The sequence below is a fragment of the Zingiber officinale genome, chromosome 7A, assembly GCF_018446385.1.
Source record: "Zingiber officinale cultivar Zhangliang chromosome 7A, Zo_v1.1, whole genome shotgun sequence".
NCBI lineage: Eukaryota > Viridiplantae > Streptophyta > Magnoliopsida > Zingiberales > Zingiberaceae > Zingiber > Zingiber officinale.
The window spans coordinates 40,084,374-40,228,552 of NC_055998.1; positions in this window are offsets into that span (position 1 = coordinate 40,084,374).

Sequence of the window (144,179 nt, forward strand, 5' to 3'; positions counted from 1 at the left end):
AGATCCCTTGACCAAGGCTTTGGCACAGAGAAAGCATGATGGTCACACTAGGTCATTAGGCCTTAGAGCCTATACTGATTGGCACTAGTACTAGTGGGAGATTGTTAGTTAGAGCCCTAGAGCCAATCATTTGATGATTGTATGGACTCATTGTATCATATTCTTGTATATTAATAAAGGCATTTGATTTTGGTTATTATACTTATTTGTGTTAGTGCCAAATAAACTAAGTATAATAACGTCCCTGAGTAGAGCGTTCTTACCTATATCAATCGATTGGTTGAATCGATAGTGAGATGATATAGGGAACACTACTCTAAATCATTCCTAGTCGAGTATTAACATTCAGGGACAATGTTAATACAATAAGACTAGCATGTAGGTCAGCTCGATGACTTGATCTCACAAGTCATGGATATAGAGATATCAAGCTGACACATGTGTATGCATTAGAGAATGTATATTGAATGACCCGCCATGAGAAAGTATCATGGATCGTTATATGAGTGTCATATACTTTCTCATGTGACTATTAGTATGACTATTGGTCCTTAGACCTGAAGTCACGATGGTTCCCTACATAAGGAGTTATGTACTTTGGTTTCGTCAAACGTCACCTGGGTGAACTATAAAGGCGATTTCTGGGTATGTAATGAATTATGCAGAGGGATGTGAGTGATGTAGATGGGATCTATCCCTCCCATATGACGGGAGCGACATCGGTATTCTTGATAGAGTAAGACCACGAAGTGCATGGCCATGCCCAAATGAGTCAACATTAGATGTTGAGCTCATTTGATCGAGTGAGTTTACTTGGAGTTCAAGATTTAGATTGATTAGAGGATGACACGGTCTATGCCTCACATTGATCAATCTAGATGTCTAGGATAGAAGGACAATGTCACATATTGTGAGGAGTCACAATTAGTAGTCACAAGGTGATGTTGGATCTCGACATTTCTTGTAACTTGGGTAGTAATAATGTGTTGCTAGATACCGCTCATTACTTATGCTCCTAAATTGGTTTAGGGCATTGCCAACGTTACAAGAACCTATAGTGTCACACACTTAGGACATTTAGATGGAGATTTGGTTCATATTATGAACCAAGAGGATTAGATTCATTTGATGAATCAAATTTGATTAAGAGTAATCCAAATTGGGCTAATTGAGTTAGACTCAAGTTGATTCATGTATTTAATAAGTCTAATTTAAATTATGACTCATTAGATCAATTTAATTTAATGAATTAGATTCATTATATTAAGTTGGCTTGAATCAAATGGTTAGATTAGATCAACCATGAGAGAGATTGAGTCAAGTTTGACTTGACTAGAGAGGAAGAGGAAGAGTCAAGTTTGACTTGACTCTTTGCCACATCATGTGTGAGATGGCAAGATGTGGACCAATGGTGTTGTTCCACATCATCTTGTTTTGCCACCTCATGGAGGTTACAAGCCTCCATTGCATTTAATGTGGGTTGGCCACATTAAATGAGTGGAGGTTACTCATTTGCCACATCATTGTGAGTGGCAAGATGTGGACCAATGGTAATGGTCCACATCTTCATGATGTGCCACATCATAGGAGTTACACAACACCTCTTAATGGCTTCACATTAATTGTGATTAATGTGGAATGGGAGTTACACTCCATGGAGTGGCCGACCACACAAAAGTGGTGAATGAAATTTGATTTTCATTATTCAAGGCATTACTTCTTCTTCCTCAAGAGAGCTCTCTCCCTTTCCTCCTCTTGCCGTGACCACACAAGGTGCTAGCACACCTTTCGTGTGTTTTCTCCACCTACGTGTTTGTGTGGATACTTCTAGAGGAGTATCTATTTTGATACTCTAGAGATCCGACAATTCCTTAGACGAGCGGGAACGCGAAAGGTCACGCTTCGAAGGTATAACTCTCATCTAGTGTAGATCTAGAGTCTTTGAAACTTGTACTCGTATTTTCGTTCGGGTTTTTCTTGCACGGATCCATTGGCCTTGGTTGATTCAGGGTTTCCGCGACGCGAAAAGCGGTTTTCGCGGCCCGAAGAACCCAACAGACCCAATTACGGTGGCTAAAGATGACAGCAACTAGGGTTGGCATCACACGGAGAACAGTGATGGAAAAAGGCCATAATAGTTGGAAAATTATTTTTCCATATATATTGCTTTTGTTTGCTGTGATATGTGTGTGTGTGCATGATAAAATCCTCATCTTAAATAACTAAGTGGGAGAGGGATTTATAAATAAATTCCAAAGTCTCCATTATTGGTTTGTAAGTGATGCAACAAACTTGTGCATTGGCTCTAAGTGCCTCCCTCCACATCGGATGAGTTTGTTTGCGGATCACTATATCAAATTTCCTTTATGGATGGTTATAGGAAATTATTTAGGAGCGTGTGATCTTCTCCAACTGAAGGGATACAATCCTATTTAATGGACTAAGTATCAAGTAATGGTATACAGTTGGGTGCATTTAATAGTATCCTCCCCATCGGAGTCACTGCTATTATTTGTGTGACCAAAGGAATACCAACTATTAATTTTATTTGTCATAAAGTTAGGATGACAAGAATAAAATTAATGGGTAAAACCTCCTCTTACAAATGTTTGAATTTGTATATGTCCACACTAATGGGGCATACAAAATTCACGGTGTTTTGAGGTGTTGATGAATTTAAATAATATTGTTTGAGGACTCAATATTATTCTAAATTCTAAAGTCTTGACCAAAACTTATTCTGAAAGAGAACAAACTTACTGGTCCCAATTACATAGATTGGAAAAAAAACCTGAACATTGTCCTAACTGCTGAAGGCTATAAGTTTGTACTGTTAGAGGTCTGTCCTGATATGCCTAATAGTGATTCTAGTGAAGAGGATATTGAGTATCATAAGAAATGGGTAAAGGAAGATGAGATGGCGCGGTGTTACATTTTGGCTTCAATTTTAAATGTGTTGCAACACCAGCATCAGGACATGCCAACTGCCTATAACATATTGAGCAATCTCAAGGAACTCTTCAAACACCAGAATCGGGTTGCTAGGCAAGAGGCAATGAGAAACTTAATGATGACCACCAAGAAAGTGGGGACACCCGTAAAGGATCATATCCTCAAGATGATAGCTTACTTGAACGAGATACAAATCTTTGGAGATGAAATCGATGGGGAAACCCAGGTTGATATTATTCTCCAAACGCTACCCAAAAGTTTTGAGAAGTTCTGCCTGAACTACAATATGAATAAAAGGATTTAATCATTAGCGGAACTACTGATAGAACTTCAGGCAGCAGAATGGCTATTTCATCATAATTCTGAAGTTCACTTTGCTAAAAATGTTTCTACTTCTAAGTTGAAAGGCAAGAAGAAGAATAAGAAACAAGCTAGCTCAGTAAAGAAAAGTAAAACAATCTCTAGGTACTAGACTTAAAGCAAGAGTAAAGAATCCGAAGGGCAAGTGCTTTATTTGCAAGTAGTCTGGACATTGGAAGGCGGACTGTCCTTATAGGAAAGAGAACAATAAAGGTATATCTTATTCTCTTGTAGTTGAAACATGTTTAGCGGTATTATATACCAGTACCTAGTGTGTAGATACTGGAGCCACTGATCATGTCTGCAATATATTACAAGGGTTCCAGGAAACCCGATGACTATATGAGGGAGAGATAATTGTCTACATGGGCAATGCTACTAAAGTGACGGCTGTTGTAATGGTAGACGTCTACTTATCATTTGATAGGAATAGAACTTTGATTTTTAGAAATTGTCTTTATGTACCAAGTTTTAGAAAGAATTTAATTTTGGTTTCTAAATTGTTTATGGATGGATATACTGTTTCTTTTGATGACAAGGTGACTGCCAAGAAAAATAGGGTAATTATTTGTTTTGGTACATTAGTTGCAATTTATATACTCTAAATTTGATAACTCCCACAAAGCAACAAATGGAAATTAATAACACATCTTCTAATTCCAATAAGAGAAAGGAACCTTCAAATATGAACCAAACATATCTTTGGCATCTAAGACTTGGTCATATTAACTTAAGTAGGATTCAAAGGCTAATAGCCGATAGACTCTTGGGTTCATTAGTGTTGGAAAACTTTCCAATTTATGAAACTTGCTTGGAAGGAAAAATGACCAAGAGACCTTTTAAGGCCAAGGGGTATAGAGCAAAAGATGTGTTGGAATTAGTTCATTCTGATTTGTGTGGACCTATGACTATCCAGGCGAGAGGTGGTTTCAAATATTTTGTCTCTTTCATAGATGACTATTCAAGATATGGATACATTTACTTGTTGAGCCGCAAGTCTGAGTGCTTTGATAATTTCAAAGAGTACAAGGCTGATGTGGAGAAACGTCACGGTAAAAGTATCAAGACACTACGGTTTGATCATGGTTGTGAGTACCTCTCAGGAGAGTTTAGGAATTACTTATCAGAGGTTGGGATTAAATCCCAATTGTCTGCACCTGGTACACCCCAACAGAATGGTGTGGCAGAATGAAGGAATAGGACTCTTATGGAAATGGTTAGATCGATGATGAGTTATTCAGAATTACCAAATTCATTCTGGGGATATGCTTTAAAAACGGCAGTATACATTTTGAACTTGGTACCTTCTAAATCAGTACCCTCTACTCCCATGGAATTGTGGAATAGGAGTAAGTCTAGTCAGAGTCATATTCGGATATGAGGTAGTCCAGCACATGTGCCGAAGGGAGATACTGATAAGTTGGAATCTTGTACAGAAGTTCGGCTGTTTATAGGTTATCCTAAAAGAACGAAAGGTGGTTTGTTTTATAGTCCTAAAGATCAGAAGGTCATTGTTAGCATGAATGTCCGATTTTTAGAAGAAGACTATGTAATAAACCACAAGCCCATGAGTGAAATTGTTGTAGAAGAAATAAGAGAGGACACGTCTACTTTAGGACCGCTAGTGCAATATGAAATATCACAAGAAACTGCAACACGTATCACAAAGGATACACAACTATAGACAGTGCTTCGTCATAGTGGGAGGGTTGTGAGGCAACTTGAAAGATTCATGTTTTTGGGAGAGTCTTCGGACTTGATCCCAGGTAAACATGAACCTGATCCCCGAATATATGACGAAGCACTCCAAGATAAAGATGCAGCATCTTGGCAAAGAGCAATAAATTCAGAAATAGAATCTATGTATTTTAATAAAGTCTGGGAGCTAGTAGAACCATCAAATAGTGTAGAAGCTATTGGATGTAAATAGATCTACAAAAGGAAAAGAGGGACAGACGGGAAGGTAGAAACCTTCAAAACAAGGCTTGTTACGAAGGGGTATACTCCGAAAGAGGGAATCGATTATGAGGAAACATTTTCACTACTAGCTATGCTTAAGTCTATCCAGATACTCTTATCTATTGTTGCTCATATGGATTATGAGGTTTGGCAAATGGATGTCAAGACAGCTTTCCTTAACGGAAGTCTTGAAGAAAACATCCATATGAAGCAACCAAAGAGGTTTATTGCAAAGGGCAAAGAGCATCTAGTATGTAAGCTCAATCGTTCAATTTATGGACTGAAGCAAGCTTCAAGGTCTTAGAACATCTGTTTTAATGAAGTAATCCAGTCCTATGGATTTATTCAGTGTCCGGATGAGTATTGTGTATACAAGAAGTGCGATGGAAACGTGGTGGTATTTCTTGTACTATACATAGATGACATTTTGTTAGTTGAAAATAATATCAAAGTGTTGTCGGAAGTAAGGGTATGGTTGTCCAAGCAATTCGATATGAAGGACTTGGGAGAATGCACACATATTCTCGGGATCAAAGTAATAAGGGATCGCAAGACAAGAATGTTGTGATTATCCCAAGCTTCATATATCGATACGATCCTAGCTCATTTTAGCGTGAAAGACTCCAAGAAAGATTTTCTACCTTTAGGCATGGAGTATCTTTATCTAAAGAGATGTCTCCGAAGACATCAAAAGAGATAGAAGAAATGAAGGCAGTTCCTTATGCTTCAGTTGTAGGAAGCCTAATGTATGCTATATTATGCACGAGACCGGATATTTGTTTTGTCGTGGGCATGATTAGCAGATATCAAAGTAATCAAGGACCGGGACATTAGATTGTCGTAAGGCAGATAATTTGCTCCCTATGGGTTAGACGAATTGGGACTGATAGGTACAATAGTAAGTTGACCTTGGGGGTTGTGTTTACTTTAGGAGGTAGAGCCATAACAATGAAGGAGTGTTAAGCAGAGATGCTTTTTCGGACTCCACCATAGAAGCTGAGTATGTGGCAGCCTCTATGGCAGTCATAGAAGTTGTATGACTAAGAAACTTCATGATGGACTTAGATGTGAATCCTGGTTTGCCCAAATTTATTACAATTTATTATGATAATAGTGGTGCAGTAGCAAACTCGAAGGAACCACGAGCCCATAAGGCGAGTAATCACATTGAGCGCAAGAACCACCTAATACGAGACATCGTATAAAGGAGGAGAAGTTGTTGTCGCCTAGATTGCATCAGATGATAACCGGAAGATCCTTTCACTAAGGCCCTTAAGGCAAGAGTTTTTGATGGGCATGTTGAGGGGTTGGGGATCAGATGTATAGCAAGGTATATGGCAACATAGTCTTTCAGTATAAGTGGGAGATTGTTAGAGTGTATACTAAAAGTCTAGTTTTTTGTAAACATTTATTTTGAAATAAAAATCACATTGGTCAAATGTCTACATTTATGCTTAGTGTAGTTGTCCATTTAATTTATATTGTAGATAACATGGTGTGAGGAGACACACAGAAGTTCATGTTATCAGTTCCTTATAAATTATAAACAGTTGCTCACAACCAAGATGGAATGGGACAAACCATTGGAGTGGTTATAGTGTAATTAGGTATTAGTTTATCTTGACTAATAAATTACACTAGTACACTATGAGTGTATTTAGCAGGATCATTTGAGGTATTATCTTTTTATACTGACTATATAAAAGAACAATACATCTGTTATTATGGAAGTGTGTACTCTTAATCATGATATAATAACAAGCACATATACTTAATACTTATTTCTTTAATTTATCAAAGGGTGCGATTTAGCTCGTTAAATCAATAGGTCCGATGAGTTGGGAAATGATATTATTTATATGGTATGTTGTTGATTATAGAATGAAACTATGTCCTAGTAATCTAGGTTGATGATGCCCCCTTGAGGAGCTTATAAGGATTGTCATGTAAACCCTGCAGGTGGACTTAGTCCGTCATGACGATAAGGTTGAGTAGTACTACTCTTGGAGCTAGATATTAATTAAGTGAGTTGTCAGTAACTCATTTAATTAGTGGACATTCAATATCTTAAACATAGGGAGACTAACACATTCATGATAAGAATGAGCCTATATAGTAATATGGGATTGGTGCGGTAGTGTAATAATAACTCTTAAGTGGAATGAGATATTATTGATGAACTTGAGTTGGGTGTTCGGGGTGAACACGAGAAGCTAAAGATCATCGAGAGACCAAAACCAATTCCTCCTCTCGGTCCCTATTGTAGCCTCTTATTTATAAAGTCTTATATCCACCAAAATCCACTTTCTTACCCACCTCTTGTTGATTACTACTCGGAATATCGTATTGGTTCCCCTGTACAAAAATTTTGTACAAGTCCTGAACCATTCCTAACAACCTATTGTGTTCTTTAGAAATTAAATTTGGAATCGCAAACAGAACTTAACATTATTGATTCCAAATTCAACTTATCTGTTCTTAGAGGTTTAGACTTGGATTGCAAATGATGCTTAACATTATTAATCCAAATCCACCCATGTTACAAATTTGATTAAATATTAATTTCAGAGATCGGCTTCCAGGTTAAACATGGCGAGGCACTAGGCCTTCTTGGTTATGGGAGCATCCATCACTTCCTAGTCAAAGCCTTTCAACGAAATTCAATATTTAATCTTCTTATAGTAACCCTAAGTTTAACTAATAAGAACAATCAAATCACAAGATTGAAAAACAAAAGAAACACAAATCGAATCATAAATCCAAAAACCTAGAATCACTAGCCTTTTGTGTTTGGTATTTCAAAATCTAAACAAAAGGATGAACTAGTTATGATGCGGAAACTAATAACTAGTTATACCTTTTGTAGCTTATAGACCTCATGATCTTCTGTCATATTCCACTTCTTATTTCGGACGTCGTGTGGGCGATGATCTACTGAGACGAGAATCCACCCAAGCTCCCTTCTTCTCCAAGCAAGTTTTGGCCACCAACAATCTTCAAGAGATGAAGAACTTTCGGCCACCAACCAAGCTCCAAGGGATGCTAAGAAACAAAGGCTCCTATCTCTCCTTCTTCCTCTAACAAGATCCAGCCACCACCAAGCTCCTTGAGATGAAGATACCGTCGGCCACACAAGGAAGAAGAATAGGAGAAAAGGAGGAAGAGAGGGCCGACCACCACAAAGGAAGAGAAGAGAGGAATACTAGATGATATGTTGTTATGAGGTGAGACACCTCTACCCTCTCTTTTATATTCCTTGGTCTTGGAAAATAAGGAAAGTTTTAATAAAAACTTCCTTATTTTCCTTGCCATGGAAAGGAAAATTTAATTAATAAAAAAATTTTCCTTTTCTTCTATTAATGGTCGACCACCTCAAATCCTCCAAACAAGAAAAGTTTTAAACACAAAATTAAAACTTTCTAATTTGTTTCCCGAAATTTTTAAAATAAAAATTTCTCTTTTAAAAATTCCCTTCATGGTTGGTTATAAAAGGAAACTTTTATAATTTAAAATCTCTCTATTAAAACATGTGGATGATTACAATAAGGAAAGTTTTCTCCAAAATTAAAATATTTCTTTTAACTACAAATAAGGAAAGATATCAAAACTTTCTCTTAATCTTTTGTAGAAAGCTATAAAAGGAAAGATTTTGATTTTAAAACTCTCTTTTAAAACCATGAGGATGGTTACAAAAAGGAAAGTTTTATCAAAAATTAAAATCTTCCTTTTTAACTACAAATAAGGAAAGATATCAAACCTTTCTCTTAATCTTTTGTAGAAAACTATAAAAGAAAAGATTTAAATTTTAAACTCTCTTTTAAAACCATGGCTTCCACATAAGGAAAGATTTTAAAATAAATTCCTTTTATTTTTTATGTGGCCGGTCACCTAAGCTTGGGCTCCAAGCTAGAGCCGACCACCACTTGGTCCATCCAAGGCTTACCTTGGCCGACCCTTGCTTGGGCTCCAAGCTTGGCTTGGCCGGCCACCTAAGGATGGGTAAGAAGGTGGGTATAAGACTTTATAAATAAGAAGCTATGATAGAGACCGAGAGAAGGAATTGGATTTGGTCTCCCGATGAACTTGAGCTTCCTGTGTTCGCCCCGAACACCAAACTCGAGTTCATTGTAACAACCCAAATTTCCTCATTTTGAGAGCCAAAAATAATTTAAAAATATTTAAAAATGCTATAGAAATATTCTAGAGATTTTTATAAATTTTTAAAGTATTTTTATGCAATTTTTGGAGGTCGTTTGGTATTTTTACTAAATGAAAGAAATTTCGACAAAAAAATGTCTAAGCCGAGATTCGAACCCGAGACCTCCGGCCGAACCCAACTTTAATCAAATCCAACTAGCCAACTATTCCATAAACGTTTTGTGAATGAATATGGAACGAAATATATTTAAGCAGTAGTTAGATAATAAAAAAAATCCTAGTTTTTAAAGAGAACTTAGGTTTTCTTTTTTTACCGAACCCGGAAACCCTTCTCTTCTTCCTCCTCACGCGGCGTCGGCGTTCTTCCTCTCGGGCGGAAACGAAACGGACCTAGGGCACGCCTCCGGCGACCGGTGAGGGTGTGCTCCAAGAGATCCCTTCGCGGTGGTGCTCCTCTCGTCGGGGAGGATTCGTGAGCACGAGCAAGAGGCCACAACCTCAAGCCACCCGAAGCCTAGAGCCCTTCTCTCGGCTGTAAGTCCAAGAAAAACCTGCCAATGCATTCACCCTTTTAATAGCATGTGCTTAACAGAAATCTGCCAATGCATTTCTTAACAGAATAATTGATGTTTGATTTGAGTTTATAGTGTAGTATTTCAGTTTGAATCATGAATGTAACATGCCTAAGGACCTCTATTGCCCTATAGAAGTATAAGCTTTACATAGGTATCAAGCTTTACCTAAGTTTTAAATTCCAGCAGATTCAAGCATTCCATCATCTTTATGTATCAATTTCTTTTATAGTAATAACATTCTTACCTTATGCCTTGCTTTGCTGGAAACAGATCAAAATTTGTAGACCTACTGAGTGCATGCTTTAGTATATCATGGGTTAACTTTTGATAGCAGCAGTGATTACCTCTTCCTTATGCTTTGCTTTTCTAGAAGTAATTTAGAAGGTGTAGGTTTGTTAAGTGTATGTCCTAGTATATTGCTATCTTTACGTAGAAATTTCTAATAGTAGCAGCATCTTTTCCTCATGCTTTGCCTTGTTGGAAACAGCTTAGAAGTGTAGACCTATTAAGTGCAGATTTTTGCATATTATAGCAGTACAAATCTTTGCATATTATAGCATATATATATATATATATATAGCATTTAGATTAGATTTTCCTTGCTACCGTACCAAACTTGAACTGTTTCTTATTCCACTACCTTCTTGTTCCAAGCATGCAGAATTTAGATTTATCTTTAATCCTTATTTGCTATTTTAACAAGCATGAGCAGCCATGTATTTTAGTGGAATAATTATGTGTTCTATTAAACTTGTTTAGGGAATCTATGAGTAGCTATAAGTAAGAAAAGATCAAGGTCTTGATAGGATCCCTAAAGTATTGGGATCAGCAGCACACCAAGTGCTAAAAGAAATGCCAAGGCATTTTATTGTAAGAATATTAAAAGATAACAAGTATTTTATTTTAAAGAAAGGCTAGTACCCGACTTCCAAGGTTGTCATTAAACAAATCCAGGTGACCAATTCCAAGGTCTTGGCCCTGGTAAGACCAAGGTCTTTACCCTCGTAGGACTTGTGACTAGCTACCACAGTCTCTATTAGGGAGCGCGCTTTGGTACTAAGCCTGGGCCCAAGAGAAGTTGATTACTATTTTGAAGTATTATAAGTATAAGATTTTGAACAAGTAAAATAAGTTTTACATAAGTATAAAAGTATTAAAGTATAAGTTTTAAACAAGTGAAATAAAAGAATAAGTTTTTAAGCAAGTGAAATAAGCTTCAGAAAGTGTTTAAAACTCAGCAAGTTTTAGTTTTCCTTATGCTAGCAAGTTTTAGTTTTAGTTTTACTTAATTTTGAAAGTGGTCTATCAAAAAATTGTACTGTCAAGGTTTTAAAGTTGAAGTAGCTTCTCTGATATTTTTAAAGTATTTATTAAAATAATTGTAAAAGTGATTTGAGTTTCAAAAGTATCAAAATTATGTTTTTTTCAAGGGAAAAAATTTTGACTTAGAAATAATTTTGAATTTTAGGCACAAGTTTGGAATTATGAAATAATTGCAAAGTATTTTTGACTTAGAAAAAGTAATATGAATTTGTAAATTAGAAATATTTTTAAAAGCTTTAAATAAGAATATCCTAAGTTATTTTGAAAAAATAAATTAAGTAAAGATTTCAAAACGGATGTCAAACACAGTTTTCATTTTTAAAAAAAAATTATGCAATTTTGAGATTATGTTTTAATTGAATTTTAAAAATAGAATTTTAAAAATAGAATTTCATAATACAATTTTGAAATTATGCTTTAATTGAACTTGACATTATTCAAAGATGGCAAGTTTTTTTTCAAAAATACTTGTAAGTTAACAACACAGAAAAAACATTTTTGAAAGTATTCTCCCCCTAAACTTGATATATTTTAAGGAAAATAAACATTTAGAAATTGTCCTTAAATGTTTAACCATTAGTTACTAACTAACTATTATGATATAGCAGTGTTCACTTGGTTAATTAAGTTAAGTATATGTATCTAGTTATTGATTGACTAAGATGGATTATCTAACTTGATCACTGTAGTTTTGGTATTTTTTACCCAAACTTGTGTCGATGCACTAATATAAGCATCATAAGTCCAATTAATTTGCCTACGCATCTCACACCGTTCTAAGGTTTAAAATACACAATCAAGGGAGACCTAGTATGTTTGTGAGATGCTTAAATCCTAGATCTATAAGATCATACTTTCAATGAATTTGATCTACACTAAGGCTAAAGTTAATTTTTAAAAATTTATGGAATTTGAAATTTTTTAAAATTATTAGTAAGAAATTTTTCTAGAATTTGCAAATTATTTAGAAAAATATTTTAAAAATAGCTGGCATAGTCTATGAAATATATTCCTAAATTATCCAAATAAGATGACAAAAAAGAGGGATAACTATATAGATCAAGTCAACCACAATAGACAAAGTATGATAGTGTCCTAAGATGATCAAGTTTGGTCCTCATCAGCTGGAGGGGGTGGGGATTGCTCAAGTACTCTCAAGGCTAGAAGAATTTGCTGAAGTCCGGTGGTCATCTCCTCCCGGAGCGAGGAGAATCTGGTGGTTATCTCTCCCTGAAGAGTGCCAAATCCATCCGAGACCGACTACTGGAGATGTGCGGAAGACTCCTCAAGTCATGCTAGTTTATCCTCAATGGATTGTGAGGTCGAGGGCTGGGTCAATGTCGAGGGCTGGGTCAGAGTCAGAGATAAAGGCTGTCCAAAGAGCTCCTCGATCGTGAATGTCAACAACTCCTCTCCCTCGGTTGGAATGATAGGTGTGTTAGTTAGAGCCCTAGAGCCAATCATTTAATGATTGTATGGACTCATTGTATCATATTCTTGTATATTAATAAAGGCATTTGTTTGGCTATTATACTTATTTGTATTAGTGCCAAATAGACTAAGTATAATAGTGTCCTTGAGTAGAAGGTTCATACCTATATCAATCGATTAGTTGAATCGATAGTAAGATGATATAGGGAACACTACTCTAAATCATTCCTAGTCGAGTATTAACATTCAGGGACAATGTTAATGCAATAAGACTAGCATGTAGGTCAGCTCGATGACTTGATCTCACAAGTCATGGATATAGAGATATCAAGCTGACACATGGGTATGCATTAGAGAATGTATACTGAATGACCCGCCATGAGAAAGTATCATGGATCGTTATATGAGTGTCATATACTTTCTCATGTGGCTATTAGTATGACTATTAGTCCTTTGACCTGAAGTCACCATGGATCCCTACATAAGGAGTTATGTACTTTGGTTTCGTCAAACATCACCCGTAACAGGGTGGACTATAAAGGCGATTACTGGGTATATAACAAATTATGCAGCGGGATGTGAGTGATGTAGATGGGATCTATCCCTCCCATATGACGGGAGCGACATCAATATTCTTAATAGAGTTAGACCACGAAGTGCATGGCCATGCCCAAGTGAGTCAACATGAGATGTTGAGCTCATTTGATTGAGTGAGTCTACTTGGAGTTCAAGATTTAGATTGATTAGAGGATGACACGGTCTATGCCTCATATTGATTAATCTAGATGTCTAGGATAGAAGGACAATGTTACATATTGTGAGGAGTCACAATTAGTAGTCACAAGGTGATGTCGGATCTCGACATTCTTGTAACTTGGGTAGTAATGATGTGTTGCTAGATACCGCTCATTACTTATGCTCCTAAATGGGTTTAGGGCATTGCCAACGTTACAAGAACCTATAGGGTCACACACTTAGGACAATTAGATGGAGATTAGGTTCATATGAAGAACCAAGAGGATTATATTCATTTGATGAATCAAATTGGATTAAGAGTAATCCTAATTGGGCTAACTTGAGTTCGACTCAAGTTGATTCATGTGTTCGATGAGTCTAATTTAGATTTTGACTCATTGAATCAATTTAATTAAATGAATTAGATTCATTATACTAAGTTGGCTTGAATCAAATGGTTAGATTAGATCAACCATGGAAGAGATTGGGTCAAGTTTGACTTGACTTAAGAAGGAAGACCAAAGGTTAATTTTGACTTGACCTTTTGCCACCTCATTGGTGAGTTGGCATTAGGTGGACCAATGATGATGCTCCACATCATCATGGGTGTCACCTCATGGAAGTTAGAAAGCCATTCTCTTTAATGGCTTCATATTAATTGCAATTAATGCAATTAATTTGGGAGTTTTCACCATTGAGAGTGGCCGGCCACTTTGGGTTTGAATTAGAATTCAATTTTTCATTCAAGTGGTGTATCTTCTTCTTCTTCCTCTTGAAGCTCTTCCTCTCCCTCTCCTCCTTGCTTGGCCGAATCTCACCATGGTGCTAGCACACCTTTGTGTGAGGTTTTCTCCACCTACGTGTCCGTGTGGAAACTTCTAGAGGACCGACGCTTGACGGTCTAGAGATCCGGCAACTCCTTGGACGAGCGGGAATGCGAAAGGGCACGCAACATGGGTAAAGCTCTTAATATGTAGATCTAGGAGTAGATCTAAAAGGTTTTTCAAACTCGTACTCGTATTTATCGTTCGGTTTTCCTTGCACGGATCCATTGGCCTTGGGTGATTCGGGGTTTCCGCGACGCGAAAAGTGGTTTTCGCGGCCCGAAGAACCCAACAAGGTGGGAAATCATCTTGGCCTCACCTGGTATGTCTAGTTGTGGTCCCACTCTCCATGCTAGTCCCCCCTAAGTAGTGAACTCTATATGCACTAGTGCAAGCTGTCGCTGACCAATCTCATCATATGCGCTAAGTGGAGTGGATGTACCATGTGTCATATCTACCCGTATGGTCGAGAATATGTGTATCAAAATGTGACAATAGGACATATAAACCTGACTCCTAGTGGCAAGACTGGATGCATGAATGACATTATGAAATATGTGTAATGTGATGTCGATGATAAGATGCTGACAAAGTGCATATAGGAAGAAGGAGTGAGAGGGTCATATCATCATGACATCGCAAGATGTGATAGGCAAAATGCATGTGGTCAGGACTCGATACAAGATATAGTCCAGAACCCTAAAAGAGAGTAACATAAAATCAGTCACAGTAGGTAGTCTCTCCTCCCTAAAAAAATACATGTAGATAGTATCTAATGTAATATGGGAGTAGGGTTTGCGAAATGGCAAATCCCTATTAGCGTAGCATAAAAATGGATAGACTGACCTCCTGAGACCTAAGCTATCATACAATAGAGTAGGGGAGTAGTGAAAGTCCTTCCCACCAACTCTAGTAGAATAAGTGTCTCGGCACTTGTAGACTTCGGCTACCGGAAAGATTTTTCCAAAACAGCTTCCTTTCGCCCCAAAATTTTTGGGGACAGCGGCCTTGGGTGCCATTAGATCGCTTAGGAGCAACTCGCGATGGTTAGATCGCGGGTAGGGGTACTGCCCCTAACCCCGCAAGGGGATTTGCTCCGCGGTTGCACCCGAAATTGCTAAAAACGAACCCGCCGGGAAGATTTTTTCGAAACGGCAATGTCTCGGCCCAAATCGTTTTGGGACAGCGGGTTTAGGCGCTGTTGGATCGCAAAGGAACCCTCGCGATGGTTAGATCGCGGGTAGGGGTGCTGCCCCTGGCCCCGCAAGGGGATCCGTTCTGCGATTGCGCCTGAAACCGCTAAACGGGTCCGCCGGGAAATTTTAATGATAAAAATTGTAAAAATTAATTTTAAAATTACAGAAAATTATGAAAAATATATAATTTTGAATTATATATTAATTTTGTGATAGTCATGGCCCAAAAACCCAATATGATTGGATTGTGTTGTAATTCATAATACGGCCTGCGTGCGGTTATGTGTTTGCGAGTGTTGTATTATATTCGCGACCTGCGCGTCGTGCCTTCTCTTATATTCTTGTTGTAAATTAGATTTAGACTCGAATGTAACTCGAGTTTCAAATTGTAATGTACAAATTAGAGCGGTGGAGGGTCCACACGAGACGGAGTTCCGAGGTGGGCACGAGCAACACAAGGTGGTCAAAGGGAGGAGCTTGGAGAAGCTGTTGACCCTAGGTTGACCAATCGATCTTCTCATTGGCTTGAGAAGATCGTAGTAGGGCCATGACTAAATCACAAATAGATTAATTAATTTCTTGTGTATGTGATGCATATTTAATAAGTAGTTAATTAATTAGTGCCTTACGATTAGATTAGATCTAAGTCGTGCACATGATGCACCCTTGCGATTAGATTAGATATAAGTCGTGCACAAGATGCATCCTTTTCGATTATATTAGATCTCAATCGACTCAACTCTAATGCCTAACCATGCCGTGATACCTATCACTACATCGATCACATGTATTGTTGAATCTACCAAAGCAGAGCAATACATATTATCTTGGTAGGGTACGGAGGGACAATCTTGGTCCCGCCTATCAATGCATGGGTGAATATAAACTCAATTAGATTGAGTATTCCTAGTTACTCGGTTGGATCGAGTCAACTATAGGCATTCTTCCAATAGTTGGAAAGGTAGGACAAAATCACATTTATATTAACTCTCGGGCGTATTAGCCAAAGCTAACTCGAGTTTTAATATAAATATGGATCTTGATCCTATAAACAAGAATTGCATAGAAATGTAATTGGTAATCGTTACCTACCGATCATACTAAGCCTTGGGCGTATTAGCCAAAGCTAACTCAAGGGTTAGTATGATGTGGATCTTGTCCCACATGAATTATAGTATTCAGTGGGAGCATCATTTAGTTAAAGGCCTAATTAAATGATTTTAAAAGAATATGATATTTATTTCTGCAAATTTTCTGTTGTAGATAACCATGACGTCGAACACGAATTCCTTCTCCCTGCGATCTGTCCTTGAGAAGGACAAGCTCAACGGAGCGAATTTCCTGGACTCACCCAGGAACGTAAACTGTACGTTCTGGAGCAGCCCATTCCGGAGGCTCCTCCTGCCAATGCCCCACGAGCAGACAAAGATGCTTACAAGAAGCATCAAGATGACGCATTAGATGTGTCCTGTCTAATGCTCGCGACCATGAACTCTGAGCTTCAGAAGCAACACGAGTTGATGGGCGCTTACGATATGGTTGAGCATCTTCGCCAACTATATCAGGGACAAGCGAGGCATGAGAGATTTGAGATCTCTAAGGCACTGTTTCAGTGCAAGATGTCAGACGGGGCTCCTGTAGGTCCTTATGTACTCAAGATGATTGGGTACATAGAGAACCTACAAAGACTGGGGTTCCCACTTGGCCAAGAGCTGGCCACTGACTTGATCTTGCAGTCCTTGCCGGATAGCTATAGTCAATTCGTTCTCAACTATAACATGAACGAGATTGACAAGCCACTGCCCGAGCTACTTAGTATGTTACGAACTGCTGAGATTAACCTTAAGAAGGTTAAGCCCATTCTGATGGTCCAGAAGCACAAGGGCAAGGGCAAGCCCAAAGGTAAGGGAAAGTCCCAAACCAAGGGCAAAGGCAAGGCACTGAAGCCTAAAGGAGGGGTCGCCAAGGATGCTACCTGCTTCCACTGCGGTCAGACCGGGCACTGGAAGAGGAACTGCAAGGTATACTTGGAGGATCTTAAGAAGAAGCGAAGTGAGACTTCCACTTCAGGTATATATGTTATAGAAGTCAATCTATCTATTTCTACATCATGGGTATTAGATACTGGATGTGCTTCTCACATTTGTACTGATGTGCAGGCGCTGAGAAATAGCAGAGCATTGGCAAAGGGCGAGGTGGACCTACGAGTAGGCAATGGAGCACGGGTTGCTGTTGTTGCTGTAGGAACTTATCAGCTATCTCTGCCCTCTGGGCTTGTACTAGATTTAGATGATTGTTGTTATATGCCTGCTCTTACTAAGAACATAGTTTCAGTTTCTTGTTTAGACAAGAAAGGATACTCTTTTATAATAAAAGACAAATGTTGTTCTGTTTATTTAAAAGATATGTTCTATTGTAGTGCACCACTAATAAACGGACTCTATATTCTAGACCTTGAGAGCCCTATCTATAACATTAGTACCAAGAGGTTCAAGTCAAATGACATGAATCAAACTTATCTCTAGCACTGTCGCTTAGGTCATATAAATGACAAGCGCTTATCCCAGCTCCATAAGGATGGTTTGCTGGACTCATTTGATTTTGAATCATATGAGATATGCGAGTCATGCCTACGAGGCAAGATGACCAAGACTCCCTTTAGTGGGCACAGCGAGAGAGCGACTGATTTGTTAGGACTCATACATAGTGATGTTTGTGGCCCTTTCAATGTCGCTGCTACAGGCGGTTATAGGTACTTCATCACATTTACTGATGACTTCAGTAGATATGGTTATGTGTATTTGATGATACATAAATCTGAATCCTTTGAAAAGTTCAAAGAATTCAAGAATGAAGTACAGAACCAGCTTGGCAAGAGTATTAAGGTACTTTGATCAGATCGAGGTGGTGAATACTTAAGCCATGAGTTTCGTGACTACTTAGCTGAGTGTGGGATTTTATCTCAACTCACTCCTCCTGGAACACCACAGTGGAATGGTGTATCCGAAAGGAGGAATCGTACCTTATTAGATATGGTACGATCTATGATGAGTCACACAGATTTTCCGACATATCTATGGGGATATGCTCTAGACACGGTAGCTTTCATTCTCAACCGAGTTCCATCCAAGGCCGTGATAAAGACACCATATAAGATATGGACTGGGAGAGATGTCCAGGTGTCTTTCATGAGGATTTGGGGCTGAGAGGCTTACATACGACGTCAAGTCTCAGACAAATTAGGACCCAAATCCGACAAGTGCTATTTCATCGGATATCCCAAGGAAACTAAGGGATATTACTTCTACATTCCCAGTCAGCACAAGGTAGTTGTGGCAAAGACTGGGGTCTTTCTAGAAAGGGACTTTGTTTCTAGAAAGACTAGTGGGAGCACGTTCGATCTTGAAGAAGTTCAAGATGCGAATACTAGCACTGAAGCCTCGATGGAAGTTGAACTGGAACCACAAAGTGTTGTGGATGATGTTCCACAAGGAGTTGAGGAACAACAACCAGTTCAAGTAGACATACCTCTTCGCAGGTCTGATAGGGTACGTCGTCAGCCTGAGAGATACTCATTTCTCTTGTCTGACCATGATGACATTGTACTCATAGAGGATTAGCCTACCACCTATCAGGAAGCTGTGATGAGACCAGATTCTGAGAAATGGCTAGAGGCCATGAGATCCGAGATGGAATCCATGTACACCAACCAAGTATGGACTTTGGTTGATCCACCTAAAGGAGTAAAACTCATTGGGTGCAAGTGGGTCTTTAAGAGAAAGACTGACATGGATGGACTTATCTATAAGGGTCGCTTGGTAGCTAAAGGTTTCAAGCAGATTCATGGTATTGACTATGATGAAACCTTTTCTCCAGTAGTGATGTTTAAGCCCATTCGGATCATGCTTGCTATTGCAGCCTACCATGACTATGAGATATGGCAGATGGATGTCAAAACCACGTTTCTGAATGGAAACCTACTCGAGGATGTGTACATGACACAACCTGAGGGTTTTGTCGATCCACAGCATACTAGCAGAGTATGCAAGTTGCATAGGTCCATTTATGGACTAAAGCAAGCTTCTCGAAGCTGGAATCTTCGATTCGATGATGCAATCAAATAGTTTGGTTTCATCAAGAATGAAGATGAACCTTGTGTCTACAAGAAGGTTGTAGGAGACATAGTTGTCTTCCTCATATTGTATGTAGATGACATACTACACATTGGGAAGGACATCCCTATGCTTCAGTCTGTCAAGACCTGGCTAGGGAGTTGCTTCTCAATGAAGGACTTAGGTGAGGCATCCCGCATTCTAGGGATACAGATCTATAGAGATAGATCTAAGAGATTGCTTGGCCTAAGTCAGAGTACATACATTGACAAGGTACTCCTTCGGTTTGCCATGCAGAATTCCAAGAAGGGATTTCTGCCGATGTCACATGGCGTGAGTCTTTCGAAGACTCAAGGTCCTTCTTCTAGAGAGGAGAGAGACCGCATGGATCAGATCCCTTATGCCTCAGCCATAGGATCGATCATGTACGCTATGCTATATACTCGACCTGATGTCTCGTATGCTTTGAGCATGACAAGTAGATACCAGTCAGATCCAGGTGAAAGTCACTGGATAGCGGTCAAGAATATTCTTAAGTACTTAAGGAGGACTAAAGAATATTTCTTGATATATGGAGGCAATAATGAGCTAGCTGTAAAGGGTTACAGTGATGCTAGCTTCCAGACCGACCAGGATGACTATAGATCGCAGTCGGGGTTCGTATTTTGCATTAATGGTAGTGCTGTCAGCTGGAAGAGTTTGAAGCAGGATACAGTAGCTGATTCTACAACAGAAGCCGAGTACATTGCTGCATCAGAGGCAGCAAAGGAGGCAGTTTGGATCCGCAAGTTCATCACTGAACTTGGGGTGGTTCCTAGCATTACTGACCCCATTGAGCTCTATTGTGACAACAATAGAGCTATAGCACAGGCAAAGGAACCTCGCTCACACCAGCGGACCAAGCACATACTACGGCGCTTCCATCTCATTCGAGAGATTATCGATAGAGGAGATGTGAAGTTTTGCAGAGTACCTACAGAGGCTAACATCGCAGATCCCTTGACCAAGGCTTTGGCACAGAGAAAGCATGATGGTCATACTAGGTCATTAGGCCTTAGAGCCTATACTGATTGGCACTAGTGCTAGTGGGAGATTGTTAGTTAGAGCCCTAGAGCCAATCATTTGATGATTGTATGGACTCATTATATCATATTCTTGTATATTAATAAAGGCATTTGTTTGGCTATTATACTTATTTGTATTAGTGCCAAATAGACTAAGTATAATAGTGTCCTTGAGTAGAAGGTTCATACCTATATCAATCGATTAGTTGAATCGATAGTAAGATGATATAGGGAACACTACTCTAAATCATTCCTAGTCGAGTATTAACATTCAGGGACAATGTTAATGCAATAAGACTAGCATGTAGGTCAGCTCGATGACTTGATCTCACAAGTCATGGATATAGAGATATCAAGCTGACACATGGGTATACATTGGAGAATATATACTGAATGACCCGCCATGAGAAAGTATCATGGATCGTTATATGAGTGTCATATACTTTCTCATGTGGCTATTAGTATGACTATTAGTCCTTTGACCTGAAGTCACCATGGATCCCTACATAAGGAGTTATGTACTTTGGTTTCGTCAAACGTTACCCGTAACAGGGTGGACTATAAAGGCGATTACTGGGTATGTAACAAATTATGCAGAGGGATGTGAGTGATGTAGATGGGATCTATCCCTCCCATATGACGGGAGCGACATCAATATTCTTGATAGAGTTAGACCACGAAGTGCATGGCCATGCCCAAGTGAGTCAACATGAGATGTTAAGCTCATTTGATTGAGTGAGTCTACTTGGAGTTCAAGATTTAGATTGATTAGAGGATGACACGGTCTATGCCTCATATTGATTAATCTAGATGTCTAGGATAGAAGGACAATGTTACATATTGTGAGGAGTCACAATTAGTAGTCACAAGGTGATGTCGGATCTCGACATTCTTGTAACTTGGGTAGTAATGATGTGTTGCTAGATACCGCTCATTACTTATGTTCCTAAATGGGTTTAGGGCATTGCCAACGTTACAAGAACCTATAGGGTCACACACTTAGAACAATTAGATGGAGATTAGGTTCATTTGATGAACCAAGAGGATTTGATTCATTTGATGAATCAAATTGGATTAAGAGTAATCCTAATTGGGCTAACTTGAGTTCGACTCAAGTTGATTCATGTGTTTGATGAGTCTAATTTAGATTTTGACTCATTGAATCAATTTAATTAAATGAATTAGATTCATTATATTAAGTTGGCTTGAATCAAATGGTTAGATTAGATCAACCATGGAAGAGATTGGGTCAAGTTTGACTTGACTTAAGAAGGAAGACCAAAGGTTAATTTTGACTTGCCCGTTTGCCACCTCATTGGTGAGTTGGCATTAGGTGGACCAATGATGATGCTCCACATCATCATGGGTGCCACCTCATGGAAGTTACAAAGCCATTCTCTTTAATGGCTTCATATTAATTGCAATTAATGCAATTAATTTGGGAGTTTTCAACATTGAGAGTGGCCGACCACTTTGGGTTTGAATTAGAAATCAATTTTTCATTCAAGTGGTGTATCTTCTTCTTCTTCCTCTTGAAGCTCTTCCTCTCCCTCTCTTCCTTGCTTGGCCGAATCTCACCAAGGTGCTAGCATACCTTTGTGTGAGGTTTTCTCCACCTACGTGTCCGTGTGGATACTTCTAGAGGACCGACGCTTGACGGTCTAGAGATCTGGCAACTCCTTGGACGAGCGGGAACGCAAAAGGGCACGCAACAAGGGTAAAGCTCTTAATATGTAGATCTAGGAGTAGATCTAAAAGGTTTTTCAAACTCGTACTCGTATTTATCGTTTGATTTTCCTTGCACGGATCCGTTGGCCTTGGGTGATTCAGGGTTTATGCGACGCGAAAAGCGGTTTTCGTGGCCCGAAGAACCCAACAAGGTGGGAAATCATCTTGGCCTCACCTGGTATGTCTAGTTGTGGTCCCACTCTCCATGCTAGTACCCCCTAAGTAGTGAACTCTATATGCACTAGTGCAAGCTGTCGCTGACCAATCTCATCATATGCGCTAAGTGGAGTGGATGTACCATGTGTCATATCTACCCGTATGGTCGAGAATATGTGTATCAAAATGTGACAATAGGACATATAAACCTGACTCCTAGTGGCAAGACTGGATGCATGAATGACATTATGAAATATGTGTAATGTGATGTCGATGATAAGATGCTGACAAAGTGCATATAGGAAGAAGGAGTGAGAGGGTCATATCATCATGACATCGCAAGATGTGATAGGCAAAATGCATGTGGTCAGGACTCGATACAAGATATAGTCCTGAACCCTAAAAGAGAGTAACATAAAATCAGTCACAGTAGGTAGTCTCTCTTCCCTAAAAAAATACATGTAGATGGTATCTAATGTAATATGGGAGTAGGGTTTGCGAAATGGCAAATCCCTATTAGGGTAGAATAAAAATGGATAGACTGACCTCTTGAGACCTAAGCTATCATACAATAGAGTAGGGGAGTAGTGAAAGTCCTTCCCACCAACTCTAGTAGAATAAGTCAGATCATCAACCTTAACTAGATTGTTGTAAAACTATGCACACAAGTCTTGATTTACTGCATGTCTACAGTAGACTAGCCTATCTAACTAGTAATAATCAATAATCTCTATGATAAGTGCACATTATCTGGTAAAAAAAAAAAGACCTCTTCAAAAACCTAGATTTAATACAACATATGTATGCTGTAAAAATCAAACCTAAGTCATTCAGTAGGGAATATAGGATCAGTAGATGGGGTATTGCTAGGGCTAGGGTTTGCATATCATCATTTTCTAAAAAAATTGATATATGCAAAATATTCTTGTTGGTACGGAAAGCATCCGACGATCGAACCTAGGTTTTGATTATGTCAAAGGATCCAAAGTTAAATTGTCTTGTGATCTGATAAGTTTGAATGAGATTGCAGGAAAGCCTAAGTGTTCTTAGGCAAAAGTCCTAGTGGGTTCTAGGTAGGTGGATACCCATAGGGGTTGGTAACCCTAGGTCCTAGAGTGTGGTAACCCTAAGTGATGAAAGGTCCTAGCTGCGGTTAGGTAGGTGGAAAATCCTAGGGGGCGGGAACCTTAGGTTCTAAGGGGTGGTATCTCTAGGCAGAAAGTCTTGGCGAGTCAGGAGTTCGGGCAAAATCCTAGAGTCGGGGACTCTAAGTTGAAATCCTGGTGTTGCGAACCAGGTGGAAGTCTGGACGAGTCATGCAGCGAACGTCCAGCATGAAGATCGGAAGCTTCGGACACTGAGAAAAAGTCTAGTTGGTCTGGAGGATCAATCTGGCAATAGGTAACTTCTCCTGAGAGAAGTAGGTGAGGACATGTTCCCCGAAGAGGGAACAATAGTCATCGGTTTGACTTAGGGTTTTCGGGCGAAATCTGAAGTTAGAATTGGATAGCCCGAAAACTATCAAATACTTATATTATTTGTATTTTATTGTGCTAACTTGGTTTTGCAGTGTATGCTTTGTTTGTGGACTAATATGCCTTGCAGGAATGAAGTTGCACAAGGATATGCTCGGATGAATAGTGTCCGAGGTGCCTCCGAGGCTGTTGGAGGCGCCTCGGGCTCCTTGGCTATAGCTACGCAGGAAGCAGGGTAGAAGGTGCCTTCCAAGGACGTTGAAGGCGCTTTGGATAGCTAATGGAAGGCGCCTTCCAAGGACGCTGAAGGCGCCTTCGACTGGATAACTTTCGTAGGCAGCGGGAGTTATCAATTCCGATCGACGAGGGATAAGTATCCCTACTGGAGGCGCCTTCCATGGAGGCTGAAGGCGCCTTCCATGGAGGCTGAAGGCGCCTTCCATGGAGGCTGAAGGCACCTTCAGCAAGCTATTTAAGGTTGTCTTGACCAGATGGTAGAGATCATCATTCTGAGCGACTTCTTCTCTTGCGTGTTGCTCTAAAAATCATCCAACGAAGCTGTAACGCAACTCCAACAACCGAAAGCCCGAAGTTCCTTATTCATAGTTGTTGGTATATTTTTAATTCTACACTTAAATTATATATCTGTTGTAATTATCTTTATAAAGATTTTACAATTGATTAGTGATTTTGTCCAACGAAAGTGATCAACGATCACGGGCCTTAAAGTATTTCCTCTGCATCTTACTCGATTATTTCTTAACAAACGAATTAGCCATGAGCGCTATTCACCCCCCCCCCCCCCTCTAGCGCTTTACGATCCTACAATTGATATCAGAGTAAGGTCGCTTTGAATAGGTGAAACCACCATTTAAGAAATTTTTTCATGGTAATTTTTTTAATTTTCAGAGTCAATCAGAATCGGTAAAATTGCCGTCTTCCAATCTATTTTATCGATCAAGTTCTTTTGTTTCTTAAAGTCATTGCAAACACCACTCAAGTTTTTATTATATTCTCTTACTCCTGCACTACTAATCCAAGACCAAGTCTTGGAATCTTTTGCTGTCTTTTAATTGTGTGCGAGATTTCTTCTTAAATGACCCAACAAGAAGGGTATAGCACTGCACGCCCTCCCCTCTTCTCTGGTGAGGATTTTGGCTTATTGGAAGAGCCAAATGGAGTACTATCTGAAGACAGAGGTAGAGATGTGAATCATCATTCAAATGGGCTTCTCCCTACCAGTTGACAACACCGGAGCACTTGTCCCCTGTGACAAATGGGACACACCAACTCGTAAGAAAATTGAAGCTAATGGAAAAGCAACAAAAACTCTTCAATGCGGTCTAACCAAAGAAGAGCTGAACCGGGTTGGTCTCTTCAACAGTGCAAAGGAGTTGTGGGAAAAATTGATCGAGCTATATGAGGGCACCTCCAATACTAAGGTAAGCAAACGTGATTTAATTTTAAATAAATAGTACAAAATAAAAATGCAAGAAGGTGAGTCGGCAAGCCAACTTCACGCGCGGATTCAGGACCTATCAAATGGCCTTCATGCAATCGGTCAGAAGGTGGAGAACCGTGATATAATCAGGTATGCACTAAATGTGTTTCCAAGGAACACTTTGTGGGCATCCATGGTAGATGCTTACAAAGTATCCAAGGACCTTTCTTTAATTAGACCAGACGAGCTATTTTCAAAATTTGAATTACATGAACAGACTAATGCACGTCTGCCTGAGATGGGTATAGCTCTGATTACAGGAACAAGTAGAACGCGGGAACCAAAAGCAAAGTGTAGAACTGAACCCGAGTCCAAATATGAATCAGACTTAGAAGACGAAGAGATTACAACTGAACTCGTAAAATTGGTACGAAAATGTGCAAAAAGAAGAAGGTGACTCAATCGAACACGACGGCCAAGTCTGGGATTACTTGCTACGGTTGCAACAAGAAGGGACACTATAAGCCTAACTCTCCAAACAAGAAGCAAGGAAGAAAGAGGACGTTGAAGGCAACATGATCCGAGTCATTGGAAGAGTCTGACGAAGAAGAACACAAGCAAGCAAGCTACCTTGCTCTACCGGTAAAAGCATACGTTGTCGAAATTGAGTCCAAGTCTGATATCGAGAGTGAATCAGAAATCGAGTCCGAGAGAAGCCACAAATCTATATCCATTTCGAAAGGGCCTAATCACATTATAAGCTCTCTAATTTCTGGTACTAATGTAGATGATTTACAAATTTAGTTTCATATTTATTAAAGTAATTGGCGAAATCCAACGTCCGGATCCTGAGAGCTTAAGGATATACCATAAGGTCCTGAGAGTTGAACCCAAAATCTGTTGTAACCACAGTCAAAATCATGATGTGAAATCGCTAATCTCCATCCAATACAACACTCAGAGATATACCATAAGGTCCGGTAATCTCTCTAGGTTATAATCCTACTACTCAATCCAAAGGAATTCATCCTACAAATCGATGACTAGGGAGCAAAGTCGTCACCCAACAATGATTACCCAAACCAAAATATCCTCTCCAAGTCCTGTATAATCCCACAAAAAAATCCGTCAAACATGCTCCCAACTCCACTCTAGTACCTGAATCAACAGAGACAATCCTGCTAGTCTCTGATATTCAGCCTCCACATGCTGACACACTAGAAATCAGGCTACAAAATCCGCAATGTCTTCCTTCATGTCATTCCACCTATAATAATGCTCCAAGTCTCCATACATCAAGTGTCTCCCGAATATATCGCAAATCTAAATCAATGTGTTTCCCGTAGTAACTCCTCCAAGATAAGAAGTGACTCGGAAATACACATAATTTCCCACGAAAACAAAGAATCTAATTCTCATTACACGAGAATTCTAACTACTAGCACGAGCCTACTTTGCTCATGCTACATCGAAACTGTACCAAACTCCAGGTAAAATACATCTATGTAGAGTACAAATCCATCTACACTAGAAAGCATAACTAAGACGGTGCAGTTAACAACTTTTCGTCCAACTCCCAAAACTGATCTCGCAAGCATCCGTCCAGGAAAGTTCTATTCCCTTCCTAGACAGTCCAGTCAATGACATATCAATGCTAGAGAAACCCTCATCCAATCTCCAGTAATATCTAGCTAGACCAAGGAAGCTACGAGTCTCTTGTATTGACTACGACTACTCCCAACTGTTAATAGCCTATATTTCCTGTACATCCACTAATATCCCTCTACTAAAGACAATGTGTCCTAGAAGTCCCACACAAGACAATCACAATACACACCACTAAACTTCACATATAGACGTTTCCGTCGAAACATCTCTAGTACTATGCGAAGATAGTGTACGTGATCCACCTCGGATTAGGAATAGATCACAACATCGTCAATGAAAACAATGAAAATTGATCCAAACAGCCTAAGTATATCAAATACATCGAGTCCATGAAAACATACCGTCTAGGCACTGTAAACCTAAATGGTAAAACCAATGACTCATAATATCCGTACAACAGGCACACTCAACCGTAAGATCTCCGAAAAATCTGTGATATGATCTCCAACTATAAATCAACAAATTCATATATATCACAAACATATGACACTCCATGTCACTATCAACATCAAACACCAAATAATAGATCATCAAGTCGAACATCCCCTAATAGATCATCAAAGGACAACATATCACCACACCTGATCTCACAACATCTACTAATCAAAATCATCCTCAACATCAATCAACCATACCAGATAGTTTCCTAAACAATGATAGAGGAACACTAGATACATCAAGCATATCTAACTACATCCGATAGGTCTATGAGTCAAGATCTCCCATAGAGTAACGATAGGCGAGTCTACTAGTCATCGCCTTATAAACCATCATGTTACCGAAAGAGGTAGAGAACTACTCTCTCTCCAAACACCTCAAAGAAATCACTAAGTGATGATCTGATCTCCAAAAAGCATTCCTTACTTCTTCCTTCATGTGGTACCCGGGCATGTAAAGGTTAAGCAACTAACTTCAACTCTTTCACGTCTTTACAAATCATATATCCAAATGTCCTCTCCAACTCATACACCCTAGTAACGATTGTATCTCATAAGTGTTAAGAATGTAGCCTTACACTTTTTCATAGCGTGGGGCATCCTATCTAAATGTACCTTCTAAGTCATCCAACTAGGTACAGACGATCTATGGTCAAAGTCCCCATGGAAAAAGGTACATTGATTCTCTATAGACTAACTATGCCAACAATGGTATATGGCTAATTCAGTCCTTTCCACGACTATACAAGTCATGCACTCAAATGTGTCTCTCAAAATATCTAACCAAGCCCAAGTATCCCAAAGATCAGAATCTCTATAATATAGAGTTTGTCGACCCCCTTACTGGTCGAACCAACAAAATAAATCGATCAACTACTATCTGATCCAATAAGAGTAAATCAATCATCCACTGATGACACTAACTAAGATAAATCGATACCCAACTACCAAAGTCAACTAGGGTAAATCGATCCTCTACAGACAGAACCAAAAAGAATCCAATTTAATCCTCTACTGATCTAACTAACAGGAACACAAAACCAACTAAAATAAGTCAAACCCCAGCTACACTAGTCTACCAGGTAAATCAATCCTAAACTGACTAAACTATCAGGAGTAAACCGGTACTCTACTAACCGGGTCAACATAAGTATACAAACACCACCAACTACCCAGCTAATAATAATAGAGACTGGTATGTGACTCTAACTCTCAACCAACTAATAGTAACAGACACCAAGAGTACTAGTAGTATGATATGGTGATTCCCCTGAGACTGTAATCCTTGATCTCCAGTAGGTCAACCATGATCAGTGATTGCCCCCAACACATGCAATGCATGCTACAAATAAATAGGCAGGTACTAACAAGAGAGTACTCACACATGTCATAACTATCAGAACAACCATGCATGTACTAACAGGAATGTAAGATAATAATATGCAAACATACCTCCTATAGCTTAGAGATGTCCTGCTGCTGCCTGGTCCCAAAGCCCGAAAGTCACATTAAGAAAATCAAAACATGAAATCAGAAAACATGAATAACAGGCATCGTACCTGCTCTGATATCAAAAATTGGTATCAGATAAATCTCGATAATCTAGAACACATAGCAAGTATCGTATACCTGCTCTGATACCACTAATTTGTCACGCCCCCAAAGGAGTCCCTGCCAGACAAAAATCCGGCAGCATCTCCCCTGTACCGGTGACAATATGAAGCATCACTACAAACAAAATATACATCAGCCACATGCGGCTGGAATATATAAATATAACCACGCAGTTATAATCACAGCCCACTCAGTTGGAATGAAACAATCACAACCAGGCAGTTATATATAAAGCAGCCCACAGGGTTGTACTAAAAACAAAGCGAAAACTGAAGGAAAGCCCACACAAACCAAATAAATACAATGCATGTCGGCACGGCTTAAACATAAATACAACACCAAAACCATAAGATAGCCACATGGCTAAACACAAATACAATGCCAAAAATAATAAAAGGATATACAAAAGAAAACAAACACTAGGTGAAACTATCTTTGGATGTGACGTAGGACCCGAGAGATAGGATACTCTGAGCGACACCAACCATCTACAAGCTACCTGAAAACATAAATGTATACATGTGGTGGTGAGTATAGGTAACTCAACGGGTAATAGATAAGATAGTGCATGACCCTTGAATAAAACATGGAGATCAAAAAGTATACAGTCTCAGTAGGGAATAAAGAGCATAATCATACTAATATATCCAATAAACACAACTACCAATACCAGACTATCCTACATGATATAACGATCATATCTGATATACAAACTGCATAAACCACAGCTAACATAAATCCACACACTTAACCATATCATTCATAATGACTGCTGACATAAGTGAATGTACATACCCAATCTGGAATCGACACAGAGTACAATGATCAGTAACTCACCGAATCTGCAACAAACTAACTCGTGACACCTGTGCAATATAAATACGACTGCATATACATGTAAAATAAATGACATGTATGCAACATGGCAACCATATGCAACAATCATATCTCAAACAAGTGCAACAAATCACAATCACATGCAACTAGTATCTACTAGGCAAGTATGCAAATGCAGATGCCCCGCGCATCAAATGCAAAAGTGCATGCATACTCCATGCTCACTCCCGCCACCTCTCTAGACACCACTACCCCTGTATGGCCGAGAGGCTTGAGTCTGTGATGACTGTACTATCCTCCAGCCCACAATAAAGTGGTCCAGGCTGACAGTCCTCTAGTAGCTATCTAGATACATAGCATCAGGGTCCCTGACTGCTCACAACGTCGGATCTCACAAAACCTCGTGACCGGGTGGCACGACAGGACGAGCGGCAACTGCTCCAGCTACCACTACCCATGAGTGGCTGAGTGTGCGATGATAAACCAAACCAACTGACAACTCTCTCAACCACAAGGGAGATAATGATCATCAGATGCAATGAATGATGAACATGATATATATATATATATACATATATATATATATATATATATATATATACAGATAACATCATCATCCATGCAACCCCTAAATCCGCATAAGTACCCAATAATATGAATATAATCATCATGATACCTCCACATATCCCATCAAACATATGTACACAACTACAAATGTATAATCAAACAAAAATCTCCAATAATCCCACCAGACACATGTACACGAAACATAAGTACAATCAACATGTATCCTCCAGTAAAAACACATCAGATACATGTATATACCATAAACCTATAATCAACACAACTCCTCCAAAAATACCTAACAAATACGTGTGTATATACAACATGCAAATGTACAGTTAACATGATGACTCATATAACGCATATCAACCTATGTACATGCTTACCAACCTATGTATAATCCACATCATATACCCAATCAGTATGGTAATACCAACAACCCGACAATCCCTATAAGACATACTCTATATGTATAATCACAACAGAGTAGATATCAAGAGTTAAGACTGTATATGAATTAAATAGAACACCTCAAAGATCAAGCATAAGTCTCAAGCAGGAAAGCGACAAACGATCATGATATAAGGTAAAGCAGCCTAATTCATAGAATAATAACTATTCACTAAGTACAAGAAAATCTACATAGAGGCCAAGGAAGAAATACCCGCCTTAAAGACGTAGATCGTGTCCGGAAATCCCATGTCGAGACGCTCATCCCGAATCCAAGTCCTGCGATCAATCAATAGATATATTTTATTTAGCTAAATCCATATGAATTAAATAGCTAAATAAAAGCCCTAACCAAATTAGGATCACTCCAATCAAATTTGATCTCCGATTAATCCTCCAACTAATCCTTAATCATACAACCTTATTTGAATAGATTTATATAGGAATCATCTCTAAAACTCCCCAAATCAACACATCATTTAATCCAATAACAAATCTATCTCTTAATTACCAATCCTCCACATAATGATATCAACCCACAATAACCTATCATAAAATGAAATCTCCATCATAAATCCACAACAACCTAACATAATCATCTACAACTAACCAAACCACCACATTTGATAATCCAACCAACAATCAATCCAATGATCCTAAGAGTGATCACATAACAATCTACATCAACCAATCATCATATCCACAAATTCCAACCCAATACAAACCCTAATCAATCCAACATATAGCAATAACGATCATGTATCCATCTATATAAATCATTCACCAAATAAGTATTATAAATCAACTCCGAAACTTACCCAAATTTGGATGCACCGTTGTTGATCCAAAATCGATTCACACCCTTTGATTAACAAATCCAAAGTTTGCTGTGGAGAAAAATGGAGCTTCCCCACCCATCTGCAGCTAGTCCAGCACAAACAGAGGAGACAAGAAACCTAAGGCATTTCGTCAAACACCTGTTAAGCCCAAGAAATGCCATTACCCTAATCAATACTATCTAATTAAATTAGGGTTTATAATCATGACTTACCCCAAACAAACTCACCCAAATTCATGGTGACCACTGGTGGAACATGACCAGAGGGATTCACTGTCGAAACAAGATCATCGGAATTGTGGATGACCAATGAACGATACTGATCAAAGCCCGAGTCTGTGAAAATCGTAATCTAGTGGAGAGAAAGCCCTGATGGCAACCGCCTCTGCTCTGCTCCGATCCTCCAGTGAGAGGGAGAGTATGCCCTAGCCCCCCCTGTGTTGATTCTTCCTCCGGTAATAGCATCACCTGGCGACGAGGTAGCTTCAGTGGCACTCGAAGGTGGACAGATGGCAACCAAGGCGATGGATCGGCCAAGGACTGGACCCCTCCCCTGTCGCAATCATATTTGGCACAGATGGCTGTGGGTATCGGCGACGTTAGGGCGACAGCGACCAGATCGGAAGAGGGAAAGATCACGAAGGAGATGAGGAGAGAATCCAGCCGGTCGGGGTGATCTCGCTGGCGATCGGCGATGGGGGTGTGCCAACGAAGAGGAGAAGACGATCGGTGGCTCCGGAGTCGGCGATGACAACCGGCGACGAGAAAGAATCTGGAGAAGAGGCAAGAATCAGGCACAATGTGAAGAGAAGGAGAAGGTCAGGAGAGAAACTCGGGAAAAAGGAGAGAATAAGAAGGAAATCGAAATTTAAGGATTTAAATACTTAGATTAATTTTTATTAACCTCAATCAACTCCCACTCAATTTGGATATTCCAAACAGACTTCCACTATACCCCGAATCTATCCCTTCAAAACAGGTCATACGAACTCCATTTAAATCCTGAAAAATTTCTAAAAATTCTTGAAAAATCCAATAAGATTTTTCGTCCACTAACATTTATTATTTAATTTTTACGGTATCTTACAGCCTTGGCTGTAGCTGCGTAGGAAGCAGGGCAGAAGGCACCTTCCAAGGACACTGAAGGCACCTTGGACAGTTGATGGAAGGTGCCTTCCAACGATGCTAAAGGCGCCTTTGGTTGGATAACTTTTGTAGGCAACGGGAGTTATCAATTCCGATCGGCAAGGGATAAGTATCCCTGCTAGAGGCGCCTTCCATGGAGGTTGAAGGCACCTTCAGTAAGCTATTTAAGGTTGTCTCAACCATATTGTAGAGATCATTATTCCATGTGACTTCTCTTGCGTGCTGCTCTAAAAACAATCCGACGAAGCTATAACGCAACTTCAACAATCGGAAGCCCGAAGTTCCTTATTCATTGTTGTTGGTATACTTTTAATTATGCACTTAAATTATATATTTGTTGTAATTATCTTTGTAAAGATTTTATGATTGATTAGTGATTGCCCAATGAAAGTAATCAATGATCATAGGCCTTGGAGTAGGAGTCGTCACAGGCTCTGAACTAAGTAAAAGAAAAGTGTAGCGCATGTTTTTGTCTTCTTTCTTTATTTCCGCTGCGTCTTACTTGATTATTTCTTAACAAACGAATTAACCACGAGTACTATTCACCCCCTCTAGCGCTTTACGATCCTACAATTCGTATAACAATAAAATAAATAACCAAAAAGTAGTTATTAGTTAAGTTAGGGTGTATCGAGGAGACATTGTCAAGGTTTGGAGAGAGAAAGATGAAGAAATAGTAGAGATTGGTTGTGGGAAGGCGCCTTTATGTTGTTAATTTTGCGAATAGAGCACCGCTCTATTAGCTAGAAAAACTAGGATTGAAGGCATTAGTCTATTCATGTAGCTTGAATTCACAGAAAAGTTCATCTAATTTAAGTTTAGATAGATTCATTGAGATTTTGTAGGCATCAACGATGGATGGCCACAATGAATTTCAAGGGAAGGCATTCAGGGCATACCTTATTAGGTCTTGATTCCGCATTTGATGGCCAATTGTATGGAGCCAGTTGAGGATATCTTTTATCCTCACGTGCAGCTGACTAGCAAATTATCCTTCCTGCATTTTGATATTAAATAATTTATTTAAAAGCAAGTCTCCTTTTGTGACCTTTGCGTCATTGGTCCCTTCGTGTAGTTCTATGAGCTTGTCCCATAGTTCCTTTGCATTTTCATGTAGGCTGAGGCAATTCAGTTTCTCCTTTGTTAGTCTGCACTAGATTGTGTTGAGGGCATTGAAGTTAATCTAAGCCTTTTTCTTCATCTCTGAATTCCAATTTTTCAGGTCCATTAGAATTCCAATGTTGTAGTCAACTGGCACCATGTATCCTTTTGTGATGCTAAACCATAAGTCAAAGTCAATCTTTAGTTACACTTCCATCCACTTCTTCCAGTATTAGAAATCATCCCCATTGAATAGGAGCTGATGAACAGTGTTGTATCCTTTGTTTTGAGTCATTTGTCACTAAAATGGAAAACTAGACAAAGGTACCAAGACTTGGTCTTAGATTAGAAAAGTTTTAAGAGAATAAAATATATTAAGGAACTTTAGTGGTGTTGCACCAACTTCGAGTAAAAATCAAATGAAAAAGAGTTATTTGAAGAGGTAAATTTTTACCGATTTAAATAGAATGTGAAAAACTAAAATCTAAAGAAAATAAAACAATTCCCCCTGGCTTGATTGATAGTTGTATCAATTCAGAGCAGAACCTTACTCTAATACCACTTGTTGGATCGAGTCGCACGTGAGAGGGGGGTGGTGAATCACGTGGTTTTGAAAAACAAATCATTTTCATTTTGAAAACAAAGTATATAGTAGAAAAATATAGAAATTAAAAAGAATAGAGATACGGTCGATTTTACTTGGTTTAGAGCCTCTGGCAACTCCTACTCTAAGACCCAGGTCATGCGGATCTATCGATGGGTAATCCATTAAAATTCCTCTTCCGGTACTCTGGAAGGGGGAATCGAGTAAAAGAAATTCCGAACAGGTGCAACACACCGTACTTGTCCTTTTGCAATAATTAAGTGTACAAAATAAAAGATTTCTAAACACTCTTTCAAAGAAGGTCAGATTGAGCTCAGAATTTGGGTGACTTCTTAGTGGTAGATGAGCATGGTAGCGTCGTAGCAGAGTTGTAGTAGGAAGGCAGAGTGTTCAGAAGTCGAATCGAAAGTCCAGATGATCGTTAGAGTAAATTGTGTAATGGCTTGGGCAAGCACTTCCTTTATTAAGCATGGAAGGCACCTTCAAATGCCTTAAAGGTGCCTCCAATGTGGCAAGTATGATCTCGAATAGCTCAGTCCTTATCTTTAACGAATTTTAAACTTTATCATGTGGAAGGCGCCTTCCATGCACTAAAGGCGCCTTCTATGAACAGTGTCAAGGCACCTTTAGTGCTTGATGGCGCCTCTCATCCCTTGAAAGGTGCCCCAAGTACTATTCACTTGAGACTTTTTGTGTTTTTCTTGCCCTGCAAAGTGTGTTAGTCCAATGAATCAAATAATAACCTATAAGATAAGAGTTAGGACAATAATATTGAGTAGTAATTAGACCTTGTCTCCCTAAGACCAGGATCTAGTCAAGGTCTCAGTTTAGGGATCCAAAATAGACCTAAACTGGACAACGCCTACTGTCCTTCAATCGGAACACATCTTCACTGAGTCACTCTCCTCCAGTGACTTACCTTTACTTATCAACTTGTAGTTATCACTCTCCTCCAGTTTAGGGATCCAAAATAGACCCAACTAGACTTCTACCGGCTGTCAAGTCTCGCGAACCCAACCAGATTTTCTACCAGATATCAGGTTGGCTTGTTGACCTATTTGGACTTCAAACCAATTATTCGGTCTCACGGACCAAGTTGAATTTCAGTCTGGTGTCAGGTCCTTCAGACCCATCACTTTCTACACACTCGGTAAAGTACTTAGAGCACAAAGACTCCTAACTGAACTCACTTGTCATTCATCAAAACCTGAGTTAGACTGTTAGTATAAACTACACTAACTTACCACTGAAATTGATGTATTACCTCATATTGATGATCATATATCTCAGCCACCTTAAGTACAAGTGCCTTTAAGGCTATTCACAAGGGAACGAAGGACCACAACTTCTTGTGATTATGTTTATCTCTAAGAAAATGATTTGGATATAGGATTGGAAAGTGATTCTATGAAACAATGCTCTAACCTTGAAAGGTGGATTAATGTCATGCAAGAAGAGTTAAAGTATATGATAAACAATGAAGTTTATGAACTTATCGAATTCCCTAAAGGTTTAAAATCTGTTGGTTGTAAATGGAACTTATCAAGTGGTCAACTCATTTGAATTTAGAGAAATCCTTATTAATCAGTGCATATATATCAAGTTCAGTGGGAGTAAATTTGTTATACTTATCCTATATGTGCATGATATATTGTTTGTGAGTAATAATAAGGGTCTTCTATATGAAACCAAGTCATTTCTATTTGATATTTTTGAAATGAAAGATCTTGGTGAAACATCTTTTGTTTTAGGCATACAAATATGTTGTGATAGTTCAAGAGGCATTCTTGGACTTTCACAATAGGCCTATATTGAAAAGGTGCTTATAAGGTATGACATACAAAACTAAGTAGCTGGTGACACAACTATATCTAAAGGTGACAAATTCGATTATGTAGTGCCCACATCTTGAACTTGAAATAAAGAAGATGGAACAATTCCTTTATGCATTAGCTATGGGAAATCTCATGTATGCACATGTTTGTACCTGACCAAATATATGATTTATAGTAGGGATGTTAGGTAGATATAGATATATTAGTAATCCAGAATCATCGCATTGGAAAGTAGTAAAGGGAGTGATGTGGTATTTGCAAAAACTAAAGGACACATGCTCATGTATTGGAGGTCAGATCACCTGGAGGTGATTCGATATTCATGCTGATTTTGCAAGATGCTTGGATAGCAGGAGGTCCACTTTGAATTATATTTTCATACTTACTGGAGGAGTTATATCTTGGAAGAGTGTCAAACAGACTCTAGTAGCCACTTCTACTATGGAGGCAGAGTTGGTAGCATGCTACAAAGCATCCAATCACGATATTTAGCTATGGAACTTCATCACAGTGTTGCAGATTATTGATGGCATTGATAGGTTATTAAGGATTAACTATAATAATAAAGCCCCAAAATTGTATGCCAAGAACAACCATAGTTTGTCAAAGTCCAAGCATATCGACATCAAATTTCTGGCAGTTAAAGAAAGAGTTTAGAGTCATCAGGTCATGATAGAGCACATCAGCATAGATTCCATGTTTGTCAATCCACTCACCAAAGGCTTGGTGCCTAAGGTGTTTCATGCACATGTTGTGAATATGAGAGTCCTCATTATGGAAGAAGAACTCATCTAGTGGAAGTCTATATTTATTGCTCCATGTTAATAAAGATAAATATTTTATTTTGATTATGGTACGCACTTAAAGTTCAAAAAATATTAATAAAAATTCTATTTGTTTGTTTGACTCTATGAATAAAGTATCATGATTTACTATTGATGGTTAGCATTTGGTATTTGTAAATATAATATGAATTACTTTTGGAATCATAAGCCTTAGATCATGATTTGCTTTTGCAAGTTAGCAAAAAATATTTACAAATATGATCAGACCCTTTTGGGTCATTTTAGGACCAGTCAGGAATAGATATGTATTGATCATATTTCATGTAATTTTCATACTATATATATGTATCTTGATCTATGGTATTATAATTACTGTTGGGGCTTATTACAGATATATATAGTAGCTATGAAATCTTAGTCTTATACCAATGAAGTTGATGGACCAAATTGTTTGCGGGTATTCTGTACTCATAAAGTTTAATATCAGCTAAAATTATATTCATATATCATATACAAATCACATGAAGCCCAAGTGGGAGATTGTTGGATTTAATCTCTTAAGATGGGCTTAATTGTAATTTGTATAAGTGAATACAATCCAAACTTGTTAAAGTGATCTAATATGTTTATTGGGTTCATTACAAAAAACCTATAAATTAGGGATGAAATTTAGGGGCACATACTTTTTGTTGGGTTCGTCGGGCCGCGAAAACCGCTTTTTCGCGTCGCGGAAACCCCGAGTCACCCGAAGCCATGGATCTCGTGCAAAGATTCGTAAACAAAACTTTTCGAAAAAACCTTTTCTTGTACGAGTTTGTAAAAACTTTAGATCTACACTAAAGTTAAGATCATTACCCTTGATGCGCGCCCCACGCGAATCCCGCTCGTCCAAATGTTGCCGGATCTCAAGACCGTCAAGCGCACGGTCCTCTAGAAGTATCCACACGGACACACTAGATGGAGGTGACCAAAAACCAAGGTGTGCTAGCACCTATGTGGTTCGGCCAAGGAAGGAGGAGAGGGAGAGAGCAAGAAGAACTCTAGGAGGAAGAAGAAGGAATGAATGATAGAATCAATTTTCAAAAATGAAAATTGTTCTCCACATTCAAGTGGCCGGCCACCTTCTAGGAGGTGTAACCCCCACATTAATTCCAATTAATGTGGAGACCATTAAGAGTTGTAACCCCCATGAGGTGGCACTCTAGGATGATGTGGATCAACACTATTGGTCCACATCTTGCCACCTCACTAAATGACATGGCAACAAGTGTAACCTCCTCATTTAATGTGGGCCGGCCACATTAAATGCTATGGAGGCTTGTAACCTCCATGAGGTAGCACACATTGATGATGTGGAGCAATCCTATTGGTCCACATCTTGCCAACTCACTAGTGATGTGGCAAAAAGTCAAGTTAAACATGACTTTTTCTCTTCCTCTCAAATCAAGTCAAACTTGATCAAATCTCTCTCATGGTTGATCTAATCCAACCATATGATTCAAGCCAACTTAATATAAAGAATCAAATTCATTAAATTAAGTTGATTTAATGAGTCATAATCTAAATTAGACTCATTGAATACATGAATCAACTTGAGTCCAACTCAATTAGCCCAATTTGGATTACTCTTAATCCAATATGATTCATCAAATGAATCTAATCCTCTTGGTTCATCATATGAACCAAATCTCCATCTAATTGTCCTTAGTGTGTGACCCTATAGGTTCTTGTAACGTTGGCAATGCCCTAAACCCATTTAGGAGCATAAGTAATGAACGGTATCTAGCAACACATCATTACTACCCAAGTTACAAGAATGTCGAGATCCGACATCACCTTGTGACTACTAATTGTGACTCCTCACAATATATGTCATTGTCCTTCTATCCTAGACATCTAGATTGATCAATATGAGGCATAGACCGTGTCATCCTCTAATCAATCTAAATCTTGAACTCCAAGTAGACTCACTCGATCAAATGAGCTCAACATCTAATGTTGACTCATTTGGGCATGGCCATGCACTTAGTGGTCTCACGCTATCAAGAATACCGATGTCGCTCCCATCATATGGGAGGGATAGATCCCATCTACATCACTCACATCCCTCTACATAATTCGTTATATACTCAGTAATCGCCTTTATAGTCCACCCAGTTACGGGTGACGTTTGACGAAACCAAAGTACATAACTCCTTATGTAGGGATCCATGGTGACTTCAGGTCTAAGGACTAATAGTCATACTAATAGCCACATGAGAAAGTATATGACACTCATATAACGATCCATGATACTTTCTCATGGCGGGTCATTCAGTATACATTCTCCAATATATACCCATGTGTCATCTTGATATCTCTATATCCATGACTTGTGAGATCAAGTCATCGAACTGACCTACATACTAGTCTTATTGCATTAACATTGTCCCTGAATGTTAATACTCGACTAGGAATGATTTAGAGTAGTGTTCCCTATATCATCTCACTATCGATTCAACTAATCGATTGATATAGGTATGAACCTTGTACTCAAGGACGCTATTATACTTAGTCTATTTGGCACTAATACAAATAAGTATAATAACCAAACAAATGCCTTTATTAATATACAAGAATATGATATACATGAGTCCATACAATCATCAAATGATTGGCTCTAGGGCTCTACCTAACAATCTCCCACTAGCACTAGTGCCAATCAGTGTAGGCTCTAAGGCCTAATGACCTAGTGTGACCATCATGCTTCCTCTGTGCCAAAACCTTGGTCAAGGGATCTGCGATGTTAGCTTCTATAGATACTCTGAAATCTTCACATCTCCTCTATCGATAATCTCTCGAATAAGATGGAAACGTTGTAGAACTGCTGTGAACTCTGCCAGCTCATAGCACTACCATTCAAGTAGAATACGAACCCTGACTGCGATCTATAGTCATCCTGGTCGGTCTGGAAGCTAGCATCATTGTAACCCTTTACAGCTAGCTTATCATTGCCTCCATATATCAAGAAATATTCTTTAGTCCTTCTTAAGTACTTAAGAATATTCTTGACCGCTATCCAGTGACTTTCACCTGGATCTGACTGGTATCTGCTCGTCATGCTCAAAGCATACGAGACATCAGGTCGAGTACATAGCATGGCGTACATGATCGATCCTATAGCTGAGGCATAAGGGATCTGATCCATGCGGTCTCTCTCCTCTCTAGAAGAGGGACCTTGAGTCTTCAAAAGACTCACGCCATGTGACATCGGCAGAAATCCCTTCTTGGAGTTCTGCATGGCAAACCGTAGGAGTACCTCGTCAATGTATGTACTCTGACTTAGGCCAAGCAATCTCTTAGATCTATCTCTATAGATCTGTATCCCAAGAATGTGGGATGCCTCACCTAAGTCCTTCATTGAGAAGCAACTCCCTAGCTAGGTCTTGACAGACTGAAGCATAGGGATGTCCTTCCCAATGAGTAGTATGTCATCCACATACAATATGAGGAAGACAACTATGTTTTCTACAACCTTCTTGTAGACACAAGGCTCATCTTCGTTCTTGATGAAACCAAACTGTTTGATCGCATCATCGAATCGAAGATTCCAGCTCCAAGAATGGCCTCTAACCATTTCTCGGGATCTGGTCTCATCACAGCTTCCTGATAGGTGGTGGGCTCATCCTCCATGAGCACAATGTCATCATGGTCAGACAAGAGAAATGAGTATCTCTCAGGCTGACGACGTACCCTATCAGACCTGCGAAGAGGTATGTCTACTTGAACTGGTTGTTGTTCCTCAACTCTTTGTGGAACAACATCATCCATAACACTTTGTGGTTCCAGTTCAATTTCCATCGAGGCATCAGTGCTATTGTTCGCATCTTGAACTTCTTCAAGATCGAACGCGCTCCCACTAGTCTTTCTAGAAACAAAGTCCCTTTCTAGAAAGATCCCAGTCTTTGCCACAACTACCTTGTGCTGACGGGGAATGTAGAAGTAATATCCCTTAGTTTCCTTGGGATATCCGATGAAATAGCACTTGTCAGATTTGGGCCCTAATTTGTCTGAGACTTGACGTCGTACGTAAGCCTCACAACCCCAAATCCTCATGAAAGACACCTGGGTATCTCTCCCAGTCCATATCCTATATGATGTCTTTATCACGGCCTTGGATGGAACTCGGTTGAGAATGAAAGCTGCCGTGTCTAGAGCATAACCCTAGAGGTATGTCTGAAGATCTGTGTGACTCATCATAGACCGTACCATATCTAATAAGGTACGATTCCTCCTTTCGGACACACCATTCCACTGTGGTGTTCGAGGAGGAGTGAGTTGAGATAAAATCCCACACTCAGCTAAGTAGTCACGAAACTCATGGCTTAAGTATTCACCACCTCGATCTGATCGAAGTATTTTAATACTCTTGCCAAGCTGGTTCTGTACTTCATTCTTGAATTCTTTGAACTTTTCAAAGGATTCCGACTTATGTGTCATCAAATACACATAACCGTATCTACTGAAATCATCAGTAAATGTGATGAAGTACCTATAACCGCCTCTAGCAGCGACATTGAAAGGGCCACATACATCACTATGTATGAGTCCTAACAAATCAGTCGCTCTTTCGCTGTGCCCACTAAAGGGAGTCTTGGTCATCTTGCCTCGTAGGCATGACTCGCATATCTCATATGATTCAAAATCAAATGAGTCCAGCAAACCATCCTTATGGAGCTGGGATAAGCGCTTGTCATTTATATGACCTAAGCGACAGTGCCAGAGATAAGTTTGGTTCATGTCATTTGACTTGAACCACTTGGTACTAATGTTATAGATATGACTCTCAAGGTCTAGAATATAGAGTCCGTTTATTAGTGGTGCACTACAATAGAACATATCTTTTAAATAAACAGAACAACATTTGTCTTTTATTATAAAAGAGTATCCTTTCTTGTCTAAACAAGAAACTGAAACTATGTTCTTAGTAAGAGCAGGTACATAACAACAATCATCTAAATCTAGTACAAGCCCAGAGGGCAGAGATAGCTAATAAGTTCCTACAGCAACAGCAGCAACCCGTGCTCCATTGCCTACTCGTAGGTCCACCTCGCCCTTTGCCAATGCTCTGCTATTTCTCAGCGCCTGCACATCAGTACAAATGTGAGAAGCACATCCAGTATCTAATACCCATGATGTAGAAATAGATAGATTGACTTCTATAACATATATACCTGAAGTGGAAGTCTCACTTCGCTTCTTCTTAAGATCCTCCAAGTATACCTTGCAGTTCCTCTTCCAGTGCCCGGTCTGACCGCAGTGGAAGTAGGTAGCATCCTTGGCGACCCCTCCTCTAGGCTTCAGTGCCTTGCCTTTACCCTTGGTTTGGGACTTTCCCTTACCTTTGGGCTTGCCCTTGCCCTTGTGCTTCTGTACCATCAGAATGGGCTTAACCTTCTTAAGGTTAATCTCAGCAGTTCGTAACATACTATGTAGCTCAGGCAGTGGCTTGTCAATCTCGTTCATGTTATAGTTGAGAACGAATTGACTATAGCTATCCGGCAAGGACTGCAAGATCAAGTCAGTGGCCAGCTCTTGGCCAAGTGGGAACCCCAGTCTTTGTAGGTTCTCTATGTACCCAATCATCTTGACTACATAAGGACCTACAGGGGCCCCGTCTGACATCTTGCACTGAAACAGTGCCTTAGAGATCTCAAATCTCTCATGCCTCGCTTGTCCCTGATATAGTTGGCGAAGATGCTCAACCATATCGTAAGCGCCCATCAACTCCTGTTGCTTCTGAAGCTCTGAGTTCATGGTCGCGAGCATTAGACAGGACACATCTAATGCATCGTCTTGATGCTTCTTGTAAGCATCTTTGTCGGCTCGCGGGGCATTGGCAGGAGGAGCCTCCGGAATGGGCTGCTCCAGAACGTACAGTTTACGTTCTTGGGTGAGAACTATTCTCAAGTTCCTTTACCAGTCCAGGAAATTCGCTCCGTTAAGCTTGTCCTTCTCAAGGACAGATCGCAGGGAGAAGGAATTCGTGTTCGACGTCATGGTTATCTACAACAGAAAATTTACAGAAATAAATATCATATTATTTTAAAATCATTTAATTAGGCCTTTAACTAAATGATGCTCCCACTGAATACTATAATTCTTGTGGGACAAGATCCACATCATACTAACCCTTGAGTTAGCTTTGGCTAATACGCCCAAGGCTTAGTATGATCGGTAGATAACGATTACCAATTACATCTCTATGCAACTCTTGTTTATAAAATCAATATCCGCATTTATATTAAAACTCGAGTTAACTTTGGCTAATACGCTCGAGAGTTAATATAGATATGATTTTGACCTATCTTTTCCAACCGTTGGAAGAATGCCTATAGTTGACTCGATCCAACCGAGTAACTAGGAATACTCAATCTAATTGAGTTTGTATTCACCCATGCGTTGATAGGCGGGACCAAGATTGTCCCTCCGTACCCTACCAAGATAATATGTATTGCTCTGCTTTGGCAGATTCAACAATACATGTGATCGAGGTAGTGATAGGTATCACGGCACGGTTAGGCATTTAGAGTTGGTTCGATCTAGATCTAATCTAATCGAGAAGGATGCATCTTGTGCATGACTTAGATCTAATCTAATCGCAAGGGTGCATCATGTGCACGACTTAGATCTAATCTAATCGTTAAGGCACTAATTAATTAATTAATTATTAAACATGCATCAGATACATAACAATTAATTAATTAATCTATTTGTGATTTAGTCATGGCCCTACTACGATCTTCTCAAGCCAATGAGAAGATCGAATGGTCAACCTAGGGTCAACAGCTTCTCCAAGCTCCTCCCTTTGACCACCTTGTGTTGCTCGTGCCCGCCTCGGAACTCCGTCTCGTGTGGACCCTCCACCGCTCCAATTTGTACATTACAATTTGAAACTCGAGTTACATTCGAGTCTAAATCTAATTTACAACCAGAATAAGAGAAAGGCACGACGCGCAGGCCGTGGAAAAAAATACAGCACACACAATCATTTGACGACACGCAGGCCGTATTATGAATTACAACACAAATCCAATCTTATTGGGTATTTTGGGCCATGACTATCACAAATTAATATATAATTCAAAATTATATATTTTTCATATTTTTCTATAATTTTAAAATTATTTTTTACAATTTTTATGAGTAAAATTTCCCGGCGGTCCCGTTTAGCGGTTTCGGGCGCAATCGCGGAACAGATCCCCTTGCGGGGCCCAGGGGCAGCGGTCCTACCCGCGATCTAACCATAGCGAGGGTTCCTTTGCGATCCAACAGCGCCTAAACCTGCTGTCCCAAACGATTTGGGTCGAGACATTACCGTTTCGGAAAAATCTTCCGGCGGGTTCGTTTTTAGCGATTTCGGGTGCAATCGCGGAGCAAATTCCCTTGCGGTGTTAGGGGCAATGCCCCTACCCACGATCTAACCATCGTGAGTTGCTCCTTTGCGATCTAATGGCACCCGACCCCGTTGTTCCAAACGGATTTAGGGCAAAACGAAGCCGTTTAAAAGAAAACTTTCCGGTAGCCGAAGCCTACAAGTGCCGAGACACTTGTGCTTCGCTTCTACGGAAAAATTACTCATAAAAACTCTAAAAATTCAATTTTTACAGAAAATCACAGAAGGTATATTTTTCATAAAAATACAAACGAACTCGTACAAGTCTTTGCACGTGGCTCTGATACCACTGTTGGGTTCGTCGGGCCGCGAAAACCGCTTTTTCGCGTCGCGAAAACCCCGAGTCACCCGAAGCCATGGATCTCATGCAAAGATTCGTAAACAAAACTTTTTGAAAAAACCTTTTCTTGTACGAGTTTGTAAAAACTTTAGATTTACACTAAAGTTAAGATCATTACCCTTGATGCGCGCCCCACGCGAATCCCGCTCGTCCAAATGTTGCCGGATCTCAAGACCGTCAAGCGCACGGTCCTCTAGAAGTATCCACACGGACACACTAGATGGAGGTGACCAAAAACCAAGGTGTGCTAGCACCTATGTGGTTCGGCCAAGGAAGGAGGAGAGGGAGAGAGCAAGAAGAACTCTAGGAGGAAGAAGAAGGAATGAATGATAGAATCAATTTTCAAAAATGAAAATTGTTCTCCACATTCAAGTGGCCGGCCACCTTCTAGGAGGTGTAACCCCCACATTAAATCCAATTAATGTGGAGACCATTAAGAGTTGTAACCCTCATGAGGTGGCACTCTAGGATGATGAGGAACAACACTATTGGTCCACATCTTGCCACCTCACTAAATGACATGGCAACAAGTGTAACCTCCTCATTTAATGTGGGCCGGCCACATTAAATGCTATGGAGGCTTGTAACCTCCATGAGGTGGCACACATTTATGATGTGGAGCAATCCTATTGGTCCACATCTTGCCAACTCACTAGTGATGTGGCAAAAAGTCAAGTCAAACATGACTTTTTCTCTTCCTCTCAAATCAAGTCAAACTTGATCAAATCTCTCTCATGGTTGATCTAATCCAACCATATGATTCAAGCCAACTTAATATAATGAATCTAATTCATTAAATTAAGTTGATTTAATGAGTCATAATCTAAATTAGACTCATCGAATACATGAATCAACTTGAGTCCAACTCAATTAGCCCAATTTGGATTACTCTTAATCCAATATGATTCATCAAATGAATCTAATCCTCTTGGTTCATCATATAAACCAAATCTCCATCTAATTGTCCTTAGTGTGTGACCCTATAGGTTCTTGTAACGTTGGCAATGCCCTAAACCCATTTAGGAGCATATGTAATGAGCGGTATCTAGCAACACATCATTACTACCCAAGTTACAAGAATGTCGAGATCCGACATCACCTTGTGACTATTAATTGTGACTCCTCACAATATATGTCATTGTCCTTCTATCTTAGACATCTAGATTGATCAATATGAGGCATAGACCGTGTCATCCTCTAATCAATCTAAATCTTGAACTACAAGTAGACTCACTCGATCAAATGAGCTCAATATCTAATGTTGACTCATTTGGGCATGGCCATGCACTTAGTGGTCTCACTCTATCAAGAATACCGATGTCGCTCCCGTCATATGGGAGGGATAGATCCCATCTACATCACTCACATCCCTCTACATAATTCGTTATATACCCAGTAATCGCCTTTATAGTCCACCCAGTTACGGGTGACGTTTGACGAAACTAAAGTACATAACTCCTTATGTAGGGATCCATGGTGACTTCAGGTCTAAGGACTAATGTCATACTAATAGCCACATGAGAAAGTATATGACACTCATATAACGATCCATGATACTTTCTCATGGCGGGTCATTCAGTATACATTCTCCAATGTATACCCATGTGTCATCTTGATATCTCTATATCCTTGACTTGTGAGATCAAGTCATCGAACTGACCTACATGCTTGTCTTATTGCATTAACATTGTCCCTGAATGTTAATACTCGACTAGGAATGATTTAGAGTAGTGTTCCCTATATCATCTCACTATCGATTCAACTAATCGATTGATATAGGTATGAACCTTCTACTCAAGGACGCTATTATACTTAGTCTATTTGGCACTAATACAAATAAGTATAATAACCAAACAAATGCCTTTATTAATATACAAGAATATGATATACATGAGTCCATACAATCATCAAATGATTGGCTTTAGGGCTCTAACTAACACTTTTTATCCCAAATCTGTAACAAATTTAATGACAAAAAAATAATTCATCCCAAATTAGCAACAAAATTTGTAACCAAATATTTTTGTCAAAAATTAGAAATAAATAAAATTTTGTCATAAAATATTTGTTGTCATTTTTGCAATGAAAATGAGATTTGTTACAAATTTTGTGACAAATTAATAAATCGTTGTATATTATAAGATGAATTAATAATTCATCACAGAAGGTTAATATTTTAAGGAAGCCAAATCTGGGACGAATCCATAATTTGCCCCAGAATTGGGTACGAATCCATAATTCATCCCAGAATTAGGGATGAATCTATAATTTGTCCGAAAATTAGGCATAAATCTATAATTCTTCCTAAAATTGGGGATGAATTCTGGATTCGTCCCCAAATTTGGGATGAATTATGGATTTGTCCTAAATTCTGAGACAAATTCAAAATTCATCCCAGAATAGAAAATAATTGAAATTTAATAGAAATAAGTCTGAAACACTAAATATTGACCTAAAGATCTACGAATAATATAAAATAAGTTTCCATGTATTCATCTTGTTCTCTTGATTATATAAATACCCTCATACATCATTTTAACCCAATATATTGAGGGTGATAATTTTTTTAAAATGAATTTGGACAATTTAGCCTAATATTAAAAAATCATTATCTTAATAATAAAAAATTACCATACAAACATTATAATAAAATATGATTTTTTTATAAATAAATATAATTTATTATAAAAAAAATGCTACAATCATTATATTAGGTCAAAATTATATTTGAGGGAATTTTTATGATAAGTAGAACAATACAAACTCATAAGAACTGGTTTCATGTCATTCCAAACTCTCTATGTCCATCTTTAGGATTTACGATTATTTATTCTTTTTTTTATTTTTTTTCAAATTTAGGACGAATCCAGGATTCATCCCAGAATTGAAAAAATACAAAAAAAAAAAAGAAGAAAAAAAATCGTAAATCCTAACTATGGAACTAGAGATTTCAAAATTTCATAAAACGAGTTTCTATGTGTCCATATTGTTCTCCTAATCATATAAATATCCTCATATATCATTTTAATGTATTATCTTATTTTTCATATTAAAGTGAAAGATATGTAGTTTACTCCTAATTTTAAAATTTATTATTGAACACATATAGTATGTGTGTCCGCAACACTAAATATGGACCTAGAGATATCAAAATTTCATGAAACAAGTTTTCATATGTTCATATTATTCTCCTGATCATAAAAATATCTTCATCCATAAGTTTGACCCAATATATTGAATGTAGTAATTTTTTTTACATGAATTAGGTCACATTAATGTTAAAAAATCACTATACTCAATATATTGGGTTAAAATTATGGATGAGGGCATTTTTATGATCAGCAGAATAATACGAACATATGAAAACTTGTTTCATGAAATTCTAATATCTTTATGTCCATATTTAGGACTTTGGTTACTTTTCTTTTTTTTATATATATTTTTTCAATTCTAGGATGAATCCTAGATTCGTCCCCAAATCTAGGACGAATCCAAGATTCATCCCCAAATCTAGGATGAATCCCAAGATTCGTCCTAGAATTCAAATAAATAAAAAAAAATACATAATCGGAAACCCTAAATGTGAACCTAGAGATATAGGAATATCATGAAACAAGTTTCTATGAGTTCACATTATTCTCCTAATCATAAAAATATCTTTATCCATAATTTTTACCCATTATATTTAGTGTAGTCATTTTTAATAAGAATTTGACCTAATTCATGTTAAAAAAAATTACTACACTCAATATATAGGGTGAAAATTATGTTTGAGGGCACTTTTATGATCAATAGAACAACGTGAACCCAAAGCAACTGGTTTCATGTCATTCCAAGTTCTCTAGGTCAATCTTTATGATTTTTGATTATTTATTCTTTTTAATTTTATTTTTTCCAAATCTTTTACGAATCTTAGATTTGGGATAAATCCAGGATTCAACCCAGAATTGAGAAAATACAAAAAAAAGAATTGTAAATCCTAAATATGAACATAGAGATTTTAGAATTTTATAAAACTAGTTTCTATGTGTTCGTATTATTCTATTAATCATATAAATATCTCATATATCATTTTAATCTATTATCTTATTTTTCATAGCAAAGTGAAAGATATGTAGTTTATATTGGTGTGGAAGCATCCGACGATCGAACCTATGTTTTGATTATGTCAAAGGGTTCAAAATTAAGATGTTTTGTTATCTAGCACGTTGAATGAACTTTGCAGGAAAGTCCTTAGTGTACTTAAGCAAAAGTCCTAACTGCGGTTAGGCAGGTGAAAAACCCTAGCGGGTGGTAACCCTAGGTCCTAGGGGGTGGTAACCCTAGGTGAAGAAAAGTCCTTGCTATGGTTAGGCAAGTGGAAAACCTTAGGGGATGGTAACCCTAGGTCCTGGGGGGTGGTAACCCTAGGCGGAAAGTCTTGGCGGGTTGGAATCTTCGGGCAAAAATCCTAGGGGGTGGTAACTCTAGGTGGAAATCCTGGTGTCGCGAACAAGGTGAAAGTTTGGACGAGTCATGGAGCGGGCGTCCAGCTTGAAGACCAGAAAATTCGAGTGCCAAGCAAAAGTCCAGTTAGGCTGGAGGACCGAACTGGCAAAAGGTAGCTTCTCCTGAGTGGAGTAGGTGAGGACGCGTTCCCCGGAAGAGGGAACAGTAGGCGTCGGTTCGACCTAGGATTTCGGGGAGGAAATTCGAAGTTAGAACCAGATAGTCCGAAGACTGTCTAACTTATTTCTCCTAAATATTATCTGTTATGTTCTAACTTTGTTTTGCAGGAGACTAACATTTTGTGCAGGAACTGACCGGGATCGGTCGATCGAACGTTGGGATTGGTCGACCGAACCCCCAAGCCGTAGATCAGATTTCCAGCGAAGTAGATCGGGCTCGACCATGAGATCGGTTGACCGAACCTGGTTATCGGTCGACCGACCCGGGGATAAAACTTGACCAGATCGAAGCAGAGCGAGCGGATCGAGCGGATCGGATGAGGAGGAAATCATTGGATCGGTCGACCGATCCGCCTTGGGTTAAACCTGATCCCGAGAGTTAAGGATCTGGATCAGTCTTGCGGAGTCTATAAAAAGAAGCCTCGGGAAGCAGCTTGATCAAAAAAAAACTCGAACAGAACAACTTGTGCACTTGTATGCTTCTCCGAACGCTTCAACTACGCTCTGCTACTCCAACAACTAACGACTCCGTTCTTCAATTCTTTTGTATTGTCAGCATTTTATTTCTTTATTCAGCACTCGTACTCTTAAATTATAAAAGATTTACGGATTGATAGTGATTGCCCACCGAAAGCGATCTACGGTCGCGGGCCTTGGAGTAGGAGTCGCCCTAGGCTCCGAACCAAATAAATCATGGTCTTCTTGTGTGTGTGTTTTTATTTTCTGCTGCATTACTTGAATTTTTGAATATGAAACGTGTGAAAGCCACGAGCGCTATTTAGCCCCCCCTCTAGCGCTTTCGATCCAACAATTGGTATCAGAGAGGGGTTGCTTTGATTTGGTGCAACCACCAATCAAGCACTTTTTCGTGGTATTTTCAATTTTTTTGAGTCGACCGGAATTGAGTATAGTTGTTATATTCCGATCTATTTTCTCATTCGTATCGATTTTTGCTTGAAGTTGGTGCAACACCACTCGAGTTCGTTTTCCTTTTATTATACATCCCGCACTACTAATCCAAGACCTAGTCTTGGAACAGATTTTTTTCCTTATTTTTGTGTGCAAGTTTTCAAATGGCCCAACAAGAAGGTTATAGCACTGTCTGCCCCCCGCTCTTCTCTGGTGAAGACATCGACTACTGGAAAGGGCGAATGGAGTCATACTTGTAAACCCAGTTCGAAGTCTGGATGATCACCAAGACAGGACTTGAACTTCCATTTGACGACGCTGGGAAGCCGATACCTTACGAGAACTATGATGCCTCCCTAATAAAGAAAGTAGAAGCAAATGAAAAGACAACCTGCATACTCTAGTGTGGTCTGACAATGGAGGAACTCAACAGAGTAGGACTATTCTCAAGTGCAAAGGAGCTATGGGAAAAGATAATCGAATTACATGTAACAACCCAAATTTCCTCATTACGGGTCATAATAGTGTTTAAAAATATTTAGAATCAGATATATTCTAGAGATTTTTAGAAATTTTTAGAGTATTTTTATGCAATTTTTGGAGTTCGTTTAGTATTTTTACCAAAAGAAAGAAGTTTCAAAAAAATAAAGAGGTTCGGCCGAGGTTCGAACCCGCAACCTTCGATCCGAGATTTAAGCGAAGCGTGATGACCAAGAACCCAACAGGGTCATGCTAATAAAAGAGATAGCGAAATTAATTTATGTGGTAGTAGATAACAGAAATACAACAGAAAAATGCAGAGAGAAGATAGTCAAGGACAGAACGCAGAGAGAAGGTGTTCGTGTTTGACGTCATGGTTATCTACAACAGAAAAATGTAGAAAATAAATAAACATCCTATTCTAGTAATCATTTAATTAGGCCTTTAACTAAATGATGCTCCCACTGAATTTTATAATTCATGTGGGACAAGATCCACATCATACTATGTCATGAGTTAGCTTTGGCTAAATCGCCTAAGACTTAGTATGATCGGTAGGTAACTAATTACCAATTACATCTCTATGCAACTCTTGTTTATAGGATCAGGATCCGCATTTATATTAAAACTCGAGTTAGCTTTGGCTAATACGCACAAGAGTTAATATAAACGTGATTTTGTCCTATCTTCCAACTATTAGATAAATGCCTACAGTTAAACTTGATTTAACTAGTTATACTCAATCTAATTCAGTTTTACTCACCCATGCGTTAATAGGCGGGACCAAGATTGTCCCTCTGTACCCTACCAAGATAATATGTGTTGCTCTGCTTTGGCAGATTCAACAACAACATGTGATCGAGGTAGTGATAGGTATCATGGCATGGTAGGCATTTTAGAGTCGACGTGATTTAGATCTAATCTAATCGATGATGTGTTTCATATACGCGATTTAGATCTAATCTAATCGTTAAGGGTGCATCTTGTACACGATTTAGATCTAATCTAACCGTTAAGGCACTAATTAATTACTTAATCTAGCATGCATCACATATACATACACAAGCAATTAATTAAATATTTTATGATTAGTCATCGCCCTACTATGATCTTCTCAAGCCAATGAGAAAATTGGATGGTCAACCTAAGGTCAACAGCTTCTCAAGCTCCTTCCTTTGACCACCTTGTGTTGCTCGCACACTCCTCGTAACTCCGTCTCGAGTGGACCTTCCACCACTCCAATTTTGTACATTACAATGGTGAAACTTGAGTTACATTCGAGTCTAAACTAATTTACAACATGAATAAATAGAGAAAGGCACGACGCGCAGGCCGTGAATCAAGTACAACACGCGCAAACACACAAAATGGCACGCAGACCATATTATGAATTACAACACAATCTTTCCAATCAAATTGGCTCTTTTGAGCCATGAATATCATAAAATAACACATAATTCTAAATTATGTAATTTTTATAATTTTTTGTAAATTTTACTACTATTTTTACAATTTTTATGAGTAAAAATTCCCGACGGTCCCTTTTAGCGGTTTTCGGGCACAATCACGGAACGAAGCCCCTTGCGGGATCAGGGGCAGTACCCCTACCCACGATATAACCATCATGAGTGTCCCTAAGCGATCGTACAGTGCCTTAGTCCTCTGTCCCAAAATGATTTGGGGCGAAACCCTGCCGTTTTGGAAAAAACTTCTCGGTAGTCGAAGCCTACAAGTGTCTAAACACTTGCGCTTCGCTTCTACGAGAAAAATACCCATAAAATCTGTAAAAATTGGAAATTCATAGAAAATTATAGTACTGTAATTTTTCATAAAAATATAAACCAAACTCGTACGCGCTTCGCACGTGGCTCTGATACCACTGTTGGATTTTTCAGGCCGCAAAAACCGCTTTTTGCGTTGCGGAAACTCCAAAACTGTTGGGTCTTTCGGGCCGCGAAAACCGCTTTTTCGCGTCGCGGAAACCCCGAAACCACCGCCACCGGATCCGTACAAAGAATAAAATTTTGGAAAAACTATGAGTACGAGTTTACCAACCTATAGATCTACACTAGAACTATATGTTAAAGAGTTTTACCCTCGTAGCGTGCCCTTCGCGAGTCCCGCTTGTCCAAGGAGATGCCAGATCTCAAGTTGTCAAAGTAGACAACTCTCTATGCGTATCCACACGAACTAATTAGGTGGAGAAGACCAAACAATAGGTGTGCTAGCACCTAGGTGGTTCGGCCAAGGAGAAGAGGGAGAGGAGGAGAGCTTTGTAATGACCCAACTTTCCCTATTTCAAGTTCTAAATGTCCTAAAAAATATCTGAAAATGCTTTTAAAATATTCTAGAGATTTTTAGAAATTTTTAGAGTATTTTTATGCGATTTTTGGATGTCGTTTGGTATTTTTACTAAACGAAAGAAGATTAGGCAAAAAATTGTCCAAGTCGAGATTTGAACCCACGACCTCGACCCAAGCCAAACCTTAACCGAAACCAGCCAACCAACTAGTCTTCGGTTGTTTTGTGATTAAGAAGGGAAGCGAATTTATTTAAGTTGTAATTGGAACATTTAAAATAAATTGAAAAATAAAGGGCGCGACTGAGGGATCGAAGTCGAGATCTGTGGCTTCGGTTAAAACCGGCTAACCAGCTATTCCGTGGCTATTTCGTGAAAAGATGGGAAATGAAATATAATTAAGTTGTAGTTGGAGCAGAATTTAAACCTAGTTATAAGTTTTCCCTTTTTCGCCGAAAACCCTATCCGCCCTTCTCCCCGATCCCAACTGCGTGCGGCGCTCCTGCTCGGGCGACAGCGAAGAAGAAGCTAGGTTCTGGTCTCCAGCGGCTGGCGAAGGCCTTCTTCCGGTGAACCTGGTGGATCCGAGCTCCTCTCGCCTAAGAGAACGCGTGAGCACGGAAGAGAAGCCGAAGTCTTCATCTCCCCGAAGCCCAAGCAGTCTTACCGCCGGTTGTAAGTCCAAGAACGGTAGGTAAGTACTACTCACCTGTGGTAGGAGTTGCTCCGTGCTTTAAGTTCTCGTTTATTTGCTATACTAGAACCTTGCTATGTCGATTTTGAAGTGCTAGGGTTTCTTCCTTGCTTCGTTGATATGTCATTCTCGATTTTGCTGTAGAACAGAATCATATGCTAAGTTCTTTTAAGATTTTCTATACCGAATTTGATAAATTAGGGCTGCTGTGCCAAATTTCTATGATCTCGTTTTTTTGATAAGAATGTAATTAGGTTCCTTGTTTAAATTGCTAGAGGAACTTGCAAGATGTAAATGTTATTCCTTGTTACTAGGGGTAGTTGATTGATTAAATGCTATAGTAGTTGTTGCTGGAATTAACTCTTACAATGCTGTTGAGGAGTGCTTCTATGTACTGTGGGGCTGTTCGGACTTGTCATGGCTGAAATTAGTCTTCCTAGAACCCTTTTATGGTACTTGCCATGCATGTTAGTTCAGTTTTCATTGAGCTGTTACTTTAGCGTTCGGCTGGAATTGTATGTGCTGCTTGAATCCGGAAATTTGCTGCTATGTAAGCATCCCTTTAGATGGATTAGTTGATTTTCGGCTTTCCTATTATTTAGCAAGCATGAACTTGGCAACTTGTATGAAAGTAAGCAGTTTGGGCTTCTTTAAGTTCCAGCAAGTTAAATATTTGTTACCATGCTAGTATTCAGTTTTAAGACCTTATTTCTAGCCATTAAATTTTAAGCATGAAGGATTAGTTTTCTTGCTACTACACAAACATGTTAAACTCTTCTAGAAGGTTATGAGAAGTAATAAGTAAGAAAAGATCAAGTCTTAAGTTGATTCCGAATTCCAGCAAAGTTGCTTTCTTTTGCTCTATTTTATAGCATGATTAGTAAGCTCAAAGTTGCTTTCTTTTGCTCTATTTTATAGCATGATTAGTAAGCTCAAAGTTGCTTTCTTTTGATCTATTTTATAGCATGATTAGTAAGTTCAAAGTTGCTTTCTTTTGCTCTATTTTATAGCATGATTAGTAAGCTCAAAGTTGCTTTTTTTTGCTCTATTTTATAGCATGATTAGTAAGCTCAAAGTTGCTTTCTTTTGCTCTATTTTATAGCATGATTAGTAAGTTCAAAGTTGCTTTCTTTTGCTCTATTTTATAGCATGATTAGTAAGTTCAAAGTTGCTTTCTTTTGCTCTATTTTATAGCATGATTAGTAAGTTCAGATTTGCTTTCCTTTGCTTTGTTTTATAACATGCTTAGAGAGTTCAGATCTGCTTCCCTTATGTTATTTTTATATAACATGCTTGGTTAGTTGTAATCCTACACTTGTTAGATATATCTACAGGATTCTAATAAGCTCTAATCAAGGAGTATGAGAAGTATGAGTAAAGAAAAGACTAGAGTTTAGTTAAAAAGAAATAACTAGTAAATTAAAGTAAGAGGCTGGTACCCGACTTCCAAGGTTGTCGTTAAATAAATCCAGGTAACCAATTCCAAGGTCTTGGCCCTGGTAAGACCAAGGTCTTGGCCCTGGTAAGACCAAGGTCTTTACCTCATAGGACTAGAGGATCGCTACCTCAGTCACTATTAGAGAGCGCGCAAAACAAAGATGGTACTAAGCCTGGGCCCAAAGAAGAAGAAAAGAAAGAAGAAAAGAAGAAGAAAGTAAAAGATTAATTTCTGGTATAAAGATATAAGAAAATGAAACAAGTATTATGCTTAGAATCAATAGAAGTTAGTTTCTTTAATTTTGAGCCTACAGTAGTAGTTTCATTATTTTCCTATCAGTTAGTGAGCATGTTTAGTATTCAGTTTTATTTCTGTATACCATGAGTACATGCAACTTTGCTTTTAGCATTTCAGTTTTAGTATTGTTGCATTCTTTTTATGCACTTCGAGTTTTTGTGAGATAGATTAGTACTTACTAAGCGTTTCACTTATAGTTTTATTTTCTTTCCTCCTACTGCAGATAAAGGAAAAGCTAAGATATGAAAGGGAGGCGACAGGGTGGTGGTGGTGATGAAGGTGTGTGATGACTGGACTGTAGAGAGATCCAGAATTTGCTAGCAAAATTGTCAAGACTTTCTGTTTAATTCTTTTAGTTTCCTTAAGTGTTATTATGAGTTGAGACTGTATTTAAGTTTATTTCGCACTTGTAATTAGTTTACTTTTATTATTTGTGGAGTGATGTAGTTGGTTGCTTTTGCTAGAGTAGTTGCTTTGGTTATAGTGTGACTTTGTTACTGCGTGGTTGTGAAAAATGTGTTCCAGCCACCTGTGGCTGCGTATATATTATTTGTATTATGGATTTGGTCACTGGTACAGGGGAGACTCTGTCGAAATTTTTCGGTAGGAATTCCTCTGGGCCATGATAAATCTAACTGATGCTAATAACAGCATCAGTGACACTAGTAAATAGAGTAGTAGTTAGGTAACGGTCGCCCTTAAAGAGTAGTAGTAAGAAGGGTGGTCGTTACAGTTGGTATCAGAGCAGTGTTCCATTCTCCAGCATCACACACACATCAGCATCATCCTTGTCGTCTTCAAGTAAGAAAGTATTTAAATTCTTTCTTTATTCTGCTTTCCTTATTATTAACTACAGTATAGAGTATTTGTTTTTGAATGCTTAAGTAAGATAGAAGATTTTGTTTCCCTTTTCTATATTCATATATAAGTATGATTAGAAGGGTTAGAGACGCTATCAAGCCTTTTCCTCTGCATAATTAGATGCCAAGAAGAGGACGTCCCCGTACCGTTCATACTGAGGACCGAGTTCAGGAGAACGAAGAGCCCAGAACCCCTGGGCCTATTCTCTCTGAAGTTGTTGCTCAACTTCAGAGACAAGTAGCGAGCACCAACAAGTGATTGCCAATCTAATGGCCAATCAGAAGCCAGCTCCTCCCACTCCCCCAACCATTAATGTGGAGACCCCAGTGGTGACTGAAGTCCTATCGGTTGCCCTAGAAGTCGCCACAACACCTAGAAGACAAGAAACATACCTGATACAGTGGCTGAAGCTGAAACTGAAACCAGAAAGCTGAGCCTTGGGATGCCCGGGCTTGGTTCAAGACACTTGAGAGCACAATGGAGCTTCTTGACTGACCAGAAGTTGAAAAGGGTAAGTGTGCCTCTTTCTGCCTATCTGGAGGTGCTTGTAGGTGGTGGGAGCGAGTTAAGAGTAAGAGAGCAGTCAACCAGATGAGCTGGGTTGACTTCGAGACAGAGTTTTACGAAGAAGTCTTCCGTCAACGGATCACCAATAAATAGTATGAGGAGCTTATGGAATTCAGCCAAGGTGACCTACCAGTAGAAGAAGCGGTTAAAAGATTTAACAAGCTAGCTCACTTTTGCCTAGAGTTAGTAAGTACAGAGAAAAAACGAGTCAGACGAATGCTGAGACCAGAAATAACACTTAATGTGAGTAATGAAACTCACCGACCACAGATTGGTGAAGAGCTGGTTAGCAGGGTATTAGTGAGCACTATCTGAACAACATCAAAGCACAACGAGCGCAGCACAAGCCAGTGAAGATAGAGGACAATTCAGCAAGAAGTCAGAAATCCCAGGCAAGTAAGTAAAATAGAAGAAAGATCAAGAAAGACCCAAGTAGGAAGACGTTCGGGTAGTCTGTGAATATCCAGAGGTATTTTTAGAAGAGCTACCTGGACTACCTCCCAACAGAGAAGTGGAGTTTGAGATTGAATTGGTTCCTGGAACCGGTCCAATTTCAAAAGCTCCATACCGCATGTCTCTAGCAGAGATGAAAGAGTTACAAGAATAACTTCAGGAGCTGCTTGACAAAGGCTTCATTCGCCCGAGTCACTCACCTTGGGGAGCTCCTATGTTGTTTGTCAAGAAGAAAGATGGATCTATGGGGATGTGCATAGATTACAGAGTTCTGAATCAAGTGATGATCAAGAACAAGTATCCCCTTCCCAGGATTGACGACTTATTTGATCAGTTAAGAGGGGCAACAGTATTCTCGAAGATAGTCCTGCACTCTGGGTACCATCAACTGAAGGTGAAAGAAAGAGACATACCCAGAATAGCTTTTAGAACCAGATACGGACACTACGAGTTTGTGGTCATGCCTTTTGGTGTGACTAATGCACCAGCAGTCTTCATGGACTTAATAAACAGAGTGTTCAGAGAATACCTTGACAAATTTATTATCGTATTCATCGACGATATTCTGGTCTATTCAAGGACCCCAGAGGAGCATGACACGCACTTGAGGATAGTATTGCAGACTCTTCAGCAAAAGCAGCTTTACGCTAAATTCTCAAAGTGCGAGTTCTGCTTAGATCAGGTGGCATTTCTAGGTCACCTAATTTCTAAAGAAGGCATCCAAGTGGATCCAACCAAAATAGAAGCAGTCAACAACTGGAGCAGACCCAAGAACGCTAGGGAGATCAGAAGCTTCCTTGGTTTAGCTGGGTACTTCAGGAAATTTGTGGAGGACTTTTCTAGAATATCCTCTCCACTAACAGCCCTCACCAGGAAGAACAAGAAGTTTGAATGGTCAGATAAATGTGAGCAGAGTTTCCAAGAGTTAAAGAAGAGACTGACCAGTGCTCCTATTCTGACCGTTCCAGAGAGTAACAAGAGTTTTGACATCTACAGTGATGTTTCCAAGATGTGCCTAGGAGCTGTACTCATGCAAGAAGGAAAAGTCATAGCCTATGCTTCTAGACAACTCAAAGAATACGAGAAGAACTATCCCACTCACGATCTTGAGCTGGCAGCTGTGGTTTTTGCACTGAAACTCTGGCAACATTATTTGTATGGAGTTCAGTGTAGAATCTTCACAGATCATCAGAGTCTTAAGTACTTCTTCACTCAGAAGGACTTAAACATGAGACAGCGCAGGTGGCTGGAGTTGGTCAAAGATTATGACTGTGATGTTGGGTTTTTCGGGCCGCGAAAACCGCTTTTCGCGTCGTGGAAACCCCGAATCAACCATAGCCGTAGATCCGTGCAAGGAAAATCGAACGAAAAATTACGAGTACGAGTTTCAAAACTTTAGATCTACACTAGATGAGAGTTATACCTTCGAAGCGGGCCCTTTCGCATTCCTGCTCGTCCAAGGAATTGCCGGATCTCTAGACCGTCAAGCGTCGGTCCTCTAGAAGTATCCACACGGACACGTAGGTGGAGAAAACCTCACACAAAGGTTTGCTAGCACCTTGGTAAGGTTCGGCCAAGCAAGGAGGAGAGGGAGAGGGAGAGCTTGAGGAAGAAGAAGGAGTAATCACTTGAAAATGAGCAAATTGAATTTCTCATTCAATCAAAAATGGCCGGCCACATTTTGTTGTGTAACCCCCATTTCCACTTAATTACAATTAAGTGGAGGCCATTAAGAGGTGTCTTGTAACTCCCATGAGGTGGCACACCATGATGATGTGGACCATTACCATTGGTCCACCTCTTGCCACCTCACTAATGATGTGGCAAATGAGTAACCTAATGTGGCCGACCACATTAAATGCAATGGAGGCTTGTAACCTCCATGAGGTGGCAAACCAAGATGATGTGGAACAACACTATTGGTCCACATCTTGCCACCTCACTCATGATGTGGCAAAGAGTCAAGTCAAACTTGACTCTTGCTCTTCCTCTCTAGTCAAGTCAAACTTGACTCAATCTCTCTCATGGTTGATCTAATCTAACTATTTGATTTAAGCCAACTTAATATAATGAATCTAATTCATTAAATTAAATTGATCTAATGAGTCATAATCTAAATTAGACTCATTAAATGCATGAATCAACTTGAGTCTACCTCAATTAGCCAAATTTGGATTACTCTTAATCCAATTTGATTCATCAAATGAATCTAATCCTCTTGGTTCATCATATGAACCAAATCTCCATCTAATTGTCCTTAGTGTGTGACCCTATAGGTTCTTGTAACGTTGGCAATGCCCTTAAACTCATTTAGGAGCATAAGTAATGAGCGGTATCTAGCAACACATCATTACTACCCAAGTTACAAGAATGTTGAGATCCAACATCACCTTGTGACTACTAATTATGACTCCTCACAATATATGACATTGTCCTTCTATCCTAGACATCTAGATTGATCAATATGAGGCATAGACCGTGTCATCCTCTAATCAATCTAAATCTTGAACTCCAAGTAGACTCACTCGATCAAATGAGCTCAACATCTAATGTTGACTCATTTGGGCATGGCCATGCACTTAGTGGTCTCACTCTATCAAGAATACCGATGTCGCTCCCGTCATATGGGAGGGATAGATCCCATCTACATCACTCACATCCCTCTGCATAATTCGTTATATACCCAGTAATCGCCTTTATAGTCCACCCAGTTACGGGTGACGTTTGACGAAACCAAAGTACATAACTCCTTATGTAGGGATCCATGGTGACTTCAGGTCTAAGGACTAATAGTTATACTAATAGCCACATGAGAAAGTATATGACACTCATATAACTATCCATGATACTTTCTCATGGCGGGTCATTCAGTATACATTCTCCAATGTATACCCATGTGTCAGCTTGATATCTCTATATCCATGACTTGTGAGATCAAATCATCGAGTTGACCTACAAGATAGTCTTATTGCATTAACATTGTCCCTGAATGTTAATACTCGACTAGGAATGATTTAGAGTAGTGTTCATACCCTATATCATTTCACTATCGATTCAAATAATCGATTGATATAGGTATGAACCTTCTACTCAAGGACGCTATTATACTTAGTCTATTTGGCACTAATACAAATAAGTATAATAATCAAACAAATGCCTTTATTAATATACAAGAATATGATACAATGAGTCCATACAATCATCAAATGATTGGCTCTAGGGCTCTAACTAATAATCTCCCACTAGCACTAGTGCCAATCAGTATAGGCTCTAAGGCCTAATGACCTAGTGTGACCATCATGCTTCCTCTGTGCCGAAGCCTTGGTCAAGGGATCTGCGATGTTAGCTTCTGTAGGTACTCTACAAATCTTCACATCTCCTCTATCGATAATCTCGCGAATGAGATGGAAGCGCCGTAGTATATGCTTGGTCCGCTGGTGTGAGCGAGGTTCCTTCGCCTGTGCTATAGCTCCATTGTTGTCACAATAGAGCTCAATAGGGTCAGCAATGCTGGGAACCACCCCAAGTTCAGTGATGAACTTGCGGATCCAAACTGCCTCCTTTGTTGCCTCTGATGCAGCAATATACTCGGCCTCTATTGTAGAATCAGCTACTGTGTCCTACTTCGAACTCTTCCAGCTCACAGCACCACCATTTAAGCAAAACACGAACCCTGACTGCGATCGGTAATCATCCTGATCGGTCTGGAAGCTGGCATCACTGTAACCCTTTACAGTTAGCTCATCATTGCCTCCATATATCAAGAAATATTCTTTATTCCTTCGTAAGTACTTAAAAATATTCTTGACCGCTATCCAGTGACTTTCACCTGGATCTGACTGGTATCTGCTCGTCATGATCAAAGCATACGAGACATCAGGTCGAGTACATAGCATGGCGTACATGATCGATTCTATGGTTGAGGCATAAGGGATCTGATCCATGCGATCTCTCTCCTCTCTAGAAGAGGGACCTTGAGTCTTCGAAAGACTCACGCCATGTGACATCGGCAGAAATCCCTTCTTGGAGTTCTGCATGGCAAACCGTAGGAGTACCTTGTCAATATATGTACTCTGACTTAGGCCAAGCAATCTCTTAGATCTATCTCTATAGATCTGTATCCCTAGAATGCGGGATGCCTCACCTAAGTCCTTCATTGAGAAGCAACTCCCTAGCCAGGTTGAAGCATAGGGATGTCCTTCCAATGAGTAGTATGTCATCCACATACAATATGAGGAAGACAACTATATCCCCTACAACCTTCTTGTAGACACAAGGTTCATCTTCGTTCTTGATGAAACCAAACTGTTTGATTGCATCATCGAATCGAAGATTCCAGCTCCAAGATGCTTGCTTTAGTCCATATATGGACCTATGCAGCTTGCATACTCTACTAGTATGCTCTGGTTCGACAAAACCCTCAGGTTGTGTCATGTACACATCCTCGAGTAGGTTTCCATTCAGAAACGTGATTTTGACATCCATCTTCCATATCTCATAGTCATGGTAGGCTGCAATAGCAAGAATGATCCGAATGGACTTAAACAACGCTACTGGAGAAAAAGTTTCATCATAGTCAATACCATGAATCTGCTTGAAACCTTTAGCTACCAAGCGACCCTTATAGATAAGTCCATCCATGTCTGTCTTTCTCTTAAAGACCCACTTGCACCCAATGGGTTTTACCCCTTCAGGTGGATCAACCAAAGTCCATACTTGGTTGGTGTACATGGATTCCATCTCGGATCTCATGGCCTCTAGCCATTTCTCGGAATCTGGTCTCATCACAGCTTCCTGATAGGTGGTAGGCTCATCCTCTATGAGCACAATGTCATCATGGTCAGACAAGAGAAAAGAGTATCTCTCAGGCTGACGACGTACCCTATCAGACCTGCGAAGAGGTATGTCTACTTGAACTGGTTGTTGTTCCTCAACTCCTTGTGGAACAACATCGTCCACAACACTTTGTGGTTCCAATTCAATTTCCATCGAGGCATTAGTGCTATTGTTCGCATCTTGAACTTCTTCAAGATCGAACGCGCTCGCACTAGTCTTTCTAGAAACAAAGTCCATTTCTAGAAAGACCCCAGTCTTTGCCACAACTACCTTGTGCTGACTGGGAATGTAGAATTAATATCCCTTAGTTTCCTTGGGATATCCGATGAAATAGCACTTGTCAAATTTGGGTCCTAATTTGTCTGAGACTTGACGTCGAACGTAAGCCTCACAACCCCAAATCCTCATAAAAGACACCTGGGCATCTCTCCCAGTCCATATCCTATATGGTGTCTTTATCACGGCCTTGGATGGAACTCGGTTGAGAATGAAAGCTGCCGTGTCTAGAGCATATCCCCATAGATATGTCGGAAGATCTGTGTGACTCATCATAGATCGTACCATATCTAATAAGGTACGATTCCTCCTTTCGGATACACCATTCCACTGTGGTGTTCCAGGAGGAGTGAGTTGAGATAAAATCCCACACTCAGCTAAGTAGTCACGAAACTCATGGCTTAAGTATTCACCACCTCGATCTGATCGAAGTACCTTAATACTCTTGCCAAGCTGGTTCTGTACTTCATTCTTGAATTCTTTGAACTTTTCAAAGGATTCAGATTTTTGTGTCATCAAATACACATAACCATATCTACTGAAGTCATCAGTAAATGTGATGAAGTACCTATAACCGCCTCTAGCAGCGACATTGAAAGGGCCACATACATCACTATGTATGAGTCCTAACAAATCAATCGCTCTCTCGCTGTGCCCACTAAAGGGAGTCTTGGTCATCTTGCCTCGTAGGCATGACTCGCATATCTCATATGATTCAAAATCAAATGAGTCCAGCAAACCATCCTTATGGAGCTGGGATAAGCGCTTGTCATTTATATGATCTAAGCGACAGTGCCAGAGATAGGTGTGGTTCATATCATTCGATTTGAACCTCTTGGTACTAACGTTATAGATAGGGCTCTCAAGGTCTAGAATATAGAGTCCGTTCATCATAGGTGCACTACAATAGAACATATCGTTTAAATAGACAGAACAACATTTTTTCTTTATTATAAACAAAAATCCTTTCTTGTCCAAACAAGAAACTGATATAATGTTCTTAGTCAATGTAGGCACATAACAACAATCGTCTAATTCTAGTACAAGCCCAGAGGGCAGAGATAGAAAATAAGTCCCTACAGCAACAGCAGCAACCCGTGCTCCTTGCCTACTCGTAGGTCTATCTCGTAATTTGTCAATGCTCTGCTATTTCTCAGTGCTTGTACATTAGTACAAATGTGCAAAGCACATCCGGTATCTAATACCCACGATGAAGAAATAGAGAGGTTGACTTCTATAACATGTATACCTGAAGTAGAAATCTTATTTCTCTTCTTCTTAAGATCTTCCAGGTATTCTTTGGAGTTCCTCTTCCAGTGCATTGCTCGTCCTTGATATAGGTGAGAAAGATGTTCAACCATATCGTAAGCACCCATCAACTCATGTTGCTTCTGAAGCTCAGAGTTCATGGTCGCGAGCATAAGACAGGATACATCTAATGCGTCATCTTGATGCTTCTTGTAAGCATCTTGGTCTGCTCGCGTGGCAGTGGTAGGAGGAGCCTCCGGAATGGGCTGCTCCAGAACGTACAGTTTACGTTCTTGGGTGAGAACTATTCTCAGGTTCCTGTACCAGTCCAGGAAATTTGCTCCGTTGAGCTTGTCCTTCTTAAGGATAGATCGCAGAGAGAAAGTGTTCGTATTCGACGTTATGGTTATCTACAACAGAAAATTTGGCGAAATAAATATCATATTCTTTTAAAATCATTTAATTAGGCCTTTAACTAAATGATGCTCCCACTGAATACTATAATTCTTGTGGGACAAGATCCACATCATACTAACCCTTGAGTTAGCTTTGGCTAATACGCCCAAGGCTTAGTACGATCGGTAGGTAACGATTACCAATTACATCTCTATGCAACTCTTGTTTATAAAATCAATATCCACATTTATATTAAAACTCGAGTTAGCTTTGGCTAATACGCCCGAGAGTTAATATAGATGTGATTTTGACCTATCTTTTCCAACCATTGGAAGAATGTCTATAGTTGACTCGATCTAACCGAGCAACTAGGAATACTCAATCTAATTGAGTTTGTATTCACCCATGCGTTGATAGGCGGGACCAAGATTGTCCCTCCGTATCCTACCAAGATAATATATATTGTTCTGCTTTGGTAGATTCAACAATACATGTGATCGAGGTAGTGATAGGTATCACGGCACGGTTAGGCATTAGAGTTGGTTCGATCGAGATCTAATCTAATCTAAAAGGATGCATCTTGTGCACGACTTAGATCTAATCTAATCGCAAGGGTGCATCATGTGCACGACTTAGATCTAATCTAATCGTAAGGCACTAATTAATTAATTACTTATTAAACATGCATCATATACATAAGCAATTAACTAATTAATCTATTTGTGATTTAGTCATGGCCCTACTACGATCTTCTCAAGCCAATGAGATGATCGAATGGTCAACCTAGGGTCAACAGCTTCTCCAAACTCCTCCCTTTGACCACCTTGTGTTGCTCGTGCCCGCCTCGGAACTCCGTCTCGTGTGGACCCTCCACCGCTCCAATTTGTACATTACAATTTGAAACTCGAGTTACATTCGAGTCTAAATCTAATTTACAACAAGAATATAAGAGAAGGCACGACGCGCAGGTCGCGAATATAATACAACACTCGCAAACACATAACGGCACGTAGGCCGTATTATGAATTACAACACAATCCAATCGCATTGGGTTTTTGGGCCATGACTATCACAAAATTAATATATAATTCAAAATTATATGTTTTCATAATTTTCTGTAATTTTAAAATTAATTTTTACAATTTTACAAGTAAAATTTCCCGGCGGACCCGTTTAGCGGTTTCGGGCGCAATCGCGGAACGGATCCCCTTGCGGGGCCAGGGGCAGCGCCCCTACCCGTCATCTAACCATTGCGAGGGTTCCTTTGCGATCCAACAGCGCCTAAACCCGCTATCCCAAAATGATTTGGGCCGAGACATTGTCGTTTCGAAAAAATCTTCCCGGCGGGTTCGTTTTTAGCGATTTCGGGTGCGGTCACGGAGCAAATCCCCTTGCGGGGTTAGGGACAGTACCCCTACCCACGATCTAACCATCGTGAGTTGCTCCTTTGCGATTTAATGGCACCCAAGCCCGCTGTCCCAAACGGATTTGGGGCAAAACGAAACCGTTTTGGAAAAATCTTTTCGGTAGCCAAAGCCTACAAGTGCCGAGACACTTGTGCTTCGCTTCTACGGAAAAATTACCCATAAAAACTATAAAAAACATAATTTTACAGAAAATTACAGAAACTTTAGTTTTCATAAAACTAAAAATCAAACTCGTACAAGCCTTGCACGTGGCTCTAATACCACTGTTGGGTTTTTCGGGCCGCGAAAACCGCTTTTCGCGTCGCGGAATCCCCGAATCACCCATAGCCGTAGATCCGTGCAAGGAAAACCGAACGAAAAATTACGAGTACGAGTTTCAAAACTTTAGATCTACACTAGATGAGAGTTATACCTTCGAAGCGAGCCCTTTCGCGTTCCCGCTCGTCCAAGGAATTGCCGGATCTCTAGACCGTCAAGCGTCGGTCCTCTAGAAGTATCCACACGGACACGTAGGTGGAGAAAACCTCACACAAAGGTGTGCTAGCACCTTGGTAAGGTTCGGCCAAGCAAGGAGGAGAGGGAGAGGGAGAGCTTGAGGAAGAAGAAGGAGTAATCACTTGAAAATGAGCAAATTGAATTTCTCATTCAATCAAAAATGGCCGGCCACAGTTTGTTGTGTAACCCCCATTTCCACTTAATTACAATTAAGTGGAGGCCATTAAGAGGTGTCTTGTAACTCCCATGAGGTGGCACACCATGAAGATGTGGACCATTACCATTGGTCCACCTCTTGCCACCTCACTAATGATGTGGCAAATGAGTAACCTACACTCATTTAATGTGGCCGACCACATTAAATGCAATGGAGGCTTGTAACCTCCATGAGGTGGCAAACCAAGATGATGTGGAACAACACTATTGGTCCACATCTTGCCACCTCACTCATGATGTGGCAAAGAGTCAAGTCAAACTTGACTCTTCCTCTTCCTCTCTAGTCAAGTCAAACTTGACTCAATCTCTCTCATGGTTGATCTAATCTAACCATTTGATTCAAGCCAACTTAATATAATGAATCTAATTCATTAAATTAAATTGATCTAATGAGTCATAATCTAAATTAGACTCATTAAATGCATGAATCAACTTGAGTCTAACTCAATTAGCCCAATTTGGATTACTCTTAATCCAATTTGATTCATCAAATGAATCTAATCCTCTTGGTTCATCATATGAACCAAATCTCCATCTAATTGTCCTTAGTGTGTGACCCTATAGGTTCTTGTAATGTTGGCAATGCCCTTAAACTCATTTAGGAGCATAAGTAATGAGCTGTATCTAGCAACACATCATTTCTACCCAAGTTACAAGAATGTTGAGATCCAACATCACCTTGTGACTACTAATTGTGACTCCTCACAATATATGACATTGTCCTTCTATCCTAGACATCTAGATTGATCAATATGAGGCATAGACCGTGTCATCCTCTAATCAATCTAAATCTTGAACTCCAAGTAGACTCACTCGATCAAATGAGCTCAACATCTAATGTTGACTCATTTGGGCATGGCCATGCACTTAGTGGTCTCACTCTATCAAGAATACCGATGTCGCTCCCGTCATATGGGAGGGATAGATCCCATCTACATCACTCACATCCCTCTGCATAATTCGTTATATACCCAGTAATCGCCTTTATAGTCCACCCAGTTACGGGTGACGTTTGACGAAACCAAAGTACATAACTCCTTATGTAGGGATCCATGGTGACTTCAGGTCTAAGGACTAATAGTCATACTAATAGCCACATGAGAAAGTATATGACACTCATATAACGATCCATGATACTTTCTCATGGCGGGTCATTCAGTATACATTCTCCAATGTATACCCATGTGTCAGCTTGATATCTCTATATCCATGACTTGTGAGATCAAGTCATCGAGCTGACCTACATGCTAGTCTTATTGTATTAACATTGTCCCTGAATGTTAATACTCGACTAGGAATGATTTAGAGTAGTGTTCCTTCCCTATATCATCTCACTATCGATTCAAATAATCGATTGATATAGGTATGAACCTTCTACTCAAGGACGCTATTATACTTAGTCTATTTCGCACTAATACAAATAAGTATAGTAACCAAACAAATGCCTTTATTAATATACAAGAATATAATACAATGAGTCCATACAATCATCAAATGATTGGCTCTAGGGCTCTAACTAACATGTGAAATCCTCTACCACCCAGGCAAAGCTAACAAAGTGGCAGATGCACTAAGCAGAAAGCCCAGTGCATCCTTGATGTCTTTGTCATCATTAGCTCTGCCACTGCAGAAGGAGTTGTCAGATTTTGGACTTGAAATTATTGAAGGGCAACTCTCTGCATTGACCTTAGAGTCTACATTGCTTGAGGAGATACAGAGAAAGCAAAGTGAAGATCCAGACATCCAGAAGATCAAGCAAGGGATACAGAAAGAAGACAAGTCAGAGTTTCGAGTGACGGACAACGAGATTCTTTATCAGGGGAGTCGCATTTGCGTGCCCAATGATGAAGAACTGAGAAAGAAGATTTTAGAAGAAGCTCATAGCACCTCATACTCCATGCATCCTGGTTCTACCAAGATGTACCAAGACGTGAAACAAAGGTTCTGGTGGTCCGGACTCAAAAGAGACGTCGCCGAATATGTCAGTACCTGCCTGACGTGCCAGAGAGTCAAAGCAGAACACCAGAGACCAGGAGGAGTTCTTTAGCCTCTCCCAATACCAGAGTGAAAGTGGGAAGACATATCCATGGACTTCATAACAGGTCTTCCAAGAACTACAAATGGATATGACGCAATATGGGTAGTAGTGGACAGATTGACTAAGTCTGCCCATTTCCTAGCCATCAAGGTGTCCCACCCCATAGAGCAGTTGGCACAACTATACGTTAAGGAGGTGATCATACTCCATGGAGTTCCTAAATCTATTGTTTCTGATAGAGATGGACGCTTCACCTCACACTTTTGGGAGTGTGTTCAGAATGCACTAGGCACCAAACTTAAGTTCAGTACAGCCTTCCATCCTCAGATTGATGGACAGACAGAGCGAGTAAATCAGATTTTAGAAGATATGCTCAGAGTTTGTGCACTAGATTTCAAGGGAAGTTGGTGCAAGTATCTATGCTTAGCTGAGTTTGCCTACAATAATAGCTATCAAGCCACCATCAAGATGGCACCTTATGAGGCGTTGTATGGTAGGAAGTGCAGATCACCCATTTGCTGGCAAGAAGCAAGTGAAAGAAAGGAAATGGAAGTAGAACTGGGCATTCAAACAGAGCTGATAGATGAGACTACTCAGGCAATCCAGAAAATCAGACAGAGAATTGAGACTGCCCAGAGCAGACAGAAGAGTTATGCTGACACACGCCGTAGGCCACTGGAATTCTAAGTAGGGGATTCAGTCTTCCTCAAGGTCGCTCCTATGAAGGGAGTGATGAGATTTGGCAAGAAGGGCTAATTAAGTCCTCGCTATGTAGGACCTTACCTGATCATAGAGAGGATTGGGAAAGTAGCTTACAAGCTGGACTTACCACAAGACATGTCAGCAATACAGAATGTATTTCATGTCTCCATGCTAAAGAAGTGTCTCCACGACCCGAGCCAAGTGATTCAGCCTCAGTCAGTGCAGAACCAAGAGAATCTTAGTTATGAGAGTAGACCTACACAGATAGTGGACAGAGCAATTAAGAGACTAAGAAATAAAGAAGTACCACTAGTGAAGGTCATCTGGCAGAACCTGAAGCACGAGGAAGTCACTTGGGAGCGGGAGGACAGTATGAGACAGAAGTATCTAGAGCTATTATAAGTTCGAGGACGAACTTTTTATAAGGTGGGGGGGTTGTAACGACCCAACTTTCCCTATTTCGAGTTCTAAATGTCCTCAAAAATATCTAAAAATGCTTTTAAAATATTCTAGAGATTTTTAGAAATTTTTAGAGTATTTTTATGTGATTTTTGGAGGTCGTTTGGTATTTTTACTAAACGAAAGAAGTTTAGGCAAAAAATTGTCCAAGTCGAGATTTGAACCCACGACCTCGACCCAAGCCAAACCTTAACCGAACCCAGCCAACCAACTGGTCTGTGGTTGTTTAGTGATTAAGAAGGAAAGCGAATTTATTTAAGTTGTAATTGGAACATTTAAAATAAATTGAAAAATAAAGGGTGCGGCTGAGGGATCGAAGTCGAGATCTGTGGCTTCGGTTAAAATCGACTAACCAGCTATTCCGTTGGCTATTTTGTGAAAAGATGGGAAATGAAATATAATTAAGTTGTAGTTGGAGCAGAATTTAAACCTAGTTATAAGTTTTCCCTTTTTCGCCGAAAACCCTATCCGCCCTTCTCCCCGATCCCGACTGCGTGTGGCGCTCCTGCTCGGGCAACATCGAAGAAGAAGCTAGGTTCTGGTCTCCGGCGGCTGGCGAAGGCCTTCTTCCGGCGAACCTGGTGGATCCGAGCTCCTCTCGCCTAAGAGAACACGTGAGCACGAAAGAGAAGCCGAAGTCTTCATCTCCCCGAAGCCCTAGCAGTCTTATCGCAGGTTGTAAGTCCAAGAACGGTAGGTAAGTACTACTCACCTGTGGTAGGGGTTGCTCCGCGCTTTAAGTTCTAGTTTATTTGCTAAACCAGAACCTTGCTGTGCCAATTTTGAAGTGCTAGGGTTTCTTCCTTGCTTTGTTGAGATGTCATTCTCGATTTTGCTGTAGAACATAATCATATACTAAGTTCTTTTAAGATTTTCTATACCAAATTTGATAAATTAGGGTTGCTGTGCCAAATTTTTATGATCTGGTTTTTTTGCTAAGAATGTAATTAGGTTCCTTGTTTAAATTGCTAGAGGAACTTGCAAGATGTAAATGTTATTCCTTGTTGCTATGGGGTAGTTGATAGATTAAATGCTATAGTAGTTGTTGCTGGAATTAACTCTTACAATGCTGTTGAGGAGTGCTTCTATGTACAGCGGGGCTGTTCGGACTAGTCATGGCTGAAATTAGTCTTCCTAGAACCCTTTTATGGTACTTGCCGTGCATGTTAGTTCAGTTTTCATTGAGCTGTTACTTTAGTGTTCGGCTGGAATTGTATGTGCTGCTAGAATCCGGAAATTTGCTGCTATGTAAGCATCCCTTTAGATGGATTAGTTGATTTTCGGCTTTCCTATTATTTAGCAAGCATGAACTAGGCAACTTGTATGAAAGTAAGCAGTTTGGGCTTCTTTAAGTTCCAGCAAGTTAAATCTTTGTTACCATGCTAGTATTCAGTTTTAAGACCTTATTTCTAGCCATTAAATTTTAAGCATGAAGGATTAGTTTTCTTGCTACTACACAAACATGTTAAACTCTTCTAGAAGGTTATGAGAAGTAATAAGTAAGAAAAGATCAAGTCTTAAGTTGATTACGAATTCCAGCAAAGTTGCTTTCTTTTTCTCTATTTTATAGCATGATTAGTAAGCTCAAAGTTGCTTTCTTTTGCTCTATTTTATAGCATGATTAGTAAGTTCAAAGTTGCTTTCTTTTGCTCTATTTTATAGCATGATTAGTAAGCTCAAAGTTACTTTCTTTTGCTCTATTTTATTGCATGATTAGTAAGTTCAAAGTTGCTTTCTTTTGCTCTATTTTATAGCATGATTAGTAAGCTCAAAGTTGCTTTCTTTTGCTCTATTTTATAGCATGATTAGTAAGCTCAAAGTTGCTTTCTTTTGCTCTATTTTATAGCATGATTAGTGTAACGCCCCTCCCCTTCCTGCTCACAAGCTGACGGGGGTTACTTTTCTTTTTCTTCTTATCTTATCTTACTTACTTATTAATAATATTTTCTACTTAAAACAGTGGAAGTCTTGTTTATAGTATATTTTTTTTTTCTTTTTAAAACTTTTCTTTTACTTTTCAAATCATCATCGCTAACTACCTATCATATAAAGTCACATAGCATGCTTAACATAAATTTAACCCATAATACTAATAAGCATGATGAAATGTCATGGAGTCATGAAAGAACGGCATAAGCATTATTCTTATTAGATAAAAGCAGGTCTTTCTCTTTTAGCCGAGCCATTACTAGACACATCCTTCTTGCCCCTCCTACTGCTCCCTTAGTACATCCATTCCTTGCCCTTATCTGTGGTACAAGGAAAGTAAGCTATGAGCACACAAGGCTCAATAAGATCCTTCCTACTCACAAAAACCGTAAAGCATAACATATTCATAATGCATAAAGGATAAAGACAACTCATCATATCATGTATAGAAGCATCATATCGTAACATAATCGTAAGGTATCATGACATATCATAAAGTGCATCCTAGCATAACATAATCATGAGTATCATGGCCTATCATAACATAATCATAAAGTGCATCCTAGCATAACATAACATAATCATAAGTATCATGGCATATCATAACATAATCATAAAGTGCATCCTAGCATAACATAACATAATCATAAGTATCATGCGAGATTACTTTCAAAAACATGTATCATGAAAAATATATGCAACATGTCTTTTGAAAACTTATTACATACATACTTAAACATAATCTCAACATGATTAGGGCCCCGGCTTGTACCACATACATAAATGCGCGCGTCCTATGTAGGTCCATGGTAGCAAGTTTTGAACCCTACAAGGCATACATACTAGGCCCGTTTCTTAGTCCATCGACCTAGGGGTACTTAGGAGCCCATCCCTAACGAGGCCCGTTTCTTAGTCCATCGACCCCGGGGCGCTTATGGAGCCCACTCTTGGTACAAGCCATATAAAGTAAAGTAGCATGTCATACATATCATGGTTCTTATTATTTCATGCACATCATATTTCTTAACATATCATATCATACAAAATTTGGGCACACAGCTCATCATAATAGCATGCATAATTTGGGCACATAGCACATCATAAATACATGCATAGTTTAGGCACACAGCTCAACATAAAAGCATACATAATTTGGCACACAGCTCATCATAAATATCATGCATAATTTGGGCACACAGCACATCATAAGGGTTATCGACATGCATAGATCATAAGCATACATAAATACACATAGAAGCATAGCAAGCTCTTATCATATCATGAAAACATTGCATGTGAGACACATGGGAATCATATTTAGGTCTCTAACCCTAATATCATATAGTGGCTGAAACACATGGTTGTAAATTAGGTTAACAATAAATCATACAAGCATGTGAACCCTAAACCATTATCATATCATGTATCATAAGGAGCATCATGAGCATGTTTAGTTTAGGTTCTAGGTTTTCTAAGCTTGTAAACTCATCATGGCTGAATATCATCAAGTATCCCATTTCCTAGAAAATCAATATACAAGCATGTAAACTTTAAACTAACATCATATCATACATTATGAGAAACAACATAAACACATTTAGTTTAGGCTCTAGGTTTTCTAAGTCTATAAACCTATCATGGCCGAATATCATCAAGTATCCCATTTGCTAGAAAATCAATATGCAAGCATGTGAACTCTAAACTAACATCATATCATACATCATGAGAAACAACATAAGCATGTTTAGTTTAGGTTTTAGGTTTTCTAAGCTTGGTAACTTACTATGGCCGAAACTTATGAACCATGAAACTAGGTTTTATATGGCATAAAAGCATGGAAACCCTAAACCATTTTCATAGTATTTATTACCAAGAACATCATGTGCAAGTTTAGTTCAAGTTCTAGGTTTCCTAGGCTTATAAAATTGTTGTGGCCGAAAGTTCATGGAGCATGAAAACAAGTTCTAACCACACTACAACATGAGCATGTCATATTAATTTTCATATCTTGTCTTAAGGAGGATCATGGCATGATTAGTTTAGGTTTAACAATTTTCCTAAGCCCCTAATCCTATCATGGCCGAATGCTTATGAGCAAGGAATAAAGTTCAACCCAACATGTAAACATGAGCATATCATAACAACTTCATTTCTTATCTTAAGGAAGATCATGGCATGATTAGTTAGGTTTAACAATTTTCCTAGGCCCCTAATCCTATCATGGCCGAATGCTTATGAGCAAGGAATAAAGTTCAACCCAACATATAAACATGAGCATATCATAACAACTTCATATCTTATCTTAAGGAAGATCATGGCATGCTTAGTTTAGGTTTTAAGATTTCCTAGGCCCTTTAACCTACCATGGCCGAATGTTTTGTGAGCATGGAATAAAGTTCAATCAACATATAGACATGAGCATACCATGTTAACAACTCTCTCATCATAAGGTACATATCATGAAACAAAAAGGAGCATACTTGGTTTGAGTCTTAACTTACCTATTTCCTTTATTCATGTTTGGCCGAGAGTCTAGGGACATGACTCTAGTTCTAACCAAACATTCTAACATATAATCATTAGATAAATCCCGACCATAAGTTACATGTTACAAGAAACATATTGAGCATGTCAAACTTGGGTCTTTACACTTCCTAGGTCCTTATTTTTGTCTTGGCCGAAAGTTCCATGAAGGTATCCTAGGTTTTTAGGCAAACTAATCTCATAGAAAATACATAAGCTATTGTACCATAGGTGAGGGAAACTTACATCCTTTCACTTGTGGTTTTTTCTTAAGGAAGAAGGTACCCTAGGTGCAAAGGAAGGAGAGAGCTTCTTCTTCTTGCACCTCCTTTTGTTTCTCTTGCTTGGAAGGGGTAGATCTTGAAGGCTTCTTCTTGTAAATTAGTTTTCTTGGAGAGGAAACTTAGCTTAGCTTTTGGAATAAGGAGAGGGAGGGCTCTTGGTTTCAGTAGAGAATGAAGAAGGAGAAGGAAGGAGGAAGAAGAAGAATTAAATCCCTTGTTTTTCTTCTCCCAATCTTATTTATTCCTATGTAAATGAAGCATGTCTTCATTCATTCCCTCAACTCCTCTTTTCCCTCATTCCTTTAATCCCACGAAAATAGAGAGAGGGAGGGAAGTAGGCAATTTATCTTTTGCTTGCTTCTTCTCTTAACCAAGAGAAAGAGAAGGTAAGCAACTTGGTTTTCTCTTGCTCTTTTACTTAATCATCTTCTCTCCTTTAACTACCATTTCCATTCTCTTTTATTCACTTATCATTCATTACTCTAGTGGTTCCATCCACTAATTTAACTCTATTACTTGTGGGAGGTTCAAGGTTCAATCCTTGACCTCACCTCTTTTTATTCTATTTTGGTTTCTATTTTTTCCTTTTCTTTTATTCTTTTTATTTTTTTATGCTCTAAAGAAAGTAGCGCCCATATACTTATCTTATAATTTCGTGGGTGTTACAATTAGTAAGTTCAAAGTTACTTTCTTTTGCTCTATTTTATAGCATGATTAGTAAGTTCAGATTTACTTTCCTTTGCTTTGTTTTATAACATGCTTAGAGAGTTCAGATCTGCTTCCCTTATGTTATTTTTATATAGCATGCTTGGTTAGTTGTAATCCTACACTTGTTAGATATATCTACAGGATTCTAATTGTTAGCTAGAGCCCTAGAGCTAATCATTTGATGATTGTATTTTGGACTTGTTGTATCATATTCTATATAAATAAAGGCATTTGGTTTTTGGTTATTATACTTACTTGTATTGGTGCCAAATAAACTAAGTATAATAACGTCCTTGAGTAGAAGGTTCTTACCTATATCAATCGATTGGTTGAGTCGATAGTGAGATGATATAGGGAACACTACTCTAAATCATTCCTAGTCGAGTATTAACATTCAGGGACAATGTTAATGCAATAAGACTAGCATGTAGGTCAACTCGATGACTTGATCTCACAAGTCATGGATATAGAGATATCAAGTTGACACATGGGTATGCATTAGAGAATGTATACTGAATGACCCGCCATGAAAAAGTATCATGGATCATTATATGAGTGTCATATACTTTCTCATGTGACTATTAGTATGACTACTAGTCCTTAGACCTGAAGTCACCATGGATCCCTACATAAGGAGTTATGTACTTTGGTTTTGTCAAACGTCACCCGTAACTGGGTGGACTATAAAGGTGATTACTGGGTATGTAACGATTTATGCAGAGGGATGTGAGTGATGTAGATGGGATCTATCCCTCCTATATGACGGGAGAGACATTGGTATTCTTGATAGAGTGAGACCACGAAGTGCATGGCCATGCCCAAATGAGTCAATATAGAATATTGAGCTCATTTGATTTAGTGAGTCTACTTGGAGTTCAAGATTTAGATTGGTCAGAGGATGACACGGTCTATGCCTCACATTGATCAATCTAGATGTCTAGGATAGAAGGACACTTGTCATATATTGTGAGGAGTCACAATTAGTAGTCACAAGGTGATGTTGGATCTCAACATTTCTTGTAACTTGGGTAGCAATGATGTATTGCTAGATGCCGCTCATTGCTTATGTTTCTAAAGGAGTTTAGAAACATTGCCAACGTTACAAGAACCTATTGGGTCACACACAAAGAACAAGTGGATGGAGATTAGGTTCATATGATGAACCAATTGGATTCGGATTGATTTAAATTAGACTTATTGAGTTAGACTCAATTAGATTCAATTGTTGAATAAGTCTAATTTAAATTTGATTCATTATGTCAATTTATATTAATAAATTGAGATTCATTAGATTGAAATAGGCTTGAATCAAAGAATGAATTCAACTCAACATGGAAGAGATTTAGTCAATTTTAACTTGACCAAAATGGGAAGTTGAAACATCAAGTTTGACTTGATGAATTGCCACTTCATGGAGGATGACTCATCCTACATGGCAGCAACATCATCTCCACCTCATGAGGTGTGCTACCTCATGGAGGTTACACCTCCCATTCCATTTAATGTGGCCGGCCACATTAAATGGGGAGGTTACATGTGTGTGGCCGGCCACACTAATGGTGTAGGAGGTTTCATTTTGTGTCATTCAAGTGGTGTTGAATGCTTCTCCTTCCTCCTAGCTCTCTTCCTCCTTTCTCTTGCTGTTGCCGTGGGTTTCAAGGGAGGGAGAAGGTGTATGAGTTGTGTTCCAAGAAAAGGGTGAAGTGAAGGTCACAAAGGAGGGTACCTAGAGGATTATGTGAGATCCCTTTTCTTTCTCTCCTTTCTCCCCTTTTTAAATCCTACCCGAGAGCCCTAGAAAGTGCTAGCACACTTGGGTGCTCTCTTCTCCATCCTTGTGTGTTAGAGAACACACCTTATTCGTGTGGATATCACTAGAGAGTTGTCTACGTTGACAACTTCGAGATCCGGCGTACCATTGGACGAGCGGGATTTGCGAGGGCACGCTTCGAAGGTAAAATGCTTTTCCTTTGTAGATCTACTGTAGATCATAGTTTAAAACTCGTACTCGTGTTTTTAGAAAGTTTTCTTCGCATGAGATCCAATGGCTAGGGTGATTCGGGGTTTCCGCGACGCGAAAACACGGTTTTCGCGGCCCAAAAAATCCAACACTAATAAGCTCTAATCAAGGAGTATGAGAAATATGAGTAAAGAAAAGACTAGAGTTTAGTTAAAAAGAAATAACTAGTAAATTAAAGTAAGAGGCTAGTACCCGACTTCCAAGGTTGTCGTTAAATAAATCCAGATGACCAATTCCAAGGTCTTGGCCCTGATAAGACCAAGGTCTTTACCTCATAGGACTAGAGTGTTGATACAGTCTGACCTGGCTGTTATTTTAATGTTGACACTGATTTAAGTTTGTATCAGATATTAATTAAACTCAGACTGATTAATGATCAAGGTTGATCATGAGGAGAGGAAAAGTCCAAGTACGGATACTTGGCACGCGAAGTCGGAGAGGGCTCCGCAGATTGTTCTCCGGACTAGGTCAGAGAGGGCTCGGTAGGTCGTTCTCTAGACCGGACGAAGTCGGAGAGGGCTCGGCAGCTCGTTCTCCGGACTAGGTCAGAGAGGGCTCGGTAGCTCGTTCTCTGGACCGGACGAAGTCGGAGAGGGCTCGGCAGCTCGTTCTCTGGACTAGGTCAGAGAGGGCTCGGTAGCTCGTTCTCTGGACCGGACGAAGTCGGAGAGGGCTCGGCTCGTTCTCTGGACTAGGTCGGAGAGGGCTCGGTAGCTCGTTCTGGACCGGACGAAGTCGGAGAGGGCTCGGCTGCTCGAACTAGGTCAGAGAGGGCTTAGTAGCTCGTTCTCTGGACCGGGAAGGCGTTAGGGTTTAGGGCTGGGAGGCTTTAAAACTAACACAAGGACATTGGATCGATGCATTGGCCGATCTAGTGATCTACGGTTTATGCGGATCGGTCGGCGGGACCGATCGATGATAGTCACCTGATCGGTCGTGACCGATCGGTGACCTACCGAAAGTGTCGTGGGTTATCGATCGATGCAGACCGATCGGTACTCACTAAAGCATTCTATGGGTTATCGATCGGTCTACGGACCGATCGAAAAGCGATCGAAAGGCGCTGGGACTCAAAGCGAGAGGGGATCGGTGCGTGGACCGATCCACCCATAAACTATCGGTCCGCAGGCCGTCGAGACTCTTCGAGACCGATCAGGATGAGTCCTGATCGGTCCAGAGAACTATGGATCGATCTGTTGACCGATCCACAACATGTTGTTTGTTTCTACTGCTTCTCTGATATTTCTGATTCACTTCTGATTCACCTGATCAAATCATCTGCTGTGAGATTTTTAAGTTACAGGTTGCAGGTATCGTGCCATTGGTTAATTTCAAATGAAGCTCCATCAGAAGAATAAGAACAAGTGGCTTTTATGCTGTATTTCACTGCAAGTGATGCAATTCGAGCTTCAACATTCACTGGCCGCGATCAGTTGGACTCTTGCTCATTGGTTCGAGCTCAGAGACACCAGTGAAGACAATGGATGGTATTGGTGTGAGTTCAGAGAACCAGATGAGAAGGAAGAGTGATTGGCGATGCCTGAGTTGATTGCAGTGATTCGACACAGGTGACAGTGATTCGGGACAGTGAGAAAGCAGAATAAGAAGAAGGAAGAAGAGAGGTTTGCTAAGGTTCTGGAAAAACTCTCTGTCGATCAAGCAAGAGGCTGTGTTGTTGAGCTCTTGGCTGAAGCTTCCTTCTTTCTTTGCATTTTTCACTTCGTGGCTGTAAGTTCATTTGCTCAATTCTTTAGACACTGAACTCTGTAAGTCATTGTGCTTTATTTTCAAATCTATTCTGTGACTTTTGTGGAGAGGTTACTCCACCGAGAAGGAGAAATACTTAGCCGGAATTTGTCCGGGGTGTGATCTCCCGAAAGATCAAGGGATCGTCCACCTTACGAACACGCCGAGGAGTAGGGGCAAGTTATCCCCGAACCTCATATATACTTGTGTAAGCTGTGGGTTGGTTTTCTTTCCTTGCATCAGTTTTTGTTTTGTTTATTTCCGCTATGCTAACAAAGTTTTGTGAGGAAATTGATTGACTTTTTAGTGGAGGCTATTCACGCCCCCCTCTCTAGCCATCCGAAGGTCCTAACAAGTGGTATCAGAGCAAGGCGCTCTTCGTCCGGATTAACACCCTAAAGAGCAAGAAGATGGCTATGAAGGAAGGTTTTAGTACCAATCGCCCACCCTACTTCTATGGAGCGGACTTCCAATATTGGAAGAGCCGTATGGAGTATTATCTCAAAACCGACATCTCCATGTGGTTCTCGGTCAAGGAAGGTTTCACCCCACCGAAGGATGAAGAAGGTAAGGAACTAGAGTCGTCAAGGTGGTCCGCCGGCAAACTCGCAAAGGACAAGCCGATGCCAAGGCGATGGTCACACTATAATGTGGAATAGCCAAAGATCAACTTGTTAAGGTAGGTCCATTTGTGAGTGCAAAGGATTTGTGGAACAAACTCATTGAGCTCCAAGAAGGAACTCGAGACTCTCGGATCGCCAAGAGAGACTTGTTCCTAAACCAACTACAAAATCTCACCATGAAGGAGAACGAAATGGTAAGTGAACTACACAGAAGGTTCAAAGAGATCATCTATGGTCTTCATTCCGTAGATGAACGCGTAGAGAATCGCGATCTTGTAAGGTACGCTCTCAAAGCTTTTCCGAAGAATGCCTTGTGGTCATCTATGGTAGATGCCTATAAGGTCTCCAAGGATCTTTCAATTGTTAAGTTAGATGAATTCTTTTGTGAAATGGAACTTCATGAACTTGCTAACAAGGGTCAAAAGGAGAAAGGTATTGCTTTAGTTGCAGGAGAAAAGAGCAAGGATGGAAGAAGGAAGAAAGAAAAGAAGAAGGAGAAAGAAATTCCTACATCCTCATCCTCCTCCGAGTCCGATGATGAAGGTGGATCATCATCAAGCGAGATGGCCAACTTCGTGAGAAGAATCATGAGAAGGAGCCGGAGATACAAAGGGAAAGGTAAGTCTATTGATCAAAATATTGATAAGACTAACGTTACTTGTTATGAGTGTAGCAAGAAAGGACACTATCGGAGCGAGTGTCCAAAACTCAAGAAGAAGGAAGAAAGGGCCAAGAAGAAGAAAGCTCTCAAAGCTTCTTGGGATGAATCCTCCTCAAGCTCATCGGAAGAAGAGAAGGAGAAAAACACTCGTCAATTAGCACTCATGGCAAGGGAGGAATCGGACTCCGGAAGTGATACATCAACCACGGCTTCATCATCTTCGGATGATGAAGAGGTAACTTCTCCACATTTAGAAAAATGCTATAAAACTATTGCACATTTATCAACTTTGCTTAAGAAATCAAAAACTGAAATCAAATTATTAAAAGAAGAAGTAGAACACTTGAAGACTCTTAGGGAAGATGAGGTTGATGACCTTCATCAAGAGCTTCTTGAGGATGAAAACAAAGCCTTAAAGAGTGAAGTTGAGAAACTCAAGAAAATGCTTGAGAAATTCTCAACTAGCTCTAAGACCTTAGATATGATTCTAAATGCCCAAAGGGCGGTCTACAACAAGGCTGGATTAGGATATCAACCTAAGGAGTCTAGTTTCATTTCCTTAGTGTCTAGAACCCAATTTAATAGATCACATGCTTCTAGGGTTCATGAGACTAGGAAGGGTGTGACCAAGGCATGGGTTCCTAGGTCTTTCATTGTAGATGCATTAGGTCCCAAGATTTGGGTACCTAAAACATCTATCTTTCGTGTCTTGTAGGCATTTGTCAAGGGGGAGCATCTATCAACTTGGTTTGTTGATAGTGGATGCCCCAAGCACATGACCGGGGACAAGTCACTCTTTACTACCCTTCAAAACAAAAATAGAGGTAATGTGTCCTTTGGTAATAATGGTAGTCTTAAGGTTATAGGAGTTGGAGATATTCAAATATTCGAATGTCTCCAAATCAAAAATGTCCTTCTAGTCAAGGAGATGACCTTTAATCTCCTAAGTGTCAGCCAATTGTGTGATACGAGTTACACAATTGAGTTTCATTCAAGTCAATGTCTGGTCAAACACATTGACACACTTGACACGGTACTAGTAGGCACAAGGGTAGATAACATTTACCAAGTATCTTTTAAAAGTGCTACTAATGCCTCTGCTAAGTGTTTCATGTCAAAAGAAGAAGAATCATGGCTGTGGCATAGAAGGTTGGCCCACGTAAACATGAATAATATTCGAAAGCTGGCCAACAAAGGATTAGTGCGAGACTTACCAAGCATCAAGTATCAAAAGACAAAACTATGTGATGCATGTCAAAAGGGTAAGCAAACAAAAGCGGCTCATAAAGGTAAAAGCGATGTAAGTACATCTACTACTTTAGATTTATTGCATATGGATTTGTTTGATTGCAGTAATATTATTTCATTGATGATTTTACTAGATATACATGGACCTTCTTTTTTAAAAATAAGGATCAAATCATAGATGTTTTTGTTTCTTTTTGTAGAAGAACTGAAAATGAAAAATCGACAACAATTAAAACAATTAGAAGTGATCATGGTGGAGAATTTCAAAACCATAGATTTTTAGAATTTTGTCAAGAAAAAGGATATAGGCATGAGTTCTCTACTCCAAGGACCCCACAACAAAATGGGGTTGTGAAGAGAAAGAACCGAGTCTTGCAAGAGGCTGCACGAAGCATGCTCAATGAGTACTCATTACCGAGCTACTTATGGGCTGAAGCGGTAAATACTGCTTGCTATGTGCAAAACCGAGTCTTGATACATAGGTTTTTAGGAAAGACTCCCCATGAACTTTGGTTTAGGAAACCCCCCTATAATTAAACATCTTAGGGTGTTTGGTTGTAAGGTGTTTATCTTGAACACCAAAGATCATCTTGGAAAGTTCACGGCTAAGGCTGACGAAGGGATACTAGTCGGGTACTCTCTCACCAGCAAAGCCTATCGAGTCTACAACAGTAGGACTAAATTGATTGAAGAGTCCTCGGATGTAGCATTTGAAGAAATCCCTAAATCGAATGATCAATCAAAGGATGTAGGAGAAATTCAATTTGAACTTAGAAATCTAAGTTTAAATGATCAAAACATAGAAAGAGTTGAGGCTGACTCTGATGACGATGAGCAAAGGCAAGAGAGGGCTCAGTCTGATCCTTTACCTGATACTGAGCCCTTGCCTGTGTCTAGTGAGACCATTCATGAGGCACCGCCAACACCAATCTAGGATAGCCTCTAGTCATCCCCAAGACCAGATTGTGGGAGACATTCAACAAGGGGTTAGGACTAGATCATTCTTTAGAAATGAGTCTAATGAGGTCGCTTTGATATCAGAAATTGAACCAAAATTAGTTGATGAGGCATTGCACGATCCTGATTGGATCATAGCTATTCAAGATGAGTTAGGTCAATTTGAAAGGAGTCAAGTGTGGGACTTAGTTCCTAGACCTAAGAAGACCACCATTATTGGAACTAAATGGGTCTTCAAAAATAAGTTAAACCAAAAGGGAGAAGTAGTAAGAAACAAGGCAAGACTTGTAGCCAAGGGCTATAGTCAAGTCGAAGGCCTCGATTATGATGAGACTTACGCTCCCGTGGCTCGATTAGAATCCATTCGCTCAATGCTAGCTTTTGCTGCACTTAGAGGTTTCAAGCTCTATCAAATGGACGTTAAATCAGCCTTCTTAAATGGTTTCATTAAAGAAGAGGTTTATGTTGAACAACCACCGGGGTTTGTGAATACCGAAGCTCCAAACCACGTGTACAAGCTCAAGAAAGCTCTTTATGGACTTAAACAAGTACCTCGAGCATGGTACGAAAGGTTGTCAACTTACTTATTAGAAAAGGATTTTGTAAGAGGTTAAATAGACCCAACACTATTTCTGCGTAGAGATGGTGAAAACATATTTGTAGCCCAGGTGTATATCGATGACATAATTTGTGGCTCAAATAACAAGGGTTATTTGAATGAATTTATCACTCACATGGAAAGTGAGTTTGAAATGAGTCTGGTGGGAGAATTGACATTCTTCCTTGGACTTGAAATCAAACAAACTCGAGATGGCATTTATGTCCATCAAACAAAATACACTCAAGAGATGCTCAAGAAATTCAAAATGAGTGACTCTAAGGAAGTATCCACTCCAATGGCGACGAACACTCGCCTAGACAATGATGAGAGTGGAAACCAGTTGATCTAACGCAATATAGAAGAATGATCGGTAGTCTTCTATATCTCACAGCTAGTCGACCAGACATACTTTTTGATATGGGCATGTGCGCTAGATATCAAGTCTGTGCCAAGGAATCTCATTTAATTGCAGTTAAGAGAATTCTGAGATACCTTAAGGGCACAATTAGAGTAGGTCTATGGTACCCTCGTACGGAGTCTTTTGACTTGATAAGCTATACCGACTCCGATTATGCTGGGTGCAAATTGGATCGGAAAAGCACTAGTGGGGGTTGCCAATTTTTAGGTTCATCATTGGTTAGTTGGTCAAGTCGGAAGCAACATTGCGTTGCTCTCTCCACTACCGAGGCTGAATATATTGCCAAGGGAGAGAGTGTATCACAATTGTTGTGGATGATCCACACTCTAGAAGATTATGGACTTTCGTATAAGGGAGTGCAAGTGTTGTGTGACAACATCAGCACCATAAACCTAACAAAAAATCCGGTCCATCATTCAAGGACCAAACATATTGAAGTGCGTCTATTAGTTAGAGCCCTAGAGCCAATCATTTGATGATTGTATGGACTCATTGTATCATATTCTTGTATATTAATAAAGGCATTTGTTTGGTTATTATACTTATTTGTATTAGTGCCAAATAGACTAAGTATAATAGCGTCCTTGAGTAGAAGGTTCATACCTATATCAATCGATTAGTTGAATCGATAGTGAGATGATATAGGGAACACTACTCTAAATCATTCCTAGTCGAGTATTAACATTCAGGGACAATGTTAATACAATAAGACTAGCATGTAAGTCAGCTCGATGACTTGATCTCACAAGTCATGGATATAGAGATATCAAGCTGACACATGGGTATGCATTAGAGAATGCATACTGAATGACCCGCCATGAGAAAGTATCATGGATCGTTATATGAGTGTCATATACTTTCTCATGTGGCTATTAGTATGACTATTAGTCCTTAGACCTGAAGTCACCATGGATCCCTACATAAGGAGTTATGTACTTTGGTTTCGTCAAACGTCACCCGTAACTGGGTGGACTATAGAGGCGATTACTGGGTATATAACGAATTATGCAGAGGAATGCGAGTGATGTAGATGGGATCTATCCCTCCCATATGACGGGAGCGACATCAATATTCTTGATAGAGTTAGACCACGAAGTGCATGGCCATGTCCAAATGAGTCAACATTAGATGTTGAGCTCATTTGATCGAGTGAGTCTACTTGGAGTTCAAGATTTAGATTTATTAGAGGATGACACGATCTATGCCTCATATTGATCAATCTAGATGTCTAGGATAGAAGGACAATGACATATTTTGTGAGGAGTCACAATTGGTAGTCACAAGGTGATGTTGGATCTCGACATTCTTGTAACTTGGGTAGTAATGATGTGTTGCTAGATACCGCTCATTACTTATGCTCCTAAATGGGTTTAGGGCATTGCCAACGTTACAAGAACCTATAGGGTCACACACTAAGGACAATTAGATGGAGATTTGGTTCATATGATGAACTAAGAGGATTTGATTCATTTGATGAATCATATTGGATTAAGAGTAATCCAAATTGGGCTAATTGAGTTGGACTCAAGTTGATTCATGTATTCAATGAGTCTAATTTAGATTATGACTCATTAAATCAACTTAATTTAATGAATTAGATTCATTATATTAAGTTGGCTTGAATCATATGGTTGGATTAGATCAACCATGAGAGAGATTTGATCAAGTTTGACTTGATTTGAGAGGAAGAGAAAAAGTCATGTTTGACTTGACTTTTTGCCACATCACTAGTGAGTTGGCAAGATGTGTACTAATAGGATTGCTCCACATCATCAATGTGTGCCACCTCATGGGGGTTACAAGCCTCCATAGCATTTAATGTGGCCGGCCCACATTAAATGAGGAGGTTACACTTGTTGCCACGTCATTTAGTGAGGTGGCAAGATGTGGACCAATAGTGTTGATCCACATCATCCTAGAGTGCCACCTCATGGGGGTTACAACTCTTTAATGGCTCCACATTAATTGCACTTAATGTGGAAATGGGAGTTACACATGAGAAGGTGGCCGGCCACTTGAATGAGGAGAATAATTTTCATTTTGAAAATTATTTCCATCATTTCATTCCTTCTTCTTCCTCCTAGAGTTCTTCTTGCTCTCTCCCTCTCCTCCTTCCTTGGCCGAACCACATAGGTGCTAGCACACCTTGGTTTTTGGTCACCTCCATCTAGTGTGTCCGTGTGGATACTTCTAGAGGACCGTACGCTTGACGATCTTCAGATCCGGCACCATTTGGACGAGCGGGATTCGCGTGGGGCGCGCATCAAGGGTAATGATCTTAACTTTAGTGTAGATCTAAAGTTTTTACAAACTTGTACAAGAAAAAGGTTTTTTCAAAAAATTTTGTTTACGAATCTTTGCACGAGATCCATGGCTTTGGGTGACTCGGGGTTTCCGCGACGCGAAAAAGCGATTTTCAACAGTGGTATCAGAGCCACGTGCAAAGACTTGTACAAGTTCGTTTGTATTTTTATGAAAAATATACCTTCTGTGATTTTCTGTAAAAATTGAGTTTTTAGAGTTTTTATGAGTAATTTTTCCGTAGAAGCGAAGCACAAGTGTCTCGGCACTTGTAGGCTTCGGCTACCGGAAAGTTTTCTTTTAAACGGCTTCGTTTTGCCCCAAATCCATTTGGGACAGCGGGGTCGGGTGCCATTAGATCGCAAAGGAGCAACTCACGATGGTTAGATCGTGGGTAGGGGCATTGCACCTAACCCTGCAAGGGAATTTGCTTCGCGATTGCACCCGAAATCGCTAAAAACGAACCCGCCGGGAAGATTTTTCCGAAACGGCAATGTCTCGACCCAAATCGTTTTGGGACAGCGGGTTTAGGTGCTGTTGAATCGCAAAGGAACCCTCGCGATAGTTAGATCGCGGGTAGGGGCGCTGCCCCTGGGCCCCGCAAGGGGATCCGTTCCGCGATTGCGCCCGAAACCGCTAAACGGGACCGTCGGGAAATTTTACTGATAAATTTTGTAAAAATTATTTTTAAAATTACAGAAAAATTATGAAAAATATATAATTTTGAATTATATATTAATTTGTGATAGTCATGGCCCAAAATACCCAATAAGATTGGATTTGTGTTGTAATTCATAATACGGCCTGCGTGCCGTCATATGATTGTGTATTTTTTTCCCACGGCCTGCGCGTCGTGCCTTTCTCTTATTCTGGTTGTAAATTAGATTTAGACTCGAATGTAACTCGAGTTTCAAATTGTAATGTACAAATTGGAGCGGTGGAGGGTCCACACGAGACGGAGTTCCGAGGCGGGCACGAGCAACACAAGGTGGTCAAAGGGAGGAGCTTGGAGAAGCTGTTGACCCTAGGTTGACCATTCGATCTTCTCATTGGCTTGAGAAGATCGTAGTAGGGCCATGACTAAATCACAAATAGATTAATTAATTAATTGTTATGTATCTGATGCATGTTTAATAATTAATTAATTAATTAGTGCCTTAACGATTAGATTAGATCTAAGTCGTGCACATGATGCACCCTTGCGATTAGATTAGATCTAAGTTGTGCACAAGATGCATCCTTCTCGATTAGATTAGATCTAGATCGAACCAACTCTAAATGCCTAACCGTGCCGTGATACCTATCACTACCTCGATCACATGTATTGTTGAATCTGCCAAAGCAGAGCAATACATATTATCTTGGTAGGGTACGGAGGGACAATCTTGGTCCCGCCTATCAACGCATGGGTGAATACAAACTTAATTAGATTGAGTATTCCTAGTTACTCGGTTGGATCGAGTCAACTATAGGCATTCTTCCAATAGTTGGAAAGGTAGGACAAAATCACGTTTATAATAACTCTCGGGCGTATTAGCCAAAGCTAACTCGAGTTTTAATATAAATATGGATCTTGATCCTATAAACAAGAGTTGCATAGAGATGTAATTGGTAATCGTTACCTACCGATCATACTAAGCCTTGGGCATATTAGCCAAAGCTAACTCAAGGGTTAGTATGATGTGGATCTTGTCCCACAAGAATTATAGTATTCAGTGGGAGCATCATTTAGTTAAAAGCCTAATTAAATGATTTTAAAAGAATATGATATTTATTTCTGCAAATTTTCTGTTGTAGATAACCATGACGTCGAACACGAATTCCTTCTCCCTGCGTTCTGTCCTTAAGAAGGACAAGCTCAACGGAGCAAATTTCCTAGACTAGTACAGGAACCTGAGAATTGTTCTCACTCAGGAACGTAAACTGTACGTTTTGGAGCAGCCCATTCCGGAGGCTCCTCCTGCCACTGCCACGCGAGCAGACCGAGATGCTTACAAAAAGCATCAAGATGACGCATTAGATGTGTCCTGTCTTATGCTCGCGACCATGAACTCTGAGCTTCAGAAGTAACATGAGTTGATGGGCGCTTACGATATGGTTGAGCATCTTTGTCACCTATATCAAGGACAAGCAAGGCACTGGAAGAGGAACTCCAAAGAATACCAGATAAGAAGAAGAGAAATAAGATTTCTACTTCAGGTATACATGTTATAGAAGTCAACCTCTCTATTTCTTCATCGTGGGTATTAGATACCGGATGTGCTTCGCACATTTGTATTAATGTACAAGCGCTGAGGAATAGCAGGGCATTGATGAAGGGTGAGATAGACCTACGAGTAGGCAATGGAGCACGAGTTGTTGCTATTGCTGTAGGAACTTATCATCTATCTCTTCCCTCTGGGCTTGTACTAGAATTAGATGATTGTTGTTATGTGCCTGCCTTGACTAAGAACATTATATCAGTTTCTTGTTTGGACAAGAAAGGATTCTCGTTTATAATAAAGAACAAATGTTGTTCTGTTTATTTAAACGATATGTTCTATTGTAGTGCACCTCTGATGAACGGACTCTATATTCTAGATCTAGAGAGCCCTATCTATAACGTTAGTACCAAGAGGTTCAAATCGAACGATATGAGCCACATCTATCTCTGGCACTGTCGCTTAGGTCATATAAATGACAAGCGCTTATCCCAGCTCCATAAGGATGGTTTGCTGGACTCATTTGATTTTGAATCATATGAGATATGCGAGTCATGCCTACGAGGCAAGATGACCAAGACTCCTTTTAGTGGGCATAGCGAGAGAGCGACTGATTTGTTAGAACTCATACATAGTGATGTATGTGGCCCTTTCAATGTCGCTGCTAAAGGCGGTTATAGGTACTTCATCACGTTTACTGATGACTTCAGTAAATACGGTTATGTGTACTTGATGACACATAAGTTCGAATCCTTTGAAAAGTTCAAAGAATTCAAGAATGAAGTACAGAACCAGCTTGGCAAGAGTATTAAAATATTTCGATCAGATCGAGGTGGTGAATACTTAAGCCATGAGTTTCGTGACTATTTAGCTGAGTGTGGGATTCTATCCCAACTCACTCCTCCTGGAACACCACAGTGGAATGGTGTGTCCGAAAGGAGGAATCGTACCTTATTAGATATGGTACGGTCTATGATGAGTCACACAGATCTTCCGACATATCTATGGGGATATGCTCTAGACACGGCAACTTTCATTCTCAACCGAGTTCCATCCAAGGCCGTGATAAAGACACCATATAGGATATGGACTGGGAGAGATGCCCAGGTGTCTTTCATGAGGATTTGGGGTTGTGAGGCTTACGTACGACGTCAAGTCTCAGACAAATTAGGACCCAAATCCGACAAGTGCTATTTCATCGGATATCCCAAGGAAACTAAGGGATATTACTTCTACATTCCCAGTCAGCACAAGGTAGTTGTGGCAAAGACTGGGGTCTTTCTAGAAAGGGATTTTATTTCTAGAAAGACTAGTGGGAGCACGTTCGATCTTGAAGAAGTTCAAGATGCTAACAATAGCACTGATGCCTCGATGGAAATTGAACTGGAACCACAAAGTGTTGTGGATGATGTTGTTCCACAAAGAGTTGAGGAACAACAACCAGTTCAAGTAGACATACCTCTTCGCAGGTCTGATAGGGTACGTCGTCAGCCTGAGAGATACTCATTTCTCTTGTCTGACCATGATGACATTGTGCTCATAGATGATGAGCCTACCACCTATCAGGAAGCTGTGATGAGACCAGATTCCGAGAAATGGCTAGAAGCAATGAGATCCGAGATGGAATCCATGTACACCAACCAAGTATGGACTTTGGTTGATCCACCTGAAGGGGTAAAACCCATTGGGTGCAAGTGGGTCTTTAAGAGAAAGACTGACATCGATGGACTTATCTATAAGGGTCTCTTGGTAGCTAAAGGTTTCAAGCAGATTCATGGTATTGACTATGATGAAACCTTTTCTCCAGTAGCGATGTTTAAGTCCATTCGGATCATGCTTGCTATTGCAGCTTACCACGATTATGAGATCTGGTAGATGGACGTCAAAACCGTGTTTCTGAATGGAAACCTACTCGAGGATGTGTACATGACACAACCTGAGGGTTTTGTAGATCCAAAGCATACTAGCAGAGTATGCAAGCTGCATATGGACTAAAGCAAGCTTCTCGGAGCTGGAATCTTCGATTCGATGATGCAATCAAACAGTTTGGTTTCATCAAGAACGAAGATGAGCCTTGTGTCTACAAGAAGGTTGTAGGGGATATAGTTGTCTTCCTCATATTGTATGTGGATGACATACTACTCATTGGGAAGGACATCCCTATGCTTCAATCTGTCAAGACCTGGCTAGGGAGTTGCTTCTCAATGAAGGACTTAGGTGAGACATCTCGCATTCTTGGGATACAGATCTATAGAGATAGATCTAAGAGATTGCTTGGCCTAAGTCAGAGTACATACATTGACAAGGTACTCCTACGGTTTGCCATGCAGAACGCCAAGAAGGGATTTCTGCTGATGTCACATGGCGTGAGTCTTTTGAAGACTCAAGGTCCCTCTTCTAGAGAGGAGAGAGACCGCATGGATCAGATCCCTTATGCCTCAGCCATAGGATCGATCATGTATGCCATGCTATGTACTCGACCTGATGTCTCGTATGCTTTGAGCATGACGAGCAGATACCAGTCAGATCCAGGTGAAAGTCACTGGATAGCGGTCAAGAATATTCTTAAGTACTTATGAAGGACTAAAAAAAATTTCTTGATATATGGAGTCAATGATGAGCTAAATATAAAGGGTTACAGTGATGCCAGCTTCCAGACCGATCAGGATGATTAAAGATCACAGTCGAGGTTCGTGTTTTGCTTGAATGGTAGTGCTATGAGCTGGCAGAGTTCACAGCAGCTCTACAACGTTTCCATTTCATTCGAGAGATTATCGATAGAGGAGATGTGAAGATTTGCAGAGTATCTACAGAGGCTAACATCGCAGATCCCTTGACCAAGGCTTTGGCACAAAGAAAGCATGATGGTCACACTAGGTCATTAGGCCTTAGAGCCTATACTGATTGGCACTAGTGCTAGTGGGAGATTGTTAATTAGAGCCCTAGAGCCAATCATTTGATGATTGTATGGACTCATTGTATCATATTCTTGTATATTAATAAAGGCATTTGTTTGGTTATTATACTTATTTGTATTAGTGCCAAATAGACTAAGTATAATAGCGTCCTTGAGTAGAAGGTTCATACCTATATCAATCGATTAGTTGAATCGATAGTGAGATGATATAGGGAACACTGCTCTAAATCATTCCTAGTCGAGTATTAACATTCAGGGACAATGTTAATACAATAAGACTAGCATGTAAGTCAGCTCGATGACTTGATCTCACAAGTCATGGATATAGAGATATCAAGCTGACACATGGGTATGCATTAGAGAATGCATACTGAATGACCCGCCATGAGAAAGTATCATGGATCGTTATATGAGTGTCATATACTTTCTCATGTGGCTATTAGTATGACTATTAGTCCTTAGACCTGAAGTCACCATGGATCCCTACATAAGGAGTTATGTACTTTGGTTTCGTCAAACGTCACCCGTAACTGGGTGGACTATAAAGGCGATTACTGGGTATATAACGAATTATGCAGAGGGATGTGAGTGATATAGATGGGATCTATCCCTCCCATATGACGGGAGCGACATCAATATTCTTGATAGAGTTAGACCACGAAGTGCATGGCCATGCCCAAATGAGTCAACATTAGATGTTGAGCTCATTTGATCGAGTGAGTCTACTTGGAGTTCAAGATTGAGATTGATTAGAGGATGACACGGTCTATGCCTCATATTGATCAATCTAGATGTCTAGGATAGAAGGACAATGACATATTTTGTGAGGAGTCACAATTGGTAGTCACAAGGTGATGTTGGATCTCGACATTCTTGTAACTTGAGTAGTAATGATGTGTTGCTAGATACCGCTCATTACTTATGCTCCTAAATGGGTTTAGGGCATTGCCAATGTTACAAGAACCTATAGGGTCACACACTAAGGACAATTAGATGGAGATTTGGTTCATATGATGAACTAAGAGGATTTGATTCATTTGATGAATCATATTGGATTAAGAGTAATCCAAATTGGGCTAATTGAGTTGGACTCAAGTTGATTTATGTATTCAATGAGTCTAATTTAGATTATGACTCATTAAATCAACTTAATTTAATGAATTAGATTCATTATATTAAGTTGGCTTGAATCATATGGTTGGATTAGATCAACCATGAGAGAGATTTGCTCAAGTTTGACTTGATTTGAGAGGAAGAGAAAAAGTCATGTTTGACTTGACTTTTTGCCACATCACTAGTGAGTTGGCAAGATGTGGACCAATAGGATTGCTCCACATCATCAATGTGTGCCACCTCATGGAGGTTACAAGCCTCCATAGCATTTAATGTGGCCGGCCCACATTAAATGAGGAGGTTACACTTGTTGCCATGTCATTTAGTAAGGTGGCAAGATGTGGACCAATAGTGTTGATCCACATCATCCTAGAGTGCCACCTCATGGGGGTTACAACTCTTTAATGGCTCCACATTAATTGCACTTAATGTGGAAATGGGAGTTACACATGAGAAGGTGGTCGGCCACTTGAATAAGGAGAATAATTTTCATTTTGAAAATTATTTCCATCATTTCATTCCTTCTTCTTCCTCCTAAAGTTCTTCTTGCTCTCTCCCTCTCCTCCTTCCTTGGCCGAACCACATAGGTGCTAGCACACCTTGGTTTTTGGTCACCTCCATCTAGTGTGTCCGTGTGGATACTTCTAGAGGACTGTACGCTTGACGGTCTTGAGATCCGGCACCATTTGGACGAGCGGGATTCGCGTGGGGCGCGCATCAAGGGTAATGATCTTAACTTTAGTGTAGATCTAAAGTTTTTACAAACTCGTACAAGAAAAAGGTTTTTTCGAAAAATTTTGTTTACGAATCTTTGCACGAGATCCATGGCTTTGGGTGACTCGGGGTTTTCGCGACGTGAAAAAGCGGTTTTCGCGGCCCGACGAACCCAACAGCGTCATCACTTCATTAGAGATCACGTAGCTAGGGGAGACATTGCACTCACATATGTTGAGTCAAAGTCAAACCTAGCCGATATTTTCACCAAACCTCTTCCGGAAAATGAATTTAATCATTTGAGAAGAGAATTGGGAATGTGTTTGGCTCAATAAGCTATTAAGACCCCATCATGATCAATAAGGACAATTAAAACAACAAGAGAAAGTGGGAAATTAATTTGGGCAACTTGGGAAGATCTCACACAAACTATAAGGTTTAACAAATTATTTTGTTTGCTAGAAATGGGGTGAGATGCTAGGATCAGCCGAATTATTCTAAATGTATCATGCATCCCTTGAATAATTAGGTTGAAGAGACATAAATTGAGTATGGGGAAGACCATTACATAATTCATGTGTATTTGGTTCCTAGATCTTACTCATATATTCCAACCAAGGAAACTTGGTTGGACCTTTACCTAGAAATTATGAAACTTTGGATAATGGACTGTTTGATACATTTGAATGATGCTTTTCATGATTTTGATTGATACTAGGACAAGTCCTTGAAAGAATGATAACAAGTGATAGCAAGTTGGTTATATTTTGACAAACTTGAAACTAAACATAACAAAGGTCGAAAATTTCAATTTTCAGGCCTTAAGTTGTCTGTTTTCTAAATGTCTGCAACTTTAGGGCTATAAACAAGTTTAGACCATAATTTTTAGGTAATAGTTATGCTTGTAAATCCTCCAGGTTCTAGGTTCTGAACTTGGAAGTTTTCCTAGAGAAACTTCCATGAATTATCGAACATCTCTATGAATTTCAGTTACTGAAATTACTAGAGATCTAAGTATCAGACATTGATCGGTCTATGGACCGATTAGGTCAGCCTAGCACGCAGAGCCCGCTACTGATCCCCTTCTGATCGGTCTACAGACCGATTAGAGAGTTCCCTGATCAGTCCGGAGACCGATCAGATCAATCCGGTACGCAAGGCCACTGGTCATTTTCTGATCGGTCTACATACCGATCAGGAAGTTCCCTGATCGGTCCAGGAACCGATCAGCGAGTACTGATCGTCTCCTGATCGGTCTGCGGACCGATCAGGATGTTCCTGGATCGGTCCAGGGACCGATCAGGAGGCTCCTGATACCTCTGGATCGGACAGCCATCCGATCATTTCATCAACTGCACACCCATTAGTAAACCCTTAAATCTTCCCGATCTTTTCTTTCCTTCTTTCACGCAGAAGCCCTAGCCGACTCTTCCCTACACCTCACCTCTTCTCTTCTCTTTGCACGCCGGAACCCTAGCCGAAGCCCTAGCCAAAGCTCAATGGCACCAAGGTAACTCCTTACTTCTCTAGAACTTAGCATTTCGATTTCATTTCTCACCATATTTGTGATTTTTGTTTCGGGTGTTGGTGGCTCCGGTGCTCATTTACTTCCCATTGTATCCCATTGTTGAATCTTAGGAAGAAACAAGTGGGTGAGGGGACCTCTAAGTCACCTGAGAAGTCTAAGTCTAAGGCTCCCTCTCGTTCTCAACCATCTATCTCGGGGAGATTCCCTAACCACCATTTTGAACAAGCTTTTAAACAACGGACCTTTAAATTACTTCCTTGTAGGTCTGTAGATCGTAAATTCATGGACGAATTTTGTCCAACCGTGTCAGAAATCATTGCTTACTACAAACTTGACTCACTTGTCTACTTAGAACGGGATATCAACTATGACTTAGTCTCTGAGTTTTATAACAACCTTCATCAGACTAATGATGTAAGTTATAAAACAAAAGTTGCTAAGCAGACCCTTGATTTCAGTTTCTCATCCTTCTTTGACTATCTCGGTTGTCGGAGGTGTTCCGGTAATGTCTTTTCGATATATCCTGACTTACCCGATCCTTTACCTCCACCCTTTGATATCTCATCTGACGATATTTATGAGTACTTCTTCAGACATCCTAAACCGGGTGGCCTTGATGAGCTAGATGTTGACTTCCCTACTTTTGCAGCCTTGAGATTATCTCCTCAAGACTACATTCTTTTTAAAATTATCACAAACTGCCTTCTGCCTATCACATCTAAACCATTGTCTGAGATCCGACCATATCATTGCCTGATGCTTTATGGATTGCGTCGGCGTCTCGACTTTGACATTATGTCCAGCATCTACTCTTCGATCATCTCCTATAGCGAGCCAAACAGCTTCACTGTTTATATGCCTTATGGGCATATAATTACAGATTGGCTCGAGACCCTTCAGATTGATGTCTCCAAGGGTAGAATAGTCAAGATGGTCAGGCAAGATTGCAGACTTGGGAAATGGGCATTTTCCAAGTCTGGCATCATAGGACAAAATGGGGATGTTCGGTGGAAGGATGGGAGAGCTCTAGGTGAGTTACCACGGGGACCTCCATGACAGGTTGCAGCTGCTCCTGTTGCTGCTCCTCTTGTTGCTGATGATGGAGAGGCCGATCCTGATCTATGCTGGCAGATCGCCGAGCTGGAGAGTCGCTTTGATCGACACGATGAGCTGCTGGTTGCTGAGCTTCACAGGCTGCGCATCCGGATTGACCAGCGCTACGATGATTTACGCAGTCAGCAGCTGGCGACACATCAGGCGATTATGGATTGGATGGCCAGATACCCACCTCCACAGGATTTCCCGGGCTATCCATCCTCGAGCAGCGGCATGCCACCTCAGGGACCCTTTCCTCCCATTGATGATGCTGATGCTCCTCATGATGAGGAGGCTGACTGATACACATTGTCCTTTAATGTCATTATGACTGTCTATGTTTTGGATGTTGTTTGTTGGATATTTATGTCTGACCTGGATACTTGTTCATTTCATCTATGTATGCTGTTCATCCTCTTGTTTTCCTTATGTTTCACTTCTTATTGGTTTTTAATATGCTATTCATATGCCATGTCTTGTATGTCTCTTATTTCTTTATCACTGTCTTATAATACACGTAGAGGTATTCTAGGTGAATTAAGAAAAAGACAGTATGGGTTAATGAGGAGTCCTTAACGTTCTTTTACCTAAATCTCACCTTTTCGGTGTTTGACAAAGGGGGAGAAGATAACTAAGTTTAGAGATAAATGAAAGTTTGGCTTTAAGGAGAGGACCTTGATTCCTCTATCCTTACATGGTGTTGTATCTGTCTTAGGGGGAGGATCTTGATTCCCCTAAAATTAGGGAAATATGGAAATATGAACATTTCTGATCTAAACTTAAATCATGTTGTCAAACAACAAAAAGGGGGAGATTGTTGATACAGTCTGACCTGGTTGTTATTTTGATGTTGACACTGATTTAAGTTTGTATCAGATATTAATTAAACTCAGACTGATTAATGATCAAGGTTGATCATGAGGAGAGGAAAAGTCCAAGTACGGATACTTAGCACGCGAAGTCGGAGAGGGCTCGGCAGCTCGTTCTCCAGACTAGGTCAGTGAAGGCTCGGTAGCTCGTTCTCTGGACCGGACGAAGTCGGAGAGGGCTCGGCAGCTCGTTCTCCAGACTAGGTCAGAGAGGGCTCGGTAGCTCGTTCTCTGGATCGGACGAAGTCGGAGAGGGCTCGGCAGCTCATTCTCTGGACTAGGTCAGAGAGGGCTCGGTAGCTCATTCTCTGGACCGGATGAAGTCGGAGAGGGCTCGGCAGCTCGTTCTCCGAACTAGGTAAGAGAGGGCTTAGTAGCTCATTCTCTGGACCAGGAAGACATTAGGGTTTAGGGCTGGGAGGCTCTAAAACTAACACAAGGATATTGGATCAGTTTGTTGACCGATCCAGTGATACTCTGGTTGTCTGGATCGGTCGGCAGACCGATCCAGTGATACATTAGTCACCTGATCGGTCTCGTGACCGATCAGTGACCACACAGAAAGTCTCTGTGGGTTATCTGATCGGTCTGTAGACCGATCAGTAACCACACAGAAGCATTCTGTGGGTTATCTGATCGGTCTATAGACCGATCAGAAAGAAGCGATCAGAAAGGCGCTGGGACTCAAAGCGAGAGGGGGGATCGGTCTGTGGACCGATCTACCCATAGGCTGATCGGTCCACAGACCGATCAGACTCTTCCCAGACCGATCAGGATGAGTCCTGATCAGTCCAGAGAACTATGGATCGGTCTTTTGACCGATCCACAACATGTCGTTTGTTTCTGCTGCTTCTCTGATATTTCTGATTCACCTGATCAAATCATCTGCTGTGAGATTTTTAAGTTATAGGTTGCAGGTATCGTGCCATTGGTTAATTTTAAATGAAGCTCCATCAGAAGAATAAGAACAAGTGGCCTTTATGCTGTATTTCACTGCAAGTGATGCAATTCGAGCTTCAACGTTCACTGGCCGCGATCAGTTGGACTCTTGTTCATTGGTTCGAGCTCAGAGACACCAGTGAAGACCATGGATGGTATTGGTGTGAGTTCAGAGAACCAGATGAGAAGGAAGAGTGATTGACGACGCTTGAGTTGATTGCAGTGATTCTACACAAGTGACAGTGATTCGGGACAGTGAGAAAGCAGAATAAGAAGAAGGAAGAAGAGAGGTTTGCTAAGGTTCTTGAAAAACTCTCTGTCGATCAAGCAAGAGGTTGTGTTGTTGAGCTCTTGGCTGAAGCTTCCTTCTTTCTTTGCATTTTTCACTTCGTGGCTGTAAGTTCATTTGCTCAATTCTTTAGCCACTGAACTCTGTAAGTCATTGTGCTTTATTTTCAAATCTATTTTGTGACTTTTGTGGAGAGGTTACTCCACCGAGAAGGAGAAATACTTAGCCGTAATTTGTCCGGGGTGTGATCTACCGAAAGATCAAGGGATCGTCCACCTTACGGACACGCCGAGGAGTAGGGGCAAGTTATCCCCGAACCTCGTATATACTTGTGTAAGCTGTGGGTTGGTTTTCTTTCCTTGCATCAGTTTTTGTTTTGTTTATTTCCGCTGTGCTAACAAAGTTTTGTGAGGAAATTGATTGACTTTTTAGTGGAGGCTATTCACACCCCCTCTCTAGCCATCCGAAGGTCCTAACATAGAGGCTCGCTACCTCAGTCACTATTAGAGAGCGCGCAAAACAAAGATGGTACTAAGCCTGGGCCCAAAGAAGAAGAAAAGAAAGAAGAAAAGAAGAAGAAAAGAAAGAAGAAAAGAAGAAGAAAGTAAAAGAGAAATTAAAAGATTAATTTCTGGTATAAAGATATAAGAAAATGAAACAAGTATTATGCTTAGAATCAATAGAAGTTAGTTTCTTTAATTCTGAGCCTACAGTAGTAGTTTCATTATTTTTCTATCAGTTAGTGAGCATGTTTAGTATTCAGTTTTATTTCTGTATACCATGAGTACATGCAGCTTTGCTTTTAGCATTTTAGTTTTAGTATTGTTGCATTCTTTTTATGCACTTCGAGTTTTTGTGAGATAGATTAGTACTTACTAAGCGTTTCACTTATAGTTTTATTTTCTTTCCTCCTACTGCAGATAAAGGAAAAGCTAAGATATGAAAGGGAGGCGACAGGGTGGTGGTGGTGATGAAGGTGTGTGATGACTGGACTGTGGAGAGATCTAGAATTTGCTGGCAAAATTGTCAAGACTTTCTATTTAATTCTTTTAGTTTCCTTAAGTGTTATTATGAGTTGAGACTGTATTTAAGTTTATTTCGCACTTGTAATTAGTTTACTTTTATTATTTGTGGAGTGATGTAGTTGGTTGCTTTTGCTAGACTAGTTGCTTTGGTTATAGTGTGATTTTGTTACTGCGTGGTTGTGAAAAATGTGTTCCAGCCACCTGTGGCTGCGTATATATTATTTGTATTATGGATTTGGTCACCGGTACAGGGAAGACTCTGCCGAAATTTTTCGGAAGGAATTCCTCTGGGCCCTGATAAATATAACTGATGCTAATAACAACATCAGTGACACTAGTAAGTAGAGTAGTAGTTAGGTAACGGTCGCCCTTAGAGAGTAGTAGTAAGAAGGGTGGTCGTTACAAGCTTGAGGAAGAAGATGGAATGAATGAAAAAATACTCACAAAATGAAAACCCCTCACCTAGCATTAGTGTGGCCGGCCACAATTGTAACTCATTCTCATTTAATGTGGCCGGCCACATTAAATGGAATGAGACTTGTAACATCTATGAGATGGCACACACATATGCTAGTTTTGATGCTGTGGCACATCATCATTGGTTCTCCTAATGACAACTCACAAATGAAGTGGCATAAAGTCAAGTCAAACTTGACTCTTCCTCTTCCTCTCAAGTCAAGTCAAACTTGACTTAATCTCTCTCATGGTTGATCTAATCCAACCCTTTAATTCAATCCAATTTAATATAATAAATCTAATTCATTTAATTAAATTGATTCAATGAGTCATAATCTAAATTAGACTCAATGAACACATGAATCAACTTGAGTCCAACTCAATTAGCCCAATTAGGATTACTCTTAATCCAATTTGATTCATCACATGAATCTAATCCTCTTGGTTCATCATATGAACCTAATCTCCATCTAATTGTCCTTAGTGTGTGACCCTATAGGTTCTTGTAACGTTGGCAATGCTCCTAAACTCATTTAGGAGCATAAGTAATGAGCGGTATCTAGCAACACATCATTACTACCCAAGGTACAAGAATGTTGAGATCCAACATCACCTTGTGACTACTAATTGTGACTCCTCATAATATATGACAAGTGTCCTTCTATCCTAGACATCTAGATTGATCAACGTGAGGCATAGACCGTGTCATCCTCTGACCAATCTAAATCTTGATCTCCATGTAGACTCACTAAATCAAATGAGCTCAATATCTCATATTGACTCATTTGGGCATGGCCATGCACTTCGTGGTCTCACTCTATCAAGAATATCGATGTCGCTCCTGTCATATAGGAGAGATAGATCTCATCTACATCACTCACATCCCTATGCATAATTCATTACATACCCAGTAATCGCCTTTATAGTCCACCCAGTTACGGGTGATGTTTGACGAAACCAGAGTACATAACTCTTTATGTAGGGAACCACAGTGACTTCAGTTCTAAGAACTAGTAGTCATACTAATAGCCACATGAGAAAGTATATGACACTCATATAACGATCCATGATACTTTCTCATGGCGGGTCATTCAGTATACATTCTCCAATGCATATCCATGTGTCAACTTGATATCTCTATATCCATGACTTGTTAGATCAAGTCATCGAGTTGACCTATATGCTAATCTCGTCGCATTAACATTGTCCCTGAATGTTAATACTCGACTAGGAATGATTAAGAGTAGTGTTCCCTATATCATCTCACTATTGATTCAACCAATCGATTGATATAGGTAAGAACCTTCTACTCAAGGACGCTACTATACTTAGTTTATTTGGCACCAATACAAGTAAGTATAATAACCAAAACAAATGCCTTTATTTATATAAGAATATGATACAACAAGTACATAATAAAATCAACAAATGATTGGCTCTAGGGCTCTAACTAACAGAAACCCCAGCCACCGGATCCGTGCGAAGATTAAAATTTCGAAAACATTATGAGTACGAGTTTCTTACACTAGTTCTAAACTAGATCTACAAGGAGAAGGAATTTACCCTTGATGCGAAGCCCTTCGTAATCCCGCTCGCCCTCGGTTCGCCGGATCTCGAAAGTGTCAAAGTAGACTCTAAGGCCTAATGCCCTAGTGTGACCATCATGCTTTCTCTATGCCAAAGCCTTGGTCAAGGGATCTGCGATGTTAGCCTCTGTGGGTACTCTGCAAATCTTCACATCTCCTCTATTGATAATCTCTCGAATGAGATGGAAGCGCCATAGTATGTGTTTGGTCCACTAGTGGGAGCGAGGTTCCTTAGCCTGCGCAATTGCTCCATTGTTGTCACAATAGAGCTCAATAGGGTCAGTGATGCTAGGAACCACCCCAAGTTCATTGATGAACTTGTGGATCCAAACTACCTCCTTTGCTGCTTCTGATGCAGCAATATACTCGCCCTCTGTCGGTGAATCAACTATTGTGTCCTGCTTCGAACTCTTCCAGCTCACAGCACCACCATTTATGCAAAGCACGAACCCTGACTGTGATCGATAATCATCCTGGTCGGTCTGGAAGCTGGCATCACTATAACCCTTTATAGCTAGCTCATCATCGCCTCAATATATCAAGAAATATTCTTTAGTCCTTCTTAAGTACTTAAGAATATTCTTAACCACTATCCAATGACTTTCACCTGGATCTGACTGGTATCTGCTCGTCATGCTCAAATCATATGAGACATCAGGACGAGTACATATCATGGCGTACATGACAGATCCTATAGCTGAGGCATAGGGGATCTGATCCATGCGGTCTCTCTCCTCTCTAGAAGAGGGACCTTGAGTCTTTGAAAGACTCACACCATGTGACATCGGCAGAAATCCCTTCTTGGAGTTCTGCATGGCAAACCATAGGAGTTCCTTGTCAATATATGTACTCTGACTTAGGCCAAGCAACCTCTTAGATCTATCTCTCACTACTAGAAATATAACATATTACGACACTTTCTTTATGACATTTAATTTTAAATGTCACTATAAATACTTTTTAATGACATTTATCAAAAAAAATTATTTTAAATATAAAAATATCATTTTAGACAATATATAGTGACAAATTTCATCAATGTCATCATATATCATCTTAATAATTAATCACTTAATAATTAAGCATCCTTTGTTTTTCGCCCTGACCTAGCCCTCACATACCGACTTATCCCCTCACACGCCGATTCTTCATCGTTTTTTTTTCGCCCTAACAGCCTCTTCTCTGTTCTCGTTGTCTCACCGCTCACGAAGCTCAAGCGCCGCTCCGATCTTCTCCCTTTCTCTTCCCTATTCTGTTCTCTTCGTCGTTGCTTCTATCCCTGTCTCGCCGCTCACGAAGCTCAAGCGTCGCTGCTTCCTAATAGCTCAAGATGATTCTCTTGGATCTTCTCCCTTTGCTTCATCGCCGCTCCGATCTTGCTCCTTTCTACAGAATTAAACAGGTATAATAATAGTTTTAAGTTTCAGTCCTTATCTAACAAGTTTCACTTGTATGTGCGGTTGGTTTATTTTCTTGAATCTGTGGTTAGTTTTAATATCTTGAATCTGTCATTGAACAGCAAGATATTAGAGGGAACATAATGAATTGCAGAAAACATGAGAGCATATGAAGTCTTAGATCATCGTCGCGTGGGCCCTAGTGTAAAGGGAAAAATGTATTAGTTTCGTTAGATTAACCATACTATACAGGTTAGATATTAAGCATTAACGAAATAAGACATGCAAAAACAAAATGACATTAACTTGTACACATCCTTGTACGTATTAAAGTAATTAAACTATGATTTGGTGAGAAATCAGAAATGTTGTGTTTATTAGCAGAACATGAGCCTAGATTGACTCAAGACTTTTGTTTAGCAAGAAGCAATCATGAAAAACAAACAAACAAATTAATTCAAATTGTTTAAACCTATAACAACAAAATTATCAAATAATGAATAAGCCACTAGCAAAAAGAATTATGTTTTCTATAGGTTTAATCCATCGTTACATTCCAGTGGCAATCACAAATTTGAAGCTCCAATTGAACCAGGAATAATAAAAATGAAATTCAAGCAAATACTTATGAATAGGTAAGGAAATATACCTATTTCAAAATCACTTCCCAGTTCCTTTTCTAATTTATCAATGATGTTAAGAGCACCTTGACATTTTCCACCTTGTAGAGCAGGAGATTTCAAACCATAGTATAGATTGTTGATTGCTATGTTTACACTTATATTTGACTTAACAACTTGAGAGTTGTAGAAATGAGATCCTCTCATGCAATACTTTATCCTTTTGTCCTAAAAACTTTGATTATGTATTTCACAAACTATGTACAGCCAAGCATGGAGTTATTTTTTTGTACTGTTGATTTTTCTTAAATGAGATAAATTATATGATACTATAGATTATTATATTGTATCCTCTTGAGTCCTTGTGTTATAAAGATTTCTCTATATCTTGAGTTCTCTACCTTGTGAATTTCATTTGTGATATAGTTCTTTATTTATAAGTATACATGCATTTTAAAATTTAACAATATATCATAATGTTAAATTAATTTTAATAAGTTTCTTTTAGGATCATTATGGATAAGAGTTGGATGTTTTTACCAAGACAAACTGAGGAGTATAGAAATGGTGTTCAAAGTTTCTTACATTTTGCAGTTTCTAATGCAAATATAAATGGAATGATTTTATGTCCATGTATACGGTATAAGATTGGTATATTTGTTTCAAGAGAGGTTGCCTTTGATCATTTGACGGTTGATAGATTTATCAAAGGTTATACTCATTGAGTAGCTCATGGAGAGATATCATATGAGAAAATTACGGTTTCAGTCCTATAACTTGCATCTTTTTCAATTTTAGTCCTGTTATGAGTTAATTTACGTTCCTAGTCCTATAACTTGTAATATTTTTCAATTTCAGTCATTTTTTCTCCAAAATTTAAATTTTTCAACGGAAAATGCTGAGTTGTAAATTGAATTTGGGGATTTTGATTTTTTATGACCCATGTGCTTTTTATATTCCAACCAATAACGGGATATTTTTCGTTGAAAAATTTCAATTTTAGAGGAAAAAGGACTGAAATTAAAAAATATTACAAGTTACAGGACTAAGAACGTAAATTAACTCATAACAGGACTAAAATTATAATTTTCTCGATATCATATAGTACATCTACAAACTCTGCTTCTGTTCCATCTAATGTTGAGAGAAGCATTTCCTAATGCAATGGATGATTTTCCTAAATCATACTATGAAGCAGAGAAATTGATGAAGCAAATAGGACTTGGTTATGTCATATTTGTCATATTTGTTTTCATCAAAACCTTTTCTTTTGCATTTTCACGTAGATTGGATGTTATGTCTTGATAAAAGTTTATTTAATTTGACAAAAATTGTGCAAAAGGAGTTGTTCATAGCATGGATCTGAATACTGAAGTAGGAAGATAGGCGTTGGGACCAAATTGGTGTGAAATACAAGTTCTAGTTGTCCTAGAATGGGAAGAGAGCTTGATTAGGTCATATGATCTTTTACAAAGATTTGAGGATGCACTTGAGGATTGATATGCTCGTCATGTTGGTGTCTTTTTAAACTAATATCAATTATATTTGCAGTTGCTAGTTAACAGTTAACGAAGAAGACTTCTACTAGGTGCATTTGAGTTTTGTGGCACAATAGCAAGATTTTTCATCTTTCCAACTTCAAAAAACATGAGGTTAGATTTTTAGTTTCGCTGATGTGTATTGTCTTTTTATTTTTCTTTAGTTTCTAGTTTCTCTGTCTTTATTATGTGTATATTTGACCTTATTTGTGGCACTTTCTTAGAACTACAATGTTTCAAAAAGTTTTCCTTATTTGTCTTTTTATTTTTAATCTGAATGGAAGAGTGGGGAAAGGATGTGTGACTTCTACTGCACTAGAGAGATTCTTTGGTTAATAAATTTATAGAAAGTTGTATTTTTATGCTAGGATTTAACATTCCAGAATAATAGCTAGCAATCCTTTCTAATTTATATTGGTTTCATATTTCTTTCCAATATGTTATGATTTCACAATGTAGAGCTTTCCCAGTTTATCATTTGGTATGATATTCACTAGTTTGAATTAAATTTAATCTCTTTATTTTATGCTACTTTAAATTTCTTTTATTTACACAAATATATGAATTTTATTGTAGGTGACTATAATATGTGATAGTTGAAGAATGAAGATGCACCACAAAACTTTGTTGAAGAATGAAGATGTTTGGTTATGTTTTGCTTCACAAGATTTAATTTTTTTGTTAATTCTTATAAACTAAATACATTAGATACATTTGTTGGTGTATAGATATTTTTTGAGGTGACAAGTTTGTTAGCACATTAATGATTGCAAAATTAATGACAATTATTGATTAACAATTTAATTTATATTTTAAAATTTATATTTGTATTTATGTTAATTTGTTATGTGTAAATATTATATCATGAAAATATTGAAAATAGACGACGTATTTCATAATATATGATATTTTTTAATGTCCTTGTAGATTAGTATAGATGATATTTGTAAATGTCACTATAAATTACATAATGAGGCATTTTAAAATAACCTTATAAACTATCATTAGTGACATTTTTTATTGTCACTATAAATAAAATACAAAACACTTATAGTTGTCATAATAAATGATTTTAAAGGGCATATAAATTCATCATCATTACTATAATAACAAGGCATGTATGAGTGTTATTATAAATCTTATAGTGACATTTTTTGTCACTATAACAATTATTCTTGACATTAGTGGTGTGATTATTTTTATGCTATAATGACACTAGGAAATGTCATAATGCTTTAGACGACATCACTATAGAGGGCATTTTTACTTAATGTCACTATATCAAAAGTGTCAGTATAAATAGTATATGATGACACTTTTAAATGTCATTAAAAGCATATATTCTTGTAGTGTCTATAGATCTGTATGCCAAGAATGCAGGATGCTTCACCTAAGTCCTTCATTGAGAAACAAGTCCCTAGCCAAGTCTTGACAGACTATAACAAAGGGATGTCTTTCCCAATGAGTAGTATGTCATCCACATACAATATGAGGAAGACAACTATGCCCCCTACAACCTTCTTGTAGACACAAGGTTCATCTTCATTCTTGATGAAACCAAACTGTTTGATTGCATCATCGAATCAAAGATTCTAGCTCCGAGAAGCTTGCTTTAGTCCATAAATGGACCTATGCAGCTTGCATACTCTGCTAGTATGTTGTGGATCTAAAAAACCCTCAGGTTGTGTCATGTACACATCCTCGAGCAGGTTTCCATTCAGAAAAGCGGTTTTGACATCCATCTGCCATATCTCATAGTCATGGTATGCTGCAATAGCAAGCATGATCCGAATGGACTTAAACATCGCTACTGGAGAAAAGGTTTCATCATAGTCAATACCATGAATTTGCTTGAAACCTTTAGCTACCAAGCGACCCTTATAAACAAGTCCATCCATGTCAGTCTTTCTCTTAAAGACCCACTTACACCCAATGAGTTTGACCCCTTCAGGTGGATCAACCAAAGTCCATACTTGGTTAGTGTACATGGATTCCATCTCAGATCTCATGGCTTCTAGCCATTTCTCAAAATTTGGTCTCATCACAGCTTCCTGATAGGAGGTGGGCTCATCCTCTGTGAGCACAACGTCATCATGGTCAGACAAGAGAAATGAGTATCTCTCAAGCTGACGATGTACCCTATCAGACCTGCGAAGAGGTATGTCTACTTGAACTGGTTGTTGTTCCTTAACTCCTTGTAGAACAACATAATCCACAACACTTTGTGGTTCCTGTACAACTTCCATCGAGGCTTCAGTGCTATTGTTCGTATCTTGAACTTCTTCAAGATCGAACGTACTCTCACCAGTCTTTCTAGAAACAAAATCCCTTTCTAGAAATTCCCCAGTCTTAGCCACAACTACCTTGTGTTGACTGGGAACGTAGAAGTCATATCCCTTCGTTTCCTTGTGATATCCAATGAAATAGCACTTGTCAAATTTGGGTCCCAATTTGTCCAAGACTTGACGTCTAACGTAAGCCTCACAACCCTAAATCCTCATAAAAGACACCTGGGCATCTCTCCCAGTCCATATCCTATAGGGTATCTTTATTACAGCCTTAGATGGAACTCGGTTGAGAATGAAAGCTGTTGTGTCTAGAGCATAGCCCCAAAGAGATGTAGGAAAATCTGTGTGACTCATCATAGACCGTACCATATCTAATAGGGTACGATTCCTCCTTTCGGATACACCATTCCACTGTGGTGTTCCAGGAGGAGTGAGTTGGGATAGAATCCCACACTCAGCTAGATGGTCACGAAACTCATGGCTAAGGTATTCTCCACCTCGATCTGATCGAAGTATCTTAATACTCTTGCCAAGCTGGTTTTGTACTTCATTCTTGAATTCTTTAAACTTTTCAAAGAATTCAGACTTATGTGTCATCAAGTACACATAACCATATCTACTGAAGTCATCAGTAAATGTAATGAAGTACCTATAACCACCTCTAGCAGCGACATTGAAAGGACCACATACATCACTATGTATAAGACCTAACAAGTCAGTCCCTCTCTCACTGTGTCCACTAAAGGAAGTCTTGGTCATCTTGCCTAGAAGGCATGACTCGCATGTCTCATATGATTCAAAATCAAATGAGTCCAGCAAACCATCTCGATGGAGCTAGGATAAGCGTTTGTCATTTATATGACCTAAGCGACAGTGCCAAAGATAGGTTGGGTTCATGTCATTTGACTTGAACCTCTTGGTACTTATATTATAGATAGGGCTCTCAATGTCTAGAAAATAGAGTCTGTTCATCAGAGGTGCACTACAATAGAACATTTCATTTAAATAAACTGAACAACATTTGTTCTTTATAATAAATGAAAAATCTTTCTTTTCCAAACAAGAAACTGAAATTATGTTCTTAGTTAAAGCAGGCACATAACAACAATCATCTAACTCTCGTACAAGCCCAAAGGGCAGAGAGAGAAAATAAGTCCCTACAGCAATAGCAGCAACCCATGCTCCATTACCTACTCGTAGGTCCACCTTGCCCTTCGTCAATGCCCTGCTATTTCTCAATGTCTGCACATTAGTACAAATGTGAGAAGTATATCCGGTATCTAATACCCATGATGAAGAAATAGATATATTGACTTCTATAACATATATACCTGAAGTGGAAGTCTCACTTCTCTTCTTCTTAAGATCTTCCAGGTAGATTTTATAGTTCCTCTTCCAGTGCCCGGTCTGACCGCAGTGGAAGCAGGTAGCGTCCTTGGCGACCCCTCCTTTAGGCTTCAGTGCCTTGCCTTGGCCCTTGGCTTGGGACTTTCCTTTGCCTTTAGGCTTGCCCTTGCCCTTGTGTTTCTGAACCATCAGAATAGAGTTGGGCTTAACCTTCTTAAGGTTGAGCTCAGCAGTTCGTAACATACTAAGCAGTTCAGGCAGTAGCTTGTCAATTTCGTTCATGTTGTAGTTCATGACAAATTGATTGTAGCTCTCTGGCAAAGACTGCAAGATTAGGTCAGTGGCCAGCTCTTGGCCAAGTGGGAATCCCAACCTTTGTAGATTCTCTATGTACCCAATCATTTTGAGTACATATGGACCTACGGGAGCCCCATCTGACATCTTGCACTAAAATAGTGCCCTTGAGATCTCAAATCTCTCGTGTCGTGCTTGTCCCTGATATAGTTGACGAAGATCTTCAACCATATCATAAGCACCCATTAACTCATGTTGCTTTTGAAGCTCAGAGTTCATGGTCGCGAGCATTAGACATGATACATCTAATGCGTCATCTTGATGCTTCTTGTAAGCATCTTTGTCTGCTCGCGTGGCATTGGCAGGACGAGCCTCCGGAATGGGCTGCTCCAGAACGTACAGTTTACCAGTCTAGCAAATTTGCTCCGTTGAGCTTATCCTTGTCAAGGACAGAACGCAGAGAGAAGGTGTTCGTGTTTGACGTCATGGTTATCTACAACAGAAAAATGCAGAAAATAAAAAAACATCATATTCTAGTAATCATTTAATTAGGCCTTTAACTAAATGATGCTCCCACTGAATTCTATAATTCATGTGGGACAAGATCCACATCATACTATGCCTTGAGTTAGTTTTGGCTAAATCGCCCAAGACATAGTATGATCGGTAGGTAACTAATTACTGATTACATCTCTATGCAACTCTTGTTTATAGGATCAAGATCCGCATTTATATTAAAACTCGAGTTAGCTTTGGCTAATACGCCCAAGAGTTAATATAAACGTGATTTTGTCCTATCTTCCAACTATTGGATAAATGCCTACAGCTAAACTTGATTTAACTAGTTATACTCAATCTAATTGAGTTTTAATCACCCATGCATTGATAGGTGGGACCAAGATTGTCCCTCCATACCCTACCAAGATAATATGTGTTGCTCTGCTTTGGTAGATTCAACAACAGCATGTGATCGAGGTAGTGATAGGTATCATGGCATGGTAGGCATTTTAGAGTCGACGCGATTTAGATCTAATCTAATTGACGATGTGTATCATATACGCAATTTAGATCTAATCTAATCGTTAAGGGTGCATCTTGTATACGATTTAGATCTAATCTAACCGTTAAGGCACTAATTAATTACTTAATCTAGCATGCATCACATATACATACACAAGCAACTAATTAAATATTTTATGATTAGTCATGGCCCTACAACGATCTTCTCAAGCCAATGAGAAAATCGGATGGTCAACCTAAGGTCAACAGCTTCTCAAGCTCCTTCCTTTGACCACCTTGTGTTGCTCGCACCCTCCTCGTAACTCCGTCTCGAGTGGACCTTCCACCACTCCAATTTTGTACATTACAATGGTGAAACTTGAGTTACATTCGAGTCTAAACTAATTTACAACATGAATAAATAGAGAAAGGCACGACGCGCAGGCCGTGAATCAAGTACAACATGCGCAAACACACAAAATGGTACACAGACCATATTATGAATTACAACACAATATTTCCAATCAAATTGGGTCTTTTGGGCCATGAATATTATAAAATAACACATAATTCTAAATTATGTAATTTATATAATTTTTTGTAAATTTTACTACTATTTTTACAATTTTTATGAGTAAAAATTCACGGCGGTCCTGTTTAGCGATTTTTAGGCGCAATCGCGGAACGAAGCCCCTTGCGGGGTCTGGGGCAGTACCCCTACCGCAATATAACCATCACGAGTATCCCTAAGCATTCCTACAGCGCCTTAGTCCGCTGTCCCAAAACGATTTGGGGCGAAACCTTGCCGTTTTGGAAAAAACTTCTCGGTAGTCGAAGCCTACAAGTGTCTAAACACTTGTGCTTCGCTTCTACGAGAAAAATACCCATAAAATCTGTAAAAATTGAAAATTCATAGAAAAGTATAGTACTATAATTTTTCATAAAAATACAAACCAAACTCATACGCGCTTCGCACGTGGCTCTGATATCACTGTTGGGTTTTTCGGGTCACAAAAACTACTTTTTGCGTTGCGGAAACCCCGAAACCCCAGCCACCGGATCCGTGCGAAGATTAAAATTTTGAAAACATTACGAGTACGAGTTTCTTACACTAGTTCTAAACTAGATCTACAAGGAGAAGGAATTTACCCTTGATGCAAAGCCTTCGCAATCCCGCTCGTCCTCGGTTCGCCGGATCTCGAAAGTGTCAAAGAAGACACTTCTCTATGTGTATCCACACAAGCAAGAGATGGAGAAGAACCTCTAAGGATGTGCTAGCAACCTTAGAGATCAGTAATGGAGGAGAGGGAGAGCAAGAAGAAAACTAGAGAGGAAGAAGATGATGGAGTTACTCACACAAGCACACAAAATGCACTAACTCCTCATCAAAAGTGGTCGACCACTTTAAGGGGAATTGTAATCTCCATGGGATGCCAAGAGTCACAACTCTTGGTAACTCCCATGAGGTGGCATTCCACTTAAGCAACCATGATGACGTGGAGCATCATCATTGGACCACTTAATGCCAACTTACCAATGAGGTGGCAAATGGTCAAGTCAAACTTAACCACTTCTCTCCCTTGGTTGATCTAATCTAATCATTAGTTCAAGTCAATTTTAATTTAATGAATTTCTATTCATTGAATTAAATTGATTAAATGAGTCTAAGTCCAAATTGGACTCACTTAACACATGAACCAAATTGAGTCCAACTCAATTAGCCTACTTTGGATTACTCTTAATCCAATTTGGTTCATCATATGAACCTAATCATTTGAGTTCATCAAATGAACTTAATCTCCATCTAATTGCCCTTTGTGTGTGACTCTATAGGTTCTTGTAACGTTGGCAATGCTCCTAAACCCATTTAGAAGCATAAGTAATGAGCGGTATCTAGCAACACATCATTACTACCCAAGTTACAAGAATGTTGAGATCCAACATCACCTTGTGACTACTAATTGTGACTCCTCACAATATATGACAAGTGCCCTTCTATCCTTGACATCTAGATTGATCAATATGAGGCATAGACCATGTCATCTCCTAATCAATCTAAATCTTGAACTCCTAGTAGACTCACTCGATCAAATGAGCTCAATATCTTATATTGACTCATTTGGGCAAGGTCATGCACTTCGTGGTCTCACTCTATCAAGAGTATCGATGTCTCTCCCGTCATATAGGAGGGATAGATCCCATCTACATCACTCACATCCCTCCCCATTTCTTATGATACTCAATCTCCTCTGGGGTAGAGTCATAGTCAGGTGCATCAGGGCAAGCCTCAGTCAGTACAAACTTATAGCTTTTAGCAGTAAGAACAATGTCCAGGTTTCTTTTCCAATCAATATAGTTGGGACAAGTAAGTTTGTTCTCTTTCAGTATAATGGCTAGTGGGTTGAAAGTCATCCTAAGAATCACAAAAATAAACTTTGGTCAAGACTCTAAATTTAGAATAATATTAATTCCTAAAACAATACTATTTTAAATTAACCAACACCTCAAATCACCGTGAATATTGCATGCCATGTTAGTGTGGGCGTATACAAATTCAACATTTGTAAGAGGAGGGTGTGACCCATTAATTTTATTATCTTGTCATCCTAACTTTATGACAAATAAAATTAATAGTTGGTTTCACTTTGGTCACATAATACAATAGCAGTGACTCCGTTGGGGAGGATACTATTGAATGCGTCTAAGTGTATACCATTACTTGATACTAAGTCCATCAAATAGGATTGCTCCCCTTTAGTTGGAGAAGATCACACACTCCTAAATAATTTCCTATAACCATCCATAAAAGGAAGTTTGATCTAGTGATCCGCAACAAACTCATCCATTGTGGAGGGAGGCACTTAGAGCCAACACGAAAGCTTGTTGCTGTTGGTGCGGGAAGCATCCGACGATCGAACTTGTGTTTTGATAATGGCAAATGATTCAAAGTTAAGGTGTTTTGTTTTCTAACAAGCCTACTTGAGGATTTCAGGAAAGTCCTAGCTGCGGTTAGGCAAAAGGAAAAACCCTAGGGGGTGGTAACTCTAGGTCATAGGGGGTGGTAACCCTATGCGGAAAGTCTTGGTAGGTCGATGTCTTCAGGCAAAAGTCCTAGGGGGTGGTAACCCTAGGTGGAAAGTCCTGGTGTCGCGAACCAGGTGAAAGACTGGACGGCCGGGAAGCGGATGTCAAGCAGAAAGTCCGGAAGCATCGAGTACTGAGCAAAAGTCCAGTTGATCTGGAGGATCGACTGGCAACAGGTAAATCTCCTGAGTGGAGTAGGTGAGGACGCGTTCCCCGTAGAGGGAACAGTAGGTGTCGGGTCGACCTAGGGTTTCCGGGTGGAAATCCGAAGTCAGACCCGGACAGTCCGGAGACTGTCGAACTTTCATTCATATTTATGATATTATGTGTGCTAACTTTGTCTTGTAGGATATGTGTGTAGTTTGTAGACTAACACATTGTGCAGGGACAAAAGAGCAACATTAGTCTCGGATGAACAATGTCCGAGGCGCCTCCATGGAGCTTGGAGGTGCCTCGGGTGCGAAGGTGAGCTGGCTATGCGCTGGAGTTGGAGGCGCCTTAAAGGGCAGTGAAGGCACCTTGGACCGCAGCATGGAGGCGCCTTGAAGGCGCATGAAGGCGCCTTCAGAGGGATAATGCGCGACTTGATCAGCGCTTATCGACGCGTGCAACCCGGGGCTTGGAGGCGCCTCGGACAGCCTTGGAGGCCCCTCCAGCACCCTTTATAAGCAGTGTTCGAGCACCTCTTCAAGAACAACTCTCTCTAACTAATCTCTTGCTACGTGCTGCGAACCTGACGATCCAGAATTGCTGCGACGCGATACCAACGACCCGGAACTACGCTTCTCCATCTTTAGTTGTCGGTATAAAGTTTATGAGCTGTAAATTCCTATAATTGTACAAATTATCATGCTTATAGTTGTTGCCCACCGAAAGCGATCAAGGATCGCGGGCCTTCGAGTAGGAGTCGATCTAGGCTCCGAACGAAGTAAATAGTTTGCCTCTTTGTGTGATTGCTTTTATTTCCGCTGCATTTACTCGAACGGTTTTTACGATTCTGAAAAACAAAATAGACGCGAGCGCTATTCACCCCCCCCCCTCTAGCGCGTCTCGATCCAACAATTGGTATCAGAGCGGGGTTGTTTTGAATTGGTGCAACCACCATTCAAAACGTTTTTTTTTGTGGTATTTTGTTTCGGAGTCAATTAGAAATTAGCTAATTAGCTAAAGTTCTAATTTTTTTAATCAGTATTGCTCAAAGTTGGTCAAATACCACTTGAGCTCGTTATTTTTTCCTCCCGCACTACTAATCCAAGACACAGTCTTGGAATAGATCTTTTTGTTTTTGCTCATCTAGGTCTAAAATGACTCAACAAGAAGGATATAGCACTGTTCGTCCCCCACTATTTTCCGGAGAAGAATTCGGATACTGGAAGGGGCGAATAGAGATATATCTGAAGATCTAGTTCGACACCTGGATGATAGTCAAGACAGGACTTCAACTACCAACTGATACAGACGGTAAGCCTACATCCTGTGAGAACTGGGAACCAGCCTTCATCAAAAAGGTGGAAGCCGACGCCAAAGCTACCTACACCATCCAGTGCGGTCTTACCAAGGAGGAACTCAACAGAGTCGGTCCCTTTTCAACCGCAAAGGAACTCTGGGAGAAATTGATCGAACTTCACGAGGGCACCTCGGAAACCAAGGTAAGTAAGCGTGATTTATTATTTAATAAATTATATAATTTAAAAATGCAGGAAGGTGAGACGGCGAGCCAGCTGCACGCACGCATCCAGGACATTCTTAACTCTCTTCATGCAATTGGACAGAAAGTCGAAAACCGGGACGTCATAAGGTATGCATTAAATTCGTTTCCAAGGAGTACATTGTGGGCATCAATGGTAGATGCCTACAAGGTCTCCAAAGACTTATCTTCTTTAAAGTTAGACGAGTTATTTTCTGAATTTGAACTTCATGAACAAACTAATGCACAGCCATCCGAGAAGGGTATTGCTTTGGTTGCAGGTACGAGTCGAACACGGGAATCAAGAGTACGGCGAAAAATTGAATCGGAATCAGAAGACGAATCCGACTCAGAAGATTCAGAAGATGAACTGACCAGTGAACTTGTGAACCTTGTGAAAAAGCTCTACAAGAAGAAGAAGGGCTTCAACAAGAAAGATCTGAAGAAGGCAGTTCAGTCCAGGGAGGCCCAACTGAACTCAAAGGTAAAATTCGAAGTCACTTGTTACGGGTGCAACCAGAAGGGGCATATCAAAGCCAACTATCACAACCAAAAGGAGGCCAAAAAGCAAAGAAGAAAGAAGGCCCTGAAAGCAACCTGAGACGAATCTTCTTAAGAGGACGACAACGATGAACTTGATCAAACAAGTCTACTCGCACTGATGGCCCGGGACCAGATCATCGAGAGCGAGTCAGAAGCCGAGTCCGAGCAAAGCCACGGATCCGCATCCGTTTCAGAAGGGGCAGACTCCAATGTAAGTATTCCAAGGCTTAATAATTTAGTTAATTACTTACTTCGCAAACTAGCTAAATCAAACCTTAGGATTAAATCACTTCTAAAGGAAGTAGCCGTCCTTAAAGAAGTGACAAACACTAATTCTTTACCTAATCAAGTTCAAACTGGAAACTCTACTCAAGTTCAAAAACTTGAGGAAGAAAACTCTAGTTTGAAAAATCAAGTAAAAGACTTAAAAATTACTTTAGAAAAGTTTTCTCTGGGCTCTAAGAATTTGGATCTAATTCTTGGGGCACAAAGAGTCATTTACAACAAAACTGGGCTGGGATATAAAAGTAAAAAGAAATATAGATCTTATCTATCCTTAATAAACAAACAAAATAGTAAATCAGTCCAAGCATGGGTCCCCAAGTCCAAATTGATCAATCAAGTTGGACTTGGCCAATATTGGGTTCCGAAGGATCAAATATACTACCTCGATAAACTATACCGAGGATATGATCCAGGGAAAGCTAAATTCAAAATAAAAATCTAAATTCAAATAAAAAATTCAAAATTAAATATTTAAAATTCAAAATTCAAAATCAAATTAAAAATTTGAAATTAAATTATATATTTAAAATTCAAAAATAGATGGTGGATCCAAACTAGCTGGCACCTCCAACTCAACTACCCGACAAGGTAACTGAACTTAATTTACCCGAAATGGGTAAAACAAGAGTAGATTACCCGGTAGGGTAATTAAGGCTAGCTTGAAAACGGGTTGAGTTTAACTTGAACCACAGTACCGGTGAAGTTTTTGGATGATAGTACGTTAGGGAAACTTGGGCATCGCATGTCTAGGAAGATATGGCTTCGACCTGGTGCATTTGGCCAAGTAGAACTGACCCAAGCTACCCTTAAATGGATCATAACTAGTTAGACCAAGGAGTAGTATTAAGTCCAATGGGTAGGACTATTTGGAAAACCTCGAAAGCATGGTTACTTTAATGAGCTCCGTGTGACTCACCATAGCCCAGAAGTTTATCCAAAGAATGCTTACTTGTTGAACCCAAAGCTAATCCTGAATCTAACACAAAGTTAAACCAGACCCTTAAAATTCAACAATAACTCATCTCACAACAATTATAGGATTCCCTGATTGACAATTTAGATCGGGTGAGATGACTACGAAATTTCAAAAAAAAAACTTAAATTTCAAAATTATTTTAAAAACTTAAATTTCAAAATTATTTTAAAAACTTAAATTTCAAAATTATTTTAAAAAAAAAAACTTAAATTTCAAAATTATTTTAAAAACTTAAATTTCAAAATTATTTTTTAAAAAAAACTTAAATTTCAAAATTATTTTAAAAACTTAAATTTCAAAATAATTTTTAAAACTTAAATTTCAAAATTATTTTAAAAACTTAAATTTCAAAATTATTAAAAAAAAAACTTAAATTTTAAAATTATTTTAAAACTTAAATTTCAAAATTATTTTAAAAACTTAAATTTTAAAATTATTTTAAAAACTTAAATTTCAAAATTATTTTAAAAACTTAAAATTCAAAATTATTTTAAAAACTTAAATTTCAAAATTATTTTAAAAACTTAAATTTCAAAATTATTTTAAAACTTAAATTTCAAAATTATTTTAAAACGTAAATTTCAAAATTATTTTAAAAACTTAAATTTCAAAATTATTTTAAAAACTTAAATTTCAAAATTATTTTAAAAAATAATAAAAAACTTAAATTTCAAAATTATTTTAAAAACTTAAATTTCAAAATTATTTTAAGAACTTAAATTTCAAAATTATTTTAAAAAAAAAACTTAAATTTGAAAATTATTTTAAAAACTTAAATTTCAAAATTATTTTAAAAACTTAAATTTTAAAATTATTTTTAAAACTTAAATTTCAAAATAATTTTAAAAACTTAAATTTAAAAATTATTTAAAAAAAAAACTTAAATTTCAAAATTATTTTAAAACTTAAATTTCAAAATTATTTTAAAAACTTAAATTTCAAAATTATTTTAAGAACTTAAATTTCAAAATTAATTCAAAATTATTTTAAAAACTTAAAATTCAAAATTATTTTAAAAACTTAAATTTCAAAATTATTTTAAAAACTTAAATTTCAAAATTATTTTAAAACTTAAATTTCAAAATTATTTTAAAACGTAAATTTCAAAATTATTTTAAAAACTTAAATTTCAAAATTATTTTAAAAACTTAAATTTCAAAATTATTTTAAAAACCTAAATTTCAAAATTATTTTAAAAACTTAAATTTCAAAATTATTTTAAAAAATAAAAAAAACTTAAATTTCAAAATTATTTTAAAAACTTAAATTTCAAAATGTATTTTAAAACTTAAATTTCAAAATTATTTTTAAACTTCAAAATTTAAAAATTATTTGAAAATTACTTTAAAAAATCCATTAAACTTTAAACCCTTTTTTTCAATGTTTTAAATCTTCTTATTAAATTTATATATATATATATATATATATATAAAAGGGTAGGGCGCCTCCTGGAGGCGCCTCCCACAACTGGAAGGCGCCTTAAAGAGCGGCAGGAAAGTTCCCGCCGCATCACCTTAAGGTGCCTCGGATCGATCCGAGGCGCCTCCTAAACCAACTAAAGGCGCCTTAAACACGCTTAAGGCGCCTTCAGTTTTCCTCATTAGAAAACGAACAGAATCCTTCTGTTCGTTTTTCTGCCAACGCCGAGTATATCCTCCGCGTACAGATTCGAGCAACCAAGGCGCCTTCATCCCATTTAATCTTCCCTCTACACCTGGCAATGCCTCCTAGGTATAATTTCAAGCCTTCCTGTTCATGTTCTACATAATATTTCTGCTTATTTCTGTCAATTTTTGCAAAATCGTTGAAAATAGGAAGCGCCGACACGTTGACCCTAATCCAGTTAGAATTCCATCAGCAGATATCAGATTTCCCACTATACATCTTAGGGATACCTTTGCTAATTATGTTTTTGAACCAATCAAACCTAGATATGTAAATAGGACCTTTTATACCCAGTTTTGTCAGCCATCTATCCAAATGATAGAATACTATCAACTGGACCAATTGGTTTACTACACTGATACAGTAAACCAGGAGTTATGTGCACAGTTTTATCACAACCTTGAGAGGGTTGATGATAATATATACTCCACTAGAGTTGCTGGCGTTGACATTGAGCTGACTCCCACCCTGCTACGCACCACCCTAGGACTTAGGGTTTCAGAGTCTACTTTTTTATGCTACCCCAGTAGGGACCTGCCATTTGGCGATCCTTATTCCCACATTATGTTAGATACTATCTACACGTATTTCTTTGGGGAAGAGAGACCTGCTGGCCTGACTGAGTTCAAGTCAGTCTCTCTTCGGGTTCAGGACTATATGATGTATAGGGTCCTGACAGCATGTATTTTGCCGATCTCATCTCAGGATGTTCTGAAGATGAGATCTTCACACTCATTTTTCTTGTACGCCCTGTGTCATCGATTTGACATCGATATAGCCTTGCATATGTTTCAGAACATTATCTGTGCATCTGGGACAGTCACCTCCAGGACAGTACACATGCCCTATTGTCATATTCTGACACGCTTCTTTTCGACTATAGAGGGTATAGATGTGACTAGGGGAACAGTCATTTCTCTTACTATATATGACGAGCTAGGATCCCGTAGTTGTAGACTAGCCGGTGCTAATATCACAGCTGATGGAGTTCTAGCCTGGACAGGACGACCATAGCCAGCAGCTGCCCTTATCGCTCCAGCAGCCGAGGATATACCAGGCGAGGGAGAGGAGTGGGCTGATTTCTTAGCCGAGGCTCTTTTCTCAGATCTCTCCCCATCTGTCAGACCATCCACCTCAGCTGGACCTTCAACATCTACATCACTCTCCGTCGAGGACCGACTTGCTCGACTCGAGGTCGAGTCCATCCAGACACGACGGATAGTTCTCTCTATTCGATCTGAGATGGCTGCCGGATTTACGTCCCTTCGTGACGAGATACGACGTCTGGGTCAGCCAGCACCCGAGCATCCCCATGCACCATCTTCCGCTGATGACCCTCCAGCTGATGCTCCTCACATGGATGATCCAGCTATTTGATATGACTATTTTTATGCATTGTACTATGAGCACCTGCACTACCTATTCATTTTGTTAGACTTCTTTGAAGGGTTATGTACTTACTTGAATACTTAGTCAGTTTCACAAATTCTGGATTTATTTGTCATTTTTCAAAATTTAGGAAAAATAGTTTTTTTTAAAATTCCCAATTTTCTTAGATTTTTCAAAATTCTGGAATTAGCCTAAGTTTCCCCCTAGAAATCATGTTCCCCTAGAGTTAAGCCAGAGCATCTCACAAACACCTAGGTTTACCTTGATTGTGTTTGAAAAATATAGAATGACGTGAGATGTATAGGGTTCAGCCTGGACTCAAGAATGCTTATCTCTGTGCATCGATATGAGTCTGGGCGTTAAATACGCAATATACATGAATCAAGTTGAGTCTTCCAGCTCTAGTCAAATCTACTGGACCAAATGAACTTAACTTGACTAACCATGTGAAAACTGCTGCCCTATAGGCAGTCAGCAAGTAACTAAAGGTTAGACAGTTGGTAAAGGATACTCAATTTTCTAGTTAAGAATGCCTTGATCCTTAGGACTCTGATACCTAGTAAATCAATCTAGTGAACACGACTCATGCTTGGACTCAAGGACCAACTAAATTTAAATGAATAACCTTGTCCTAAATCTTAAATATTATTTAAGCTAAGTTCCAATCTTAATTTTCAAACCCTGTTGAACTTAGCTAACCTGTTGAACTTAGTAATTTCCTGTACAATTTTATTTCAAAAGACTAACAAACAATTTTTCTGTTAAGTAAGAAAGTTAAAATCACTAACTTTTTAAATCTATCAAAGCGATACTCTCCCCAACAGTTTTATAATGTTATTCGAGTGTCTATTATTGCCCATTTTTTATATATGGCAAAGGGGGAGAGTAGCAAATTAAAATTCAAATTAATAGTTAAGGGGGAGCAAAACTTAAGGGGGAGCATATAGGTTAATTTAGCAAATTTGGTCATCTTGTAAGTAGCAAATTGTAAAATTCAAATTAAGGGGAAGCAAAAGGGGGAGCATATAGATTACTTTAGCAAATTTTCTTTGGTCATTTTTGTTCATCTATACTTAGCAGATTTGCCTGTGTTAAAAATGCTTATCTATTCCTTTGTTTACTTAACTTTGAATTTGAGTTACCATAATCAAAAAGGGGGAGATTGTTGGTGCGAGAAGCATCCGACGATCGAACTTGTGTTTTCATAATGGAAAAACATTCAAAGTTAAGGTGTTTTGTTTTCTAACAAGTCTACTTGAGGATTTTAGGAAAGTCCTAGCTGCGGTTAGGCAAAGGGAAAAACCCTAGGGGGTGGAAACTCTAGGTCATAGGCGGTGGTAACCCTATGCGGAAAGTCTTGGTAGGTTGATGTCATCAGGCAAAAGTCCTAGGGGGTGGTAACCCTAGGTGGAAAGTCCTGGTGTCGCGAACCAGGTGAAAGACTGGACTGGCCGGGAAGCGGATGTCCAACAGAAAGTCCGGAAGCATCGAGTACTGAGCAAAAGTCCAGTTGATCTGGAGGATCGACTGGCAACAGGTAAATCTCCTGAGTGGAGTAGGTGAGGACGCGTTCCCCATAGAGGGAACAGTAGGCATCGAGTCAACCTAGGGTTTCCGGGTGGAAATCTGAAGTCAGACCCGGACAGTCTGGAGACTGTCGAACTTTCATTCATATTTATGATATTATGTGTGCTAACTTTGTCTTGTGGGATATGTGTGTAGTTTGTAGACTAACACATTGTGCAGGGACAAAAGAGCAACATTAGCCTCGGATGAACAGTGTCCGAGGCACCTCCATGGAGCTTGGAGGCGCCTCGGGTGCAAAGGTGAGCTGGCTGTGCGCTGGAGTTGGAGGCGCCTTAAAGGGCAGTGAAGGCGCCTTGGACCGCAGCATGGAGGCGCCTTGAAGGCGCATGAAGGCGCCTTCAGAGGGATAATGCGCGACTTGATCAGCGCTTATCGACGCGTGCAACCCGGGGCTTGGAGGTGCCTCGGACAGCCTTGGAGGCACCTCCAGCACCCTTTATAAGCAGTGTTCGAACACCTCTTCAAGAACAACTCTCTCTAAATAATCTCTTGCTACGTGCTGCGAACCTGACGATCCAGAATTGCTGCGACGCGATACCAACGACCCGGAACTACGCTTCTCCATCTTTAGTTGTCGGTATAAAGTTTATGAGCTGTAAATTCCTATAATTGTACAAATTATCGTGCTTATAGTTGTTGCCCACCGAAAGCGATCAAGGATCGCGGGCCTTCGAGTAGGAGTCGATCTAGGCTCCGAACGAAGTAAATAGTTTGCCTCTTTGTGTGATTGCATTTATTTCTGCTGCATTACTCGAACGGTTTTTACGATTCCGAAAAACAAAATAGCCGCGAGTGCTATTCACCCCCCCCCCCCCTAGCGCGTCTCGATCCAACAGTTGCATCACTTACAAACCAGTAATAGAGACCATGGGATTTATTAAAATCCCTCTCCCACTTAGTTATTTAAAAGTGAGGATTTTTAACCTATTCTAGCATACATCACATGCATATAAACATCATAGTAAATAAAAGCAATAAATTTGGAAATTAATTTTCCAACTATTATGGCCTTTTCCATCACTGTCTTCAGTATGCTCCAACCCTAGCTGCTGCCATCTTTAGCCACTGCCATCGGGTTGAGTTGTCACATCCATCTTGCTTCTTATTCCGTTGCGCCTCTGGTGCTCCAAAAGTACCACGCCTCGCAAGAATCCGATCCGCAACAACAATAGAATTTTACATATATCGATCCTATATTCCATGAGGGAATGTACATGTATTCTAGATCGAACAAAAATAAAATTCTAAAAAAAATAATACAGCTCCTGCTGTATTTTATACATACAATCATGCACACAAATAATACCCTTGACATGTTTAAGGGTCCAATCACACACAATATCAATAAGTCATAACAGTTAGAGCCTGCAACCAAAGAGTTAGCACATCCTACTATTTTCCTGCCTAAATTATGTATGACATGTGCATAACCTATTTGAATTCTAAAAATACACAGAGGCAAACCCTAGCTCTGATACCAATTGTTGGTTAATTCTAGGAAAACGTACTGGTTCCACTGTACAAAATTTTTGTATAAGTGTCGAACCTTTCCTTAAATAACCTATTGTGTTCTTTAGAAGTTAAATAAGGAATCGTAGACGGAACTTAACATCATTGATTCCAAATTTAACTTATCTGTTTTTAATGGTTTAGATTTGAATCGCAAGCGGAACTTAACACTATTGATTCAAATCTACCTAAGTTATTAATTCCATAAATATTAATTTCTAAACTTGGCTTCCAGGACTGCATGGCGAGGCACATGGCCTTCTTGGATATGGGAGCAACCACCACAGCCTAGGCAAAGCCTTTTAAGGAAAGCTAATATTTATTTCCTTAAATAACTCTAGGTTAACCACAAAGAACAATCGAATTACAAATTCAAAAAAGAAGAAAACACAAACTCGAAAAATAAATTCGATAAACTAGATCTAATTGCCTCTTGTATTTAGAATTCATACAAAGAAAAATAACTAGTATGATGCGGAAGAAAAATACTAGTTATACCTTCTCTTTCTAAGCTAATGACCTCAAGATCTTGTGTCGTATTCCTCGCCTCGCCTTGGACGTCGTGTGGGCGATGATCCTCCAAGATGAACACCACCCAAAAGAATCCTTCCTCTTCCTCTAAGATTCGGCCACCACCACCACCAAGGAGAAGAGAGCAAAGGGAAAAGGAGAAGGGAGAGGGAAGGCCACCAAGAGATCACCCAAGCAAAAGAATAAGAGTTGTATCTCATGAAGCGCCCTCACCCCTTCTTTTATATTACTTGCCCAAGGCAAATAAGGAAAAACCTTTTACAAAAAATAAAATCATCTAAGAGTTTTTCCTTTTTTCTTTTTATTTTTCCTTTTCTTTCCTCTTGATTGAATCAATCATCAATCAATGGTTGAGATCAATCCTATTTGGTTTAGTATTAAGCTTGGCCGGCCCCTTGCTTGGGTACCAAGCAAGGTGGCTGGCCACAATATTTAGGAAAGGAATAATAATTTTTTTTATAAAATTTTACAAGAGAAAAACTCTTATAAAATTTTACAAGCTCTCTTTCCTAAAGTAGGAGTTAAAAAAGAAAAGTTTCTAAAAATTAAAACCATGTTTTAAATTTAAAAACTCTCTTATAAAATTTCCTTTTTTAACATGATGATAGAAAATTTTAATTTTAAACCTTATCTCCCTTTTTTTTTCTAAACCATGACGATGATTAAAAAAGGAAAGTTTTAAAACTTTTAAAACTCTCTATTAAAACATGTGGCCTAATTCAAATAAGAAAAGTTTTAAAAATTAAAATCTCTATTTTAAAACTTATAGTTTTCTACAAAGAGAAGATTTTAAAAATTCAAAACACCCCTCCTATTTGAATTAATCTTGGCCGGCCCCTACAAGCATGATCACCAAGCAATAGGGTCAACCCCTATAAGAGGATGTGGTCGGCCATTGCTTGGTCACCAAGCAATGGTCCGACTCCCTTCTTGGACATCAAGAAGAGCCTTACATTTGGATGAACTTGAGGTTATAATGAGGCTACGACAGGAACCTAGAGGAGAAATTGGTTTTGGCCTTCCGATGAGCTTGAGTATCCTGTGCTCGCCCCGAACACACAACTCAAGTTCATCGATAATAACTCATTCCACTAAAGAGTTATTATCGCACTACCGCACCAATTCCAAATTGCATTATGGGCTCCTTCTTATTATGAGTGTGTTAGTCTCCCTGTGTTTAAGATTACGAATGCCCACAAATTAAGTAAGTTGTTGACAACTCACTTAATTAATATCTAGCTCCAAGAGTAGTACCACTCAACTTTATTGTCATGTCGGACTAGGTCCACCTGTAGGGTTTAACTTGGCAATCCTTATGAGCTCCTCTTGGGGACATTCTCAACCTAGATAACTAGGACACAGATTCCTTCTATAATCAACAACACACATTATAAGTAATATCATTTCCCAACTTATCGGGCATATTGATTTATCGAGCTAAACCTCACCCTTTGATAAGTCAAAGAAATAAATATTAAATATATGTGCTTGTTATTATATTAGGATTAAGAGTACACACTTCCATAATAATTAAGGTTTAGTTCTTTTACTAAGTCAGTACAAAAAGAACTTACCTAAATGATCCTACTAAATACACTTAAAGTGTATCAGTGTAATTTATTAGTCAAGATAAACTAATACTTAATTACACTACGACTATACTGATGATTTGTTCCTTTCCATCTTAGTCGCGAGCAACTGTTTATAATTTATAGAGAACCGACAACATGATCTTCTGAGTGTGACACCACACTCCATGTTATCTACTATATAAATTAATTGAACAATTACATTTAACAAATAAATACAGAAATTGACCAATGTGATTCTTTTATTTCAACAAATAAATGTTTATAAAAGTTAGGCTTTTAGTATACACTCTAACAATCTGCCACTTATACTAAAAGACTAAGCTGCCATATCTGTTGCCTTACATCTGATTCCCATCCTCTCCACATGCCGATCAAAAACTTTCGTTGGAAGTGCCTTTGTAAAAGGATCTGCTAGGTTATCTTCTGATGCAATCTTGGCGACGACAACTTCTCCTAGCTTGACGATGTCTCGTATCAGGTGATACTTGCGCTCTATATGTTTACTTGCCTTATGAGTTTATGGTTCCTTCGAGTTTGCAACTGCACCGCTATTATCACAATAAATTGTGATGATCTTGGGCAAACCAGGAATCACATCTAAGTCTAATAGAAAGTTCCTGAGCCATACAACTTCTTTGGCTGCCTCAGAGGATGCCACATACTCAGCTTCCATGGTTGAGTCTGAGACGCATTTCTGCTTAACACTCCTCCATGCAATGACTCCACCTCCTAGAGTAAACACATAGCCTGATGTTGACTTACTATTGTCCCTATCTGATTGGAAGTTCGAATCCGTGTAACCCACAGGGAGCAAATCGTCTACTTAGTAAACTATCATATAATCTCTAGTCCTTCTCAGGTACTTTAATATATGCTTTACTGCAGTCCAATGCCCTTGTCCAGGGTTACTCTGATATCTGCTAACCATGCCCACGATAAAACAGATATCAGGTCTCGTACACAACATTGCATACATAAGGCTTCCTACAGCCGAACCATAAGGAGCTACCTTCATGTCCTCAATCTCCTTTGATGTCTTCGGGGACATCTCTTTAGATAAGGATACTCCATGCCTAAAAGGTAAGAAACCTTTCTTGGAGTTTTGCTTGTTAAAACGAGCAAGGATTGTATTTATATATAAAGCTTGGGATAGGCACAACATTCTTTTCTTGTGATCCCTTATAACTTTGATCCCATGAATGTGTGCACATTCTCCTAAGTCCTTCATATCAAATTGTTTGGACAACCATACCCTTACGTCCGATAACACCTTGACATTGTTGCCAATTAACAAAATATCATCTACGTATAGTACAAGAAATACCACCACGTTTCCGTTACACTTCTTGTATACACAAGACTCATCCGGACACTGAATAATCCATATGACTGGATTACTTCATTAAATCGGATGTTCCAAGATCTTGAAGCTTGCTTCAGTCCATAAATGGACCGATTGAGCTTACACACTAGATGCTCTTTGCCCTTTTTAATGAACCTTCTGATTGCTTCATATGGATGTTTTCTTCAAGACTTCCGTTAAGGAAAGATGTCTTGACATCCATTTGCCAAATCTCATAATCCATATGAGCGGCAATGGATAAGAGTATCCGGATAGACTTAAGAATGGCTACCGGTGAAAAAGTCTCCTTATAATCGATTCCCTCTTTTTGAGTATACCCTTTCGCAACAAGCCTTGCTTTGAAGGTTTCTACCTTTCCATCTATCCCTCTTTTCCTTTTGTAGATCCACTTGCATCCAATGGCTTTTACACCATCAGGTGGTTCTACAAGCTCCCAGACTTTATTAGAATACATAGATTCTATTTCGGAATTCATTGCCTTTTGCCAAGATACTGCATCTATATCTTGGAGTGCTTCGTCATATGTCCGGGGATCAGGTTCATGTTTACCCGGGATCAAGTCCAAAGACTCTCCCAAAAACATGAATCTCTCAGGTTGCCTTACAACCCTCCCACTACGACGAGGCACTATCTGTGGTTGTGTATCATGTCTGACACGTGTTGCAGTCTCTTGTGGTACTTCATCTTGTACTATTGGTACTGAAGTAGATGTGTCCTCTCTAATTTCTTCTAGAACTATTTCACTCATGGGCTTATGGTTCATTACATAATCTTCTTCTAAAAATCGAGCATTGGTGCTAACAATGATCTTCTGATTTTTAGGATTATAAAACAAACTACCTTTCGTTCCCTTAGGATATCCCACAAACAGACAAACTTCTGTACGTGATTCCAACTTGTCAGTATCTCCCTTTAGTACATGTGCTAGATTACCCCATATCCGGATATGATTCAGATTAGGCTTACGCCCATTCCATAATTCCATGGGAGTAGAAGGAACTGTTTTAGAAGGTACTATATTCAGAATGTACACTGCTGTTTCTAAAGCATATACCCAAAACGAATTTGGTAATTCTGAATAACTCATCATCGATCTAACCATTTCCATAAGAGTCTTATTCCTTCGTTCTACCACACCATTCTACTGGGGTGTACCAGGTGCAGTCAATTGGGATTGAATCCTGACTTCTGATAAGTAATTCCTAAACTCTCCAAAGAGGTATTCGCCACCACGGTCAGACCGTAGTGTCTTGATACTTTTACCAAGACATTGCTCCACATCAACCCTATATTCTTTGAACTTGTCAAAGCATTCAGACTTGCGGCGCATCAGGTAAATGTATCTGTATCTTGAATAATCATCTATAAAGGAGACGAAGTATTCATAACCACCTCTTGCCTGGATAGACATAGGACCACACAAATCAGAATGAACCAGTTCTAACGCATCTTTGGCTCTATACCCCTTGGCCTTAAAAGGTCTCTTGGTCATTTTTCCTTCCAAGCAAGATTCACATGTTGGAAAGTTTTCCAACTCTAATGAACCCAAGAGTCCATCGGCTACAAGCCTTTGAATCCTACTTAAGTTAATATGTCTAAGCCTTAGATGCCAAAGATACGTTTGGTTCATCTCCAAAGGTTCTTTTCTCTTATTAGAGTTAGAAGATGTGTTATTAATTTCCAAATTTTGCTTTGTGGGAGAAATTGGATTTAAAGTGTATAAATTGCCAATCAATGCACCAGAATAGATAATCACCTTATTTCTCTTTATAACCACATTGTTACTAAAAGAAACTAAATATCCGTCCAAATACAGTTTAGAAACTGAAATTAAATTCATTCTAAAACTGGGTACATAAAGACAATTTCTTAAAACCAAATTTCTATTCCTATCAAAAGATAAGTAGGCGTCTCCCACTGCAACAGCCGCCACCTTAGTAGCATTGCCCATGTAGACAGTTATCTCTCCATCAAATAGTCGTCGGGTTTCCTGGACAAAGAATTGCAGACATAATTAGTGGCTCCCGTATCTACACACCAGGTGCTAGTAGATAACACCGCTAAACATGTTTCAACTACTAGAGTATGAGATATACCTTTATTGTTCTAGTTCCTATGAGGACAGTCCGCTTTCTAATGTCCAGACTGCTTGTAGATGAAGCACTTGCCCTTCGGCTTCTTCATTCCATCTTTCTGTCCTGTACTCTGAGATTTATTCACCTTCTTTGCTGAAAAGACCTGTTTCTTCTTCTTCTTGCCTTTCAACTTAGAAGTAGAACCATTTTCAGCATACTGAATCTGAGAACTGTGATGAAATATTCCTTCTGCTGCCTATAGTTCTGTCAGAAGTTCCGCCAACTTATACTCTCTTTTGTTCATGTTATAGTTCAGGCGGAACTGCTCAAAACTTCTGGGTAGCGTTTGGAGAATCATATCGACCTGGGTTTCCCCATCGATTTCTCCTCTAAGGACTTGTATTTCATTCAGATAAGCCATCATTTTGAGGATATGATCCCTTACGGGTGTCCCCTCTGACATGGTGGTTGTCATTATCTTTCTCATTACCTCTTGCCTAGCAGTCTGACTCTGGTGCCCAAAGAGTTCTTTGAGATTGTTCATTATATCATAAGCTGTTGGTAAATCTTGATGCTAATGTTGCAATACATTTGACATTGATGGCAAAATGTAACACCGCGCCATCTCATCAGCTTTTACCCATTTCTTATGATACTCAATCTCCTCTGGGGTAGAGTCACCGTCAGGTGCATTAGGGCAAGCCTCAGTTAGTAAACTTATAGCTTTCAGCAGTAAAAACAATGTCCAAGTTTCTTTTCCAATCAATATAGTGGGGACCAGTAAGTTTGTTCTCTTTCAGTATAATGGCTAGTGGGTTTGTAACACCCCAAATTTCATGATTTGGAGTCCTAAAAGACCTTATTAAAATATTGAAATGCTTTAGAAAAATTCTAGAGATTTTTAGGAATTTATAGAGTATTTTTATGCAATTTTTGGAGTCCGTTTGGTAATTTTACCAAAAGGAAGACGTTGGAAAAAAATAGGGAGATTCGAACCCGAGACCTTGAACCCGAACCAAACCTTAACCGAACCCAGCCAACCACCTGTTCCGCGATTATTTCGTGAACAGATAAGAACCTGTAATATAGTTAAGTTATAAAAGGGAGATAAGTTATGAGAGGAACTTAGGTATTATTTTCCCATGATCTAAACTTCTCCTCTCCTCTTTCTCTCGCGGTGCGGCGGCGATTCCTTCTCGGGCGAAGACGAAGCCGAGGCTAGGGCTTCGTCTCCGGCGGCCGGCGAGCACCCTTTTCCGCGAGCTCTTTCCGGATCCGAGCTCCTCTGGTCAAGAGGCAGCTGAAGCCACGAGGAAGAGGTCGAGATCATGAGCTCCTCCGAACCCTAGAAGCAATTTTTTCGGCTGTGAGTCCAAGAAAACCTAAGGTAAGTGTTACTCACCTGTAGTAAGAGTAGTTCTTGGATCTTTGTGTTTTTGATTTCCGAAGCTTGCAGTAAAGATTTGTTGATTTTGGGCTTGTTGCCGTGAATTTCAAAGTAAGGAGATGAGTTGTTCAGGTTAGGCATAGGGTTGTTTTCTTTCCTCAGGCCTTGTAATTGGTAATTCTGATTTTTGAGTTAAGATTTTTCTATTGTGATCTTAATGGTCATGATCAGTTCATATGGAGTTTATAGGTTTCGGATTTTCACTACTAGACAATGAACATAGAATGACTTGAATGAAATGTTTAGATTAAGCATGTAGTTTTCTGTTGAATTATTGACCTTAAACAAACTGCTAGATTTACATGTTTATTATCATGAACAAATTTTAATTTGTTATCATGTTTACAGCAGGCACAAACAGATTTACATGTCTAGCAAGCACGAACAGATTTAGTTGCCGTGAACCACAAAGAAAAATAAAAGAAAATAATTAAATGGAATAGATGAAGCCCTTGTAATTATCATTGAAATTACATTCCAGTTACTTGAGTATGAGATTCGGATAGTGAGGTTAAGCGATAGAAGAGGATTGTTAGTTGGAATGTTATGGGGTTGATGAGTTTTATTAAACTGCGATTTGAGGATTCAAGTTGTATTGTTCATGTTGGAAAGTCATGATTGTTTAAGTAGTTGTGCTCTAAGAAAGGCTAAGTTGAAGTATTGTTGGGATTTAGTCCTCTTCCTTGTTTTCAGAACATGCTGTACGGATTAATGGGGTTACTAGAGGTTTTGGCTGAGCTATTTCTGGATAGAAGTTGCAGTGTTTTAAATGAGTTTTCGTGGTGTTGCTTCCCTCATGTGTTGGCTGCTGGATTTTTAGACAGGATTGAAGTGGTTTAAGATGTTTTCCGTTGTGTTTCATTTTTGGTGTCGACTGTGCTATTTCTGGACAGAATTGTAGTGTTCTAAATGAGTTATCCTTGTGTGTTTTTCCTCATGCTTTGGCTGCTATAAAGAATTGTTTAGATGGGCAAGAATAGTTATAATTCCGGGATTTTAGAAAGGTTTGGATGAAATTGGTTTGATGTAAGTTTGGGTTCTATATTTAGGAAGATAATTCCTGTACCGATTATTGAGGTTAGTTTAGTCTAAAGGTGAGAAGTATGTGGGTGATTTAGTTATGCAAGTAATAAGTTCAGAATAGAAGTTTAGTTTAGAAGATGAGAAAAGAGATTTACATGTTGATCAATGTAGATTTTATAAAGTATTAAGATGCAGATTTTTTATAAGCTTAGTATGTAGATTTCTGTTAAGCTATTATGCAGATTTTTATTAAGCTAGTATGCAGATTTCTGTTAAGCATTAGTGCAGATTTTTGATAAGTATTGTATGTGCATATTTCTTTTGTATTCTATGCATGATTATATGTTACATAGTTAGTTTCATTCATAGATGCATAAGAAAGATAAAGAAAAGGATAAGAAAGATAAAGAAAAGAAAGAAAAGGCCAAGGCTTTAAGTAGATCCAAAAGTCAAGACTTTAGGGATTTTTGGCACATAAGGTGCCTATTAAAATGCCAAGGCATTTAAAGAAGAAGTAATTAAGATTATAAGTATTTTACTTTTAAGAAGAGGCTAGTACCCGACTTCCGAGGTTGTCGTTAAAAAAATCCAGGTGTCCAATTCCAAGGTTTTGGCCCTGGTAGACCGAGGTATGCTCTTTTAGGTTGGTGGCTCGCTACCCCAACCTATTAGGGAATGCGCACAAGATGGTACTATACCTGGGCCCAAGAAGAAAGTTGATTATTATTTTGAAGTATTATAAGTATAAGTTTTTGAACAAGTAAAACAAGTTTTACCTAAGTATAAGGTGTTAAAGAATAAGTTTTAAACAAATGACATAAAGAATAAGTTTAGAACAATTGAAATAAGTTTCACTTTGTTTTAAAATCAGCAAGTTGAGTTTTCTTTTATGCTAGCATGTTATTTAGATTAGTTTACTATTTCTTTGCTATTAGAAGAGCATGAGTATCTTTACATGTTTAGCATTTCAGTATGTTTGTTTCTTTTACTAGTAGATGAGCATGAGTAGTTTTCTTTTTGAGCATTCAGCTTTTAGATTTCAGTATATTCACATGCATATCGAGTTTTGTGAGTTAGATAGCGCTTACTAAGCATTTTGCTTATAGATTGCATTTCCTCTTACTGCAGATAAAGGAAGACGACGAGGAGGTGCGGATGATGTGTGATGCCAGGACTATGGAAGTCTTGGGACTAGAAAGGAGTTTCTTTAGTCTTCTTTCCTTATTCTTTTTTTTAGCTTCTGCATTTTAGTTATTGTAAACATTTGAGATTGTACTTTACACTCCGTGTCATTTAAGTTTATTTTTGTTCTAGGTTGCATGTAGGATGAGTTCAGTTTAGTAAGTAGATATTTGTGTGTGTCACGCCCCCAGAAGAGTCCCTGTCCGAGAAAATTTCGGCAGCATCTCCCCTGTACGGCGGACAATCAAAAATTTCTACAAGCACTAAATACTCAGCCACAGGCGGCTGGAATCATAACAATAATAAAAATCAATCACCACGTAGTTTATATATATATATTCAGCCTCTGGCTGACACAACCACGCAGTAATAATACTCTGACTCAAAAACCACCCTACTCAACTACACTCGTAAAGCTCAAAACCGACGAACTCACCTCTTCTGCCAACCAGGCAGGCATGTAGTAGAATAAAAACCAAATCCAAATCCATCGATATAATAAAATCTATATCATGTCCATAAGCAAATAAATCCAGGACATAACGAGTTCAAACAGTCTAGAACAGAAAGAAACCAAAGAAAACCAAACATATCCTGGAGGTCTGCAGGACCAGCACTACGTGCAGTGAGGACTAGCGACTGGAACTCCCTCCTGACAGCATCAACCTGAAAATATCAACAATGGAGGCGGGGTGAGTCCAACACTCAGCAGGTACAATTGATATGCAAAGTAAAGAAATAACACCTAGCACTAATCATGCGTACAGTCTCCTGATAAAGATAAAGGTAATCACAAACCGAAGAAAACAGGAGAGAATCTGTACTAACCAGGACCCGGTAAAAGGACAAACAGTCCGAAAGGTATAGAAGACCTGTATGCATGTCAATCAAGGTATCCAAGCAATGTGCAGCATATAAGTGCAACAAACACAAACACAAACAATAAATGCATCATGCATATGATGCCAATGTCATGGTCACCCCTGACGCCAGTCAGCCAACTCACAACATAAGTGGGACCAAGTGGGTAGGGCTGTGACAACCGTGCACTCAGCAACACTACTCCTGATGAGTGATCGAGTGGACGGGATGCTGTCGGAGTACATACGTACTCCTACCCCAAATCATAAATGGGGAAGCGCAATGCTCTCATCTCCCAGTACGCTATGACGGGGAGGAATCTCTAACGTGCTACACGCTGCGTCACACTACCCCTGACGGAGCACCGGAAGAGTCAAACTGACGTGCTACCACGCTGTGTCACGCTACCCGTGAGCGTCACAACGGAGCACCGAACAGTGATGGAAACTGGCAAAGTGCTCGACAATAATGGAGCAATCTATCGCACAGCATGCGATCATGCAAATGGTGCATGTCACTAAGCATGGTAATATACTAAACCAACCTCTGGACATATAATAATGGGCACCATAATGAATAGGTCATATCAAGACATACTGATCAATAAGGTATCAAACCTAGGTCCTGACATGGTAAAATATGGTTATATCACTACCCGTGAGCATGATAAATCAGGTACAAGATCAATAAGAGATGAAATCAAACAACCAATCAAACAGGTAACATGTATTGGGCAGTGATTAAACGAAACAAATATGAAACACAATTAATGCAACTTATTATTTTCATTACTAAGCATATCAAAGACAAATAGTCAAAAGTACCCGCCTCCGATAAGAAAAGTCCAAATCTGACTCCGAGATACCCGTTCTCGCGTCAAAGTCCTGTGTCACCAATATATATACATTTTTATTTAGCTACACTCATATAAATAGCTAAATAAAAATCTCTAACACTAAATTAGGGCAAAACCCTAATCATATAGCATTAATCCTACCAAAATTAAATCCAACAATTAACTAGGGTTAATTGCCTTTAACCCTAATCATAACATTAGATTAAAAATCTAAGTTAATCCAATCTACCAATTTCCAACAGCTTTAAATCTCCAATCAACAGTATCAATAATGGAGACAACACACACACTGCACTATTTAAATTCCAAAGCAAATCACCAATCGGTAGTTCTAATTGACATTTGAACAAACAGGTATCATGCAGCGTTTGAAGCATCCATATTCCGAAAGAATTACCTCTTCTGTGGCAGCAAACAACACAGAAGCTAGGTGGCTGTGACGGCGAGAACTAGGGCAGAGGGTAAATTGTCGACGTTTGGCTGAGGAGGAGCGACACCCAGCAATCTCTTGCTCCGAATCGATGTCTTCTCTGTGGAGAAGACCAAGCACAAGAGAGATAAGCAAAAAGGGTAGAAAAGCAAGGACAGGGTTCAAACAACCTACCTCACTTGCCTACCCACCCTCTCCGCGGCGATGATCTAGGGCACAGCCAAGTGGAGTCTCGGATATGGCTGTGATGACTCTGTGCCGGTGATGAAGAACCTCGGCAGTGGCACGCAGAGGAAGAACTAGGCTCGGTAGCGGGCCGGCGCTAGGGCACAGGGAAAAGGCGGTGCTCCGTGCGTCGTTGCCGCTTGGCCAGGGAGGAAGAGGAAGAAGACTTCGGTCGGCGGTGGCTCGTCGGATCAGAGAATGCTGTCACCGTGAGGGGCAGAGGATGAGGAAGAAGAAAGCGAAGCTTGGCGAGGGGTTTAGAGCTTCGGCGAGGAAGAAACCGCCGCCGGCGGTTAGGGCAAGGTGGAGAAAGGAGGCGGCGTCGGGATGGGGCTCGGGTGCGCGAGGGAGAGAAACGAAGGAATTTAGGAAAATAAAGAAAAATAGAAAACAAAAATAAAAAGAAAAAGAAATTTAAGAAATAAACATTTCCTCGCTTAAATGGGGTAGCCCAAACAGGCTTTTCCGAACCCCATTTTTGTCCCCGTTAACTCGTCCGTACGAGCTCCGAAAAATTCCCGAAAAATTTCCAAAAATTTCGGAAAATTCCCTTAATCATATTCGCCTATTTCCGGTATTTTACATTCTCCCCCACTTATAAAAATTTGGTCCCCAAATTTCGTTATCTACCATCAGCAAGTACTAACAACAGATATAGAGTATAAATGTTGAACGGTAAATAAATCACATACCTCAAGTGAAAAGATGGGGATATCGAGCTCGGATAGTGTCCTCGAGCTCCCAAGTAGCCTCCTCGTCCGAATGATGCTGCCATCCGACTTTAACCAGCCGGATAGTCTTGTTCCGCAACTGACGCTCCTTCCGGTCGAGAATCCGTACCGGAACCTCCTCATAAGTAATGTCAGGCTGAACTGGAACTGGGATATCTGCCAGCACATGCGTCGGATCGGGTACATATCTCCTCAGCATGGATACATGAAATACATCGTGCACGCCTGACAGGGACGGTCGGTAAGCTATCGCTCCGATCCTCTCCAAGATCTCAAGGGACCAATGTATCATGGAGCTAGCTTACCTCGAGGCCAAATCTCTTCACCCTTTCGTGGGTGAAACTCGAGAAATACATGGTCGCCACAGAGAACTCTAGTGGCTGCGTCTCCGATCAAGATAACTCTTCGGCGATCCTCGCCTCGACATCCTCCGTCGATAGTAAGGACCAACTCGCATCGCTGAACTCTATGAGGTCCCAACAACTGAGCCTCTCCAACCTCATCCAAAAGGACGGGTGTCCGACAAGGTCTACCATACAACGCCTCAAACGGTGCCATCTGGATAGCCGAATGGTAGCTGTTGTTGTAGGCAAACTCTACCAACGGTAGATGGTCCTCCCAACTGCCTCCGAAATCCATAACACATGACCTCAGCAGTCCTCTAAAGTCGAATGGTCCGCTCGACCGCCCATCCGTCTCGTGGATGGAAAGTCAGATCAAACGGAGTGTGCCCAAGGCCTCGCCGCAGACTGTAAACGAGACGTGAACCGTGGATCTCTATCCAAAATGATACTCAATGGAACACCATGTAGTCTGATAATCTCTCGGCAATACAGATCTGCTAATCGATCCAGGGAATCAGTCCTCCGAATCGCTAAGAAGTGCGCGGATTTGGTTAATCGATCTACGATTACCCAAATCACGTCATGGCCTCGTCGTGTCCTCGGCAATCCTACCACAAAGTCCATGATAATGTGATCCCACTTCCACTCAGGAATAGGAATCCGCTAAAGTAATCCTGCAGGTCTCTGGTGTTCAGCCTTCACCTGCTGACAAACAAGACATCTAGCTACGAAATCCGTGATGTCTTTCTTCATACCGTTCCACCAATAGGAACGTCTCAAGTCTCGATACATACGGGTCCCACCTGGATGGATCGCAAATCGAGAACGGTGTGCCTCCTGAAGTAGCTCCTGTAAGACCGGATGAGATTGAGGTACGCATAATCTGCCTCGGAAGAATATAATACCCTCCTCGTCTCGTGTAAACTCGGTCTGCTGTCCGGAAGCTATCTGACTGCTAATAAACTGCAAATGTTGATCACTGGCCTGGGCCTCTTGGATCCTCGTCCTGATCGACGACTGAGCAACCATGGTAACAAGAATACCCTGCTCTGTTGGTCCCTGCTCCTCCAGGTCTAACTCAGAAAAACTTTGAATCAAATCCGTAACCGAAATCCGGTGGCAAGCTAAAGTCCCTCTTGACTTCCTGCTGAGTGCATCTGCAACCACATTAGCTTTCCCCGGGTGATAGCTAATGGTACAATCGTAGTCCTTCAGGAACTCCATCCATCTCCTCTGTCGAAGATTAAGCTCCTTCTGAGTGAAAATATATTTGAGACTCTTATGATCAGTGAGAATCTCAAATGTGATACCGTATAAATGATGTCGCCATAGCTTCAGAGCAAAGATGATGGCAGCTAACTCCAAGTCATGAACTGGGTAGTTCTTCTCATGCTCCTTCAGCTGACGAGAAGCATAAGAGACTACTCTACCGTGCTGCATCAGAACAGCGCCCAAACCCTGTAGAGACGCATCGGTGTAAAGTACAAATCCATCCTCTCCAGAAGGTAAAACCAAAACTGGAGCCGACACTAATCTCCGCTTCAGCTCCTGAAAGCTGGTCTCGCAATCCTCGGACCATATGAACTTCACGCCTTTCCGGGTAAGACGTGTCAGTGGCATAGCAATACGCGAGAAGTCGATAATATCCAGCCAATCCCAGAAACTGCGGATCTCCTGAACTGACTTCGGCTGCTCCCAGCTGGTGACAGCCTCGATCTTCTGAGGATCAACTGAAATACCTCTGCTAGAAACCACGTGTCCCAGAAAACCGACTGAGGATAGCCAGAATGCACACTTGCTGAACTTCGCGTACAGCTGATGTCGTCGAAGAATCTCCAAGACTGTGCGAAGATGCTGTGCATGCTCCTCCTCGGAACGAGAGTAGACCAATATGTCATCAATGAAAACGATAACAAACTGATCCAGATACTCCAGAAATATACGGTTCATCAAGTCCATAAACACCGCTGGAGCATTGGTAAGCCCAAATGGCATTACCAAAAACTCATAATGACCGTATCTGGTACGGAAAGCTGTCTTCTGAATATCTGAGTCTCTGACTCTCAGCTGATGATATCCAGATCGCAGATCAATCTTAGAATACACTGATGTACCTCTGAGCTGATCAAACAAATCCTCAATCCGTGGTAATGGATATTTATTTCTGATGGTAACTGCATTCAGCTGCCTGTAGTCAATACACAACCTCATAGTACCATCCTTTTTCTTGACAAACAGAACTGGAGAACCCCATGGTGAAACACTAGGGCGAATAAATCCCCTGTCTAAAAGCTCCTGGAGTTGAACCTTCAGCTCGTTCAACTCTTTTGGTGCCATACGATACGGAGCTTTCGATGTCGGCGCGGTTCCCGGAATCAGCTCAATAGCGAACTCCACTGGCCTTCTGGGAGGCAAACCTGGCAGCTCCTCTGGAAATACATCTGGGTATTCCCGGACAACAGGAACGTCGGAGAGCTGCGAACTACTACTGTCCTCAGTACTGATCAACGACAACACTATTGATTCAAATCTACCTAAGTTATTAATTCCATAAAAATTAATTTCCAAAATTAGCTTCCAGGACTGCATGGTGAGGCACATGACCTTCTTGGATATGGGAGCAACCACCACAGCCTAGGAAAAGCCTTTTAAGGAAAGCTAATATTTATTTCCTTAAATAACTCTAGGTTAACCACAAAGAACAATCAAATCACAAATTCAAAAAAGAAGAAAACACAAATTCGAAAAATAAATTCGATAAACTAGATCTAATTGCCTCTTGTATTTAGAATTCATACAAAGAAAAATAACTAGTATGATGCGGAAGAAAAATACTAGTTATACCTTCTCTTTGTAAGCTAATGACCTCAACATCTTTTGCCGTATTCCTCGCCTCGCATTAGACGTCGTGTGGGTGACGATCCTCTAAGATGAACACTACCCAAAAGAATCCTTCTTCTTCCTCTAAGATTCGGCCACCACCACCACCAAGGAGAAGAGAGCAAAGGGAAAAGGAGAAGGGAGAGGGCTGGCCACCAAGAGATCACCCAAGCAAAAGAATAAGAGTTGTATATTATGAAGCCCCCTCACCCCTTCTTTTATATTACTTGCCCAAGGCAAATAAGGAAAAACCTTTTACAAAAAATAAAATCATCCAAAAGTTTTTCCTTTTCCCTTTTTATTTTTCCTTTTCTTTCCTCTTGATTGAATCAATCATCAATCAATGGTTGAGATCAATTCTATTTGGTTTAGGATTAAGCTTGGCCGGCCCCTTGCTTGGGCACCAAGCAAGGTGGCCGGCCGCCATATTTAGGAAAAGAATAATAATTTTTTTTATAAATTTTTACAAGTGAAAAACTCTTATAAAATTTTACAAGAGAAAAACTCTTATAAAATTTTACAAGCTCTCTTTCCTAAAGTAGGAGTTAAAAATGAAAAGTTTCTAAAAATTAAAACCATGTTTTAAATTTAAAAACTCTCTTATAAAATTTCCTTTTTTAACATGATGATAGAAAATTTTAATTTTAAAACTTATCTCCCTTTTTTTTTCTAAACCATGAGGATGATTAATAAAGGAAAGTTTTAAAACTTTTAAAACTCTCTATTAAAACATGTGACTTAATTCAAATAAGGAAAGTTTTAAAAATTAAAATCTCTCTTTTAAAACTTATAGTTTTCTACAAAGAGAAGATTTTAAAAATTCAAAACACCCCTCCTATTTGAATTAATCTTGGCCGGCCCCTTCAAGCTTGATCACCAAGCAATAGGGCCGGCCCCTATAAGAGGATGTGGCCGACCATTGCTTGGTAACCAAGCAATGGTCCGACCCCCTTCTTGGACACCAAGAAGAGCCTTACATTTGGATGGACTTGAGGCTATAATGAGGCTACAACAGGGACCTAGAGGAGAAATTGGTTTTGACCTTCCGATGAGCTTGAGTATCCCGTGCTCGCCCCGAACACATAACTCAAGTTCATCGATAATAACTCATTCCACTAAAGAGTTATTATCGCATTGTCGCACCAATCCCAAATTACATTATGGGCTCCTTCTTATCATGAGTGTGTTAGTCTCCCTGTGTTTAAGATTACAAATGTCCACTAATTAAGTAAGTTACTGACAACTCACTTAATTAATATCTTGCTCCAAGAGTAGTACCACTCAACTTTATTGTCATGTCGGACTAGGTCCACCTGTAGGGTTTAACATGGCAATTCTTATGAGCTCCTCTTGGGGGCATTCTCAACCTAGATAACTAGGACATAGATTCCTTCTATAATAAAAAATACACACTATAAGTAATATCATTTCCCAACTTATCAGGCATATTGATTTATCGAGCTAAACCTCACCCTATGATAAGTCAAAGAAATAAATATTAAATATATGTACTTGTTATTATATTAGGATTAAGAGTACACACTTCCATAATAACTAAGGTTTAGTTCTTTTACTAAGTCAGTACAAAAAAACTTACCTAAATGATCCTACTCAATACACTTAAAGTGTATCAGTGTAATTTATTAGTCAAGAAAAACTAATACTTAATTACACTACGACTATACTGATGATTTGTTCCTTTCCATCTTAGTCGCGAGCAACTGTTTATAATTTATAGAGAACTAACAACATGATCTTCTGAGTGTGACACCACACTCCATGTTATCTACTATATAAATTAATTGAACAATTACATTTAACAAATAAATGCAGAAATTGACCAATGTGATTCTTTTATTTCAACAAATAAATGTTTACAAAAGCTAGGCTTTTAGTATACACTCTAACAGATAGATCACATCTACATCACTCACATCCCTATGCATAATTCATTAGATACCCAGTAATCGCCTTTATAGTCCACCCAGTTATGAGGGACGTTTGACGAAACCAGAGTACATAACTCTTTATGTAGGGAACCACAGTGACTTCAGGTCTAAGGACTAGTAGTCATACTAATAGCCACATGAGAAAGTATATGACACTCATATAACGATCTATGATACTTTCTCATGGCAGGTTATTCAGTATACATTCTCCAATGCATACCCATGTGTCAACTTGATATCTCTATATCCATGACTTGTGAGATCAAGTCATTTAGTTGACCTACATGCTAGTCTCGTTGCATTAACATTGTCCCTGAATGTTAATACTTGACTAGGAATAATTAAGAGTAGTGTTCCCTATATCATCTCACTATCGATTCAACCAATCGATTGATATAGGTAAGAACCTTCTACTCAATGACGCTATTATACTTAGTTATTTGGCACCAATACAAGTAAGTATAATAACCAAAAACAAATGCCTTTATTTATATACAAGAATATGATACAATTAGTCCATACAATAATCATCAAATGATTGGCTCTAGGGCTCTAACTAACAAATACCCTATCAGTATTTTGAGTTAAGAAAAGTATAAGAAAGATAAATAAAAGAAAGAAAAAGGCCAAGGCCTTAAGTAGATCCTAAAGTCAAAACTTTAGGGATTTTGACACACAAGGTGTTTGTTAAAATGTCAAGGCATATAAAGAAGAAGTAATTAAGATATTTTACTTTGAAAAGCCAGAAATAGCACTTAAAGTGAGTAGTGGAACTCACCAGCCACAGACTGGTGAAGAGCTGGTCAGCAGGGCATTAGTCACTTAGCACTATCTGAATAGCATCAAGGCACAACAAATGCAATTCAAGCCAGTCAAGATAGAGGACAAGATAGCAGGGAGTCAGAAACCTCAAGCAAGTAAGCAGCACTAGAAGGGCAAAGACAACAAGAGGAAGCGATGGAATACAGGAGGCAGCCAAAAGGGAGGTCCAGTAGACAAGCAGGCCAAGTTCCCTCCCTGCCTTAAATGTGGGAGACTACATCCAGGAGCTTGTCTGTTGGGTATGATTGGATGTTATTCGTGTGGTTAAGAAGGACACCTGGCTAAGGCGTGTCCTAACAAGCTCAAAGCACCTCAGCAACAGGTAGCGCAATACGAGTACAAGCCTCAGTTACATTACATGCCTGCAACTCTGAATGGACCTCAGCTCAGTCAAGGAAGGTTGGAAGCCCACCAGTTCTAGCCAGTGTCAGAGTATTCTCCCTCACTAAAGAGGAAGCTGCTAGTGCCTCCACGGTCATAACAGAGAGCATGAACTCCAAGTTCTTGACAACCCTACCTTCTGCGGAAGTCATGGAGTTCAACCAGTGGCCTCCGACTGTACCAGTCAAAATTTCAGACCGAGAGCTATATGTTGATCTAGTAGTCCTTGCGATGCAAGATTTCGATGTCATCTGGGTATGGATTTCCTCAACAAGTACAGTGCTTCGGTGAACTGCTGCAGAAGAAAAGTGATTTTCAGCCCAGAAGGTGAACCATCCTTTGAGTTCACGGGAGTGCCGAAGAGGAAAAACCAAAAATTCCTCTCTTCCCTCACAGCTCACCAGATGTTAGCTAAAGGGTGTACTGGTTTTCTTGCGTACATTGTGAATGCAGAAGAACAAGAAAGACTCAAGTAGGAAGATGTTCGGGTAGTCTGTTAGTATCCAGAGATATTCCCAGAAGAGCTACCTGGACTACCTCCTAACAGAGAAGTGGAGTTTGAAATTGAGTTGGTTCCTGGTACCAATCCAATTTCAAAAGCTCCGTACCGAATGTCTCCAGCAGAACTGAAGTAACTATAAGAACAACTCCAGGAGCTACTTGACAAAGGCTTCATCCGTCCCAGTCATTCATCATGGGGAGCTCCGGTGTTGTTCGTCAAGAAGAAAGATGGATCTATGCAAATGTACATAGATTATAGAGCGTTGAATAAAGTAACAATTAAGAACAAGTACCCTCTTCCCAGAATAGATGATCTATTTGATCAGTTAAAGGGGGCAATAGTGTTCTCTAAGATAGATCTGCGCTCTAGATATCATCAGTTGAAAGTGAAAGAAAGTGATATACCCAGAATAGCTTTCAGGACCAGATACGGACACTACGAGTCTGTAGTCATACCTTTTGGAGTGACTAATGCACCTGAGGTCTTCATAGACTTAATGAACAGAGTGTTCAGAGAATACCTTGACAAGTTTGTCATCGTGTTCATCGACGACATTCTGATCTATTCACGAACCCCAGAGGAGCATGACATGCACTTGAGAATAGTACTGCAGACCCTTCAGCAAAAGCAGCTTTATGGTAAATTCTCAACGTGCGAGTTCTGGTCAGAGCAGGTGGCGTTTCTAGGTCACATCATTTCTAAAGAAGGTACCCAGGTGGATCCTACCAAAATAGAAGCGGTCAACAATTGGTGTAGACCCAAGAACGCCAGGGAGATCAAAAGCTTCCTTGGTTTAGCTGGGTATTACAGGAAATTCATGGAGGACTTTTCCAGGATTGCCTCTCCATTAACAACCCTAACTAGGAAGAACAAGAAGTTTGAATGGTCAGACAAATGTGAGCAAAGTTTCCAAGCATTGAAGAAAAGACTGACTAGTGCTCCCATTCTGAATGTTTCAGAGAGTGACAAGAGTTTTGACATATACAGTGATGCCTCCAAGATGGGCCTCGGAGCTGTTCTCATGCAAGAAGGGAAGGTTATAGCTTATCCTTCTAGACAACTCAAAGACTATGAGAAGAACTACCCCACTAATGATCTTGAGCTGGCAGTTGTGGTCTTTGCACTAAAACTCTGGCGACATTATTTGTATGGAGTCCAGTGCAGAATCTTCACCTACCATCAGAGCTTGAAGTATTTTTTTACTCAGAAAGACTTAAACATGAGACAGCGCAGGTGGCTAGAGTTGGTTAAAGATTATGACTGTGAAATCCTCTACCACCCAGGTAAAGCTAACAAAGTGGCGGATGCACTAAGTCGAAAGTCCAGTGCAACACTGATGTCCTTGTCATCATTAGCACTGCCACTACAGAAGGAACTATTAGATTTTAGAGTCAAAATTGTTTATGGGCAACTCTCTGCATTGACCTTAGAGTCAACCTTGCTTGAGGATATACAGAGAAAGCAAAGTGAAGATCCAGATATCCAGAAGATCAAGCAAGGGATACAAAAAGAAGAAATTTCAGAGTTTCGAGTATCAGATAGTGGATTCCTTTATCAGGGGAGTCGTCTTTGTGTCTCTAATGATGAGGAATTAAGAAGGAAGATTCTGGAAGAAGCTCATAGCACACTATACTCCATGCATCCTGGTTCCACCAAGATGTATCAAGATTTGAAGCAGAGATTCTGGTGGTCTGGACTCAAGAGAGATGTTGCAAAATATGTCAGTACCTGCCTGACATGCCAGAGACTCAAAGTAGAACACCAGAGACCAGGAGGAGTTCTACAGCCTCTTCCAATACCAGAGTGGAAGTGGGAAGAAATATCCATGGACTTTATAACAGGTCTTCCAAGAACCACTAATGGATATGATGCAATATGGGTGATAGTGGACAGATTGACCAAGTCTGTCCACTTTCTAGCCATCAAGGTGTCCCACTCTATAGAGCAGTTGGCACAGCTATATGTTAAGGAAGTGATCAGACTTCATAGAGTCCCGAAGTCGATTGTTTCTGATAGGGATGGGTGTTTCACTTCTCATTTTTAGGAGTGTGTTCAGAATGCATTAGGCACCAAACTCAAGTTCATCACAACCTTCCATCCTCAGACTGATGGACAAATAGAACAAGTAAATCAGATTTTAGAAGACATGCTCAGGGCTTGTGCATTAGATTTTAAAGATTCTTGGTGCAAGTATCTGTATTTAGCTGAATTCGCCTACAATAATAGCTACCAGGCCACTATCAAGATGGCACCTTACGAGGCACTGTATGGCCAAAAGTGTAGATCACCTATATGCTGGTTGGAGGTTGGAGAAAGAAAAGAGATGGAATCAGAATTGGGCAGGCAGATCGCGATGATAGAAGAAACCACACCGGTTATCCAAAAGATCAGACAGAGGATTGAGACTGCCCAGAACAGACAGAAAAGTTATGCTGACACTCGCCGTAGGCCACTTGAATTCCATGTAGGGGATTCAGTCTTTCTCAAAGTTGCTCCTATGAAGGGAGTGATGAGATTTGGCAAAAAGGGTAAGTTAAATCCCCGCTATGTAGGGTCATACTTGATCACAGAAAGGATTGGGAAAGTAGCTTACAAGCTAGACTTACCACAAGATATGTCAGCAATACATAATGTGTTTCATGTCTCCTTGTTAAAGAAGTATCTCCATGACCTTAGCCAAGTGGTTCAGCCACAGTCAGTGAAGATCTAGGAGGATCTTAGCAATGAGAGCAGACCTACACAGATAGTGGACAGAGAAGTTAGGAGACTAAGGAACAAAGAGGTACCATTAGTGAAAGTCATCTGGCAGAACCAGAAGCACGAGAAAGCTACTTGGGAGCGTGAGGACAGTATGAGACAGAAATATCCAGAATTATTATAAGTTTGAGGACAAACTTTTTATAAGGTATGGGGAATTGTAACAACCCAAATTTCCTTATTATGGGTCATAATAGTGCTTAAAAATAATTAGAAATGATTTAGAAATATTCTAGAGATTTTTAGGAATTTTTAGAGTATTTTTATGTAATTTTTGGAGTTCGTTTGGTATTTTTACCAAAAGAAAGAAGTTTCAAAAAATAAAGAGGTTCGGCCGAGGTTCGAACCCGCAACCTCCGATCCAAGAT